Below are 113,464 nucleotides of genomic sequence, written 5' to 3'. Positions count from 1 at the left end.
CTGGGAAGAAATGATAGTAAAAGGGGGAGAAGAACTTTGGAGCAACATTCTACTGGATATGACCATCGAATACACGAACTGACAAATTATACAAGATAATCACTCAAAGAAGTAAAGGTACCACACGATTGGAAAGATGCAAACATAGTACCAATATATAAAGGAGGAAACAAAGATCCTACAAACTTCAGACCAGAATCCCTTGCAAGCACAGCAGCAAAAATATGAGAAAAAGTCATCAGAAACAAATGGACCAAACACTTGAAAGAAAAGAAAATAGTAAACCCTAAACAATTTGGCTTAGAAGTGGAAGATTGTTTACCACAAATTTAATATACTTTTACTTGAGATTAATTGAGATAATACAAGAAAGAGATGGCTGGGCAGATTGTGCCTTCTTTGACTTGCAGAAGGCATTTGACAAAGTACCACATAAAAAAATTAATAAGAAAAATTTAAATAATAGGAAGAATACAAGGTAAGCTACTGGAATGGATGAAGGATTTCTTAATTGGGAGAAAAATGAGAGTGGTACTTAGAGACAAAAATTTGAACTGGGATGATGTGAAGAGTGGCATCCTGCAAGGCTCTGTATTGGCTCCTTTAATGTTTACCATTTATATAAATGATATGGATGAGGGGGTAAATTGTTACATGAACTTCTTTGCTGATGATGCCAAATTACTCAAGAGGGTAAGAGCAGAAGAAGATTGCAGATTGCTACAAGAAGACCTAGACAAAATATGGAAATGGAGTCAGAGAGATGTGAGATGAACTTCAACAATAAGAAATGTAGCATAATGGAATTTGGAAAAAGCAAAAATAGAATATCAGGTCAATATAAAATTGGAAACAAGGAAGTCAAAAAAGTCGATTCAGAAAGGGACCTGGGAGTGATCATCTCAAGTGACCTGACACCTGATAAACATGTCAATAAATTATTTGGAGAGACTTACAACTTATTAAGATCAATGAAAATGGCCTTCAACTGCATGGATGACGAAATGGTAAAGAAAATATTGGTTACACTAATAAGACCTAGAGTATGCTACAACACTATGGGCACCTAGCACAAAAAAGAACATAAGAAAATTAGAAAGAATCCAAAGAGCAGTGACAAAAATGGCACCTACACTATCAAATTTGACATATGAACAAAGATTGGAGAAATTACATATATCAATACAGAGAAGAGAAAGAAATGATTTGTTGACCATTTACAGAATTATGAAAGGGATGGAAATTCTCGATAGAGACAGCTTATTAAAATGGGACAGAAGAGAAACAAGAGGACATAAAAAGAAGCTAAAGAAGGACAGTTACAGAAGAGACCTGAAAAAGAATAGCTTTCCCCACAGGATAATAGACGTTTGGAACAAGTTAGATGAAAATGTGGTGTGTGCAAAAATGATACACAAATTTAAAAACAGTCTAGATAAAATGAGATATGAAGACAGGACACCACAAGCATAGCTCCCCTTCCCATAAAATACAACTAAGTAAATACACACATTGGAAAAGGCATTACTGGGTTATGGGAACAAACTGAGTAAAACCTAATATTTGAAGGATATCAAGTAACATTTTTGCATCCTGGAATAGCCTACAAGATACAACCCAAGCTGAACCTGTAATTGAGTGTAAAACTGAGTATGGTTGATGGAGAGAATGAGATGGGAACTCATGAGTACATTTCCTTTCCTGTATACTATTAGGTAAATATACACTTCTTGAACAGTCTAAATGATACAGCCCTATCTAAAAACATGAACAAATTTAAATCTAGGTATGACAAAAGGCGAAAAATGGGCATTAACCCATGAATATAGCCCCTTTCCATTATGCTACTTTTAAGTATATACAGTATGCAGATTTTTAATGTAAGCTACCTAAAATTGCATAATGTAAAAACAAAAAATTATAACTGTTCAACTGTGACAAGTGAGTAGTGTTAAGATGTGGAAAAACAAAGTTTAGTGGAGGAAAAAGAAAAGGCCAGATGGTTAAATTTAAAAGTAGATGAATGATTTATGAAAAACAAATAATAATAAAACTAATACAAAAATAAATAAGCTGCAAATGTGCCATAAAACCCAACAGTTTTGATAGCACAAAAATTAGTCAGTACATACACAGGATTTTACATAAACTAGTTCCCTCATAAAGTGTGAGATGATCAGAAAAATCATCAGACTTGGTAAATTGACAGATCAAATGTTGTTTTCAATTGAGCCCTCCCACAGATCTCTCTGGGAAGAAACTCTGGATTACATGTATTATAGTAGTTTTATTTTATGGGAGGGGGAGCTATGCTCATGGTGTTTGTTTTTTGTGTGGCACGTCTCTGTCACTAGCTGAAAGTGGTAGGGGAATGGTAGCAGTTGCCAGTTACAAGCCCTCCAAGTGCGTGCAAAAATAATAAAATAAATAAATAGATAGATAAATAAAAAATAAATAAATAAAATAATAACATGAAATAGAGTTGAAGTTGACAGCAAGAGATATCTTGGGCCTGGTCCAAAGAATGGGTTTCAGCCCCTAGGACTGCATCTCTTGGTGGAGGCAAGGAAGTTGATGGGTTTTGAAAATAGGCAGCTTCACTGTCTATATTGCAGGACCACCATATGCAAGTATCCATCATAGGATCATTACATGAGAATTTATATATATATATATATATATATAATATACATATATATGTGTATATATATATATATATATATATATATATATATATATATGTATATATTTACCTAGTTGTAATATACGGGAGGGGAGCTATGCTCGTGGTGACCCGTCTTTGTATCTCTCCACATCAAGTTTTATCTTAAAATCTTGTATAGTGTTAGCACATACTGTTTTGTTGTCTAATTTGTTCCATGCATTTATTGCTCTGTGTGGGAAACTGTTCCTTTTCAAGTTTTTTCTATAACTATCCTTTTTCAATTTTTTTCCGTGTCCTCTTGTTTTACCGTTGTCCCACATTAATAGGTCGTTCCTGTCTAAAACTTCCATTCCTTTCATTATTCTGTAGATAGTTAGCAAATCTCCTCTTTCTCTTCTTTGTTCCAGAGTTGGTAGGTTCAATTTGGATAGTCTTTGCTCATATGTTAGTTCGGCGATATATATATATGTACAGAGGTGGTGTGGTCTCTGTACAAAGTGAAGGATCTATACAAGATTAAGAGAATACAAAATAGTGACCCTGCTTCATGTTCAGCAGGGAGGATATTTCTTTTAACAATCCCAATTATCTTCTTTATTTTTCCCAGTTCTACCTTATCCATCTTCATAAATTAAACATTATTATTACACATCCCTTTTCTTTCTTTGTTTCATATCCATGTTATATTTCTTAATGGCCCACTTAAATATCTACATTTTCACTTAGCTTTGTCTCAACATTATATCCAGTTCTTTCTTTTCTAAATACTTACTGATTAACTTGATTTAAACCACCCATGTTGGTGTATGCCACTTTAAAATGCTTCACAATGGTTTCCTTTTTCCTTGAGCAAATTTAGATTTAAGAAGGAAATAGTCATGAACTGGTTTACCAATAGTGTTTAACAATGGGAATAGACTTAGTAACCATCTAGTGAGCACTTAAACTAATGGTTATTTTAAGAGATTAGACAAGTTTATAGATAGGGATGACAGGTGGTAATGGAAATGGAACTGCCTAGTGCTGGCCTTATGGTCTCTTGCAGTCTCCTCCATTCTCATGTTCTTCTGCTTTCCCCCTTTGATACCACTTCTAGCAGGAAAAAATAATCTATTCCACTCCATTCTTGAGGTTGCAGAGAGGTAGTGTGTATCTACTGTGGTGGGATTTTTTGTGAGAATTTTCTAATTCAGCACAGCCTGTGCTGTGGCTTCCATAGGTTAAAATATTATGTTCTTCTGTTCCATCAATAATAATTTTTTCCTTTTTTTTCTTCTTTTCTTTCTTTCACTATTGCATTCCCCCCCTTTTTTTATTTTCTTCATCTGCCAATTTCCATGTCCTTACATGAACTGCATTTTCTATCACCTTGGGTACAAGGGTAATGTCTTTTGAGCAGGGAGGAAAGAAGGCAAAAGATAGATGTGAATGGAGTGGTTGTGCATGTATGATAAATTGACATGGCCCAAAAGGACTTTTTTGTCAACGCTGCAAATTCTCTTCCTCTGCTTCTCTCCTTCAATACCACTTCTTTAGTTTCTGACCTTCCACCTTGTCTGTTATTTTTTTGTCTTAGTTTCACTAACTAGTTCCTTTGTCTTTACTCTAACCTAGCAATGCCCATCACTACAACAAAATTATAATAAAAAAATCATAAATCCACCTCTACAAGCTAGAACTATGCTGTAAGTGATGCTGTTTACCCTTGAATATCATGAATCAAAGAAGCACTCAACACTCAAATCAAATTGACACCAATTCCACAGGATAAAAACCCTAAAATACAGAGCTTCACTTCTGATACAGATAATATCCAGTCTACACATCAAAGATGTCACAGGAGGAAGAGAGAAAACAAGAAAATTGGAAAAGCTAAGGAAAAAGGAACAAACAGTAGAGGATATTTTTAAGTGATATGAGACAAGGAGGTGGTCCTTATGAAAAAATCTTCATGGGTCAGGGGTGGGTTTGAATATGTATATTTTATTTCTTATAGTTCTCCACACTTGCACGTTTTCCCACCTAATGTAAAATTCTAAAAAATTTCCTTCTTGTTCATTACTTTTGTGATGTCTATGTTTAACTGTTCCATCTGTTCTTTTCTTGTTATGTTAGACCTTGTTTGTTTTATGGTTTCTCATTTTCTGAGGGTTATCATTCTGGTTGGAAGGGTGGGAGTGGATTTTATGCCTTTGTTTTTGGCTACCTCCCCTCTAAGGGGGAAAAGCCATTGGTAAATGTATGCATCTCTTCTGTGTTACTAGGACTGCATTTTTTTCTGTAGCATCTTGAAATGTCTATTGCCTTTCTTTTCTCAATCTACATGTCCACCAGTGGACAAGGTGCAGGGATGACCCGTCATCCAGGAGGTGCTAAGATAAGAGGGAGGGTGGAGGGGTGTGGAGTGTATTCAGGGATGGAATGGGTGGAAATGATTTTATGCCTTTTCCTTTTTGGCTACCTCCCTTGTAAGGGGGAAAAAGCCTTGGTATATGTATGTATGTACATTCCACCTCCACTCCTCCTTTTCCTGCCATATTTACCCCCAAGTATCTATAGCTACCCACTTCCTCTGGTCTTTCTCTTAATACTAATTTAAAATTTGCTGCCACATTCTCCCCTTGTACATCTCATCACCTTACTTTTACTTCAATTTCCTTCTTTTGCATATCTTCCCAAACTCCATCACTAACTTCCTTAATCACTCCTCTGATCCTGCCACAAGCACAGTGTCATCAGCAAACAACAACTGGCTTATCTCCATTTTCTTTGACCATCTCTAATCCCTGGCCCCTTCATAATACTTACCTGATTTAAGCATGTTTTTAATTTCATCAAATGCTGAATTACTGTCCAAAGCTATTGATATTTCCATGAATTTGATCAATTAATTTTTCTCTTTGAGTTTGAGGAGATAAAATTCTCTATTTAATATGTACATTTTTTCTATCTCATATTTCTTCCACAATGTTTCTCTATTCTCTTTGACTACAATTCCTGACATTTTCTTGTTCTTTTCCCCCTTCGCTCTTCTGTTATCTCTCAGTTTGACTTGATCTTCCTTAGTCTTTTTTCACACTCTACATTCCTCATTAACTTCTTGTATATTCCTCTCATCTAACTTTGCTATATTGTCATTTTCATCTATATATTATTTCTCTTTTACTTTACCCTTTCATTTTTATTGCCACTTTTCGAAGTGTGCATATATTTTTCATCAATCTTGGATTATATATTGGACTCATGATTGACAGCTATTAACCCTTCTGGATGAGAGCTCAAAGAGCACATATATGGCCTGATCTATGGGTTGTTGTGCTCTTACATATACACATGCCTAATCTTTGTCCACCAGAGTTGGTGTGTCAGCTCACAGTGCAAAAATAGTGATTTTTTTCCTGGGTGGAACTTAGACTGCTGAAACAGCATTTGAAAATAGTGCCACTGCACTGTCAAGCCAGTGTGTGTGTACTGTATTTACCTAATTGTAGTATACAGGAAAGGAGCAACACTCATTGAGTCCCATCTCCTACTGTGTGTGTGCATGTATGTATTTACCTAACTGTAGTACTGTATACAGGAAAGGAGCAACATGACAGAGAGAGAGAGACAGACAGAGAGAGAGAGAGATGGAGAGTGTGTGTGCAATCAACTAAATGAAGTAAAATAGAAAACATTATTGTGGAGTTCTGTCTTTAACTCTTACTCTTTTTTGTGTTATTTCCCATTTCCAATAGTTTGAATTTTCTGAAACTAATATTAATTTTTCAATATTGGTTCAAGCCATACAAGGTAATCAAATCTTTTCACAACCTATAATCCTCACCTCTCACTATTCTCATAATTTATGCATCATCTGCAAAAATGTTGGTATAGCCTGTTGTATTCTCCATCATCTCATTTATATATATGAGAAACATTACAGGAGATAGTGTTGGCCCTTGTAATACTACAATAGTCATAGTACTCTATCTTGGCATCACACCTTTTACTACTCCCATGTCCATGCCCTTCAAAAAAAAAAAAAAAAAAAAAAAAAATTATCCATGAAGATGTTTACCTTCCAAGTCCTCTAGGCTATTCTAGGAGTTGATCCACTTGAACAGAAAATTGTGTTTCTTGATATCCTTCTCCCATGTCTTCAATTTAGTCCATGACCTCATGAACTCCTCTTCTGCAAGGGAGACCAGGGGCACCAGACTGATTGATCATATTCCAAACCAAGATATATCTACTCCCTTTAATGACTTGAACACAATAATCATGTCAATTCTTTTCTTTCTTGTACATGTAGCATTATCTACCACATATACCCAAGTAATATTCCATCTCAGTTAAAAGTTGACCCCCTAATTTGTGGCCAGAAAATCCAGAATTTTTCACATACCTCCAATAAAGGTCAATCCTAGATTTTTATATTTGCCTAACATATATGCAGCCAAGTATAGCATATCATTACACATACAACATGACCTACACTTTCAAGCAGCCAAAGTGTAGACACACTTTTCTGTTAAATCTAAAGAAAGCAGGAACCACTAAAGAAAATTTTTAGTTACACAGGCCTGGAACATCTCAGCACACATCTTCTCCAGTATTAATTAATGTATTTGTCTCTGTTTTATTTTCTTTCTATTATTTTCCATGATATTTATACTGATTATTTATTTTGCAATTACTGAAAAGAAATTTCCAATAATTTGCCTTTCATAACTTGGGTAATTATATTTTTGGCATTCATTGTAGGATATTCAAATAGTCAGTTTACCTGAAGAACCTGTGTAACTTAGACATCTAGCTGCAATTTTATAGTTTCCCAAAATTTTGTGTAAAAAAAATTTCAATAAGAAGTGTGTTTTGATATATACAATGATACATAAATCACCATTAATCTTTATATTTTTGTGCTGTAATGATTTCTACTTAAATTAGGCTTTCCCTAATTAATATTTCAACCCAGATTGGACATGAATTTTGTCCTTGAAAAAGAAGTAGCCACATCAAAATTGACCTCTTGAATTCAGCCTTAAAAAATGAACTGAAAAACTCGTACTGTTATTTGGGTATACAGTATATGGTATATTTAGACATGAATTTTGTCTATGAAAAAATAGATGCCACATAAAAGTTGACCTCTTGAATTCAGCCTTAAAAATGAACTGAAAAACTCAACACTTCTTTGGGTATACATGGTATACATATATATATATATATATATATATATATATATATATATATATATATATATATATATATATATATATATATATATATATATATATATATATACATATATATATATATATATATTACTCCCTTGTTATCAACAGGGGTTATGTTCTTGAAACGACAGTCAATATTGATATGGTTCCATACCAGCAACTATCTATAACCTAGCATGGGTCTCCCTAGTCAATGTTAAATAAATGTACTTTTAAGAATGAAGAAGAAAAAAAAAATCCTTTCCAAAGTATGCTACACAAATGTATAAATATATAAAAATATAAATAATACTGAGTGAAAAAAAAATACAGTAAACTTATGATTCGATTAGTGAAGTGTCGATGAGTCTGCACAGTATGTGCAGTATAGTATCCTGATAGTACAGTATACTATATCATTACTGTTCTTAATCCTTGGTAGGCCAGCAAATGATGAATAATGATAAATGATGATGAATGGTGATAGATGATGAATTGTAATAAATGAGATTTATCTGTCATCTGAGAAGATAACAAGTTGGATGGAAGCCATGGTGATAGAATATCCCAGTAAAAAGGAGTTGAAAGACTGGAATAGACAGGACATGAGATTAAGGTTACTGACACTATCATGATCTAATGTGAGCCCTTTGGCATAGCCCGAGGAAACCCCCATTGTTGACACATCTAGTGATGACCTGTGCATGGCAATCTGTCTATATTCTGTACATTATCTATTAATGAAATATATGAATTCATAACACAACTGTATGGTGTTATGAATGGCCTGGGATTTGAAGGAAAGACAATAACGGTAAATTTTCCATTTCACTTGGCAATGTCACACTTGCCACATTGCCAAATGAAATGGAAATTTTAATGTCCTTGTCTTGCTATCTTTTTTATGCCTTTTTCTTTTTGGCTACCCCCCTTGTAAGGGGGAAAAAGCCTTGGTATATGTATGTATGTCTTTCTATCAAACCACATGCCATTCCTAACACCAGTCATTTTATGAATATATATATATATATATATATATATATATATATATATATATATATATATATATATATATACATATATACAGTCGAACCTCGAAAGCCCAGACTAATTGGGGGGAAGGGTGGTCCGGTCATGCCAAAAGTCCGGTCATCGAAAATATCGCCCTAACACCCGTAGATTTTCATAGCGGTATACGAATAGGTAATGTATATGGCATAGAAACACATAAGAATAATACTCTAACACTGTAATAATAACAATACTGTAATAATGCTATAATACTAATAATTCTGTAATAATAACTGTAATACAGGCATGTAAATGTACTGTATATACAGTGTACTGTACTGTATTTTTTATTACGTACACTGTAAATATCGGAAGGTATGCACGCGGGACAGTGGTGGCGGGCAGGGTTGCCACGTTTTCTACACTGCCGTGTAGAATGGGAGTGTTGCCATACCGGGGCATACATTTTTCTCGGGCGTGTGCAGACTTTCATAGCAAGATGTACTTGTCAAACTTTGACAAAATGTTGGTTCTAGTTTATTTTATTCTTGAATGTATATATTGTCCCCATGTCCTAACTCAGTAAGATATAAAAAAAAAAAAAAAAAAAATTATATTATTATCTCTAAAAGAAAGCTGAAATTTTAGCGTAGAATTTTTTTCTACACAGTAAAAATGTATCTTTTGGGGTATAATATTTTATAAGTAACACAATTACCAATAAAAGTCATATTTTGATGCACCATTTATTATTTGATAACTAGTTCTATGATTTTTAAACAAAAGTTTCAGTTTTTGAATGTTTTTAACAGCCTGCTGATATGTAGAAAAAATTTCCTCATGTCCATGTGCAGTTGCCACATGCTGCTATTTTACTACGTTTTGGTACAAAATTCTACGAAACGGCAGCCCTGGTGGCGGCTTGACTGGGCCAGGTTTGAGTACACGTGTACGGCCGTCGCTGCCACCTACCGGACAAATAGGGAACTTTGCTTGAAAAGTCCGCCCCTTGTTCATTTCGACCGGTCATATGAGGGTCCGGGCATTCGAGATTACTGTATATATATATATATATATATATATCTGCCAAATAATGTAACACATTAGGAAATACACTAAAAACCCACTGTTAATTAGATTTAAGAAAAGAAAGGAAATAACGATTTCCATATATTTCAATCACTGGCTGTGATCCCCTTCAGCAGAATACAAAGTCAAGAGAAAACACATATTATATACAGAGGAGAGGGGTGGAGTGAGGGAACATGGACAAGACATTTCAGGTAGCATCTCTGATGTTGTGTGGGCTTTGTGGTAAGTCATCCGCTTTTACAATGGAAGGAAGTAATTTATCATCTGCCAAGGTGGTTATATAATCAGGTGACCATTATCCATTTGATATATTATAGTCAGGGAATTGTTTTATCAGGGAAGATTCAATTATTTTCCTTTTAAAACTACATTTAGATTTGAATATGATTTTTGCCTCATCCCAATTTATGCAGTGATTATTGCTGGCGACATGTTGGAATACCGCAGAGTTCTGTTGTGCGTATTTGACTGATTTTTATGTTCTTTTATTCTTGTTTTCAATTCTCTACCCGTTTGTCCCCAATATACTTTTTCACATCCTGAGCAGTGCAAGTTATAAACTCCAAGGTTTATGTCTTCTGTTGGTCTATGATGCACATTAACTACTTTTCTGAATAAATTATTGGGGTAACTGAAAATAATATTTATGTTATCTTTTGGTAGCATTTGGGAGAAATTATTGATGGATTTATTATAAGGAAGTTTTAGGCAATTTTTATTCCATTTGTGATGCTGAGATGCATGGGAAGTGGATTTGTAGAAACTGATTTAATTAGCCTTATGGCTTTGTTTATAAACCAGTCTGGGTACTCTAATCTTTTTAACTGATTTCTTAGTTGAAATTTCTGAATCCAAAAATGATGGGCTGCATAATCTTAGTGCCCTTAGAGACCCGAGGCAACACTATATTTGATATCAGGATGGTTATTATAGAAGTGTACATAACTCACTGTGTGTGTGGGCTTTCTGTACACTGTGAGAGATGATCCTGATGTCTCATTACTAAAATATCTAAAAATAGCAATCTATTATCCACTTCCCATTCCACTTTAAATTTTATGTTAGAAGTTAGGTGGTTAAGTTTATTAAAGAAATCATTGAAGGAACCCCACTCTTCATCCCAAATCATGAAAATGTCATCCACTTATCATCCACTGCTTCTGACCCAGGGCAGTGGACAAGGTGCAGGGATGACCCGTCATTCAGGAGGTGCTAAGATAAGAGGGAGGGTGGGGGTGTGGAGTGTATTCAGGGATGGAATGGGTGGGAATGATTTTATGCCTTTTTCTTTTTGGCTACCCCCCTTGGAAGGGGGAAAAAGCTTTGGTATATGTATGTACTTATCTGTACCAAAACATTCCATGGGGTTTTATGTCCTGCAGAAATATCATCTCAAAATATTCCATGTATAAGTTTGCTTGCACTGGGGAGAGATTAGATCCTATTGAACAGCCAAATTTTTGCTTATAATATTTATCTTTAAATGAAAAAACATTTGTGCCAGCACATAATTCTGTAAATTTAAACATTTTGTTTACCTAGATGGGAAGCTGGTCCTGATAATGCTGTAATTTATCTTCCAGGAACTTCAAAACATCTGCTACGCTGATATTGGTAAATAAAGACACTATGTCTAGGCTTAACAATTTACACCGTCCTGGAAGATGGTGACTCTAGATCTTATTTATAAAATTTTCTGAATGTTTTATATGTGATCCAGAAAAACACCCTACAAACGGTGATAAAATGTTTGTGAGCCATTTTGATATCTTACAAGTATAAGAGTTTCTATTAGAGATAATGGGTCTAAGAGGGGTGTTTTCTTTATGTATTTTTGGGAGGCCATAAAAATTAGGTAACTGTGTGTTAATGACTAACAAGTTATTAAAAGTCTTGTCCCTATTCCCTCACTCTACCCCTCTCCTCTGTATATATGTGTTTTCTCTTGACTTTGTATTCCGCTGAAGAGGATCACAGCCAGTGATCGAAATATACGGAAATCGTTATTTCCTTTTCTTTAATACAATTAACAGTGAGTTTTTAGTATATATACATATATATATATATATATATATATATATATACATATATATACATATATATATACATATATATATACATATATATATATACAATTTACACCGTCCTGGCACCAATAAGTTTTTCTATCTATATGAATGACATGGATGAGGACGTGAACTGCTACATGAGCTTCTTTGCCGATGACGCCAAACTGCTAAGGAAAATAGAAACTGATGAGGACTGTGAAGCACTGCAAGAAGACCTAAATAGGGTATGGAACTGGAGTCAGAAATGGGAAGTGGACTTTAATACTAAGAAGTGTAGCATAATGGAGTTTGGAAAAAGCAAAAACAGAATATCAGGAAAATATACAATTGGAACCAAAGAAGTAAAGAAAGTAGGATCCGAAAAAGATTTGGGAGTAATTATCACGAACGACTTGTCCTATGATATACAGATTAACAAAATTGTCGGGGAGACTTACAATTTGCTAAGATCAATAAAAGTGGCGTTTACATACTTGGACGAAGACATGATGAAAAAAATATTGGTTACATTGATAAGGCCTAGATTAGAGTATGCAGCGACATTGTGGTCCCCCAGTACCAAAAAGAATATAAAGAAAATAGAAAGAATCCAAAGAGCAGCTACAAAAATGGCACCTGCACTTGCAAACCTATCATACGAAGAGAGATTGGCTAAACTGGAGTTACCGACACTGGAGCAAAGAAGAGAGAGAGGTGACCTATTGACCATCTACAGAATCATGAAAGGCACAGAGGTACTCGATAGTGAGAACTTACTTAACTGGGACAAAAGAAACACAAGAGGACATGGAAAGAAAATAAAAAAACATAGCTATAGAAGAGAACTGAAGAAAAACAGTTTTCCTCATAGAGTTTTGGACACTTGGAACAAACTGGACAATGAAATAGTATGCGCAAAAACCATTCATGAGTTTAAAAACAAACTAGACACTGCAAGATACAAAGGCGGGACAACACGAGCATAGCTCCCCTTCCCGCAAAATACAACTAGGTAAATACAACTAGGTAAATATATATACATATATATATATATATATATATATATATATATACAATATATACATATATATACATATATATATATACATATATATATACATATACATATATACATATACATATATATATATATATATACATATATATATACATATATATATATATATATATATATATATATATAAATTCCACAACTAGATAACATACAGAATAACAGCGAAACACATTGCCATGCACAAGTCATCACTAGATGTGTCAACGATGGAGGTTTCCCCTAATTTTCCCAGGTCATGCCAAAAGGCTGTTAGATCACATTTACTATAGTGGCAAGAATGCAAACTAGACAAGCTCAGGTGCACATGATACAAATATATGGTACGGTAGAGTAAATTGGACTTTGCTTACCTTAGAAAACTAATCCATGGAAAAATTCCATTGATAATCAAAACTGTCGATAATAAATCCATCGATAATAAGGGAGTACTGTATATATCATGCACATAAAAAAAAAAAAAAAAAAAAAAAAATCCACCTTATTTGGGGGTTGGCCATATCACATACACCTACATTACACCTATTCCACACCCAGAAAAAAAGTTCTCCCATATAGCACCTCATGAATGAAGGGTCATTCCGGTTTCCCACCACATTGCTCAGGTCACAGGCAATGCAGTAAAACACTGCACTTCCACAGTAGACACTAACTGCTGGGGCTGGTTCACTCCCACTGCTTTATGTAACAAATCCCCTCCTTCAATCCACTTGAGTAATTTACAGAGCATATATGAAGAGCATCCCTATAAACTGCATTATTTCCTTATCCATTAACAAGCACTTTCATTTTTTGCATTCCCTCTTACTTGATCAACAGAAATTCCTTTCATTCATTACCTCCTTGACCCTGTACATTCACCTCGCTTTTGGTCTTATGCTCAAAGTTCCCTCCACCCATTTCTATTTTCTACTCTTTTTTTGTTAGTATTCCTTTACTCACTTTTCCATATGCCCAAACCATTTCAGCATTCTTTGATTGACCCTATTTGACAGCTTTCTTTCCATCCCTACTCTCCACCTCACCTCAACATTCCTCACTATCCACCACCCTCATGACCCCCACCATACATTCTGAACACCATCTGAATTACTTTCTCCCTTCTTCATATGTATGTGCGTATGCATGTATATAGAGTATGTTTTTTTGGGATTCCATACAAAAAGGGGAGCAATAGGAAAAGTTATGAATACAGAAAGAGAAACTAGGGTTAGTAGTGTACTAAGGAATGGAGACATCAACAACTTGATGGAAGAATTGATAATTCTAAAAATAGATTATAGAGCTTTGCACAGAAACTATAAATTCATGTAAAACTAACAAGGAAATAATTAGAGAACTGAATGATCTAAAAAGTGAATTGAGTATGATTAAAAGAGAAAATAAATGAAAGGAAAATAAGGATAGAAACAAAAACGAAGACCTGAAGAAAGAGGTCAAAGAACAAATACAAGCAATGACCGAAAAAGTGGGAGAATCAATCAATGAGACGGATCTCCTTGAAATAAAAAATCAGTGGAAACAGGAATGTGAAAATAAAAAAATCCCTTTCAAAGAAATAGTACAGAGGAGAATGCAAAAGAAATGGTAATTAAGGTAATCAAAGAAAAGGAAAATTGGGTGAGAGACACTGTATTTACCTAGTTGTATTTTACGGGACAGGAGCTATGCTCGTTGTGACCTGTTTTCGTATCTCTCCACGTCCAGTTTAGTTTTAAACTCATGTATATTTCTGGCATTTACTGTTTCACTGTTCAGCCTGTTCCAGAGATCGCTCACTCTGTGTGGGAAACTGTTCTTTTTCAGTTCTCTTCTGTAACTGTCTTTTTTTAATTTCTTTGCATGTCCTCTTGCTTCTCTTTTGTCCCATTTTAAAAGGTCATCTCTATCGAGAACTTCCATCCCTTTCATAATTCTGAAAATGGTCAACAAGTCGCCTCTATCCCTTCTCTGCTCTAAAGTTGACAGTTGTAATTTTTCCAATCTTTGTTCATATGTCAAATTTGATAGTGTGGGTGCCATCTTCGTTGCTGCTCTTTGGATTTTTTCTAATTTCCTTGTGTTTTTCTTTTGTGCTAGGTGCCCACATTGATATAGCACATTCTAATTTCAGTCTTATCAATGTAACAATATATTTCTTAACCATCTCCTCATCCATGTAGTCGAAGGCCACTTTCATTGATCTTAATAAATTGTAGGTCTCTCCGAATAACTTGTTTACATCTTTGTCGGGTGTCAAGTCACTTGAGATGATTACTCCTAGGTCCCTCTCTGAGTTTACTTTCTTTACTACTTTGTTTCCCATCATATATTTTCCCGAAACTCTGTTTTTGCATTTTCTAAATTCCATTATGCTACATTTCTTGATGTTGAAATTCATCTCATATTTCTGGCTCCATTCCCATACTTATGCAGGTCATCTTGTAGTGATCTTAGTGAGCATAGCTCTCTTCCTGTATAATACAACTAGGTAAATACTAGGTAATATTGAAGAGAGTGAGTAACAAAGAAGACTGCAAATCTTTTCAGGGAGATCTGGACAAAGTCTGGAATTGGAGTAAAAAGAACGAAGTGAATTTTAACATTAACCCATTAAACTCCGATGACAAGATTCATTGTCATTTGGTCAAATAAAAAAAAAAAATCATAAAACACCAAAATGTTTGATCAAACACCAGAAAAATATGACGTCAGTCCTCGCTTCGCTCGCGAGCGAAGCGAGGACTGACGTCATATTTTTCTGGTGTTTGATCAAACATTTTGGTGTTTTATGATTTTTTTTTTTATTTGACCAAATGACAAGAATCTTGTCATCGGAGTTTAATGGGTTAAAAAATGTAGTATAATGGAAGTTGGAAAAAAGCAAAAATAGAATATCTGCTCAATACAAAATTGGAACAAAAGAAGTTACATAAGTAAACTCAGAAAGAGACTTAGGAGTAATCATTTCAAATGACATGACACCAGACAAACATGTAAACAAAATAGCTGGAGAAACCTACAACTTATAAGATACTGTAAATGAAAGTGGCCTTTGACTACATGGACGAGGAAATGGTGAAGAAAATACTAGTTACACTGATAAGACCAAAATTAGAGTATGCAGCGTCACTATGGACACCCAGTACAAAAAAAAAAAAAAAACTAGAAAGAATTGAAAGAGCACTAACAAAGATGGCACCAACACTTGGCATGTTGACATACAAACAAAAATTGGACAAACTAAACTTCTTAACTCTGGAGCAAAGATGAGAAAGAGGCGATTTGATTACCATCTATAGAATTATGAAAGGGATGGAAATCCTTGACAGGGATGATCTACTTCAATGGGACAGAAGAAATACAAGGGGACACAAGAAGAAACTTAAGAAGGACAATTACAGAAGAGATCTGAAAAAGAATACCTTTCCACATAGAGTGATAGATACATGGAATAAATTGAAAGAAAACAGTGATTGCTAAAACTATACATAACTTTAAGAAAGAACTGGATGCGGAAAGATACAACTGCAGGTCTCTACAAGCATAGCTCTTCTCGTGCAAAATACAACTAGGTAAATATAACTAGGTAAATACACACACACACACACACACATATTATATATATATATATATAATTATATATATATATATATATATACATATATATATATATATATATATATATATATATATATATATATATATATAAATTATATATATATATATAGGTACACAACCCTTTATCTGAAATTCTGAAAACCGAAAAGTTCCAAAATCTAAATGTTTTTTTGTAGAGGGTGGTAAGCATCATAATGAGTTTCATTTGATGGGAAAATACAGTAGTGTGCCCAGAATTCAAACACTCCAAAACTCGAGCTTGAGATTCGAATGAAAAATTGTCAAGAAATTTTTGCTCCAAATTACCATTTTTTTTTCAAGATCTGAAGAAATTCTCAAATGTTCAGGACATTTCTTGGGTGTGTTCAGCTTTGTATTGTTCCTCTACCCACACTCTCTGAGTGCACAGTTTTGTTTTTGAAGCAGTAGTGAAAGCACCTGTGATTTTTATTTTACTTTCAGTTATTTTCTTAGAATTTCAGTTATTTTCTTAGAATTTCAGTTATTGTCTTGGCATTTGAATGGCCTTCTTGAACAAATAATATTCAAATTCTAAGGCACCACTATAAACCTGACCTGACACAGACGCTTGGGTGACGTGACTATGCTTGGCAGGTACGCTGCCACTTACCGCCATACGTGAAACCTTTTGCACCGCAGTGTGCACATAGTGTGGTGCAGTGAAGTGCTGCGATTGTGCGTATGTGTACTTAAAAGTTATGGCCCACTGCCTCTTGTAACTTAATTGTAGATATGTACTTACTTTCATGAATGTGCTGTTATCAACCTTGTTTTATTCTGTTACACCATTTACCAATTTATTATAGCATACAAGTCTCTATAAACTGTAATGACATTTATAGTCTTCCATTATTCCACGGACGTGTGAATAATCATCTCTGTATAGGCTTTGTATAACAGACATCACTCAAAAATCCTGTTCCTGTAAAAAGTATCCTGATGTTTGAACATAAATGTTAGTGACTTTGTTTTCACTTATTCTATTTCATTTTCATCATTTACCAGTTTATTACTGTATCATGTAGTCAACCACTTCAGTACAAGTCAAATTCTTGTGCTCAGCATCAGCTGCCATATGTACAATGCATCACACTACTCGCATTTTAAATATAGTCACTGCTATATTACTTGTCCTCTTTTACTCTGAGTAATAATAAACACAGAAAATATGATCAAGCCAGTTCACAGAATTCGGGGGCAACTCGTACAATTACAAAAATATATATATAATCAAGACACCAATGCTGGCATCTTCATGTACCCACTCACGCCTCATGACATCTATGTAGGCATCATCATACAGAAGTGGTTAACTGTCTTTCTTTATTCCATTTAGGTATGGATATTCATACATTTTCCTGCAGATAAATTACAATTTTGTGTATGATTAGATTTTGTGTGTGGCTTAAGTTATCACCACTGTTTCATTATTCATGTTTTTGATTATTTCACTATTTCATTTATCAGTACATCACTCTATAAATAAGCTGTAATAATACTGAAGTCTTTATTTATCCCAATTATGTGAGAATTTACACATTTCTGCTGTAATAAAAATTTTCATATATGAGATGCTACCCAAACCTCAGTGGAACAGCTAGTATTTGTTCCACACTCTGAAAAATCCCGACATCCGAAGTGCAGCTGGCCCCCAAGGGTTTCAGATAAAGGGTTGTGTACCTGTATATATATATATAAATACACATATGTGTTTATATATTATATACACATATGTACATACATACACATACATGTATATATATATATATATATATATATATATATATATATGCATACATATACCAAGGGCTTTTTCTCCCTTACAAAGGAGGTATCCAAAGTCAAAGGCATAAATCCACTCCCACCTATTTCATCCCCACATACTCCACTCCCATCCACCACCCCTCCCTTCCTCTTTTCTTGGCTCCTCCTAGATGACAGGTCATTCCTGCATCTCGCCAACTGCTCTGGGTCAGAAATAATGTAGAAAGACACAGCATGTCCACAGCAAGGCTACTTCATTTAATTGGTGACCCTCCTATCTGTCCCTTCATGCAGAAAAAAAAATGGGGAGAAATCCCTTCAGGCTGCATCAGAATATCATTCACACATACTCCCTCACCTCCCCCCATTCCCTTCCATGCACCACAGCATTATCCATACACAACCATTCTACAATTACCCCTATCTTGTCTTCTCCCTTCCTTCCTCAACAGACATTCCCCTCTTTCCCAATGCCCCTTTTACCCCATCCATCCATTTCATCCTTGGTTCCCCCTCATCTTCACTCCCCCACCTCTGCCTTACACACCTTTTACTAATCTTTCTTCACTCATTCTTTCCATGTGTCTAAACCATCCCAATACTCTTTCATCAACCCAATCCCCCAACTCCCTTTCCACCCCCACCCCTCTCCTCATTTTTCACTCTATCCAGCCTAGTAACCCGACATGCTTCTCAGGCATTTCATCAAACACATTTAAACTTTTCCTCTCTTATGTTCCATGTTTCTGGCCCATATGGTGCTGTTGGCAATCACCCCTTCATATAATCTCCTCTTAGCATTCATTCCCAATATGCATATGTGTGTAAATATATATATATATATATATATATATATATATATATATATATATATATATATATATATATATATATATATATATGTATATATATATATATATATATATATATGTATATATATATATACATATATATATATAAATATATATATATAAACATATATATATATATATATATATACAAACAAACACACACACATACACTGGAAAAAGTAGTCCTGAGAGGCTGACAATTGGTGTCTTGACTGGGCCTAAGATTTCTAACAACTTCATTTGTATTTCTTGTATAGAAACCTGACAACTGGTGACTGCTCCCCTCCCCCTACCACTTTCAGTCAGTGACATAGAAACTATCCCACACTAATATAACACAGACAACAGTCCAAAGTTTCTCTTCCCAGAGAGATCTGTGAGAGAACCTGAGGACTGTTGTCAGCCACTGTGGGGGCTGCAGATTTTCCACTTAGTATAAGTGCGCACACACACACAAACACACGAGCGGCGATCAAAGAAGAACGTCCCAAAAATACATTCCAAACCACTATTTAGAGAGTTGCTGATGAACGATTTTGGAATTATTTTGGAACCAACCAACCAACCGCTGCCTGGTTGTTTACGAACGGGAAGGGAGTATCATAGTTAATGTGACCAAAAATGTAGTCTTTGTATCTTCATTCAATTATTCTTTTTGCAAGATGACAATGGATGAAATAAACGAAGGATTTAGAGAAAAGGAAACTACAAAGGATTTAGAGAAAAGGAAACTGCAAAGCAATGTATTGACATAAGTACAATTGAGTCCCCACTTGGTGTAATAAAAAAAAATGTCTGAACGAGACCCCAAAGACATACCAAAGGTTTGATAGAAATGTCTTCTCGGGGTTCAATAGAGACAATAGCAATATGTATAGAGGGATAGACATGGATAGAGAACCCAGGTTTAAAAATATTATAAGAAATAGAGAAATCAATGAATTGTTAGATGAAATAATTGAACTGAAAAGTGAATGCAAAAGTATATATAAAGAAGTAGCCATATTAAGAAAGGCCAATGAAGAAAATAATAGGGAAATAGATGAATTGAAAATGGAACTGAATAGGATAAAGGGAGAAAATATAAGACTGAAAAATGAAAATAGGAATAGGAATGAGGCTTTAAAGAAAGAGATGAAGGATCAAATACAGGCATAGACTGAGAAAGTGGACGAAAAGATTAAAGAAAATGACTTCCAAGAAATAAAGAAACAGTGGAAGGTGGAACAGGAAAGTAAAAAATTATCTAAGGAAATAGTGGAACAACAAGTTAAGGAGAATGTGGAGGAAACAGTAATCCAAGTGATTAAAGAGAAAGGAAATTTGGTTAGGGATACAGTGAACAAGAAAAGATGCATTGTGATCTACGGTATTAAAGAAAAGCATGATGTTCCTAGGTATCAGAGAGTAAGAGAGGAAAAAGAGATCGCTAAAGAGATTCTGAAGGAAATTCAAGAGGAGAATCTATCACCTAACACTGTGGGACAAGGTCTATACAATTGCTGGATGAAGAATAGAAAGGAAAAACAAGGTGGGGGAGTGCTATTTCTGATCAAGAAAGACTTAAATGTGACGAAGTTAACAGAAGGAAAAAACAATGTAGAGTCAATTATGATAACAGAAAACAACCACATGAAAAGTAGAAATGTTGTAGTAGTGTATGTATCTCCTAAAACAGTCCTGGACAGAACACGATCATTCCAAATTGCTAAAAGATACTAAACATGAACTAACTGATATACTGAAAGAGGAAATACAGTAATTATGGGTGATTTTAACTCAAAAGAAATATATTGGGAAGAAATGACAGTGAGGGGTGGAGAGGACATATGGGGAAGCATGCTACTCAATATGACCATTGAATACAAGATGACTCAGTGGATAAAGGAAAATACCAGATACAGAAACAATGAGGAACCTTCGAGACTGGATTTAATACTTATGTCAGAACCTGAAATTGTTGACAGAATAGACTACAAAACGCCAATAGGAAAGAGTGACCATGTACTAACAAAATTCAAACTAAAAGAGCAAATAGACCTAAGAAGAAATGAGAAACATACAATAGGAAGACCAAAGTACAACAAAATGAATTTTGAGAAACAAAAAATTCTTTCGTAATGGAAACTGGGAAAAATTCTTAAATAAAGAAACAGGGATGGAAGATAATAGAATATACTAAAAGAAATTTATAATGAGGGTGTGATCAAATATGTACCACAACAAAAGCAAGAACATACATAAAGAACTGGTATAACAAAAAATGTAGCTAAGGTATAACAAAAAATGTAGTGAAGCTAAGGATAAAAGAGACAAGGCCTGGAAAAGTGGAAAAACATAAAAATGAGCAAATGGCAAACATACATCAAACTAAGAAACGATTATGTAAAAATATGCAGAAGAAAAATTACGAAAAGGAAATAATAGAAAAATGCAAGGAACAACCAAAACTATTTTGCAGATATGTGAACGGTAAACTAAATCACAAACAAGAAATAGAAAAACTACACCACGCCAAGGAAGTTATGAATTTACAGAACAAGAAATAGCAGGAGTTATGAGCAACCACTTCAAATCAGTATTCACAATTGAGAAAATACTTAACTGTGAGGGAATAGAGACAGAAATCCCCCCCCCCAATGAAGGAAATAACTGTAACAAAGAAGGAAATCAGCGACCAAGTAAAAAAACCTTGATGTCAGAAAATTGCAAATTGGATACTGAAAGAATGCATATAAGAATTAACAGATAAAATACACATTATAATCAAATGCTCGCTCAAAGAAGGAAAGGTACCACAAGACTGGAAAAATGCAAATACTGTACCAATATCAAAAGGAGGAAACAAGGAAAATCCAACTAACTACAGACCGCTCCCCCTAACAAGCACAATAGCTAAAATATATAAAAAAGTGATCAAAAGTAGATGGGTTTAAGCACCTGGAAGAAAAATCTATACTAAACCCACACCAATTAGGATTTAGACAAGGAAGATCATGTACAACAAACCTGATCTGTTTCTACTCGAGACTAATAGATATAATAGAAGAGAGGGATGGATAGGCAGACTGTGCCTATCTAGATCTACAAAAGGCATTTGACAAAGTACCACACAAGAAATTAATAAGAAAATTAGAATCAATAGGTGGCATCACAGGTAAATTATTAGAATGGATGGAAGACTTCCTGACTGGGAGAAAAATGAGGGTAGTAATTAGAGACAAATACTCGAAATGGGAAGAAATGATAAGTGGTGTTCCACAAGGGTTGGTGCTGGCTCCAATCATGTTTGCCATATACATAAATGACATGGATGAAGGAGTTGAATGTTATATGAATTTCTTCACAGATGATGCAAAAATATTGAAGAAAGTAAGAACAGAAGAGGACTGTGATTCATTACAATCAGACCTGGACAAAATCTGGAAATGGACTCAAAAATGGGAAGTGAACTTCAATATCAAGAAGTGTAGCATAATGGAGTTTGGAAAAAGTAAAAACAGAATTTCAAAAAATTATAAAATTGGTGAAGAAGAAATAAAAAAAGTGCACTCGGAAAGGACCTTGGAGTAATAATCAGCAAAGACATGACACCGGATAAACATATAAACAAAATAGTCAGAGAAACCTTTAACCTATTAAGGTCAATGAAAGTGGCATTTGATTACTTGGATGAAGAAATTATTAAAAAATATTAGTTACATTGATTAGACCAAAACTGGAATATGCAGCGACACTATGGGCACCCAATGCTAAATAGAATATAAGGAAACTAGAAAGAATACAGAGAGCAATGACAAAGTTGGCACCAGCTCTTTCCAAATTAACATATGAACAAAGATTATTGAAATTGGAATTATCAACATTGGAGCAGAGAAGAGAAAGAGGTGATTTACTGACTATATTTAGAATCATGAAAGGAATGGAAATCCTTGATAGGAATGATTTACTAAAAAATGACAATGGAAAAACAAGAGGTCATGAAAAGAAACTCAAAAAGGATAACTATAGAAGAGATCGGAAAAAGAATAGCTTCCCACACAGAGTGCTGGATATCTGGAATAACTTAGATAAAGAAACATTGTGTGCAAATACTATTCAAGATTTTAAGAAAAAAAATTGATGCTGAAAGATACAGAGATGGGTCACCACGAGCATGGCTCCCTTCCCATGTAATACAACTAGGTAAACATACAAAGGAATAACTTAAAATTTCTTCCCACACAACAATGATTTGATAATCCACACTAATTGAAGGAATTGAATGGGCAGGGTCCTACATAAATTAGCTTTGAAGAGGAAACCAATAATTCACCAGGCTTTAGTCATCAAAGTTCAGTGAACTATTCCTTTTTATTATTCTTATACATATGCATTCATCTATCAACTAATCATATATACATACATATACAACCATGCATATCCATACACATACACAAACAAACAAACAAACACACACACACTCACACACACACACACTTACTCAAAACAAATATGTATAAATACATACATACACATACCTATGCATTATTTGCACAATTATATGTATACAATTCTTTATTTAGTCCCAACTAGTTGTAAAGAAAGGCTTTCATTGTCATTCAGATGTCTTTGGCAGAAGATCTGCCTCAAGGTAGGATTCCCATTTAAGTGTACAGCTCCAGGAATTCTTCATTGCTTGCAAAATATTTGTTATCTACACTCAGGTTCATGACTTTAAATGGTCAGTGCCTGATGGAGGTAGGGCACTGCCCAATATTTCCCTCTTGCCCTGTTCAATGGAGAGGAGCACCTTGAGGTGAAAACGTATCATAGAATAGTACACTTGGCTAACCAGCTGCTGATGGATTTGCGTGGAGGTTCATTGGGTTTGATAGTGTGGCTGCCTTTTGGGGGATTGCTGGCCTCCTGTAGACAGAAAAGGTACACAAGTTGAACATTATAATCATAAACAAAATCTTCTCTAAGTAAAAATAATAGTCAGTTTTGAAAGCAATACATATACAAATACTGTACATATACACATACATACAAATATACAAGTGTGTACTCAATAAATGTATTGTTCCCCATGTCCACATCATCAGTGATGAAAACTGACCCCAAAACTGATATGTAAAACAATCAACCTGTTGTCTTCAATCTCTTTTGAATGAGACCTTCAGTACCAATGAATCTGGCAAAAGCCAATGGTTATTTTGGGAAGAAATTTTGTTAAGTTGTTTGGGTTGTGAGTGTTGGGCAGTATAAAATAATATGCTTGTGTTTTCTGTGTGGAGACTACATCTTGGGTACAAGGTATCTTGTTACCTAGCCAATTCTGCTTTGGCATAATTCTAGTGCCCGGTGGTGGTCTGACCATAGCCTGTGTTATTCTTGTGTGTTTAAAGGGTTTCCTTTCTTGGGTTTGGTGTTGAGGGCTGCTTGTTGTAGTACAGGATTTGTTGATCTTAAGAAAATTGTTTCTGGCTGTGTGTGTGTATTATATAGGGGTGTTATGGAGGACTGGTGGTAGGTTAAGCATCTAATTGTAGTGTACAGGAAGAAAGTTACACTAATGAAGAAATATTCTATACCAAACTAGACTCTATAGTTGATAAATGTTGCCACAGGACATACTAGTCACTTTGGGCAACTTCAATGTGGTTACTGGCATGAGCAGACCTGACTGAACTATGACTTGTCTCCCATGGCTCTGGAACCAGGAACACTAACAGTTCTCTCCTGAATTTTGCCAAGTCCAGGATGTTGACATTGGCTGGTTCCTAGTTAGAGACAAGAGTCACACTGAAGGACTTGATATAGCAATGCTAGGAGAGTTGGGACTGGTCACAAACCTGTAGTTCCAACACTAAATCTAGGAAAATTCCCAGGTGTAATTCAACTGGATTTCATCTGGAAATGCTCTGGGATGATGTGTGTGCACAAGAACATGCAGTAGTAATTTATGATCGACTTCAACTTAAAGTGCTTGGCACCTATGAGGACACTGAAGAACTGTGGGATATCTTCAAATATAAAAATCTGAAAATTGCAGGGGAGTGCACTGAAGTGTCCAAGGTAATGGTTTGGTGTCATGTGAGACAGGAAAGTATAGAGGTCATATATATTGTCAGATTGGCTGGGAACCTTGACCAATACAGGACTCAGAAATGACAAACTAGAGCTCTCATGAGTATGGATATGGAAAGTAAGGTTCATTGAAACCAACTATGAACATGAATAGGTTGGGCTTATGCATGTTCTACCACAGCATCTGAAGGTGGACCTCACAATGTACAACCTTGCTTCAGATTGCCAAACATGGTCCTGATGTCATTTATTTGACTTCAGTGGGCAATCCAGTCCCTAAATCTCTCCCCAAGATCTAAAGTTAACAAATGAAGTTGGGTTCTTGTTCCACACTCAGGCATCTATATCCTAGCAAAGGAGTCCTTCCAGGCAAAAATGCATGATCACTACTTCCACTGTAATTACCCTACCCTCTGCCAGAAACTTCACATGACAAACCATCTCTCAATATTACTTGTATCTTTTTTGTTATAGCTTTATCATTCCCCTCTCCCATTACAGTCATTCTCCTGACATCTCCCAGTGCCACAATTAAAGCTTTTCTATCCTCTTCTACATTCAGTAGTTCCTTGTAAAACTCAGCCCATCTTCCCCTCACAGCCTTCTTTTCCATTACATTGTCCATTGCCAACTGCCCATTTCTTCCCTTTTTTCTCTATTATCTGCCCAACTCTCCTTTTCACTCTTTTTACTTCCTTCATTTTATTCTTTTCAAACTTCTAAAACATCTATCCTACCTCACCTCTGCTCTTCTCTTGCCTTCCCCCACCTTACACTTCACTTCCATCCTCTTCATTCTAGACCTTTCATATTCTTTCTTGTTTCTTTTTGCAACCATTCCACATGCACACCTCATTTCTACCATACATCCCCTTACTTCTTCATTCCCAATCCATTAACTTTCCTTCTGTTCCCATCCATTTTTTTAAATCCAAGACACTTTGCAAACTTTAGTCCTTCCTATTTGAAACATGGATTCTTCCTTTATTCCCACTTCTCTTATTCACTACATTCCAAACCTTTCTCAGTCTCACCAGGTATCCTTCCCCTTTCCCCTTCACATTCAACTTCTTTCTGTATTTTACATCCATTTTCAATCCCCCTTCCAACCGATGATGATCAGACATTCCACTGCACTCTACCCTAAACATGTTCACACCCAAAACTTTTCCAAACCTCCTCCTGGGCACCCCTACATTATCCATCAATGCAATTTCAACTATCTTCCTATCAATCACTGTTCTTTGTACACATCTTTCCACTTAAACATTGTTGTCATCATTTTCCTTTCAATACACACCTCCAACATCTCTCCACTGTTGTTCTTTCCTGGCATATCATACTTCCTTACTACTTCATCCACTAGCTCATCTCCTACCCTAGCATTTAGAGCCCGAACTATAACATTAACATTTCTAAAATTCTTCACATTTTCACTTACATCCTTCCATAACACTTCCCTCCCCTCACTTTTCTCACTACCAGTCATATACACTCAAAAGCACCCAATCTCCCAACCCAAACTCATTTTCATCAACATCATCCATGATGACAATTCCATTCAACCAAGCACATGTCTTAATAATAATCAAAAGTGTCACTCCTTCCCTCCTTTACTCTCTCACCACTTCCAACTACCCATCACACTCCCAAACTCAAAATTCACCTTTTCCTATAAATTTAGCTTCACTCAGTGCTAACACACTTTCTTCTTACAAATGTACTACCTGCTTCCTTTCTGCCTTCAAACAACCAACATCCATATGGATTCAAAGTCCTAACAATGTATTCTAGGGTTTCAGTTGTAGTCTTCCTCTTATACCATCTTTTGCCTCAACTGTTCAACTGATTCAACTCTAACATAGATATATGATGTGTGACCCTGCTCTGTACAGTTACCCTGAAATTCCCTACATCAGTGAGTGCATATGGCCATGCAATTAATAACCCAGTGCTGCCCCTAAATATTTCAACCACACTTTACTTTTTCTTGGTTTCTGTTACTCCTTTGCTAACTACTCTGTCAGACAGTTTTTCCATATCTATAAAACACAGGTGCAATCACACTCCTATCTTTTATATTTTCTGTCTTAATAGTAACTTTGTAACCATTTTCCTTACCAAAACCACACTGTACCTCTCCTACTATCTAAATGGAAAAAACAGCTATCTATCAGTCAAGTTTTAAATTCACATACAGTTATACTAAAATGAATTTCATATATCATTCATATTCAACTAACTTAGATAAAGTTAGATTTTTAAAATGTCATTCTTAAACTCTATATTATTTAGTTCTGTAGTCTTAATTTGAACCTCAGAATTTTTATACTTTAAATACAAATTCAACTTTTAATTTGAAATTCACATTATTCATAGTTCAGCTGAACCTCAGCTTTTATTAAGAGTGAAAAGGTGTTGATAAATAATATATTGTGACAAATCATCAATGAAGCAGTTAAAAAGAGTATGATGTCCAATACATAACTATACAACATGCCACTAGCTAAGCAACTCCCTACATGTACTCCAAACCCCTTTAGTCTCTAGCTAAATAAAAACTTCCATTTGTTCTTACAAATCCTATAAAGCATGCCATCTGATTGAGAGTGTCAATGCAGTTCTAACCCTTCAATCTAGGGCCCAGTGCCCGGTTCAATGCACTGCTAATAGGTGCTTTATGCATGCAATCAAGATGATAAAGTAAACCTGTGTGTGGGTTATTTAACAAATCAAGTTGATATTGACCTTCAAGTATTTTGAGGCATACGAGAGATGAGAGAGAGAAAAGAAAGAGAGAGAGAGAGAGAGAGAGAGAGAGAGAGAGAGAGAGAGAGAGAGAGAGAGAGAGAGAGAGAGAGAGAGAGAGAGAGAGAGAGAGAGAGAGAGAGAGAGGAGAAAATATGTGGAAAAAGAGGGGGGAAAGAGAGGGGAAAAGAGAGGGGAAGAAAGAGGGGATGAGAGAGGGGGAAGAAAGAGGGGATGAGAGAGGGGGAAGAAAGAGGGGATGAGAGAGGGGGAAGAAAGAGGGGATGAGAGAGGGGGAAGAAAGAGGGGATGAGAGAGGGGGAAGAAAGAGGGGATGAGAGAGGGGGAAGAAAGAGGGAAAGAGAGTGGGGAAAGAGAGGAAAGAGAGGGAAGAGAGAAGAAAGAGAGAGGGAAGAGAGAAGAAAGAGAGAGGGAGGAGAGAGAGAGAGAGAGAGAGAGAGAGAGAGAGAGAGAGAGAGAGAGAGAGAGAGAGAGAGAGAGAGAGAGAGAGAGAGAGAGAGAGAGAGAGAGAGAGAGAGAGACGGATACGAAGAGAGAGGGAAGGATAGGAAGAGAAGGGGAGGGAAGGATAGGAAGAGAGGGGGAGGGAGGAGGAGGGAGGGAGAGGGAGGGAGGGAGAGAGAGGGGGAGGGAGGGAGATAGAGGGGGAAGGAGGGAGAGAGAGGGAGGAGGGAGAGAGAGGGAGAAGGAGGGAGAGAGAGGGAGAAGGAGGGAGAGAGAGGGAGAAGGAGGGAGAGAGAGGGAGAAGGAGGGAGAGAGAGGGAGAAGGAGGGAGAGAGAGGGAGAAGGAGGGAGAGAGAGGAAGAGGGAGGGAGAGAAAAGAGGAGGGAGGGAGACAGAGGGGGAGGGAGGGAGGGAGAAAAGAGGAGGGAGGGAGGAAGACAGATGGGGGAGGGAGGGAGTCAGAGGGGGAGGGAGGGAGTCAGAGGGGGAGGGAGGGAGTCAGAGGGGGAGGGAGGGAGGGAGACTGGGAGGGATAGAAGGGGGAGGGGGGGAGGGAGGGAGAGAAGGGGAGGGAGGGAGAGGGAGGGAGGGGGGAGGGAGGGGGAGGGGAGGGAGGGAGGGGGAGGGAGGGAGAGGGGGGAGGGAGGGGGAGGGAGGGAGAGGGGGGAAGGAGGGAGGGAGGGAGAGGGGGGAAGAGGGAGGGAGAGGGGGGAAAGAGGGATGGAGAGGGGGAAGGAGGGAGGGAGGGAGAGGGGGGAAAGAGGGAGAGGGGGAGGGAGGGAGAGGGGGAAGGAGGGATAGAGAGGGGGAGGGAGAGAGAGGAAAAATATTACATATATATATACAGACGCTCCTCAACTAACGTTTTAGTTACGTTCCGAACGGCCGAACGTAAGTTGAAAATGAACGTAAGTTGTTACTGAACGTTCTAGTAATGTATGACCGTTCATACTGTACTATACATCCGTAAATTCTATTACCGTATCTTATAAAACACCCCTAAATCATTAATTATACACATAACATTGTAAAATTCAGTAAACTTTCACTTATCCGAACTCCAAGGGGGATTAGAAATGTCCGATTAACCGAAATGTTAGGTTAATCCTATTTTGTATGTTTCATTCCCGTAGAGTTTTATGCGGTAATGTCAGCTGCAATATTCGTACCTGTAAGCTTAACATACGCATGGAAATGCTTTTAATAGTTCATAAACATATTCTATAGAGTATAAACAGCCGATCAGGTACATGGAGTGTGCTGCCACCGTGTGAGCACTTGGTGAAGCTTGCGGGTGGCGCGGGGGTGGCGGAAGGGGCGGCGGGGTGTTCGAATGTTCGGTTGAGATCCAAATACGTTCGGTTGAAGCGATGGCTACCGTATTGAGAAAATGTTCGGTTAATGCGATTATTCGGTTAAAACGCGTTCGGATAAGCGCGAGTTTACTGTAACATTAATTTCAAATAAATTAAATTCAAGCAACATAAATTGAGATGGTGGAGGAGGGGGAGGAGGAGGAGGAGGAGGAGGCAAGGTACGTTCAGTCTGTCGTTTGTGCCATGTAAACAATGGACGCAGCGTCATGCGTAAGTATCGTTTGAACTACGGAGAGCGCGCTAAACTAAAAAATTCACTCAAATTTTTTTTTTTCATTTTTTTCTTTTTTAACAGTCAGTTCAAACGTAAAATCGAAAAAAACGTAAAACGAATGAACGTAAGTAGAGGAGTGTCTGTATATATATATATATATATATATATATATATATATATATACATATGTATACATATATATACATATATACATATATATTATATATACATATATACATACATATATATTATATATACATATATACATACATATATAAATATATATATATATACATACATATTTATATACATACATATATAAATATATATACATACATAAATATATATATATATTGGAAATAGGCCATTAATAATGCATTTGTTGTTAGAGTCAACAGCTGCGATAGCATTATTCTGCTCATAGAATTTCTTTTCTATGTTGCACACCAATGTGCGGTCATCTGGATGCAGATCTCTTAGTAGAGTACTGAAATCCATGGTATTTTCCTCTAGACATCTTTTGGCCTTAAATGGCCATCTTCAGGAGGCGTTAACTGGTCAAAATGTTGACAGAGAATGACTCAGTTTGGCCCCTGTTGATATATATCGGCGGGGAGTGGAGAGATGAAATGTCCGCCCACCAATCAGCACAAAGGGAGCACTCTTTGCCTTCTGGCTGGTAACAACATTTCAGGCTGCTGCTGGATATTGATAGCGGGTTTTTGATTGTAAATGAGCACTGCTTCTGTCATTTTTAGTCTTCTGGTGTCATTGTTCCCTTCGATGATGGTGGTTGTGCCTTACATAAGTTCCATATGATGTCTCTTAAGTGCGAGTCCGTGCTCATACAGGTAGTGTCTTCTGGTGTCATTGTTCCTTTCGATGATGGTGGTGGTGCCTTCCATATGATGTCTCTTAAGTGCGAGTCCATGCTCGTACAAGTAACACCATAAGAAGACGCTACCTGTACGAGCATGGACTCGCACTTAAAAGACATTATATGGAAGCACCACCACCATCATCGAAAGGAACTACGACACCAGACTAAAAATGACAGAAGTGGTGCTCATTTACAATCAAAAACCCACTATCAATATCCAGCAGTAGCCTGAAATGTCGTTACCAACCAGAAGGCAGAGAGCGCTCCCCATGCGTTGATTGGCAGGCGAATGTTTCAGCTCTCCACTCCCCGCCGATATATATCAACATGCAGCCAAACCGAGTCATTCTGTCTACAATTCGACCAGTTAACACCTCCTGAAGATGGCCAGTTAAGGCCAAGACATCTAGAGGAAAATACCATGGACTTCAGTACTCCAAGAGATCTGCATCCAGACAACCACACATTGGTGCGCAACATAGAAATGAAATTCTATAAACAGAATAAAAGGTAGGGAGGTGCTTGGAGTGAACTCTTTTAAATGAAAAGGAAAAGGAGGAGTACAAGAAGAAGCTGAAGGAGGAGTGGGAGGGAGTGAAGGATAGAGTAGAACTAGGAGTGGAGGAGGAATGGGGATGGTTCAATGAGGGAGTCACAAAGTGTGCAAAGATGGTGTGTGGAACAAGAGGGATGGGAGGAAATAGAAGGAAGGGTAGTGAATGGTGGGATGAGGAAACAAAGAAGGTTGTAGAAGAGAAGAAGCGAGCTTTCACAGATTGGTTACAAAATAGGACGAGGGAGTCATATGAGAGGTACAAAGAAAAGAAAAGAGAAGTAAAGCACAAGGTAAAGACGGCAAAGAGGAGAGCAGATGTGAAATGGGGTAAGAGTGTAACAGAAAATTTTGAAAGTAATAAAAAGATGTTTTGGTAAGAAATTAAAAGAGGGGAAGAGGAGACGAATCAAGTAGAGAAGAAAAGGTAAAAGGTGCAGATGGAGAGATGATAATGGAAGAGAAGGCAGTAAGGGGAAGATAGACAGAGTATTTTAGGGAGTTGCTAAATGTGAAGGAGGATAGGGAGGGAAAGATAGCTGCAGTGGAAAGTGCTAAGAAAATGACTGTGATGAGTGAGGAAAATGGAGGAGAAATAAGGAAAGATGAAGTGAAGGCAGTTGTTAAGATGATGAGAGCAGGTACGGCACCTGGTCTGGATGGATGCCATGCAGAATGTCTAAAAAAAGGAGGTACAGTGATGGTGGACTGGCTGGTGAGGTTATTTAATGTTTGCTGGAGAGAGGATAGAGTGCCAGAGGACTGGAGGAGTCCCTGTATAGTTCCACTTTACAAGGGAAAAGGGGACAAGTGTGAGTGTAGTAGTTTCAGAGGGATTAGCTTGTTAAGTGTAGTTGGGAAGGCTTATGGGAGGATCTTGGTTGAGAGGATTAGGAGAGGAACAGAGAGAGGGTGAGGAACAGTGTGGATTTAGGACAGGTAGAGGTTGTGTAGATCAGATTTTTGTGGTAAGACATATATGTGAGAAAGCTATAGGAAAAGGTAAGGATGTTTTTTGGGCTTTTATGGATCTGGAAAAGGCTTATGACAGGGTAGACAGGAAGGCACTGTGGGAGGTTTTGCGGATATACCAGATAGGAGGAAAGCTTCTAGGAGCTGTCAAGAGTTTTTACGAGAGTAGTAGAGCATGTGTCAGGATTAGATGTGGAGAGAGTGAGTGGTCTGAGGTAAAGGTGGGACTTCGTCTGGGGTGTGTTATGTCACCCTGGCTGTTCAACTTATACATGGATGAGGTGGTGCAAGAGGTAAATGCAAGGGTGGTGGGTCAGGGATTGGAGATGGTTAAAGAAAATGGAGAAAAGTGGGAGGTGAGCCAGCTGTTGTTTGCCGACGACCCTGTCCTTGTAGCAGGACCAGAGGAGGGACTGAGGAAGTTGGTGACAGAGTTTGAGAGTGTGTGTGAAAGAAGAAAATTAAAGATAAATGTGGGTAAAATTAAGGTGATGAGATGTACAAGGGGTGAAAGTGGCAGCAGACTTGAAGTGAGCAGGGAGAGAGACTGGAGGAAGTGGATAGTTTTAGATACTTGGGTGCAAATGTGGCAGGAAAGGGGAGTGGAGGTGGAGGTAGAATGTAGATTGAGAGAAGTAAGTAAATGCCTTGGTGGATTAAAAAGTGAAATGAGGAATAGACATTTGGGAATGGATGCTAAGAGGAGACTGTATGAAGGAGTGATTGTGCCAACAGCACTGTATAGGGCAGAAACATGGAACATAAGAGAGGAAGAGAGAAGGAGTTTGAATGTGTTTGAGATGAGGTGTCTGAGAAGTATGATGGGGGTTACTAGGCTGGATAGAGTGAGATATGAGGAGGTAAGGAGGAGAACAGGGGTGGTAAGGGAGTTGGGAGATAGGGTTGATGATAGGGTTGATGAAAGAGTATTAGGATGATTTGGACACATGGAAAGAATGAGTGAAGAATGAGTGAAGAAAGACTAGTAAAAGAGGTATGGAAGGCAGATGTGGAGGGAGTGAACATGAGGGAACGTCCTAGGATGAGATGGATGGATGGGGTGAAGGGGGCTTTGGGGAAGAGGGGAATGTCTGTTGAGGAAGGACAGGAAAGGACAGAAGACAGGGGTGAATGGAGAATGGTTGTATATGGATGATGCTGTGATGCATGAAGTGGAATGGGTGGGGGGATGGGGGGTGAGGTAGTATGCATGAGAAAAATTTGACACAACCCGAAGGCATTTCTCCCTATCTCCTTTTCTGCATGGGGGGATGGAGAGGGGCGGGTTGCCGATTTAATTTAGTGGCCTTGCTGTGGATATGCTGTGTCTTGCAACACTGCCTCTGACCCAGGGCAGTGGACAAGGTGCAGGGATGACCCATCATCCAGGAGGTGCTAAGATAAGAGGGAGGGTGGAGGGTGGAGGGGGGTGGAGTGTATTTAGGGATGGAATGGGTGGGAATGGTTTTATGCCTTTTTCTTTTTGGCTACCTCCCTTGTAAAGGGGAAAAAGCCTTGGTATATGTATGTATAAACAGAATAATGCTACAACAGCTGTTGATTTTAACAATGCATGCAATATACAGATATATATAGATATATGTGTCAATATATATATGTATATATATATATAATATTATATACATATATATATATATATATATATATATATATATATTAGTAAAGGGGGGGAGCAGATTCTCAGTAATACACGTGGAGTTAAAAACGACAGCATTGTTGTAGTTGTTCAGTTTTTTCTTCGTTTTCTCGATTTTCCTGATAAGAGATTTTCCATTAACTGGGTGAATTGAAACTAGGTCTCTATATTCTTCCATTTGTTCTTATTTGACATCGATGTTTCGTCTTAAACAAGACATTATCAAGATATAACTGAAATAACAAAAATTACATGGTAACAGTAAAGGTACTAGACAATATCAAGATATAACTGAAATAACAAAAATTACATGGTAACAGTAAAGGTACTAGACAATATCAAGATACAACTGAAATAACAAAAAATTACATGGTAACAGTAATAATAAAGGTGACAAATTTGTAAAAATAAATACGAAGACTTACATACAGGTATTTAAAGAGAGGAAGAAGGGTGTGATAATCCAGAGATGACAGAAGTATATATACCTAAGATCAGGTCAGACGAAGGGGGGGGGGGGGGAGGACCGACAAAAAGGACCTCAGAGGTCAAGGGTAAGGGGGGGTGGGGGTTAGGCGGGTTCGGTCACCGAGGGTGGGGGAGGAGGTGGAGGTGAAGGGAGAGAGAGAGAAGGGGTAGAGGGGTAGGGGGGATTTTTATTTCTAAATAATGGGATAGAAGAGATTACATTGCATTGAATGTTAATAACCGGAGTTTTGTCCTTAATGTGGAAGGCTTTGAGTAGTTGTAGTCTCCTAGGGTCATTGCTCGATCCAATAATTTTGGTGGTGTTGATCAAATCATCTCTCCTGAGAGCAGCGTTATGGGAACTCCTATGGTGTTCTTTGATTGCTCCTTGGATCGAGCAATGACCCTAGGAGACTACAACTACTCGAAGCCTTCCACATTAAGGACAAAACTCCGGTTATTAACATTCAATGCAATGTAATCTCTTCTATCCCATTATTTAGAAATAAAAATCCCCCCTCCCCCTCTACCCCTTCTCTCTCTCTCCCTTCACCTCCACCTCCTCCCCCACCCTCGGTGACCGAACCCGCCTAACCCTCTCCCCAACCCCCCCACTTACCCCTGACCTCTGAGGTCCTTATTGTCTGTCCCTCCCCCCCCCCCCTTCGTCTGACCTGATCTTAGGTATATATACTTCTGTCATCTCTGGATTATTACACCCTTCTTCCTCTCTTTAAATACCTGTATGTAAGTCTTCGTATTTATTTTTACAAATTTGTCACCTTTATTATTACTGTTACCATGTAATTTTTTGTTATTTCAGTTGTATCTTGATACTGTCTAGTACCTTTACTGTTACCATGTAATTTTTGTTATTTCAGTTATATCTTGATATTGTCTAGTACCTTTACTGTTACCATGTAATTTTTGTTATTTCAGTTATATCTTGATAATGTCTTGTTTAAGACGAAACGTCGATGTCAAATAAGAATAAATGGAAGAATATAGAGACCTAGTTTCAATTCACCCAGTTAATGGAAAATCTCTTATCAGGAAAATCGAGAATACGAAGAAAAAACTGAACAACTACAACAATGCTGTCGTTTTTAACTCCACGTGTATATATATATATATTATATTATATATATACATATATATATATATTATATATATACATATATATATATATATATATACATATATATATATACATATATATACATATATATACATATATATATATATATACATATATATATATATATATATACATATATATATATATATATATATATTTACTTATATATACATACATACATATACCAAGGCTTCTTCCCCCTTACAAGGGAGGTAGCCAAAAAGGAAAAGGCATAAAATCACTCCCACCCATTCCATCACTAAATACACTCCACACCCCTCCACCCTCCCTCTTATCTTAGCACCTCCTGGATGACGGGTCATCCCTGCACCTTGTCCAATGCCCAGGGTCATAAGCAGCGTCGCAAGACAGCACATCCACAGCAAGGCTGCTTCATTAAATCGGCGACCACCCCTCTCCGTCCCCCATGCATAAAAGGAGAAGACGGGGAGAAATCCCTTTAGGCTGCATTAAATTTTGCTCACACATACTACCTCACCCCCCATCCCCTTGCCCATTCCACCTCATGCATCACATCATCCATATACAACCATTCTCCATTCACCCCTGTCTTCTGTCCTCTCCCGTCCTTCCTCAACAGACATTCCCCTCTTCCCCAAAGCCCCCTTCACCCCATCCATCCACCTCATCCTAGGACATCCCCTCATGTTCACTCCCTCCACATCTGCCTTCCATACCTCTTTTACTAGTCTTTCTTCACTCATTCTTTCCATGTGTCCAAACCATCCTAATACTCTTTCATCAACCCTATCTCCCAACTCCCTTTCCACCCCTGTTCTCCTCCTCACCTGCTCTTTTCTCACTCTATCTAGCCTAGTAACCCCCATAATACTTCTCAGACACCTCATCTCAAACACATCCAAACTCCTTCTCTCTTCCTCATGTTCCATGTTTCTGTCCCATACAGTGCTGTTGGCACAATGAATCACACACATATATATATATATATATATATATATATATATATATATATATATATATATATATATATATATATATATTATATATATATAAATATATACATATATTTGTGAAGCGTGGCAGGAGATTCTCTTTCAAGCATATTCTGTTGAAAACGACAGCAAATTAATTAGATATTTATTTCATAAGCTTTCTAGCTTTCGGAAAGTAGATTTCTGAGGAAAAGAGAGGGGAAGAAGCAAATTTCCAATTGACATTGGGAACTTAAATTAACACAGATGTCTATTTTATAAAATAGACATCTGTGTTAATATAAGTTCCCAATGTCAATTGGAAATTTGCTTCTTCCCCGCTCTTTTCCTCAGAAATCTACTTTCCGAAAGCTAGAAAGCTTAAGAAAGAAATTAATATCTAATTAATTTTTTGTCGTTTTCAACAGAATATATATATATATATATATATATATGTATTTACCTAGTTGTATTTACCTAGTTGTATTTTACGGGAAGGGGAGCTATGCTCGTAGGGTCCCGTCTTCATATCTCATTTTATCTAAACTATTTTTAAATTCATGTATTGTTTTTGCACACACCACTTTCTCATCTAACTTGTTCCAACTGTCTATTACTCTGTGAGGAAAGCTGTTCTTTTTAAAATCTCTTCTATAGCTGTCTTTTTTTATTTCTTTCCGTGTCCTCTAGTATTTCTGTCATCCCATTTTATCAGATTCTCTCTGTCAGTAATTTCTATGCCTTTCATGATTCTGTAAATAGCTATCAAATCTCCTCTCTCTCTTCTTTGCTCTAGTGTCTGTAGTTCAAGTTTTTCTAGTCTCTCTTCATATGATAGTTTTGAGAGTGTTGGTGCCAATTTTGTAATTGCTCTTTGTATTCTTTCAAGTTTTTTTATACATTTTTTTGTACTTGGTGACCATATCGTTGCTGCATATTCCAATCTTGGTCTTATCAGGGTGATTAGGATTTTCTTCACCATTTCTTCATCCAGGTATGTAAATGCAACTTTGATTGTTCTTATTATATTATAAGTTTCTCCAAAAATCTTATTTATATGTTTCTCAGGTGACATATTATTCATAACAATGACTCCCAGGTCCTTCTCATTTTCTACTTTTTTTATTCCTTCTTCTCCCAAATTATATGCTCCTGTTATTCTGTTTTTGCTTTTTCCAAATTCCATTATACTACACTTTTTTGTATTGAACTCCATCTCCCACTTCCTACTCCATTCTTGAACTTTATTTAGATCTCTCTGTAGTGATTCACAATCTTCTTCAGTTTTCACTCTTTTCAGTAGTTTTGCATCATCTGCAAAGAAGCTCATATAGCTTTCAATTCCTTCATCCATATCATTAATATATATAGCAAACATTATTGGGGCCAGAACTGTTCCCTGCGGAACACCGCTTATTACTTCATCCCATTTTGAGTGCTGGTTTCTTATCACTACTCTCATTTTTCTTTCTTGCAAAAAGTCCTCCATCCAATTTAGTAGTTTGCCCTGTATTCCTCCTTCAGTTTCTAATTTCTTAAGCAACTTCTTATGTGGTACTTTGTCAAAAGCTTTCTTTAGATCTAAAAATGCACAGTCCACCCATCCATCTCTTTCTTGTATTATATCTATTAGCCTTGAATAGAAACATATTAAATTGGTGACGCATGATCGTCCTTGTCTGAATCCAAATTGCCTTGGATTTAACACTGTTTTTTTCTAAATATTTTACCCATCTACTTTTGATAATTCTTTCACAAATTTTTGCTATTGTACTTGTTAGAGAGACTGGTCTATAGTTGTTAGGTTCTTCTTTATTTCCTCCTTTATATATAGGTACTATATTTGCTTTTTTCCAATCTTCTGGAACTTTTCCTTCTTTCAAGGAACTATTTAGTATGCTATGTATTTTGTCTGCCAGTTCATTCCTGCATTCTTTCAGTATCCAGTTTGATATTTCATCTGGTCCATGCGATTTTCTGACATCAAGATTACTCAAGTGTGTTAATATTTCATTCTTTGTTACTTCTATTTCTTCCATAGGGGGGACTTTCTCTTTCCATTCGTTCTCTTCAGGTTGTATGTTCTCCCTTGTAAACACCGATTTAAAATGTTTGTTCATAATTTCTGCCATTTCCATTTCCTCAGTGTATTCAACTCCCTCCTGTCTTAATTTCTCCAAGTCTTGTTTGTTTTTCAGTTTATTGTTTACAAATCTGTAGAATAGTTTTGGTTGATCTTTACACTTTTCTATGATATCTTTTTCATATTTTCTCTTTTCCTCTCTGCACATTTGTACATATTCATTTCTATAACAGGTATATATTTTCCATTTTTCAGGTCTTCTGTCTTTTTTTCATCTGGTCCAGGCTTTGTCTCTTTTGTCTTTTAACTCCCTACAGCTTTTGTTGTACCAGCATTTTACATATTCTTTTTCTTGTTTTTGTCTTGGGACATACTTTTCCACTCCTTTTTTTGTAAATTTTTGTCAAAATATTCCATTTCTCTTCTACTGTTGTTTCTTCTTTGTATATTTCTTCCCAGTTTTCCTTTTGAAAGAATTCTCTTATTTGATCAAAGTTTGTTTTTTCATACATCATTCTTCCTTTTCTATATTGTTCATTTCTTTTTATATATTTTTCTTCATTAAGTTCCAGTTCAATCAATATGTGATCACTTTTACTTATTGGTGTTTTATATTCAATTTTGTCCACTATTCTAGGTTCGGATGTAATTACTAGGTCTAGTCTCGATGGCTCTTCTTCATTTCTATACCTAGTGTTCTCCTGTATCCATTGTGTCATTGTATGGTCAGTAACCATCTCAAGTAGAGCGTTTCCCCATGAGCCGTCTCCACCCTTTACTGTCATTTCTTCCCAGCAGATTTCTTTGCAATTAAAGTCGCCCATCATAACTTATTTTTCCTCCCTCTTCCATTATCTTATTTAATGTTATCTTTGTGTCCTCTAACATACTTTTATGTTCACTCTCTTCCCATGAGGCTGTTTTCGGGGGCACATAATTTATCACAAACTTTCTGTTCTTCTTATCTCTGTCTTCTACTTCCATCATTATCATCTCTACTGTATTCTTTCCATATGTGACACACTTCACGTTTATATCCTTCTTAGTCAGGAACATAACTCCACCCCCTTCCTTTTTCACTCTGTTTCTAATCCAATAATTATATGCATCATGACCTACACTGTTGGGTGGTAGTGGACCTTTTAATTTTGTTTCTACAATTCCCATTATGTCTGGTTCTTTTTCTTTCAAATAATCATTCAGCTCATTCAATCCTGTTATTAATCCATCTATATTTGTGTAAGACACTCTTAGTTTTCTGCCACTTCCATTGTGTTCTCTGTTTCCCTTTTGTTTTTCTCTTGTATGTCGACTTTCTTTAGTTTCATATTCACTACTCTCCAATAGAATCTCTCTTTTTCTGACTCCATTCTTATCTCGTTTTTTTTCCTTTGCTTCAAGTCTTTTCTGTTTTTCTTCCTCTCTTTCCTCTTTATTCATTTCCCTTTTTATCCATACCTTTTTATATTGTTCACTTGTTGCTAGTTTCCCTGTTTTGGATAAGATATTCTCAGCCGTAGTTTGTGACCTGAATTTAATCTTAATTGGTCTGGTCTTGTCTGTACTATATTTCCCTAGCCTGAATTTCTCTTTGATTTGTTTCATTATTTCTGGTTCATCTTCCTGAACTAATTCTAGTAAATTTCTTACTTTTTCATTTTCCTCTTTGATTCTTGTGGTTCTATCTGGGTTATGTTTCTCTTCCATTCCTAATATAATTATACATTTCTTTTTGTCTGCTAAGTCTCTTACTATATTCTCCTTCTGTCTCATCACTTTAATAACTGAGTTTTCAGTTTGTTCATTCATTTGCTGTCTGATTATGTCAGTGAATGCAACTTTGCTATTTTCTTGAATTTTTTTCCAACCCTCCTTGTTCTCCTTATTATTCTCCTTTAAGTTCTGGCCCCAATAATGTTTGCTATATACATTAATGATATGGATGACGGAATTGAAAGTTATATGAGCTTCTTTGCAGATGATGCAAAACTGTTAAAAAAAAGTGAACACGGAAGAAGATTGTGAGTCACTACAGAGTGATCTAAATATAGTACAGGAATGGAGTAGGTGGGAGATGGAGTTCAACACTAAAAGGTGTAGTATAATGGAATTTGGAAAAAGCAAAAACAGAATAACAGGATCATATAAATTGGGAGAAGGAATAAAAAAAGTAGAAAATGAGAAGGACCTGGGAGTCATTGTTATGAATAATATGTCACCTGAGAAACATATAAATAAGATTTTTGGAGAAACTTATAACTTAATAAGAACAATCAAAGTGGCATTTACATACCTGGATGAAGAAATGGTGAAGAAAATTCTAATCACTCTGATAAGACCAAGACTGGAATATGCAGCAACGATATGGTCACCAAGTACAAAAAAATGTATAAAAAAACTTGAAAGAATACAAAGAGCAATTACATAATTGGCACCAACTCTCTCAAAACTATCATATGAAGAGAGACTAGCAAAACTTGAACTACAGACACTAGAGCAAAGAAGAGAGAGAGGAGATTTTATAGCTATTTACAGAATCATGAAAGGCATAGAAATTACTGATAGAGAGAATCTGATAAAATGGGATGATAGAAATACAAGAGGACACGGAAAGAAAATCAAGAAAGACAGCTATAGAAGAGATGTGAAAAAGAACAGCTTTCCTCACAGAGTAAAAGACAGTTGGAACAAGTTAGATGAGAAAGTGGTGTGTGCAAAAACAATACTTAATTTCAAAAATAGTTTAGATAAAATGAGATATGAAGACGGGACACCACGAGCATAGCTCCCCTTCCTGTAAAATACAACTAGGTAAATACACATAAATATATATATATATCACTGCTCCATTGGAATTGGAATTCGTACCTATGAGTTTAAGTCAAATCTTAGATATAGAGAGGGAAATGAGCAAAAATAGAAAATGGTAGGAGAACGAAATAATGGACTTATGGAAGGAAATTGTTGAACTGATGGATTGCTTAGTGCAAGCTCACAATGAAATTTCCAACCTAAGAGAAACTAACTTGGAACTAAGAAACGAGACTAAGGAAATGAAAAATGATATAAGAGAGGTGAAGAGTGAAAACAAAAAGAAGAAAATTAATGATCCTGCCAATAGCGACAACTTAAAGAAAGAGGTAAATAACAAAAACAAGAAATGACTAAAAAAATTAAAGAAACTTAGGTGAGAAAAGCATCCAAAAGATTAAGAAATGGAAGGAAAACATAGAAAATAAAGAAATTGCCTTCAAATAGTCCAACAAATGCAGGAAAATGCAAAAGACACAATTATCCAAGTAATTAATGAAAAGGCAAATTGGATCAGAGATGCAGTGAATAGGAAAAAATGTGTTGTGGTATAGGGACTAAAAGAAAAACATGGTCTGGCAAGGTACATGAGAGAAAAAGAAGAAAAAGAAACAGCAATAGCAATCCTACAAGAAATTTAGGATGGAGCCCAGGATGTAGAGAAGGGCATCGATGTGTAAAGAATTGGTCATTATTCTAAGGAAAGAAACCGACCCCTAAAGGTAAAACTAAGATGTCAAATGGTAGTAGAAAACATATTTGAAAAAGTAGGTAAGTTGGCAAGGAATGAACATTATAAGAAGATATGGATAAAAAGAGAAATGAATATTGAGGAATTGGAAAAAGAGAAGACACTAAAAAATTAAGCTAAGGAAATAAACGTGAAGAGAACGGAGACCGAAAGTAAGGAATTCTATTGGAGAGTAATTGACATGAGACTGAGAAAATGGTACACCAGAATGGGCGAACCAAAAAAAGATGGAGAAAGAAAGAAATTAAAAGTGGCCTATACAAACATCAATGATTTAAATTCAGGACTGAATGAACTTAATGAATACCTGTTAGAAGAAAAACCAGACATAATGGGAATTGTGGAGACTAAATTAAGGGGTGCAATACCACCCATCATTGTTGGACAAGGACTATACAATTGCTGGACAGAGACAAGAAACAGGGAGGAGGAATCATGTTCTTGGCCAAGAAAAACTTGAATGTGACAAAAATTACGGAAGGCAAGGGTAGTGTAGAAATGATCATGATAAAAGTCGAAGACAAGAACATGAAAAGTAGAAAGTTTGTGGTGACTTATGTGTCCCAAAAATGAATGCTTGGAAAGAGAACAAGCATATGAAAATGCTAGAAGATACAAGGCATTCATTAAATGAGATACTAATGGGCAGAGGTAACCTGGTAATTATGGGGGACTTTAACTGCAGAGAAATTTGCTGGGAGGACATGACAGTGACAGGCGAAGACTTGTGGGGTAATGTATCACTGGACATGACTATGGAATATACAATGACACAGTGGGTCAGTGAAAACACCAGATACAGAAATAATGAAGAACCATCAAGACTAGATTTAATATTTACAACAGAACCTGAAATTGTGGATAAAATCCAATATAAGACACCAACTGGAAAGAGTGACCATATATTCATTGAGACTGAACTAAAGGAAGAAATATTCAGAGAGAAATGAAAAGCATAGGAAAGGAAGATTTGGAAAACTAAATTCCTTCAGAGTGCAAATTGGGAAAAATTTTACATGGAAAATACAAAAGTGGAAGAGAAATGGGATATCTTGATGGAAAATTACAATGAAGGGGTGAATAGGCACATACCAAGACAGAAGTTAGAGTGTACATTAAATGCTGGTTCAACAGAAGATGCAGTGAGGCAAAAGACAGAAGGGACAGAGCTTGGAAAAGATGGAGAAAAGATAAAAAACCTGGAATATGGCAAGTATATATAAATTATAGAGATGAGTATGTAAAAGTTCAGAGAGGAAAAAAGGAACTATGAAAAAGACATTATAGATAAATGCAAAGAGCAACCCAAGCTATTCTATTGATACAAGAACAGTAAACTTAAGAATAAACAGGAAATGGTGAAACTACACCAAGGAAATATAGAATACACAGAAGATTTAGAAATGGCCGAAGTCATGATTAATCACTTCAAGTCTGTTTTCACTAGAGAGAAGACACAATATTGGGATAAAGGAATTGAAGTGCGATCTTCCCCCATGAGTGAGATAATAATAACACAAAAAGAAATAATGGAATATCTATCAAACCTTGATGTCAGGAAATCACATGGCCTGGACGGAATTGCAAATTGGTTTCCAAAAGAAAGCAAAGAACTAATGGACAAAATACATAACATAATAAGTTGCTCACTTAAAGAAGGAAAAATACCAAAAGACTGGAAAAATGCTAACATTGTACCAATGGGTAAAGGAGGAAACAAGGAAGAACCAACTAACTATAGACCCGTCTCACTAACAAGCACTATAGCCAAAATTTGTGAAAAATTATCAAGAACAGATGGGTAAAACACCTGGAAGTAAACAATATAATAAACCCAAGACAATTTGGGTTCAGACAAGGAAGATCATGTACCACAAACTTAATATGTTTTTACTCAAAATTAATAGACATAGTGCAAGAAAGGAATGGATGGGCTGATTGTGCCTTCCTGGACTTACAAAAAGCTTTTGACAAAGTACCACACAAAAAATTATTAAAAAACTGGAACATATAGGAGGGATACAAGGGAACCTACTAAAATGGATGGAGGACTTCCTGATTCCATATTTTATTTGTTATTTACATTATTATAGTTTTTATTTATTGTTTTATTATTAATATGATTTTTTTTTCGCATCCGACCTAGATATGGATCAAAAGGTCTCCTGTTGGCATGCTCCGCCTTTGTAATCCTTACTCAGAGAAAAATATTCAGGTTGTTGTGAAATGTTACATGAGTTTCTTTGCAGATGATGCTAAATTGTTAAGGAAAGTAGAAACTGAAACAGATTGTGAATCACTACAGGAAGACCTGAATAAGGTATGGAACTGGAGTCAGAAATGGGAAAAAGTAAAAATAGAATATCAGGACAATATAAAATTGGAACTAAGGAGGTAAAGAAAGTGGGATCTGAAAAAGATTTGGGTGTAATTATCTCAAACAACTTCTCCTATGACAAACAGATAAACAAAATTGTCGGAGAATCCTATAACTTGCTAAGATCAATAAAAGTGGCATTTACATATATTAAAAAAATATTAGTCACACTGATAAGGCCTAGACTAGAGTATGCGGCGACATTGTGGTCACCCAGTACCAAAAAGAATATAAAGAAAATAGAAAGAATCCAGTGAGCAGCCACAAAAATGGCCCCTGCACTTGCAAACTTATCATATGAGGAGAGACTGGCTAAACTGGAGTTACTGACTCTGGAGCAAAGAAGAGAGTGAGGCGACCTACTGACCATCTACAGAATCATGAAGGGCACAGAAATACTTGATAGAGAGGAATTGTTAAACTGGGACAAGAGAATCACAAGAGGGCATGGAAAGAAAATAAAAAAACATAGTTATAGAAGAGATCAGAAAAAGAACAGTTTTCCACATAGAGTGGTGGACACTTGGAACAAACTGGATTAAAAAATAGTGTGTGCAAAAACCATTCATGAATTTAAGAGCAAACTAGACACTGTGAGATACCAAGCGGAACACTATGAGCGTAGCTCCCCTTCCTGTAAAATACAACTAGGTAAATACAGGAGGAGCCAAGATGAGAGGGAGAGAGGGAGGGAGGTGAGTGGGAGTGGAGTATGTGGGGATGGAATGGGTGGGAGTGGATTTTATGCCTTTGTTTTTTGGTTACCTCGCTTGTATGGGGGAAAAGATGTTGGTATACGTATGTGTATACTGTACATATATATATATATATATATATATATATATATATATATATATTTATGCATACACACACACACACACACACACATATATATATATATATATGTACATAGTAAAGTTCCCCTCAGTCACATTCCATTTTGCAAGATTAAAAAAAATATATATGAACACCATGGCTGTGACAAAAAACTCACAATTCCTAAAATCAAATCTGCATTCATCTTGCTTACATTTAAAAGAAAAAAAATACATCTATTGAAGCCTAATATAATGACAGAAGCCAATAAACACAATGTCACTCTATTCACTCTACACGCTACACAAGGTTTTTACAAGCAAGAAACTGTATGAACAGGAAGCAAGCATGAGCAGTTACTTCAAACACAGCTATTTTCTCAAGGAATATGGTTGTGGTAGTAGCAGCAACCCTAGGAGCTGTAAATGAAAGAGCTAAGGGTCAATTTTTGAGTAACTGATATCATTCTCCAACAGTAATATATGAATTAGAATGCTTTCATTAGATACTGAACTTAAACTACCAATATTCATTAGAGCTACATATTTCAATATCTAATGAAAACAGATGTAATTCTATATATTACTTAACCCTTTATCTGCAGGGGGTTTAATCAATCAAATCCATTATCCTGGTTTTCTTGCAAGAGACCCGTGAACCTAGGGAAACTGGCTGCAGCCATTGAGTCCATAAGTCACTTACTGAAGAGAGTTTTGTGGACCTGTCTTAAATGAGTGAGTGTATGAGTTTAGTATTAGGTGTTCAATGTCTTCTGTGTACAAATAAAATCCTGTGTATCTAATGTCTGTTACCAGACTGATTGTGTGTTGATAATGTCTCATTGCAGGGTAGTGACCTGAAAGCATGCTGGTGCAATTCTTGCTTGTCTTGGAGTGATTTCTCTGTAGAGATGATTTAAGTCTAACAAAATATTGAATTTGGCAGTCTATCAAGGAATGTTGTGGGGTACTTAGGTCTGGCTATTGCAGATGTTTAAGTAGAAGGTTGCTAAAGTTATTTTCATGTTGTGTATGTGGGCTATGTTTGTGTTATATGACATGACGGGTGGGTTTCAAGGGTTCTTGCATAACATTGTGTGACTAACATTGTCATGTGCTGCTCTATGGGGAGAATTTTGGTTTGTAAATATAAATATACTACTGGTGTTGCTATTTCAGCAATCTATTATTCTTAAGGCCTTATTTTGTATCATTTGTAGGTTGGATACCATGATGTGGAAGCAAGCAGAGTAACAGGTTGTTTATACACAATGATGAGTGTTTCTTTCTGATGTCCAAATATCCACACATATAACTGTTTCAAGTAGGTTCAGTCTTTTGGTTGCCTTTAACATGAGCTCTTTCATGTGTGAAGTTAAAATCATTTGTGTATCAAATGTGAGGTGAAATATCTTAGGGCCCTATCCCATGAGAAAGGTAGACTATTTAATCTGACCACTTCGGTGATTCTTTGATTCATAGTAGTCAGGTAAGATATGTCACTCAAGAGTTCTGAGGGTGCTGCCATTCTTTGTTTATTTACTTGTTCTTTATCAGCCATAATTACAGAACTATGAAGTAACTTTGAATATTTTTGGCAGCTATCTTGTATCTATGCTTTTATTATTAAGTAATTTACAAATGTGAAAGTTTTGGTCTATTCCCTAGGTTTGGTATGGGGAAGTAATGTGTAAACAAGTTAATTAGTGTTAGAGATAGTATTGTCCCTTATGGAATTCCATTATATAGTTTTTTGATCCCCATTAGATGGCTGTTTTACAATACTCTGCATTCTGAGTGTAAAATATTTCTTGTCATTGTTATGCATTTCTATTATCTTTTTTGTCAGAACTGTGAAAGGTATTGAATATAATGAAAGATAAGGGGGAAGTGGGATTATATGAATAATTATATATTTCAGAGGAAGCAATAAAGTGTGGAATGAGGAGGATAGGTGGGAACAGAAGGATGGGCAGTGAATGATGGAATGAAGAGGCGAGTGCAGTAGTGGCAGAAAAGAGATGTCCACATGAGGAATGGTAGCAAAGAAGAAACAAGGACACATGAAAGGAGGGTGGAACCAAGTGCAAGATGAGGAAGAGCAAGAGAACAGATTATTTACCTGTAACAATCAGCTATGCTCATAAGGTCCTGTTTACTTTCTCATTGGTCAATATCAATGTGACCTTAAACTGTCCCATATTATTTTACTGTTCCTTCTTCCAAACAATTTCATAATTTAATATTTCTTTACAAAAATCTGTATTCTTTAATGTCCTTAAAACACTATTTTAGTTTTATCCCACAGGCTAATCTACCAAAGCATCTCATCACTACCACACACGTTCCAGCCAGGCGCGAATACAAGGGGAGGGCCCAGGGGGCCCGGGGCCCCCCCAACACCCCAAGTATGGTACACTCATCTCGAGTTTGATTCTCCTTGGATAAACACTTTTTAGTGTGAATTTATGATTTGAATTATATTTGTGAATTATATGATTTTACATACAACAAGCAAAACAGACTTAGGTTTCTGGACCAATCTCCAAGCCAACAGCATTATTCTTGGGGTTAAAATATCGGCGTGTTTCAAGTATTGGTTATCGGTTCGCCCCCCCCCCCAATAACATTCCTGGATCCGCGCCCGATTCCAGCATCGGTTGAAGTATGACGTACGAAAAAGAAGCTCTGAAGCTCCGAAGCACTATGCAGCACTCCATTGGGAGATGAATTTGGAACAGGCCCTAGTTGTGTTTACTAAAAACGGGAAAGGAGAAGTGTACTATGAGTGACCAAAAATGTAACTGTCTTTGTGTCTTTATTTTTTTCTTGGTCAGCTACTCAAAAAATGGAAGAAAAAACAGCAACCCATGGGATAAAGAACCAATGAAGAGAATGCCTGGAGATAAGTAGCGTGGAACTGCCTCTGGGGGTGATCCCCAAAAGGACATGTCTGAACGAGACCCCGAGGACGTACCAAAGTTTTGAAAAAAAAAAAAAAAAAAATCCTGTTTTGACAGAGTAAGTGGAATTATGTATAGAGGGATAGAAATGGAAAGAATCCAGGTTTAAAAATATAATGAGAAATAGGGAAATCAATGACTTATTAGATGAAATAATTGAACTCAAATGTGAGTATAAAGCGATGTTCAAAGAGGTAGCCCTGCTGAGAAGGGCCAATGAAGAGAATAACAGGGATATAGATGATTTGAAAAAGGAACTAATTAGGATTATGAGAGAAAATGAAAGATTGAAAAATGAAGATATGAACAGACATGAGGCATTAAAGAAAGAGATGAAGGATCAAATGCAGGCAGTGACTGAGAAAAGTGGAAGAGAAGATCAAAGAAAATTATTTCCAAGAAATAAAGAAACAGTGGAAAGTAGAACAGGCGGAAACAGTAGTAAGTAGAGCAGAAAAGTAAAAAATTATCTTTTAAAGAAATAGTGGAGCAACAAGTCAAGGAAAATGCTAAGGAAACGGTAATTAAAGTAATTAAGGAGAAAGGAAATTTGGTCAGGGACATAGTGGTTAAAAAACAATGCATTGTAATCTATGGTATTAAAGACAAACATGATGTTTCTAGATATCCGAGAGAAAAGAGAAAGAGATTGCTAACGAAATTCTGAAAGAGATTCAAGAGGAAGGCCAAAATATAAAGAAATTGAGGAAACATATAGAATAGGAAAATACTCAAATGAAAAACAATATAGGCCACCAAAAGTAAACTTTAGGTCTAAAATAAGAGAAATTACTATCTAGAACAAAACTAGCAAATGATGAACATTACAAAAATGTATGGATAAGAAAGAAATGAGCGATGAAGAAAAAGAGAAAGAAAAAGAACTAAGAAATGAAGCATATGAAAAAAAATGAAGAGAAATGAGACTGAAAAGATTTTTTTTTTTTTTTTTTTTTTTTTGAGAATGCTGGACCTCAGGATGAGAAAATGGTACATCAAGAAAAAAAATACAAGGTAGACAGAAATGGATGAGAAAGGAAAAAATTAAAGATAGCCTATACATTAACAGAATGATATCAGTGCTGAATGAATTAAATGACTATCTGTAATTAGAAAAAAACAGACATAATGGGAATTGTAGAAACTAAATCAAAAAGTCCTCTACCACCAAATACTGTGGGACAAGGTCTATACAACTGTTGGATGAAGCATAGAAAGAAAAAACAGGGTGGGAGAGTATTATTTTTGACTAGGAAAGATTTAAATATGACAAAGATAATAGAAGGATAAAACAATGTAGAATCAATTATGATAAAAGTTGAAAGCAAATACATGAAAAGTAGAAAATTTGTAGTAGTGTATGTGTCCCCCATAACATAGTCCTGGATAGAAAGCAATCATTCCAAGTTGTTGGAAGATACAGTGAAGGGTGGAGAAGACCTCTGTGGAAACATACTTGATATGACCATTGAACACACAATAACTCAGTGGATAAAAGAAAATACCAGATACAGAAACAATGAGGAACCATCAAGACTGGATTTAATACTTTAGTCAGAACCTGAAATTGTGGACAGAATTGATTACAAAACTCCAATAGGGAAGAGTGACCATATACTAATAGAATTCAAACTAAAAGAGTATTGTATATATATATGGTGTAGTTATAGCAATTTGTATTCAAATTAGGAATTACAAAAGTATATATGTTCGTATGCATGTATAATTTGTTCTTGAAGTTTCCATGAAGAAGTTGTATATTATCATTTCCTGTTTATTTATTTATTATTTCAATCATTGTAATGTGAAAGTGGAATGAATGTGAAAAAGGTTATCCTTGTAAATTATTCTATATTAACTTATTATTTTGAGTGTCCGTTGTTTTCTGTGTGAAAGGGAATAAATAAAACTAATTGAGTAAATGATAACTAGGACATTAGCATGCCCAGTGAAGAGACACGAGTTAAGTTTTTATTTGAGTGAACGGTGTGTACACAGTGACTCAATAAACCAGTGACAAGAAACTTAATATCTTCTTTATTGCTCACCAACCAATGTTGAGTTGTTATTGCATTCAAAATAACACTCAACAAGAGTACATGGACTTAAGAAGAAATGAGAAACATGGAAAAGAAAGACTAATGTACAACAAAACGAATTTTGAGTAACTCAAAAAATTCTTTTGAAATGCAAACTGGGATAAATTCCTAAGTGAAGAAACAAAGATGGAAGAGAAATGGAACATACTAAAAGAAATTTATAAGGAGGGAGTGAACAAATATGTGCCACAACAAAAGCAAGAAAGAGTATACATAAGAAGTTGGTACAACAAAAAATGTAGTGTGGCTAAGGATAAAAGAGACAAAGCTTGGAAAAGATGGAAAAAAGACAAAAAAAACTAGTAAATGGCAAACATACATCAAACTAAGAAATGATTATGTAAAAAATACGTAGAGATGAAAAGAGAAACTATGAAAGAAATATAATAGAAAAATGCAAAGAACAACCTACTCTTTTACATGTATGTAAATGGTAAACTAAAAAATAAACAAGAAATGGAAAAGCTGTGCCAGTGAAATTATGAATTTACAGAAGAAGTAGAAATGGCTGAAATTATGAACAATCATTTCAAATTGGTATTCACAATTGAAATTTCATAGATCTGTGAGGGAATGGAGAGAGTGAGATCCCCCCAATGAAGGAAATAAATATAACACAGAAGGAAATCAGAGACCAAATAAAAAACCTTGATGTCAGAAAATCACATGGTCCGGAAGGAAGTGCAAATTGGATACTAAAAGAACGCATAGAGGAGTTGACGGACAAAACATACAATACAATTAAATACTCACTCATAGAAGGAAAGGTACAACAGGACTGGAAAAATACAAATATCTTACCAATATATAAAGGAAGAAACAAGGAAAATCCAACCAACTACAGACTGGTTCCCTAACAAGCACAATAGCAAGAATATGTGAAAAAGTTTATCAAAAGTAGATGGGTTAACATCTGGAAGAAAAAAACATACTGAATCCAAATCAATTTGGATTTAGACAAGGAAGATCATGTACAACAAACCTGATCTGCTTCTATTCGAGACTAAAAGAAATAATACAAGAAAGGGATGGATGGGCAGACTGTGCCTTTCTAGACCTACAAAAAGCATTAGATAAGGTACCACACAAGAAACTTATAAGAAAAATAGAATCAATAGGTGGCATCAGAGGAAAATTATTGGAATGGTTGGAAGACTTCCTCACTGGGAGAAAAATGAGGGTAGTAATTAGAGACAAATACTCAAATTGGGAAGAAATGATAAGTGGTGTCTCGCAAGGTTCGGTATTGGCTCCAATCATGTTTGCCATATAAATAAATGACATGGATGGAGTGTTATATGAATTTCTTCACAGATGATGCAAAAATACTAAAGTAAGAACAGAGGAGGATTGTGAATCATTACAGTTAGACCTGGACAAAATCTGGAAATGGACTCAAAAGTGGGAAGTGAACTTCAATATCAAGAAATGTAGTATAACGGAGTTTGGAAAAAGTAAAAATAGAATATTAAGAAATTATAAAATTGGTGAAGAAGTCAAAGTGAACTCGGAAAGAGACCTTGGAGTTATAATCAGCAAAGACATGACATCAGACAGACATATCAATAAAATAGTCAGAGAAACCTTCAACCTATTATGGTCAATGATTTATATAAAAAAAAAAAATATAAAAAAAAAAAAAAAAAAAAAAAAAAAAAAAAAAAAAAAAAAAAAAAAAAATATCCCACACAGAGTACTGGATACCTGGAATAAATTAGATAAAGAAACAGTGTGTAAAGACTATTCAAGATTTTAAGAAAAAACTTGATGCTGAGAGATACAAAGACAGATCACCACAAGCATAGCTCCCTTCCCGTATAATACAACTAGGTAAATACACTCCACATCCTTCTCCAAGCCACTGTAGCCAAACTTTTCAACACTGTGCAGTAACTCTCTGCTCTCTATATCTCCTCCTCACCCAAAAACATTACTTCAGAAACCAAGACAATCTCTTTCAGGAGATAACACCACAACCCCATGAGGCAAATTAATATCCTCCCCACTTGTTTTCTATCACTATATGACACACCCCAACCTACAGCCTTCCAACTCTAAACAGTGACCCTACACATCCACTGACCTAATTGTATATGGGACTGTTTCAATGTAACCAGCTGAAAGTACCAGTAGTAGTAGGACGGGAGCAGTCACCAACTATTAGTTCTCCTTATGTGAAAAGGTGGAAGAAATGCAGGTGAAGGTGACAAAGGGATCTTGGGTCTGGTACAGAGACCAAGTGCAAGCCCCTCTGGGCTGCACTTCCTGATGAATAGGTTTTGAAAACAGACAGTAAGGAGATGATTCTCTCTACCATACATATTGCAGGACTATCACTAATACATACTTAGCATTATAACTGATTCTGAAGAAAGACAAACAGTTGGTTGCACTAACTGCTACAGTTTTTCCTATGGTGATTGAATTGGAGGGGTATGTGAGAGAAGAATGTTACAAGCAAATGTGGGCTAAAGTAAACATTTTATTTAAAAAACATTCACTTTTCCTTTCTGCTTCCCTTATATTTCAAGTATCTGCTACATACATACATATACCAAGGCTTTTTCCCCCTTCCAAGGGAGGTAGCCAAAAAGGGAAAGGCATAAAAACACTCCCACCCATTTCATCCCTAAATACACTCCACACCCCTCCCACCCTCCCTCTCATCTGAGCACCTCTTATCTGCTACATACCGTGTTGTAAATACAATCACTGCTTTCATTCAGCCATCTGTGCATTCATCCTCAAATACAGGTTTTCATAACATATTATACCACCCAGACATTTACTCATTTCTTTTACTCTACAATCCAGCTCTACATCCATTCCAGAGGTGACTGGATGACCACATTGCAGATAAACTGTCCAGGCTGTAACACATCACCCAATACCACACAACACATTATGGAGGACTGCACTGTACACAATTATGCACCCCAACAACACAATATATATTCTATAAGGGATTTTTGGGTAAACTGCATTCCAGTCAGTTTAGGGAACAACAACATCCATTCCTCCATTCACTGCCACATGATGATTCAGTTTAATTTTGCAAAACTTCCCCTATCAGGAGGCTAGGGCATTGCCCCTTACAGAGGATTTTATAGAGAGGAATTTAATGAACTAAGCCCTTGGTCCAACTCAGCTGTGGCAGAATTTGAATTGCTGTCACCTCAACCTTTGTCGCCAGTAGCAATGCTCTAACCTGGTCAGCCAGCAAGCAACCCCAAATACATAATACTCCCAATTTCTTCCAGCCTCTCACCCTTGACCTTCATATTCAACTTGCAACTATCCTCATTCCTTGTACATCTCAACTTTATATTTTTGCCCATATTCACTCATAACTTTCTTCTCTCACACACCCTTCCTTACTCGATCTTTTTGTGGTGGATTTAATATTTCATGCAATTTCTATGGAGATCTTTACTGGGAAGTAGTCAGATGAGAAATCATGTATGGTTTCCAATATTGCCTGTGGATGGAGTGAGGGAGTGTGTAACCACACTGTAGTGTCTGGGGAAGTTGGTTGATGTTTGTATTGAAAGGATAGAAGGTGTCTTGTGGAGAGTTAACTAGTTCAGTATGCTCATATTGAGGCATTGGTTTCAGACTGCTTCCTCTAAATTGCCTGTTTGTGTGTGTAACCATATAGGGTGGTGTGCATTCTGATCTCTGTCCAGTATACAGGAAGTTCAATTCAACTATATAAAATTGATTGGCAGCAGCCAAAATAAAACTTGCATGTTGCTTTCAGCAGCACAAGGGATAATGACTTTTAGGTGCAAAACATTTCCCTAAACTGAAAAAACTACCACACAACAGAACAGTAATAGTGGCAATGGGTATAGATAAGGCATTTGACACAGACTCTAGACACATAATGAAATAAGATCATAGATTTGATATGCACAATAACGACAGAAATTGTAGAATATCACTCAACTACCTCTCAGGAACCAAAGAATATATAATGAGGTTCCCTAAGAGCAATACTGTCAGCATCACTAGTTAACCTATTCACACATTACTTCACCACACTAAGCTCAGCATGAAATCTCTCTCTTATGTAAATGTCCCAACAATAACAGACCAGCACTGCTACTACAAAATGGCAGCCAAGAACACACAAATTTATCTCAATAAATTGGAAATATGACTGACACAAAACAAAATGTTTGAATCCACCCAAAAGTCCTCACTGATGTGATTTCCCCTTGACTACAATGAATTCAAGATGAGCCCAAGACCCAGATTAAATGGTTAACTTTTCCCACTAAACATGAACTCTGGAGTGCTGAGCCTCATATTTAACAATCATGACTTTCACACCACACTAAGGTTTACAATGTGGACAAGTGGTGGCAGAGGGGTACTGAAAATACTTAAGAGCAGGGGATGGCACAGGATCTAGGGAGCAGAGGGAACAGTTATCACTGTATGTAAACAACTTGGGGCAGGGGGGCACAACTCAGTGGTAGTGCACATATCTGGGAGCCACTGAGGGAGGTCAAATCTGCAGGTTTTGGTCATAGTGCAAATGTTAAGATGGGCATCCACTTTGAATAATGGCCCCCAAGTGCCAAAACTGAAATCCAGGACAGGCCTTAGGCCTACCTCTGAGCATGGTGAGCATATAAACAACTCATGGGAAATACACTTACCTATGCATCCACAGTATGGTTATCCAACAATCAAAACAACAAAATGAAGCATTGAGAGTAATGAGTGTCTGCACTGAAATAATACCAGTGCAACAATTACACTTGCGAACCAAAGTCTGTCCTGTGGAGCAGTACAGTGTGATGGGTGCACGATTCTAGGCTGCTGCCCTTGATCCCTCCCACCCCACACACTATCATATAGGGATGGCCCAATGAACACAACAGAAACAACTCCCACAGTATTCCACTCAAATCTTAACAATAACCTGTTCCCAGTGTCCCACAATATATCCATACAAAAATATACACACTCATATCACAAAACAAGCACTCCACAACAGACTGCCAAATTTTATACATTACTACTTTAAAAAAAAATCAACCCAATAGAAAAATCACTCCCCAAGACAAACAGAAACCACAATGGCATGACTGTTTTCAGGTGGCCACACTGCATTAAAAAAGCACTAACATAGAATTGGCCTGGTAATAGACTCTAATTACCCCATACCGTATACAACCAACATACAGATGACACAGAACACCTCATACTACACTTTATTACACACTTCTTCCTAACAGCAACACAAAACCTCATCACTTAGTGACTTGGGAGCTGAACCAGTGGCCGTAGCTGGCTTCTCACAAGCCAAGAGTCTCCTGCAAGAGAACTCAGGCAACTGATTAATTGACTGATTAAAATCACTTGGCAGTCACTAGTTATTTTCACAGTGAAAGGGTTCAGAAAAATTAATATCAGTCACAAAAAAGAACTGCTCTAGAGCAAGTTCTGCAAAATGTGAAGAAAAACTTGTGGGCATTCTAGTTCTGCAAAGGAGCCGAGACAAATGCTACATCTGCCAACAACTGTAGCATGTTTAACTTCTAGTGTAATGCATAGCAGGGGTTACCACTGGGTTAGGCAACTCCCAGAGGATTTGCAATGGCAGCAGATGAACTAGCTGGGGAACAATCAAGCATTGCAAAACTGCTGGGCACTTTACCTTCTGTGTGCCACAGCAACAACCCAGGAGACAACACAAGAGCAGAGAAGAAAGAAAAAGAAAAAAAAAATAGTTAGAGAATAGTAAATTATTCATTCAAAATAGACAAGACGGTACTGCAGAAACTAAAACTGTGGCAAACTGTTGCCTACTTCCAATGGAAAGTAGAAATTTCATGACACATTCTTAAACTGCTTCATAGCTGAAGGCCTATTCTAATAATATTCTGATACAATGCTGGTTCCTTTCCTTGCATACATATTAGCAGTTTAACCATATGGAAAGCATTGCTCATATCATAACTACAATAACTGCCTCTAAAAACATATGCAATTTACTTAAATCTTGAAGATGCTCTGAATATGTTTATATATATATATATATATATATATATATATATATATATATATATATATATAATGTATATATATATATATATATATATATATATATACATATGTTTATATATATATATATATACATATGTTTATATATATATATATATATATATATATATATATATATATGTTATATATATATATATATATATATATATATATATATATATATATATATATATATATATATATATATAACTATTATTAATAAAGCCAAATAAAGACATAAATATTAGTCACATTGAAAGTACCACTTAAAATCAGGTAGCTAATAATTACAAATGACAAAACACGACTAAAAAATAAAAAATCTGAAAGCAGCTTTTTTGGCATAATATCTATATGTATATGTTTTCTTTTCTACATCCAATCTCATGATACACCTATTGATTGATGAAAGTAAATTTTAATCATACACTTATTATGCCAATGCAAAACAATACTAAAGCTTCTCAAGCTGATAATACTGCATGACAAAGACAAGTACACCCATTATAATGATACTATGATAGAACACCAAATACAACAAAACTTTGATAAAGTAACACTAAATCCTGATAAACACTGACCAACAATAATTTCTTTAAAAGGATACAAATTACCATACTAACAAAAAAATTCTATGCAATTCTTTTTCCTCAGGTCCCCCCACCTATAACCTGGTGCAAAGTGGAATATAGGGATCAAGCAAAGCAGTAAAGAAGTAACCACTCACCAATTTCTTCTCCATCTTGGCCTTAATATCCCTCGCTAGTGTGAAAAAAGCTTCTTCTACATTAATGGAAGCTTTCGCTGATGTCTCCATGAACTTGATACCATATTCTATTGCTAGCTGTTCCCCTCGTTCCCTTGATACCTGTACACCAACAAACAAAATTTAATTCTTTAAGCATCATGCAATTTAATCCTTTGTGCGTACAATAGTTTATGTATTATTCATCAGCCACCTAGAAAATATTACATTAACAACATAAAATTTTATAAAACATTTATTTTTCATTGTCCCTTTCCAGACTAGAGACAACTAATTAGACTTCTGCTACTTCTACTGGGGTATTGGCAGCATGTTATCATAGGGTTAAAAGCTGCTCAGTAGCATGCAGCTGATACTTTAGGATATGGGGTGCCCCTACAGACCAGAGCCATACATCATTTTGTCTGTGGTAGAGGAAATCTCCATTCATAGAGAAATTATGATACTTTATTACACTGCAACTGTCCCTCTGTTATGCTGTCCCCCCACTCTTATTACTGTCATGTGCCACTTCTCTGAATATTCATTCTCTCATTTTGGCCTGTATTGTTTTTTCTTTAGAGTATCTGCCCATCCTATGGGTTTCCTCGATTTCCCTATCCAAGCCTAATTCTTCTGCTCGTAATTCTTTCAGAATTTCCTTTGTGATCTCTTTCTCTTCCTTTTCCTTCTGATATCTAGGTACATCATGCTTCTTTTAATCCCATAGATTACAATGCATCTTTTTTTATCAACTGGGGTATTGGCTGCTTGTTATTGTGGCAAAGTAGCATGCAGTTGATACTTTAGGGTCTATATGGGGCGCCCCTACGGACCAGAGCCACACATCATTTTGTCTATGATAAAGGAAAACTCTTCATAGAGAAATGATGACACTTTTATACTATGACTGTCCCTCCCTTATGCTGTCTCCCAACCCCTTGCTGCTGTCCTGTACCATTTCTCTGAGTATTCAATTTCTGTGGTGGGGGAATTCCCTGTGGTGGGGGAAAAGAATACTGCCACCAATTATTTCCACTTGGATCGTAAGAGGCGAGAAGAAAGGGACAGGGAGTGGGATTAGGCATCCTTTTCTTTGTAGCCCCACAGGGGACATACCTAAACAAAAAACTAAAGGCATAGGAGGGTCTGGGAGTTTTCCAACCAGCACCCTAAGGTTTGGGTCTTTTAATGTGCGTGGATGTGGTACAGATGAGAGTAAAAGGGAAGAGATAGGTAGTATGTTTGTGAGAAGAAAGATGGATGTGTTGGCTTTGAGTGAATCTAAGTTGAAAGGGAAGGGCGAGTGTAAGTTTGGGAGTGTAAGTGGGAGGTTATCAGGAGTGAAGAGAGGGCGAGGGAGGGAAGGGGTGGCTATTCTAGTAAGTGAAGAGATAGGTAAACATGTAGTGGAGTGGAAGGAGTTTTCCTCAAGGATAATGTGGATGAAGGTGAAACTGGGAAAGGAGATGTGGGTCTTTGTAAGTGCATATGGGCTTGGCAGTGAGAAGAGTGTAGAAGAAAGAGAGGCCTTTTGGATAGATTTAAATGAGTGCATAGAGGATTTAGGGAGAAATGTCAATGTAATAGTACTGGGAGACATTAATGCTAGGGTAGGAAATGGTCCAATTGATGGAGTGGTTGGGAAATGTGGAGTTCCAGGAAAGAATCGTAGTGGAGAGTTGATGGTGGAGATGTGTCTAGAGAGTTGATGATAGCAAATACAGTGTTTTGGAAGAAAGTCAAGCATAAGTACACATGGGAGAGGGTGGTGGATGGAAGGGTGGTAGATAGAGCGTTGATGGATTATGTAGTGGTAAATAGGATTATGATAGGAAGAGTTAAGGATGTACATGTGCTAAGGGGAGAGAGTGGGGGAATATCAGATCATTTTTTGGTGCAAGGTAAGTTGAGAGTGAAGGATAGATGGAGGAAGAGGAAAGGGACAAAAGGTAGGGAGGTGCTTAGAGTGAACTCTTTAAATGAAGAGGAAAAGGAGAAGGAGTACAAGAAGAAGCTGAAGGAGGAGTGGGAGTGAGTGAAGGATAGAGTAGAGTTAGGTGTGGAGGAGGAATGGGGATTGTTTAAGGAGGGAGTCACAAAGTGTGCAAAGATGGTGTGTGGAACAAGAAGGACAGGAGGAAATAGAAGGAAGGGTAGTGAATGGTGGGATGAGGAAACAAAGAAGGTTGTAGAAGAGAAGAAGCGAGCTTTCACAGATTGGTTACAAAATAGGATGGAGTCATATGAGAGGTACAAAGAAAAGAAAAGAAAATAGAAGTAAAGCAAAAGGTAAAGGAGGCAAAGAGGAGAGCAGATGTGAAGTGGGGTAAGAGTATGACAGAAAATTTTGAAAGTAATAAAAAGATGTTTTGGAAAGAAATTAAGAGAGGAAGAGGAGGCAAATCAAGTAGAGAAGAAAAGGTAAAAGATGCAGATGGAGAGATGATAATGGAAGAGAAGGCAGTAAGGGGAAGATGGGCAGAATATTTTAGGGAGTTGCTAAATGTGAAGGAGGATAGGGAGGGAAAGATAGTTGCAGTGGGAAATGCTAAGAAAATGAGAGTGATTAGTGAGGAAAATGGAGGAGAAATAAGGAAGGATGAAGTGAAGGCAGTTGTTAAGATGATGAAAGCAGGTAAGGCACCTGGGATGGATGGATGCCATGCAGAATGTCTAAAAAAAGGAGGTACAGTGATGGTGGACTGGCTGGTGAGGTTACTTAATGTTTGCTGGAGAGAGGGTAGAGTGCCGGAGGACTGGAGGAGTGCCTGTATAGTTCCACTTTACAAGGGAAAAGGGGCAAGTTTGAATGTAGTAGTTTCAGAGGGATTAGCTTGTTAAGTGTAGTTGGGAAGGCTTATGGGAGGATCTTGATTGAGAGGATTAGGAGAGGAACAGAGGGAGTAATTGGTGAGGAACAGTGTGGATTTAGGATGGGTAGAGGTTGTGTAGATCAGATCTTTGTGGTAAGACAAATATGTGAGAAAGCTATAGGAAAGGGGAAGGATGTTTTTTGGGCTTTTATGGATCTGGAAAAGGCTTACGACAGGGTAGACAGAAAGACACTGTGGGAGGTTATGCAGATATATGGGATAGGAGGAAAGCTTCTAGGAGCTGTCAAGAGTTTTTATGAGAGTAGTAGGGCTTGAATCAGGATTAGAAATGGAGAGAGTGAGTGATTCGAGGTAAAGGTGGGACTTCGTCAGAGATGCGTTATGTCGCCCTGGCTGTTCAACTTATACATGGATGGGGTGGTGCGAGAGGTAAATGCAAGGGTAGTGGGTCAGGGATTGGAGATGGTTAAAGAAAATGGAGAAAAGTGGGAGGTGAGCCAGCTGTTGTTTGCTGACGACACTGCGCTTGTGGCAGGATCGGAGGAGGGATTGAGGAAGTTGGTGACAGAGTTTGGGAGAGTATGTGATAGAAGAAAGCTAAAGATAAATGTGGGTAAAAGTAAGGTGATGCGATGTACAAGGGGTGAAAGTGGCAGTAGACTGGAAGTGAGCATTAAGGGAGAGCGACTGGAGGAAGTGGATAGTTTTAAATACTTGGGTGCAAATGTGGCAGGAAAAGGTGGAGTGGAGGTGGAGGTAGAATGTAGATTGAGAGAAGCGAGTAAATGCCTTGGTGGATTGAAGAGTGTAATGAGAAATAGACATTTGGAAATGGATGCTAAGAGGAGACTGTACGAAGGAATGATTGTGCCAACAGCACCGTATGGGGCAGAAACATGGAACATAAGAGAGGAAGAGAGAAGGAGTTTGAATGTGTTTGAGATGAGGTGTCTGAGAAGTATGATGGGGGGATACTAAGCTAGAGTGAGAAATGAGGAGGTGAGGAGGAGAACAGGGGTGGAAAGGGAGTTGGGAGATAGGGTTGATGAAAGAGTATTAGGATGGTTTGGACACATGGAAAGAATGAGTGAAGAAAGACTAGTAAAAGAGGTATGGAAGGCAGATGTGGAGGGAGTGAACAGGAGGGGACGTCCTAGGATGAGGTGGATGGATGGGGTGAAGGGGGCTTTGGGGAAGAGGGGAATGTCTGTTGAGGAAGGACAGGAGAGGACAGAAGACAGGGGTGAGTGGAGAATGGTTGTATATGGATGATGTTGTGATGCATGAGGTGGAATGGGCAGGGGGATGGGGGGTGAGGTAGTATGTGTGAGCAAAATTTGACGCAGCCCGAAGGGATTTCTCCCCGTCTTCTTTTATGCATGGGGGGACGGAGAGGGGGGGGGGGGTCACCGATTTAATGAAGCAGCCTTGCTGTGGATGTGCTGTGTCTTGCGACACTGTTTCTGACCCAGGGCAGTGGACAAGGTGCAGGGATGACCCGTCATCCAGGAGGTGCTAAGATAAGAGGGAGGGTGGAGGGGTGTGGAGTGTATTCAGGGATGGAATAGGTGGGAATGATTTTATGCCTTTTCCTTTTTGGCTACCTCCCTTGTAAGGGGGAAAAAGCCTTGGTATATGTATCTCTAAGTTACCTTTTTCTTTAATTACTTGGATCACAATTTCCTTGGTATTTTCTTTGACTTGTTACTCCATTATTTAAGGGATACTTTATGACATTCCTGTTCAATTTTCCACTGCTTCTTTATTTCCTGTAAATCATTTATATTTCTTAGATTTGTGTTGTGTGTGTGTGTGTGTGTGTGTGTGTATTTACCTAGTTGTATTTACCTAGTTGTATTTTACGGGAAGGGGAGCTATGCTCGTGAGGTCCCGTCTTCATATCTCATTTTATCTAAACTATTTTTAAATTCATGTATTGTTTTTGCACACACCACTTTCTCATCTAACTTGTTCCAACTGTCTATTGCTCTGTGAGGAAAGCTGTTCTTTTTCAAATCTCTTCTATAGTTGTCTTTTTTTATTTTCTTTCCGTGTCCTCTTGTATTTCTGTCATCCCATTTTATCAGATTCTCTCTATCAGTAATTTCTATGCCTTTCATGATTCTGTAAATAGCTATCAAATCTCCTCTCTCTCTTCTTTGCTCTAGTGTCTGTAGTTTAAGTTTTTGTAGTCTCTCTTCATATGATAGTTTTGAGAGTGTTGGTGCCAGTTTAGTAATTGCTCTTTGTATTCTTTCAAGTTTTTTTATACATTTTTTTGTACTTGGTGACCATATCGTTGCTGCATATTCCAATCTTGGTCTTATCAGGGTGATTAGGATTTTCCTCACCATTTCTTCATCCAGGTATGTAAATGCCACTTTGATTGTTCTTATTAAATTATAAGTTTCTCCAAAAATCTTATTTATATGTTTCTCAGGTGACATATTATTCATAACAATGACTCCCAGGTCCCTCTCATTTTCTACTCTTTTTATTCCTTCTTCTCCCAAATTATATGATCCTGTTATTCTGTTTTTGCTTTTTCCAAATTCCATTATACTACACTTTTTTGTATTGAACTCCATCTCCCACTTCCTACTCCATTCTTGTACTTTATTTAGATCTCTCTGTAGTGATTCACAATCCTCTTCAGTTTTCACTCTTTTCAGTAATTTTGCATCATCTGCAAAGAAGCTCATATAGCTTTCAATTCCTTCATCCATATCATTAATATATATAGCAAACATTATTGGGGCCAGAACTGTTCCCTGCGGGACACCGCTTATTACTTCATTCCATTTTGAGTGCTGATCTCTTATCACTACTCTCATTTTTCTTTCTTGCAAAAAGTCTTCCATCCAATTTAGCAATTTACCTTGTATTCCTCCTTCATATTCTAATTTCTTAAGCAACTTCTTATGTGGTACTTTGTCAAAAGCTTTTTTTAGGTCTAGAAATGCACAATCAGCCCATCCATCTCTTTCTTGTATTATATCTATTAGTCTTGAATAGAAACATATTAAATTGGTGACGCATGATCGTCCTTGTCTGAATCCAAATTGCCTTGGATTTAGTACGTTGTTTTTTTCCAAGTATTTTACCCATCTACTTTTGATAATTCTTTCACATATTTTTGCTATTGTACTTGTTAGAGAGACTGGTCTATAGTTGGTAGGTTCTTCTTTATTTCCTCCTTTATATATAGGTACTATATTTGCTTTTTTCCAATCTTCTGGAACTTTTCCTTCTTTTAAGGAACTGCTTATTATGCTATGTATTTTGTCTGCCAGTTCATTCCTACATTCTTTCAGAATCCAGTTTGCTATTTCATCTGGCCCATGCGATTTTCTGACATCAAAATTACCCAAGTGTGTCAATATTTCATTCTTCGTTACTTCTATTTCTTCCATAGGGGGGACTTTTTCCTTCCACTCAATCTCTTCAGGTTGTATATTTTCCCTTGTAAACACTGATTTAAAATGTTTGTTCATAATTTCTGCCATTTCCATTTCCTCAGTGTATTCAACTCCTCCTTGTCTTAATTTCTCCAAGTCTTGTTTGTTTTTCAGTTTATTGTTTACAAATCTGTAGAATAGTTTTGGTTGATCTTTACACTTTTCTATAACATCTTTTTCATATTTTCTTTTTTCCTCTCTGCACTTTTGTACATATTCATTTCTATAACCAGTATATATTTTCCATTTTTCAGGTCTTCTGTCTTTTTTCCATCCGGTCCAGGCTTTGTCTCTTTTGTCTTTTAACTCCCTACAACTTTTGTTGTACCAGCATTTTACATATTCTTTTTCTTGTTTTTGTCTTGGGACATACTTTTCCACTCCTTCTTTGTAAATTTTTGTCAAAATATTCCATTTCTCTTCCACTGATGTTTCTTCTTTGTATATTTCTTCCCAGTTTTCTTGTTGGAAGAATTCTCTTATTTTATCAAAGTTTGTTTTTTCATACATCATTCTTCCTTTTCTATATTGTTCATTTCTTTTCATATATTTTTCTTCATTAAGTTCCAGTTCAATCAATATGTGGTCACTTTTACCTATTGGTGTTTTATATTCAATCTTGTCCACTATTCTAGGTTCAGATGTAATTATTAAGTCTAGCCTCGATGGTTCTTCTTCATTTCTATACCTAGTGTTCTCTTGTATCCATTGTGTCATTGAATGGTCAGTAATCATCTCAAGTAGAGCATTTCCCCATGAGTCATCACCACTCTTTACTGTCATTTCTTCCCAGCAGATTTCTTTGCAATTAAAGTCGCCCATCATAACTATTCTTCCTCCGTCTTCCATTATTTTAGTTAATGCTATCTTTGTGTCCTCTAACATACTTTTATGTTCACTCTCCTCCCATGAGGCTGTTTTCGGAGGCACATAATTGATCACAAATTTTCTGCTCTTCTTATCTCGGTCTTCCACTTCTATCATAATCATCTCTACTGTATTCTTTCCATATATGACACCTTTCACGTTTATATCCTTCTTTGTCAGGAACATAACTCCACCCCCTTGTTTTTTCTCTCTGTTTCTAATCCAATAATTGTATGTATCATGTCCTACACTGTTGGGTGGTAGTGGGCCTTTTAATTTTGTTTCTACAATTCCCATTATGTCCGGTTCTTTTTCTTTCAAATAATCATTCAGTTCATTCAATCCTGTTATCAATCCATCTATATTTGTGTAAGACACTCTTAGTTTTCTGCCACTTCCATTGTGTTCTCTGTTTCCCTTATGTTTTTCTTTAGTATGTCGAACTTCTTTATTTTCATGTTCACTACTCTCCAATAGAATCTCTCTTTCTCTGACTCCGTTCTTTCCTCGTTTTTTGCCTTAGCTTCAATTCTTTTCTGCTTTTCTGCCTCTCTTTCCTCCTTATTCATTTCTCTTTTTATCCATACCTTTTTATATTGATCATTTGTTGCTAGTTTCCCTGTCTTGGATAGAATTTTCTCTGCCGTTGTTTGTGACCTGAATTTAATCCTAATTGGTCTGGTCTTATCTGTACTATATTTTCCGAGTCTGAATTTTTCCTCAATTTCCTTTATAATTTCTGGTTCATCTTCCTGGACTAATTTTAATAAACTGCTTACCCTTTCATTTTCCTCCTTGATTCTTGCGGTTCTATCTGGGTTATGTTTCTCTTCCATTCCTAATATAATTATACATTTCTTTTTGTCAGCTAATTCTCTTACTATATTCTCCTTCTGCCTCATCACTTTAATAACTGAGTCTTCATTATGTTCTTTCAATTGCTGTTTGACTATGTCAGTGAATGAAACCTTATTCCCTTCTTGAGTTATTCTCCAATTTTTAGCTTCTGTAGCTATTTTCTCACTGTTTTCATTACTATTCTTCTTCAATTTCTCATTCTCCTCCTTTACATTTCCTAACTGTCTTTTTAGGTCCTCTACTTCTTCAGTTAAGTTTCTGTTAGCCTTCTCTAGTTGTTCCAATCTTTCAATTCTCTGGAAGATGGAGTCTACCTTACCTAACTTACGTTCCAAATCCTCGATCACCTTATCAACTCTCTCCTCTAGTCTTATCAGTCGGGGGGGGGTTGTGTCCCCCCCACCCTCTTTAAATCCCTGGAACGTATTCTCGTCACTTTCTACTGTATTTCTCCTCTCTATACTTCTAATCTTTACATTTTTATTTGCCATTTCGTCATCCGGTGGTCGTTTCATGTTGACCTTACGCCCGTCTGCCTGGGCCAAGTCCTCCACATCCTCATTTCCTTCCATTTCCCCAGCAATCCCTCCCCTTCTCCTCTTTTCCTACTTACCTACTGCCTCACGAGCAATTTCCCCCCCCCTGCAAATACAAAAAGGCACTTCTCTTTGCGTTGGTATCCACAATCTGCACTTTTCTTCAGAGCGTTCGTCAAGCCGTCCGTTCGTTGAAAGTGTGTGTGTGTGTGTGTGTGTGTATTTACCTAGTTGTATTTACCTAGTTGTATTTTGCGGGAAGGGGAGCTATGCTCGTGATGTCCCGCCTTTGTATCTTGCAGTGTCTAGTTTGTTTTTAAACTCATGAATGGTTTTTGCGCATACTATTTCATTGTCCAGTTTGTTCCAAGTGTCCAAAACTCTATGAGGAAAACTGTTTTTCTTCAGTTCTCTTCTATAGCTATGTTTTTTTATTTTCTTTCCATGTCCTCTTGTGTTTCTTTTGTCCCAGTTAAGTAAGTTCTCTCTATCGAGTACCTCTGTGCCTCTCATGATTCTGTAGATGGTCAATAGGTCACCTCTCTCTCTTCTTTGCTCCAGTGTCGGTAACTCCAGTTTAGCCAATCTCTCCTCGTATGATAGGTTTGCAAGTGCAGGTGCCATTTTTGTAGCTGCTCTTTGGATTCTTTCTATTTTCTTTATATTCTTTTTGGTACTGTGTGTGTGTGTGTGTGTGTGTGTGTGTGTGTGTGTGTGTGTGTGTGTGTGTGTGTGTGTGTGTGTGTGTGTGTGTGTGTGTGTGTGTGTGTGTGTATTTACCTAGTTATATTTTACAGGACAAGAGCTATGCTCGTAGTGACCCGTTTTCATATTTCTCCACGTCCAGTTTGTTCTAAAATTGTGTATAGTTCTGGCATTTACTGTTTCTCTGTTCAGTTTGTTCCAGACATCGATCACTCTATGTCTTTCTTTAGTTTCTTTTCATGTCCTCTTGTTTCTCTTCTGTCCCATTTTAATAGGTCGTCTCTATCAAGAACTTCCATCCTTTCATAATTCTGAAAATGGTCAACAAATCGCCTCTTTCCCTTCTCTGTTCTAGTGTTGACAACTGTAATTTCTCCAATCTTTGTTCATATATCAGATCTGACAGTGTGGGTATCATTTTTGTTGCTGCTCTTTGGATTCTTTCTAATCTTATGTTCTTTTTTGTGCTAGGTGCCCACATTGATACAGCATATTCTAATTTCAGTCTTATCAGTGTAAAGATTATTTTTTTAACCATCTCCTCATCTATGTAGTTGAAGGCCACTTTCATTGATCTTAATAAGTTGCAAGTCTCTCCAAATAATATATTTACATGTTTGTCAGGTGTCAAGTCACTTGAGATGATTACTCCTAGGTCCCTCTCTGAGTTTACTTTTTTGACTTCTTTGTTTCCAATCTTATATTGTCCCGAAACTCTATTTTTACCTTTTCCAGATTCCATTATGCTATATTTTTTAATATTGAAGTTCATCTCACATCTCCGACTCCATTCCCATATTCTATCCAGGTCATCTTGCAGCGATCTGATCTTCTTCTGTTCTTACTCTCGAGTAATTTGGCATTGTCAGCAAAAACATTTATGTAACAATTACTCCTTCATCCATATCATTTATGTATACGGCAAACATTAAAGGAGCCAAAACAGAGCCTTGTGGGACGTCACTTTTCACATCTTCCTATTTCGAATTTTGTCTCTAAGTACCACTCTCATTTTTTTCCCAGTTAAGAAATCCTTCACCCATTCCAACAGTTTGCCTTGAATTCCTATTTTTATCAATTTTACTTATTAATTTTTTGTGTGGTACTTTGTCAAATGCTTTCTGCAAATCCAAGAGGGCACAATCTGCCCAGCCATACCTTTCTTGTATTATCTCAATTAATCTCGAATAAAAGCAGATTAGATTTGTGTTGCATGATCTTCCACTTCTAAAACCAAATTGTTTGGGATTTATTATTTTGTTATCTTTCAGGTGTTTGGTCCATTTGTTCCTGATGACCTTTTCACATATTTTTGCTACTGTGCTCGTGAGGGATACCAGTCTGAAGTTTGTAGGATCTTCTCTGTTTCCTCCTTTGTGTATTGGTACTATGTTTGCATCTTTCCAATCTTGCGGTACCTTCCCCTCTTTGAGTGAGAAGTCAATTATCTTGTGTAGTTTGTCTGTCAGTTCATCTATACACTCTTTCAGTATCCAATTTGCAATTCCATCTAGTCCATGCAATTTTCTGACATCTAGGCTTTTTATTTAGTCTCTTATTTCTTTTTTGCGTTATCTTTATTTCTTTCATCATGGGTGATCATTCTTGTTGTCCATCTTCCCAAGATTGCGAGCTCTCAATTGTAAAAACAGACCTGAAATGTCTGATCATAACTTCTGCCATCTCTGTGTCATCTATGTATTCTTTATCTCCTTCACGCAGTTTCACTATTTCATGCTTATCCTTCAGTTTGTCATTTATATATCTGTAAAAGAGTTTAGGTTGATCCTTACATTTGTCTATGATATCCCTTTCATATTCTCTTTTTTCTTTCCTGCGTATCTTCACATATTCGTTCTTAAGTTTTATATGTTTGCCATATAAGTTTTTTTTCTTTTTTTTCTTTTTTTTTCTTTTTTCCATTTTTTCCAGGCTTTGTCTCTCCTGGCTCTAGCCTCACTAAGCCTTTTGTTGAACCAACATTTTATATATATCACTTTTTGTTTCTTTTTTGGTACATATTTATTAATTCCTTCTTTGTACTTTTCTTTGAATATGTTCCATTTATGTGCTGTGTCTTGCGACACTGCTTCTGACCCAGGGCAGTGGACAAGATCCAGGGATGACCTGTCATTCAGGAGGTGCTAAGATAAGAGGGAGGGTGGAGGGGTGTGGAGTGTATTCAGAGATGGAATGGGTGGGAATGATTTTATGCCTTTTTCTTTTTGGCTACCCCCCTTGTAAGGGGGAAAAAGCCGTGGTATATGTATGCATGTTCCATTTATCTTCCATCTTTGTTTCCTCTTTAAAGAATTTATCCCAATTTGTGTTTTGGAATTTTTTTCTTAGTTTTACAAAATCTGTTTTGTTGTACACTAATCTTCCCTCTCTATGTTTATCATTCCTTCCGACATTATTTTATTCTTTTAATTCAAACTCTATTAGTATATGGTCACTTTTTCCAATTGGTGTTTTATACTCCATTTTGTTCACAATATCTGGTTCAGAAGTTAATATTAAGTCCTTGACCCACTGTGTTAAGGTGTATTCGATGGTCTTATCCAGTAGAATGTTGCTCCAAAGTTCTTCTCCCCTTTTACTATCATTTCTTCCCAGATTATATCCTTCGCATTAAAATCACCCATAATTACAATGTTACCACCCTCTTTCAGTAACTCATTTAGCACATTCATTGTGTCTTCCAGTAATTTAGAATGATCACTATCAGACCAAGCCTGTGTTTTTGGTGGCACATACACTGCTACAAATTTTCTGCTTTTCATATTTTTGTTTACATTTGGGAATGGATACTAAGAGGAGATTGTATGAAGGAGTGATTGTGCCAACAACACTGTATGGGGCAGAAACATGAAACATAAGAAAGGAAGAGAGGAGTTTGAATGTGTTTGAGATGAAGTGCCAGAGAAATATGATAGGGGTTACATGGCTGGATAGAGTGAGAAACAAGGAGGTGAGGAGGAGAGCAGGGGTGGAAAGGGAGTTGTTGTTGTTCTCTAGACTGTCTGTCCAAGCATTCCTGTCTCCCCAAGGAATGCCATGGACAGCGCTATGCAGGTGGCACCTATCCTCAGGAGGGGTTTCGGGCACCTGGAAAGGGAGTTGGGAGATAAGGTTGATGAAAGAGAACTGGTATGGTTTGGACACATGGAGAGAATAAAGGAAGAAAGATTAGTAAAAAAGATATGGAAAGCAAAGGTAGAAGTGGATGTGAGGGGGCAACCATGGATGAGATGGACGGATGTGGTAAAAGGGGCATTGGGAAAGAGGGGAATGTCTGTTGAGGAAGGACAGGAGAAGACAAGAAATAGGTGTGAATGGAGAATGGTTATGTATGGATGATGCTGTGATGCATGAAAGGGAGTGGGTGGAGGATGGGGAGTGATGGAGTATGTATGAAAAATAATTTGACATAGCCTGAAGGGATTTCTCTCTGTCTTCTCTTTTTCTGTATGAGGGAATGGAAAAGGGGGGTTGCTGATTTAATGAAGCGGCCTTGCTGTGGGTGTGCTGTGTCTTGTGACACTGCTTCTGACCAGGACAGTGGGCGAGATGCAGGGATGACCCGTCATACAAGAGGAGCCAAGATAAGAAGGAGGGGGGTGAATGGGAGTGGAGTATATGGGGATGGAATGGGTGGGAGTGGATTATGCCTTTGTTTTTTGGCTACCTCCCTTGTAAGGGGGGAAAAAGTCTTTGGCATATGTAACAATTCTTTCATGTGTGAAGCTGCAGAAGTGCATTTGGAGTCACATGTGGCAAGGTATCAAAGAGTGAAGGTGGAGATGAATTATAGAGTATGGGAATCAAGTAAATCTCTAGGAGTGAAAAGTGTTATGAGAAATAAGTATCTGGGAACAAACACAAAGAGAAGACTGAACAAGTACGTAATTGTGGGATAAGTGTAAGGTGGGTGTATTCTTTAACTTGGCCATCCCTTTAGAAGGGAGGAAAAAAAAGCCTTTTCATACAATAAGGGGACCCATATTTTCAGTTCTTAAGGCCTCTAAAAGTCTTGATTCAGCCCAGCCTAAAGGTTGTTAAAATTCCCATCCCTAATGCACCTGTCTCTTGTCGTTCATATCACACTTGTTACCCAGCACCATCTTCTCTACATCAGCTGAGGCATGTTCCTCTATATTCCGTATCCTGTAAGATGAAAGGAGATGATTAACAAGACATGCTCTATCAGTTAAATTTTTTGTCATTCATAACAGCAAATGTCAATATTTGGTTCAGTAGCTATAATTCTCTTAATATTTTGTTTATCACAGACAAATTACCACAATACTTTCTCATAAAAAATACAATTACTTCATATTCCTAGAGTGTAATACGCTTAGAACCATTCCTACCAATTTTTTATATTATCAAAACTCTTCTCATTGGTGATATCATATACAAGCATGATACCCATGGCCCCCCGGTAATATGCTGTGGTGATGGTGCGAAAACGCTCCTGCCCCGCTGTGTCCCATATCTGCAGCTTGATCTTCTTGTTATCTAATTCTATAGTTCGTATCTTGAAGTCAATACCTGTAATTTCAAAACATTTATTATCTATTAATTACATACATACATATAACAAGGGCTATTATCCCCTTACAAGGGAGGTAGCCAAAAGGCATAATTCCAATCCCATCTATTACCCATTCCACTCCCATCCACCACCCCTCCCTCCCTCTCATCTTAGCTCCTCATGGATGATGGGCCATCCCTGCACCTTGCCCACTGCCCTGGGTCAGAAGCAATGCAGCAAGACAAAGCACATCCACAGCAAGGCCACTTCAATTAATTGATGACCCTGCCCCTCTCTGTCCTCTCGTCCAAAAACACTGAAGTCAGGGAGAAATTCCTGATCTAATAATTAATCTATTAATTACTGTCCACAATATATATATATATATATATATATATATATATATATATATATACATATATACACACAAGCAAAATTTATAGACAATCTAAATACTGGAAGCATACAAAAATGGTCTCCTCTATAAAATGACCTAGTGACATTTTGTTTAAACCACTCTTTACTTAAATATTTGATGCCCCCTATACTTAATCAACATATCATAGCCTTGAGTTTCACTCTGTGGGAAACCTACAACCCCACAGTGGCTGGCAATGGTCCTCAAAAACCTCCAACAGATCATTCTATGAAGAAATTTTGTATCAGTGTATGACAGTTTCTATGTCACTGGCTGAAAAATGTAGTTACATTTATGACTTATCTATCATATAGAACTGACAGTAGGTATCTACAACTAGTGCCCTCCATGATAAGTGTTAGAAAGTATCATTATTCCTCAAGCCCATCTTCCAAAACCTGTCAACTAACCTCCATTTAGAGATGTAGCCCTGTGTGGCTGACATTCTGTCTCAGGACTGAGCCCACAATCTATCAACTTCAACTGTTTTTCCAACTCCTTTTCATGTGAGGACAGCAGAAGGCTGCCAATTGCTCCCATCCTCTTACTACAATATGCCAGTTACATCAAAACAATACCACACTAATTCATACACATACACAAAGTCTCAAGAGTGGAGCAAGAGATGGGAGGAAGAATTCAACATCAAGAAATGCAGTATAATCAAATTTGGGAAAAGCAAGAATAGGATATCTGGACAGTATAAAATGGAAAGAACAGAAGTAAAGAAAGTAAATTCTGAAAGGGACCTAGGAGTAATCATCACCAAAGACATGTTGCCAGATAAACATATAAATAAAATAGTCGGAGAAACATACAATTTGTTCAAGATCAATAAAGGTGGCCTTTAAATACCTGGATAAGGAAATGATAAAAAAATATTATAAACACTGATAAGGCCAAAACTGGAATATGCAGCACTGATATGGTCACCCAGTACAAAAAAGAATATAAGAAAATTAGAGAGAATACAAAGAGCAACGACAAAGATGGCCCCAACACTTTCAAACCTGGCTATTGAACAGAGAACGAGGGGACCTACTAACCATCTACAGAATTATGAAAGGAAAAGAACACCTTAATAGATAGGACTTATTATAGTGGGACAGAAGAAAAACAAGAGGACATGCAATGAAACTCAAAAAGGACAACTACAGAAGAGATCTGAAAAAGAAGTTTCCCACACAGAGTGATAGATATATGAAACAAATTGGACAAAAAAATAGTGTGTGCAAACACAATACAACAATTTAAGAATAAACTTGATCTTGCGAGACACAAAAACAGGTCACCACGAGCATAGCTCCCCTTCCCGTAAAATACAAATAGGTAAATACAAGGAGAGTTACATAGGAGCTGACATTTAAAAAAGAATAAAAAAAGTTTTAACTGCCTCTATGGGAAAATATCTACCAACTGAGTAAACAGGGGGGGGGGGAGACATCTATGTTTATGGATCATTATGAAAGCATAAAATTGGTGGTTACATACCTACATATACCAAGGCCTTTTCCCCCTTACAAGGGGGGTAGCCAAAAAGGAAAAGGCATAAAATCATTCCCACCCATTCCATCCCTGAATACACTCCACACCCCTCCACCCTCCTTCTCATCTTAGCACCTTCTGGATGACGGGTCATCCCTGCACCTTGTCCACTGCCCTGGGTCAGAAGCAGTGTCGCAAGACACAGCACATCCACAGCAAGGCTGCTTCATTAAATCGGCAACTCCCCCTCTCCGTCCCCCCATGCATAAAAGGAGATGGGGAGAAATCCCTTCGGGCTGCATCAAATTTTGCTCACACATACTACCTCACCCCCTATCCCCCCCCACCCATTCCACCTCATGCATCACAACATCATCCATATACAACCATTCTCCACTCACCCGTCTTCTGTCCTCTCCCGTCCTTCCTCAACAGACATTCCCCTCTTCCCCAAAGCCCCCTTCACCCCATCCATCCATCTCATCCTGACATTTCTCCCTAATCATTCTATGCACTCATTTCAATCTATCCAAAAAGCCTCCCTTTCTTCTACACTACCAGGCCCATATGCACTTACAAAAACCCACACCTTTCCCAGTTTCACCTTCATCCACATTATCCTTGAGGAAACCTCCTTCCACTCCACTACACGTTTACCTTTCTCTTCATTTACTAGTATAGCCACCCCTTCCCTCCTTCGCTCCTGATAACCTCCCACTTACACTCCCAAACTTACACTCGCCCTTCCCTTTCAACTTAGTTTCACTCAAAGCCAACACATCCATCTTTCTTCTCACAAACTTACTACCTATCTCTTCCCTTTTACTCTCATCTGTACCACATCCACGCACATTAAAAGACCCAAACCTTAGGGTGCCTGTCGGAAAACTCCCAGACCCTCCTATGCCTTTATTTTTTTAGGAATGTCCCCTGTGGGGCTACAGGGAGAAGGATGCCTGGTCCCAATCCCCGTCCCTTTTTTTCTTGCCTCTTACGATCCAAGTGGAAATACTTGGTGGCAGTATTCTTTTCCCCCCACAACTTTCGGAAACAAGTATATGAGGAATTTTTTTTTTCTTTTCTTTTTTCAACAACACCCTAACATTTACATTACAAATGACTGATTTTTAGGGTTATTTCATAAAATCTCATTTGGGAAACTAGCCAGGACAAAACTATGGCTGAAATAAAAGGAATGGGTACCTTCTAGGGTTACAAAGCCTTAACAATAGAAGTAAGTGAATTTGCAGGAGTTGAGATAGTTGAGAAATTTATTCTCCTCCCACAGGTCAAAACTTCAGGTTTTGGTATGAAAACCTGGACAAGGAAAAGCCATCAACCTGGCTCAGAAAGCAGAAAGTTATCTATTTAAAAAGGAAAATCATAATTTGATAAATGAGAGGATTAATCTTCTCAATACTAGGCAAGACATATGGTATATTTTTTGAAGTGCACACGTATGCAATATAGCAATAGAAAATTAAATATAAATTTTGTAAATTATAATACATTAATGTAATGTACATTTTTCTTGGCAGAAATCAACTACAGAAAAAGTTTCTAAAAGCTATACACTAACAAACTGAGCCACGATGACTGCGTGAAATGCCATCTTTGTTTTGGTAGATGCGGAGGTCAAAGAAATTAAAGTATGATAAATTCATCTGACCTAACCCACCTAAACTGCATTTAGGAATGCAGTACCTGTAATTCTAGTGGTCATCAGGGATGCTGACAGCCAGTTTTGGCATCCAATCAAACTACAGGGTGTAGAGTAGTTTCATAGCTTGAAGAAAACCATGAAGCTCAGCTCTGTGGCACTCTTCTAAAAATATGTAGCGTGGTGATGTCTCTTGGAGTGGGAGAACACCCAGTACACAACATCAATACCATTGTCAAAATGATATTGACGGGAATGGATAGATAACAACATGGCCGAAGTGGAATTGCTAACCCTGGAACAAAGAAGAGAACAAGGGGACCTAATAACCATCTACAGAATTATGAAAGGAAAAGAACGCCTTGATAGAGAGGACTTATTAAAGTGGGACAGAGGAAAAACAAGAGGACATGCAATGAAACTCAAAAAGGATAACTACAGAAGAGACCTGAAAAAGAATAGCTTCCCTCACAGAGCGATAGACATATGGAACAAATTGGATGAAAAAATAGTGTGTGCAAACACAATACAAGAATATAAGAACAAACTTGATCTTGCAAGATACAAAAACAGGTCACCACAAGCATAGTTCCCCTTCCCATACAGGTACTCCTCGTTTAACGACGACAATTAGGACCAGCGCGCCGTCGTTAACCGAATTGGTCGTTAAGCGAAAGTGTATACATATACATACATGTACTGTATGTACAATGTCCAGCAATACATGTATCTTTATTTTCGTGTATTTTCCCTCTTTTATACAGTACATTAAAGCTTTATTTACTGTTTATTTACGGTGGTTAGGTTCCTAAAATTACCGTATATGACCAAATCCGCGTATGCTGACATTCCATATTGAATACCGGGGTATTTTTTTAGTTTTGACCATGGGCGCAATATACATACATACATATACCAAGGCGCAATATAGCAATAGAAAATTAATTATTGATTTTGTAAATTAAAATGTATCAACATAATATGCAATTTTGTGGGCGGAAATGAAAGTAAAAAATACCATGCTACAAGAAAATATGCTAATGAACGAAGTCGGTAGCATAGGCTCGGGACGCCATCTTGTCGTCTGCCAACGTCTCTCACGATGACGAGCCGGATGACATTTAATTTGCAGGTAATGATATATTAAACACAGGTTAGGTTAGTTTAGTTTAGGTTAGACGAATTAATTTATCGTCCTTTCATTTCTTCGACATCGGCATCTATCATAACAAACATGGTGTCCATCCAATCCATTCGAATCCGCACAGGCAACAAATCAACACTGACAATAGTGAACATGTACATTCCCCCCCAATCATCCCCCACAGTTCCAGACACCTTCAGGCCTCATTTTAGCCAACTAGCCTCAATCCCCAACCTGATCATGGGTGGAGACTTCAACGCCAAGTCGTCTGCCTGGTATGTCGACAACCCTGACACAGACAGAGGGCTTGATATACAGACTCAGTTTGACTCATTGACTATCATGAACAACACACATAATCATACACATATCCCACACCAAGCCCTCTACACTCCCTCCTCTCCTGATATCACCTTTTGCTCCCCCTGCCTAACCCCAACAACATCATGGAGAGTGGTCGGAACCCTTGGCTCTGACCACCTTCCAATCATCATCACCACCAAAACAAGATGCACCCCAGTCGGCCACAGACACACTTACACCAATTACAAGAGAGCTAACTGGGAAGCTTTTACTGAAGAGACAGAACAACATTTTGAAACACTTAACAGTACACCAATCACAAACATAAACAATGCTGTGCACACTTTTAATACAATCATACAAAATGCAGACAAGAGATACATCCCTAGAGGCAACAGAAAATCACACAACCCCAACTTCACACCAGAAATCCAAAGCCTCATCAGACAACGTGACACATTTAAACACGGTACCCCCACACCTATCCCTCAAAACATAGCAGACCAAATACAAACACTAAACACTGTGATTGCCAATAAAATACATAAACAAAAAACACAAAATTGGCAAAACTTTATCAATACACTTGATCACAAAACAAACACCAGCAAATTGTACAAAACACTCAACAGCATTACACTATCCAACAGTAACACTACACGCTCTCACGCAGCAATAATCACAACAACAGATAATCTACCCTCAAACAGACAACAAGCAAACGCACTCATACGTCATTTTGCACAGACAAGCCATCTCACTTCTCACCCTGACGACCGACGCACCATTCGATGTAAGAAACACTTTCCCACAGACTCAGACTATATACCCTTCATAGACAGTCAGACAAAACTCATAATACATAGTCTCAAGCACTCATCTGCCTGTGGCTCTGATAACATAAGCAACATCCACCTAAAACACATTGGACCACAAGGTATACACGCACTCACAAACATTGCAAACTACAGCTATTCACACAACACTATACCCGACATCTGGAAGCATGGTAAAATAATCACCATTCCAAAACCGAACAAAGACCCAACAATCCCAACATTGCACCGTCCAATCACACTTCTCTGCACCCCCTCTAAAGTCATTGAACGCCTAATACTTAAACTTGTCACACCACATATTCCCCTTGCTGACTCACAACACGGTTTTAGGCCACTACACTCCACAAACACTCTTCTGACAAACCTCACACAAAGAATTTTAGATGGCATCAATTCAGATAGGCCCCACCAAAGAACACTTCTTATAACATTAGACATTAGTAAAGCTTTTGATGCTATCCCCCGCCACAACCTAACAAATAAAATATATAACACAGACATGCACAATAACACCAAAAGATGGCTGGCCAATTATCTAGCAGGTAGGAATGCTTACGTGTCATATAATGGCCAATCATCGCACATCAGAAACATTAAGAACGGAGTACCACAGGGCTCGGTTCTATCCCCCACACTATTTAATCTATACATGCATGACTTACCCACGCCAGACACCTCAGAAATACAAATCTCTTCCTACGCAGACGACATAACAATCACATGCACACATCGTAACACAGACAAAGCTGCAGAAATAATCCAGCCATACCTTGACACACTCAACACATGGTTCATCACAAACAGACTCAAAATAGCTCCAACCAAATCTACAGCAACACTTCTCACCAACTGGACAAAAGAACACAAATACATACCTCATCTCTACATCAACAACACTCTAATACCACACACAAACACACCGAAAATTCTTGGTGTAACATACGATACATCCATGTCTTTCAAACAACACATCACAAACATAAAAAACAAATGCGCACCCAGACTTAACACACTTAAGTCAATCACTGGAACAACATTTGGACAAAACAAAGAAACTAATATAACAATATACAAACAATGCATACGCTCAGTGTTGAATTATGCGAGTCCTGCATGGGCTCCTAATCTCAGTGAGACACACCACAACACCCTTCAAATCATACAAAACAAAGCCCTAAAAACAATTACAGGCTGCACAAATACAACACCTACAGACCATTTACACCATGAAACAAAAGTCCTCAAAGTCAAGGACCACCTCAACATGAGAGGCACACAAACACTTGCCGCAGCCACCACAAACACATTACACCCGCTACACTACATAGCAGAACACCCACACACACCAAGAAACATTAAAACAACACCCAAAGACCTTTATCACGCACAGATACTCTCTTCTCTTCCTCCACAACCACCAAATACCAGCCTCCGGAAACATATTCATAATCATATCACTCACCGCTCCATTAACACACTGAAAGACAACACACTGCTGCATGCCAGACCCCCTGATATCCACCCTTCTGAATCCTCTCTACCACGAAAGGACAGAGTCCACTTGGCCAGACTGCGGTGCGGTCCAATACCCAGCACTTCTAAGCTACCAGAAGAGGCTGGATGACCGCGTTGTGAACAGCTGCCTAGGATGTAACACTTCACCCCATACCATACAACACATAATGGAAGACTGCATTATACACAATCATGCACGCAAACAACACAACATACGCTCTATAAAGGATTTGTGGGAAAACCCAGTTTCGGCTATGGCATTCCTTGGGGAGACGGGACTGCTCGGACAGACAGTCTAGGGAACGACGACAACAACAACAACAACAACAAACATGGTGTACCATTCGTCCGACATGAATTCGTTACTTACGAAATCTGTTTTAGCATTTTTTTTCATTTCCACTCACAAAATTGCATATTACGTTGATACATTATAATTTACAAAATTAATAATTAATTTTCTATTGTTATATTGCGCCCATGGTCGAAACTAAAAATTTACCACTACCGGTATACACTGTACCCCAGGTAGTTTTTGCAGCTTGCAGGATGGTAATGTAGACCTAAGCTTCAGAACACTTTACCTCACAGCTAATATCCACCGTACAAGTTCATTTATAACATCATACAAATTTGCCTCAGCCAACTTAATTATCGTACACGACGTCGTAACTTTGGGAGATTTACGTTAAACGACGTCATAAAGCCCGTCGTTACTCCGAGTTGTCGTTAACCGAGTAGGTCGTAAAACGAGGAGTACCTGTATAATACAACTAGGTAAATACACACACACACACACACACACATGCACAATAGTCAGAGAAACATACAATTTGTTGAGATCAATAAATGTGGTCTCTAAATACCTGGATAAGGAAATGATCAAGAAAATATGGAACATATGGAACATGCGGCGCTGATATGGTCACCCAGTACAAAAAAAGAATATAAGAAAATTAGAAAGAATACAAAAGAGCAACGACAAAGTTGGTTCCAACATTTGCAAACCTAACATACAAACAAAGACTGGCTGAACTGGAATTACCAACCCTGGAACAAAGAAGAGAACGAGGGGACCTAATAACCATCTACAGAATTATGAAAGGAAAAGAATGCCTTGATAGAGAGGACCTATTAAAACGGGACAGAGGAAAAACAAGAGGACATGCAATGAAACTCAAAAAGGATAACTACAGAAGAGACCTGAAAAAGAACAGCTTCCCACATAGAGTGATAGATGTATGGAACAAATTGGATGAAGAAATAGTGTGTGCAAACACAATACAACAATTTAAGAACAAACTTGATCTTGCGAGATACAAAAATGGGTCACCACGAGCATAGCTCCCCTTCCCGTATAATACAACTAGGTAAATACAAATTGGATACTGAAGGAGTGTATAGACGAACTGACAGACAAATTATACATGATAATAGACTTTTCACTCAAAGAAGGAAAGGTATTGCAAGATTGGAAAGATGTAAAAATAGTACAGTACCAATATATAAAGGAGGAAATAAAGAAGATCCTACAAACTTCAGACAGGTATCCACAAAGATTGGAGAAATTACATCTATCAACACTGGAACAGAGAAGATAAAGAGGTGATTTGTTGATCATTTACAGAATTATGAAAGGGATGGAAATTCTCGATAGAGACGACTTATTAAAATGGGACAGAAGAGAAACAAGAGGACATGAAAAGAAACTAAAGAAGGACAGTTACAAGAGACCTGAAAAAGAATAGCTTCCCACATAGAATGATTGATGTCTGGAACAAACTAAACAGAGAAACATTGAGTGCCAAAACTATGAACGATTTTAAGAATAAACTGGATACTGAGATACGAAAAAGGGTCACTATGAGCATAGCTCTCGTCCCGCAAAATACAACTAGGTAAATACACACATGAACTTCTTTGGTGATGATGCCAAATTACTTAAGACAGTAAGCACAGAGGAAGACTTTATATATATATATATATATATATATATATATATATGTATATATATATATATATATATATATATATATATATATATATATATATATATATATAAAATAAAATAAAAAAAAATAAAAATAAAACATAAGGAAATTAGAAAGAATTCAGAGCAGCAATAAAAATGGCTCTTACACTCTCAAATTTGACATACAAAGATTGGATAAATTACATCTATCAGCACTGAAACAGAGAAAAGAGGTGATTTGCAGACCATTTACAGAATTATGAAAGGGATGGAAGGTCTTCATAGAGAAGACTTATTAAAATGGGAGAAGAGAAACAAGAGGACATAAGAAGCTAAAGAGGAACAGTTACAGAAGAGATTTGAAAATAATAGCTTCCCACATAGAGTGATTGATGTCTGGAACAAACTAAACAGGGAAACAGTGAGTGCCAAAACTATACAAGATTTTAAGAACAAACTGGATACGAAGAGATACAAAAACGGGTCAGTACGAGCATAGCTCTAGTCCCATAAAATACAACTAGGTAAATACACACACAAAATTAGAATATGCAGCGTCACTATGGACTATGGTGTCCCTAGTGATGCTGCATATTTTAATTTTGGTCTTACCTGTGTAACTAGTAAGAGGATACTAGTTACACTGGTAAGACCAAAATTAGAATATGCAGCATCACTATGGACACTTAGTACAAAAAAATAGATAAATGAAATAAAGAAACTAGAAAGAATTCAAAGAGCAATGACGGCACACTATGACGGCATTAACACCCGATTCCGCAATTTCTTTATCACCAAGCAAATTAACCAAGAAAAGTCACTGATTCAGCAACTGAAACAATCCCCTAAGCTATTTCACCAGTATATTCGGAGCAAGAAAGTTGGGACACCCTCGGTTGGCCCTTTGAGGATGGACTGTGGTGAACTAACTAGTGACTGTATCCAGACTGCCAACACCTTTGCCTCTCACTTCAGCTCTGTATACTCTAGACCAGTGATTCTTAACCAGGGGGGTGTGGATCATTTCCAGGGGGGGCGCGAGCTTTCGGGTGAAAAGTATGTTTTTCCAGTTAGTGATTACTTTTACAACAGCATGGGCCAGTACTATAAGCATAAGCATATGAATTATTACAGAATTCTTTCTTACTAATGAACCGTTAGAGTGAGACCCGTTTAGGCAGAGCATTTCTTCCAAGGTTGTCTTCGTCGGTTGAATCGTACGATGACGTCATGATAAGACGGAAGCTGATTGGCTAGTAAATTCTCGCGCGATGCTATCAATGTGTGGGACGGTGTGACTGAGATAATTGCATTTCACCAGTCGTTGTGTGATTATTGCTTATTGTTGTGTTGGCCTCATTTGTTCTACATATTTACATAGATACAAAACATCAAGTATTTTGCAATGAGAGCTAAGAAACGGAAGTACATTGAAGATTACATTCGATTTGGATTTGTGTCTCTCCAAAGGGGTGACACCGAGGTTCCACAGTGTGTGATATGTTACAAGACTCTGAGCAATGATGGAATGCGGCCTTCACGCCTGGAACGCCACTTGAGGACATCACATCCTGCTTTAGTTGACAAGCCGAAGGCATTCTTTGAAACTAAAAAAGACACCTTGAAGCGAGCTAAACTGGACGACAGTGGGTCACTTCGGCAGCAACCTTCAAAGGTTGTTGAGGCTTCCTATGAGATCGCTATGTTGATTGCAAAGAGCAAGAAGAGTCATAACATTGGAGAGTCTCTCATAAAACCAAGTATACTATGTGCAGCAGAACTCGTTTTGGGGAAAGATAGTGCAAATAAGCTTTCCCAGATTTCTCTGTCAAATGATACAGTCAAGAAAAGGATAGATGAATTATCTCAAGATATCAAAGTTCAGACTCTCGACCAAGTAAGAGCCTCCCCTGTTTTTGCCATCCAGTGTGATGAAACGACTGATGTCGCTCAGTGTTCTCAGCTTCTGATGTATGCTCGTTTTGTATCAGGCAATAATATAAAAGAGGAAATTATGTTCTGTCACCCGATGGAAAGTTTCACAACAGCAGAAGCTATTTTTGATGTTATATCAGATTTTTTCCAGGAAAATCAGCTTTCTTGGGAGTCGCTGGTAGGAGTGTGTACTGATGGAGCACCAGCCATGCGTGGTTTACAGTCTGGGTTTGTCACAAAGGTGAAAGAAAGAAATCCTTCCGTAATGAGTACACACTGCATACTTCATCGGGAAGCCTTAGCATCTAGAACTTTGCCTGTTGAAATGATGGACGTCTTGAATGTGGCTATCAAGATTGTCAATTTTGTCAAAGCTGGAGCCTTGAACAGTCGTCTTTTTAAACTGCTGTGTAAGGATATGGAATCCGAACATGAAGCCTTGCTTTTTCACACGAACGTGCGATGGTTGTCAAAAGGAAATATGCTTGGAAGGCTTTATGAGTTACGAGAAGAAGTAGAAATATTTCTAGATTCACAGCAGAAAGTAGACCTTTATGACAAATTTCAGTCTGAAGGCTTTCATGCAACCTTAGCCTACCTGGTGGATATTTTTGAGGCATTGAATGCTGTGAACCTCAAACTACAAGGAAAAAACATCAATATCCTCGTGCACCATGACACCATTCGTACCTTCATGGCCAAACTCGATCTTTGGAAATGTCGAGTTCTACAGGGAAATGTAGCCAGTTTTAGAAACTTAGATACGGCTCTCGCTGACAGTAACCTCGACTCTGAGTTAAAAGAGCAAATAATCACTCATCTAAGTGACTTGAAATCGGAATTCGTCAGATACTTCCCAGATATAGACGACAAGCGTGAAGCATGGAAATTCATCAGGAATCCATTTCAATGTGAAGTAGCTGATGTAGCTGAAGAAGTCCAAGAAGAGTTCCTAGAGTTGAAGTTCGACTCCACAGCTAAAGAAGACTTCAAAGATTGGATTTGGAGACTTTCTGGGTCAAATACCTTCATGTTTACCCTTTGACCTCACACCAGGCTCTTCGGATTCTAACAATGTTTGGATCCACATATATGTGTGAAATGGCATTTTCCACGCTCGTTTCTATCAAGACTAAGTACAGAAACCGCCTCAACGTTGAAGGCGACTTGCGTTGTGCACTCTCGAGCATTCGACCGCGTATTCTAGATCTGGTAGCTAAGAAGCAGTGCCAAATATCTCATTAATCATGTACCTATTCGAAAGTGTCAAATATCAAATTATTGCAATTTATACTTAATAAATGGACTAAAAAGACATTGCCGTTTCTATTCTATTTTTAAATTAGAGAATAATATTTACCTATATATGCAAGGGGGCGTGAAAAATATAGTAGTTCGTAGGGGGGGGCGTGGTAATGAAAAGGTTAAGAACCACTGCTCTAGACAAGCCTGCAACAATCCTTCTCCGCACCAAATCTTCAATGGGACTATGGACAGAATTTCCCTAAATCTGGAGCAAATTCAGAATAGGCTCAAGGCACTCGACTCAGACTCCAGCATGGGACCAGACGGTATACATTCCACTCTTCTCAGATCCTGTCCCATTATCGCTCTTCCATTGCTCCTACTATTTCAAAAGTCTCTCACCATGGGAAAACTACCGATGGACTGGAAAAATTCCACCATCATACCGATTTTCAAGAAGGGCTCCCGCTATACTCCACTTAACTACAGACCTATCAGCCTCACATCTGTCTGCTGCAAAACACTGGAACAATTCATCTCTGAAGCACTGTACAATTTTCTGGACTCTAATGGTATTCTTTCAAATAACCAATACAGATTCTGTCAAGGCAGAACAGTCGATGACCAACTACTACTTGTATATAATGATGCCACTGCATGGCTGGATGCTGGATACATAGTCGATGTTGTGCTCTTCGATTTTAGTAAAGTCTTCAATGTAGTCAACCACTCTATACTCATAGACAAACTGAGACTATTGGGAGTACATGGCCCATTGCTGTCATGGATCATAGATTTTTTACTTGGTCGCCCAATACAAGTCTCAGTTTCAGGGTTTACCAGCTCCTCCAGAAATGTCCTCAGTGGGGTCCCCCAGGGCTGTCTTGGGCCCCCTCTTGTTCCTAGTGTACATTAACTCCCTGCCAACATATATCCACTCAAAATGCAAATTCTTCACGAATGATATGAAGATCTACCTTAAGCTATGAAGAGACTCCAGTTCCCCTTCAGCCGAAGACATAGGAATCTGCCAGATGGACATAGATACAGTATACAGAGTTGCTGATTCCTGGGGCCTGCGCTTCAACCTGGACAAGTGTGCTGTACTACGTTGCCAAAGAGGTTCAACAGACATCAACCCAGGTCCCCAGCATCATTAAATAATGGACACCACCGCCCTCTCTATTGAGACTGCACATAAAGACTTGGGTATCACAGTTGATTGTAACTTGAAATTCCATACTCATATTTCAAAAACTGTAAAGAAGGCAACAGGTCTAGCAAATAATTTACTAAAATCAACACTGTCCTGACAAGGACTTCATGATCCCACATCAGACCACTGTTGGAGTTTGGATCCACTGTATGGAACACTGGATATCTAGGTGACCTTACGCTCCTGGAATCTACACAACGCAGGTGGACTAAACAAATAATTGGAATGGCAGAGCTTAGCTATGCAGACCGTCTGCTAATTTTAGATTTTTATTCAGTCTGTGGCAGATTAATCAAGGCAGATCTCATAAAATGTTGGAAAAATGTTCACGAGCAGTCTTCTATTTCACCCCAAGATCTTTTTTCTTTATCTCCAACAACACACAACAGGGGTCATAGATTTAAGCTAGCCAAACCCCATACATCTCAAGAGTTCAGACGTAGATTTTTTAGTGTCAGATGTATTGACCTCTGAAACTCCCTGTCTGATGATGATGTTAGCTGTGACTCAATTACATCTTTCAAAAAACACCTTTACATACAGTTGGGCCAAACACTCTTTGAATATGTTGATTAATCATTATTCAGATATTTCTTCCTAGCAGTCTACTTTCTGTGCACATGGCACACAACTCAGCCCTTTACCCTGTACTTTTCTATTCTGATGAATATTGAACAAGGGCTGGCATGCCAGCAAGATGTGGGCTATCCCTGTGTACCCAAAGCTTATCTCCCTCGAGCAGTATGCTGGTCTAGAACAGGGTGGCCAACCAGGTGAGTAACCAGGTGAGTTGACATACGAACAAAGATTGGACAAACTAAACTTATCAACTCTGGAACAAAAAAGAGAAAGAGGTGATTTGGTAACCATCTATAGAATTATGAAAGGGATAGACATCCTTGATAGGGATGACCTACTTAAATGGGACAGAAGAAATGCAAGAGGACATGAGAAGAAACTTAAGTAAGACAGTTACAGATGAGATCTGAAAAAGAGCAGCTTTCGACACAGAGTGATAGATACATGGAATAAATTGAAAGAGAAAACAGTGAGTGCTAAAACTACACATTATCTTAAGAAAGAACTGGATACGGAAAGATACAACTGCGGGTCACTATAAGCATAATTCTTCTTTCCACAAAATATAATTAGGTAAATATAACTAGATAAATACAAAAAAATAATTATATATAAACTAGACTTCTGATTAAGACAAAAAATAGCAATGAACCTATTCCCTCTCTTAGTTTATATGGTATATTAGTATAATTTATAGGACATGAACACTGATAATTATCTAAAATCACTCAAATAATCCACATGCCGATAATTTGTCACAGGACATCATACTATGAGAAGATAGATATCAAACCATATGACATCGTGTATGTCACAGCAGCAGCACCAAATGGCTGTTGATCATCAGGTCTAACCAAAACCCAACCATAGTCCCACTTAACAATAGAATTCAGCCGACCTGACCTTGACCTCTTAAGACACCTGGTCCACACAACAATACAACTATAGAGAAGCATACATCCACAGAAGGAATCATAATTGTATACATTTTTGTTTAATATTGAGTATATCACTCAACTATGTAAATACCTACTTCAGTCACATGGTAAATATATATTGAATGACAAAAATTTATGTGGTGACAAATGTCACAGCCTTTATGATCAGTTTCCTTGCTTTTTATTGCAGATCACAACTGGCTCTGGACAAGACAACTAGCTGCAATTTTACTAAAGTAAATCCATAGAACCAACAGTCTTTACTTGCTCCACTACTCATATTGCCTCCAAAGTGTGGATCACAACCTTCCACATTTTTTCTCCTCCTTACCCATAATCAATTTTGTATTCATGTGCTTACAATATAAGTTTAGTTATCTAATTTTTATCTTTATAGTTTCAAATAGAAAAATTTGCTAAAAGCTATAAACAAACATAGCTGCTTTGACTACTTGAGATGCCATCTTACTTTTGGTGGAGGCGGAGGTCAAAGAAATTAAAGTATGATAAATTTGTCTATTCTAACCTAACCTACATTTTAGTAAAGCGGTACAAGTAATACTAGAAGTCGTCAGGTCATGGCCGTTGTTGCCTCTGACCTCTGAATCAAAACAAAGATAACATCGAAATCTAACACAACTTCATTTCTTTATGGTTTTTAGCAATGTTTTCTGATATTGAATCAATATGATCAGAAAACATTGATTTCTATCAAGAAATATATCTATCACATTGACTTTAAAGTATACAAAATTTATAATTTTCTTGTGCTATATTGCGTAGGTGTGCACTTCTAAAAAATACCTTATTTTCTAAATTACTTTTTTAAAAACTTCTTTGAACTATATATGATAATATCAAATATGGGGGGGTCTGACGTTTTCGTCGCAGACATTCTACGATTAGTACCGTGCAGATGGGGAAGGGAATTGTATTTTTGGATAAAATCTCCACGATTACAGTATCTATCTGAACAAATGGCGAATTAACCATGAAATTCATCAAAATAAGATTGAAATTGAATGTTCTTAGCTAGGTCAACTTCAGATGAGCAATGGACAACCACGGCCCCTCCTCCCAAAACATATCTCCTGTTCCAAGCCACGTCTTACCTATAGTAGAAATAAACGTCGAGTTGAATGCATCTTCTGAAAACCTAAATAATACACATGTCTTTCCTACACCTGAATCTCCAATTAATAACAGCTTAAACAGGTAGTCGTATGTTTTCGCCATTGTCGGCTATTTGTTGATATGTTACCATAAGCGAATGAATCTCGTGACACTTAATGTAAGACAGCGATTCTGAACCTATACTAACCGAGACTACGTAAAGCAAAACTATTCAAATCCTTTCACAAAGGAATTAGTAAAAATCATCCCCTGGTGGGTGTTAATATCGAGATAATGACACGATAAGCATGATATACCAGAACCATTGACACAAAGAATAGCGACATTATTATATCGCTAACATTCACCTAAAACCTATTTTCTGCAGAAAAGCTAAACTATATATCTTATAATGACACGTTTCAGCTCTCTAATACCTAATTGACCCATCCCTATTGCGTATGGAATTTGACGGACTATAACATATAGATATATGCTGGGACAATGTGATAATTTGATGAAGGTGGAAAAAGAAGTCACGGCTCTAGTTCCGAGTTTTTTTTAGTTTATTCCTGACCAGTTTCGCTCTATGCTTCTTCAGAGGAATGTGACTCTGGGGTGAAGCTGGCGGCATACATAGTATGAATAGGATCGCGTTCCCTCCTTGGAGGTGGGCTCCGTTTGTTGTACATACATACATATACCAAGGCTTTTTCCCCCTTACAAGGGGAGTAGCCAAAAAGGAAAAGGCATAAAATCATTCCCACCCATTCCATCCCTGAATACACTCCACACCCCTCCACCCTCCCTCTTATCTAAGCACCTCCTGCATGACGGGTCATCCCTGCACCTTGTCCACTACCCTGGGTCAGAAGCAGTGTCGCAAGACACAGCACATACACAGCAAGGCCGATTCATTAAATCGGTGACCCCTCCCCCTCTCCGTCCCACCATGCATAAAAGGAGAAGACGGGGAGAAATCCCTTCGGGCTGAGACAAATTTTTCTCACACATACTACCTCACCCCATCCATCCACCTCATCCTAGGACGTCCCCTCATGTTCACTCCCTCCACATCTGCCTTCCATACCTCTTTTACTAGTCTTTCTTCACTCATTCTTTCCATGTGTCCAAACTATCCTAATACTCTTTCATCAACCCTATCTCCCAACTCCCTTATCACCCCTGTTCTCCTCCTCACCTCCTCATTTCTCACTCTATCTAGCCTAGTAACCCCCATCATACTTCTCAGACACCTCATCTCAAACACATTCAAACTCCTTCTCTCTTCCTCTCTTATGTTCCATGTTTCTGCCCCATACAGTGCTGTTGGCACAATCACTCCTTCATACAGTCTCCTCTTAGCATCCATTCCCGAATGTCTATTCCTCATTACACTTTTTAATCCACCAAGGCATTTACTCGCTTCTCTCAATCTACATTCTACCTCCACCTCCACTCCACCTTTTCCTGCCACATTTGCACCCAAGTATCTAAAACTATCTACTTCCTCCAGCCTCTCTCCCTTAATGCTCACTTCCAGTCTACTGCCACTTTCACCCCTTGTACATCTCATCACCTTACTTTCACCCACATTTATCTTCAGCTTTCATCTATCACATACTCTCCCAAACTCTGTCACTAACTTCCTCAATCCCTCCTCCGATCCTGCCACAAGCGCAGTGTCGTCCGCAAACAACAACTGGCTCACCTCCCACTTTTCTCCATTTTCTTTAACCATCTCCAATCCCTTTCCCACTACCCTTGCATTTACCTCTCGCACTACCCCATCCATGTATAAGTTGAACAGCCAGGGCGACATAACGCATCCCTGACAAAGTCCCACCTTTACCTTGAACCACTCACTCTCTCCATTTCTAATCCTGACACAAGCTCTACTACTCTCATAAAAACTCTTGACAGCTCCTAGAAGGATTACAAAGGATTACAAAGGCGGAGCATGCCGACAGGAGATCTTTTGGTCCATATCGAGGTCGGATGCGAAAAAAATCATAATAAGGATAAAATGATAAATAAAAACTATAATAATGTAAATAACAAATAAAATACATAAATAAATGCATAGGTATAGTTAAATAATAAACAAACAGGTAAATAGTAAATAATATCAAATTGACATATAACTAATAATAAATGAAAATCAGACAAACAAATGATAACAAAACAAAAACAAATAATATAAAATAAATTATAATCATTACAGCATCTTGCTTAGGTGTTTATCTAAATGATTCTTAAAGCTTCGAACTGAACTACATTGCACTACCTGTGCAGGAAGTTTATTCCATTCATTAACTACACGGTTGGCAAAGTTGTTTCTACCTACTTCCAAATTGAATCTATTTCCTCCTATCCCCTATATCCGCAAAACCTCCCACAGTGCCTTTCTGTCTACCCTGTCGTAAGCCTTTTCCAGATCCATAAAAGCCCCAAAAAACATCCTTCCCCTTTCCTATAGCTTTCTCACATATATCTGTCTTACCACAAAAATCTGATCTACACAACCTCTACCCGTCCTAAATCCACACTGTTCCTCACCAATTACTCCCTCTGTTCCTTTCCTAATCCTTTCAATCAAGATCCTCCCATAAGCTTTCCTAACAACACTTAACAAGCTAATCCCTCTCAAACTACTACATTCACACTTGTCCCCCTTTCCCTTGTAAAGTGGAACTATACAGGCACTCCTCCAGTCCTCCGGCACTCTACCCTCTCTCCAGCAAACATTAAATAACCTCACCAGCCAGTCCACCTTTTTTTTTTTTTTAGACATTCTGCATGGCATCCATACAGACCAGGTGCCTTACCTGCTTTCATCATCTTAACAACTGCCTTCACTTCATCTTTACTTATTTCTCCTCCATTTTCCTCACTCATCACGGTCATTTTCTTAGCATTTCCCACTGCAGCTATCTTTCCCTCCCTATCCTCCTTCACATTTAGCAACTCCCTAAAATACTCTGCCCATCTTCCCCTTACTGCCTTCTCTTCTATTATAATTTCTCCATCTGTACCTTTTATCTTTTCTTCTCTACTTGATTCGCCTCCTCTTCCTCTCTTAATTTCTTTCCAGAACATCTTTTTTTTTTATTAAAAACAATAAACGGAGCCCACCTCCAAGGAGGGAACGCGATCCTATTCTTACTATGTATACCGCCAGCTTCACCCCAGAGTCACATTCCTTTGAAGAAGCATAGAGCGAAACCGGTCAGGAATAAACAATAAAAAAAAAAAACTCGGAACTAGACCCGTGACTTCTTTTTCCACCTTCATCATATAGATACATATACATTATCAGCAATCTGCAATACAATTTATTACATATTTCATAGTGCATTAATTAAGGACGATAGAATTATGTCGCTCACTTGCCTAATTTCTGTGATTTCCTGCTTCTTCGGTAGTTTCTATTTCACTTTTCAATCCCCCGACGCACTTTCTCGCTCCTCTCACCCTAAAATCTAGCTTTACCTAAACCCATTAGCTCTCCTAATTCTGACACGTTTAAATTCGCATCTTAGAGGGCAGGATAGATAAGATGGGGAGAGGGGGGGAAGGGGGGATTTGGGGGATTAGTGTAAGGAAAGAATGAAATGGAAGGAAGTTAGAATTATGATAGGTGTGGGGCAGACCCACTTGCTCGGTTATTTCTATAGTCTCGTGGACTGTTATTTTCTCGTTCGTTCCACATAAGAATTAATTTGCGCACACAGCTAGCGCCCCATTCGCCCTCCTTTCTACACCGTGACCTTTGACCCCGTGCCGGGGGTGCCAACTTCGCATCCCTGTCTGCACCACATTCACCACACTCATACCACCGCCCCCTACCTTGATCTCAAGATCAACCTATTCTTCGTCTTCTTTGTCTCCCCCACTTCCTACTTCTTAGTCCTGGAGTCATCTCGGAGGACGTCTATCGCGCTGCGGTCGTCGGGGCATTGCTTCCCCATCCAATACCGCGTCGTGATTATCTTTCTCATTTTCTCCGTCATTCACCACACGACGAAGATCCAGGATATGTCGTGGCTCTCCCTTAACAGAAATGTTGTTCCACGAATTTACCTCCATTACGATAGCCCTCGTCCACCGTGACGTGCACTTATCATCCTTTGGCCTCACCCATACCTCCTCCCCCACCTGTACTGAGGCAGCGCCTTCTTCAGTATTGGCCGGTAGCACTGGCCATACCATGGGATGTCGCCAATCATATTTAAATAAGGTTCTCTGTGGAACCGAGTCATCGACTTGCCCTGACCTAGGGGACATATTATACCAGAAAACTGCCTCCATGGGTGGTATTAGTGCCCTATCGGCTATGGACTTAATCGAGCAATGGTGTCGTTCTACTATTCCATTTTGCTCGGCCGGTAAGCAGCCCTAAAGAAACGTCTCGTGCTCCACTTGTCCAGCATTTCTTTCAGCGCTCCTGACCGAAACGCGGACTTCATCCACTGGACCCCGTTCCAGAAATATCTTATTCATCACTCGTGCAATTTCCTCTCCCGACTCCGTCTTCAGCTCCCGCCAGACGGTGAAGCGTCATGGGCCGCAGTCAACAATCAACAAGTACATGCCCCGCCGATAGTGGGTTACGTCGACCACCAACCTTCTCCAGTTAGTTCTCTTCAACTCTGAGTTACCTCGTTGTGTGCGGTCTAGGGGCGGGATCAATTGATTGGCATCGGACACACGCTCTCACCGCCCGCAAGACTTCTTCCCTAGTTATATTCGGGTAAACTTTCCTTGCTAAGAACAATAACCTATCAACACCAAGGTGATAAGTTCCATGCAACTCTTTCGCGCATAGGGACCCTGCGGTGCACACTTCAACCTTCTCTTCGTCCTGTTCTTCTGGCACTCTCAGCCAACTTTTCTTCACTCTGGTTAGCGCATCCGCTTTGTTCACTCCCGACGGCACTTGGGTTACGATCACCTTTACGCTGAACTCGTCTATTAATTCCCCCAGGATACCAAGACGCCGTTTCACAATGACCTCTGCTGCCCCTACCATGCGTATTCTCCTCTCAGCCGTCAGCATTGAGTTCATCCATTCCGCTACCGTGGCTGAGTCTGTCCTGATTTCGATCTCGTGTAACCCCCATTTCAGCGCCAAATTGACTCCTTTTACAACCGCATTCAACTCCGATACGTTAATGTGATGGTAGTCATCCTTTTTGCGCTGCCACGTCCCACCTTCGACTACCGCACCTATCTCCAAGACTACGCTGATTGCTATGCTGCTAGCATAACACCATATTACACCTATGCCCTGTTGTGGTGCACTCCACAATCCTCTCACTGGATCATTGTGTCTTACCCTTCGTACGACGTCATGTATCATCGTGAGCGTCCCCTCATCAATCTTGTCTCCACAATCCTTCGACCCTGACCGCCTCTTTATATAACTGCACGCTACACGGAGCCAACCGGCAATCGGGTAGTGACCAACCAATTTGCCACACAGCGAAAAGATCTCTCGTCTGCTCATCTCGTCCGTTACATTCGGGATCTCGTTGCCTCTCTTGAACAGCAGGTTTCCACTCCCGTCTCTCTCTAGTCGCAGTCCCAACATCGTTCCTCCTTCCATCGGTTCCGGCTCCTTCGAGACCAATCCAAACCGAGCTAAGTGTTCCACTACGTCCGATGCCGGTACAGCAGTATCATCTATCAATATGTCATCGAGGTAGGAGTCCGTGCCTTTCTTCATTGCTTCAGTCTTCTCCAATACTGTCGTCAGGATCCTCGTCATTATCCTCGGAGCTGAGCACAGCCCAAATCCCAGTCTGGTCAAGCAATAAGTTTTACCTTTATATTTTAACTTGGTATTCCCATAGCTTCTTCGCCATGTGAATTTGTAGGTAAGCCGGCCGTAGATCTAAAATCGTGGGTGCCTCCTCTTATTTGGCGCCATTTGAGTAGGATCTCGTTATATACGTCTATAAAATCATCGCCAGTATGACATCTCACGAACTGGCTCAGCTCTCGGAAATCCAACACTGGTCGCATTTTGTTCTTGGTTGGCTGCACCGCTCTCATCATAAGCAAGATTCCATCCTCCATCGACTCCTCCCAGGGATTCAAAATTCCCTCATCAATCCACCTCTCTACTTTGATGTCAAAGTCATCCCTCACCCCTTCTCCGAGAGTTTGTTCGTAGCAGTCGACTTTGTTCTTCAATAGAGGTGACCCTTTCTTCAGGTAGTACTCTACCTCCCACTTCTGGCCATCAAATTTCGCCAGGAAGTCTTTGTCCTCAATTGTACAAAGCGCCGCCTTCTCATCAAAGTCGAGCTTCGCGTCGATACTACCCTTCATGACCCTCATTGTCATTCCTACGTCTATTTCCGGCCTCAGAGGGCTCTTCCCTCTCCTTTCCGTACTCGAGTCACGTATCGCTCCAATCCTCACTTGTTCGGCGACAGACGTGACTTCTCCAAGTTGTGCAATGGGACCTTTCGCAGTGAGCAAATTGATACCAGACACCGCCAGATTTTGTAATTCTTGCCGGAAAATAAATACTTTTTTGGGCAAGTTTTATAAGCTTACAGAGGTGTATCGTTGTACATTATTGTGTCTGAAATTTAAGTAAATTAATTTCATGATTGCAAACGGCATATAGCATTGTTTGAGCCTCTATTTCTAATTACAGATGATATTGGTATAACAGCCTATAATTGTATCAAGCCAAGCAATTTGTCATTTTCTACCGACTTCAATGGACGTATACTGATATACAATTTCATTTGAATGCACCAAGCAATAGGCAAATCCATGTAATGTATCGAAAATATAATTTTGCATCGAAGACTTAATTTTTTCGGTACGATAAACTTTGTCTTTCTCTTATTTTTTCTTGAATCTGACGTGCAGTTGTCCACGGCACACGTAAAATTAGTCATATTTGTTTGAAAATAGCTCCCAGCAGATCTAAGAGGCTATTCTTTACAAAAATGTCGTTAACTTCGTACGTCCGCCACCTCTGTTGTTATTTTTTATCTCACTGATTAATTATCTTCATATACAGGACCTGGCAGTGATATCCATTATTTTTCAACACTCTCAGATAAAATGCACAAACCGAAATCAACATCCTCTTATTTTTACTGCTCATAGTTACTTCAGTAAAAATAATTACCTATTTTTAGTTTTACCTTATAATTAAATTAACAAAGCCTTATCACACACCAGTAAATAAAAATTATAACATTAAGAGTCATGTTTTTAATTTTAAATACATTTATGCAGCAATTTATGGCGTATATTTTTTTAAATATCGATTTCCAAATTAGCTAAGTCACCCCTTTGCCTCGTGAAATCCGAGACAATTGAAAATTCTAGCTCTAATAGGAATCTACGAGCCAGACTGCGAAAGGTCCCATTGCATCCACTCTCAGCAGCACGTCAGTTCCCTCTATGACCGTTCTAATAATACGCACTCTTAGTCGTATCGGAATACCCTCCACCGTCATTTCAACTCCCTGGTCGCCCTCACACTTTGTCTCCCTTCCATCAGCTGTCACTAGGGCTATATCTCCCTGTCTGAATTCTTTAATCAAGTCGGCCGTTACAATCGTGGTTGAACAGCCGGAATCTACTAGAGCTCTTGCACGTCTTCCACTTAACCAGACATCTACAATCGGCATGCAGTTGGAGAGCGTTCTTACATTTCTTGGGCGGCCGCAACCCAATTTTACCCACCTTGTTTACTTTTAAAAAGGCGCAAGCATTAAATCATTAACCAGTCCAAGTGAAGGTCTTGGCGTGATTTTATTTCGACAATTAACATGTACACCCCTCTAACACAGATTTGGTCAGCCGTCCGAAGAACTGACGGCAAACATGCACCTACCATAAAGATTTTGACGATAGGAACCATATTTATAGATAAGCCCACCGACATCACAAATACAATAGCAGATACATTTGCACAAACAAACAATACAGATAACTATTCGCCAACATTCGTACAGCATAAACAAAGACTGGAAGCAGAGCCACTGGTCTTCCGAACACGTACACACCACGAATTCAATACTCCCTTCCAACTACACTCGTGTAGAGGGATCTCTGCTGGCCCGGATGAGATTAGGTATGAGATGCTGCAACATCTAAACTCACTCAATAAATTACTGGAACTGTACAACGAAATTTGGATTAATCATGGCTTCCCAGTCATACCTATTCTATTCTCAAAAAAGGGAAAGGACCCAAAGAGTACTTCCTCTTATCGCCCTATAGCGCTTACCAACTGCTTTTGCAAAGTATTAGAACGTATTGTCAATGACAGATTAAAATTTCCTCCTCGAATCTCAAGATTTAATAGTTCATGCCCAATGTGGTTTCAGGAAAAATCGAAGTAGTCTCGACCATTTGGTCAACTTAGAACATGATATCCTTTCAAGTTTCGAGAAGAAATATTTCCTTGTAGCTTGCTTCTTAGATTTAGAAAAAGCCTACGACATGGTATGGCGACGTGGTATCCTCGAAAAACTCTATGCACTCGACCTTAGAGGGAATCTCCCTATTTTCATTCAAAACTTTTTACTAGAGCAAACATTCTCCGTCAAATTTTAAGTTGCTTTTCATCAGTACACATACAAGAAAATGGCGTACCACAGGGAAGTGTGTTGAGCCTCACATTATCTATATTGCTTATTAACGATATTCTACCTGTTCCACCTCGGAACCTTAAATACTCAATATACGCTGACGACGTCGGAATCTGGCATTCCTCATCGAACGCTAGTTTTTCTGGCTCTCGCGTAAAACTTGTCCTGAACTCGCTCCACGAATGGTCCGACGAATGGGGATTTAAGTTTTCGGAAGTAGAGTCAACAATGGCTGTATTTTCACGCAGAGCCCAAGCAGAAATCGATCTGTAATTACATGGAAATTACATTCCAATATAAAATTCATAAAATTCAACCTTTTTCCTTGGCCTGAAACTGGACTCCAGACTAAACTGGAAGGCCCATGTTAAGTACCTTGTCGATACGTGCAACAAGAGACTTAATTTGCTACGCAAACTAAAGGGCACAAATTAGGGAAAAGATAGGAAATCCTTGCTAATGATTTATGAGTCCCTAATTAGATCTAAATTAGACTATGGGTGTCAGATATATGGTTCGGCAACAACAACCACGTTACAACCCTTGAACATCATCCAAAACAAAAGCCTGCAACTTGCACTTGGGGCATTACGCAGCACAAGAATCGAAAGGCTGGAAGTTGAAGCCAATGTTCCTCCCTCCACCACAGACACGAACTTCTTACACTCCGCTACGTCGCCAAAGTGCTTCGTATCCCACGACATTCCTGCAAGCGGGCGGCGCGGCGTCCCAATACCGAGCACTTTACCAATTCCAGCCTTAATCCCTTTTCCATGAGCAGTAATCAGTGCCACTGTGGTCTATTGAAAAAATGAAGATGTTCCACATACCACCGTGGGAAAATATCACCCTGAACGTCGACATCAATGAAAACCTCCACAAGAAATCGTGCTCGGTGGAAGAACTTAGACAGAAGACCCTACAAGTCATCAATGGGTACACTGGCCACAGGGCACTGTATACGGATGGTTCCAAGTGTGGCCGTAAGACAGTGACAGGGTTATATAACTCCACAACCCGGATGATGTTCAAATTGCCGGACCATACGAATATTTATATTGTCGAACTGTTTGGAATATCCAAAGCGATAGAAAAGGTTCAATCTGACACACTTAGTAACTTTGTTATTTTCTCAGATTCTTTGAGTGCATTACAGTCAATTAAGTCAGGTTACCAAATGGGGAATTCTCTCCTGGGCAAAATCATTAGCGCACTTTCGACGACCAAGTCCATTACTCTCTCTTGGGTTCCCAGCCACATTGGGATCTCCGGGAACGAGAAAGCGGACACGCTGGCCAAATCTGCGTTAGAAAATGACTCTATTATAGATATACCCATAGACATAGGCACTTTCAATTCAATTTTAAGAAAACAATTACACGCCCACTGGCAACACCAATGGGACAATCTCCACATCACAAATAAACAAAATGAGCACATAACAGATTAACAGACTGGTCAACATCATACAGAAGCAATAGACGGGAGGAAATAGCTATAGCAAGGCTACAGATGAATTCCACCTACATCACCCACCTAGATCCTTATATCCCTGGCGTATTTCCTCCCCAGTGCAACATCTGCAACACTGCACTATCTATAAGATACATACTCATACACTGCACGAAATATAACACACAGTGCCAGGCGCTTTTACATCATTGCAGACGGGTCTAGGACAAAACCCCAATGGACAAAACCCCAACGGATAAAAACCCAACCGACAAAACCCAGTCGGTCAAAACCCCAAAAACAAAAAGAAAAGAAAACTAAAATACCGTAATTACAAAACATGTTTTATTGTTTTATAAATATTTACATGTAGCACAAATATGTTCACAGCAGTTGTTTTGTGACATACATTTTCTTCTGTATCGTTCTCTATACTTTAATAGAGCCTGATGTTGTACCCAAGGCCTCTCATTGTTTCTTCTAGTGTCTTCCGACCGCTGTCTAACAGTAAGTACGATTACAAGTTATTTGGAAATTCGTTTACAAAAGTGGATAGTGAAAAAGATCTCGGCGTAATTATCAGTAACGACCTCAAATCATCCAAGCAGTGTATTTCAGCCTCTGAGAAAGCAAATAAGATTCTGGGACTGATTGCGCGATCTTTTGATTTCAAAAGTCCATCACTCATTAACAAGCTATATAAATCGTTAGTTCGTCCACATTTGGAATATGCTGTTTCCGTATGGTCACCGAATCTCATTAAAGACATTGACAGACTGGAAAAAGTACAACGGCGAGCCACAAAACTGATTCCAAGTATCAAAAATAAATCATACGAAAATCGACTAAAACATATGAATCTGTTTTCCCTAATAAAACGTAGACGCAGGTCTTTAAGATTCTACAGGGAATTGACAAAATAAAAAATGTCAAAATTTTCACATTGAATGAGAATCAGACAAGAAACAATGGTCTCAAACTGTCCGGAAATAGATTCAATTTGGAAGTAGGTAGAAACAACTTTGCCAACCGTGTAGTTAATGAATGGAATAAACTTCCTTCACAGGTAGTGCAATGTAGTTCAGTTCGAAGCTTTAAGAATCATTTAGATAAACACCTAAGCAAGATGCTGTAATGATTATAATTTATTTTATATTATTTGTTTTTATTTTGTTATCATTTGTCTGTTTGATTTTCATTTATTATTAGTTATATGTCAATTTATTATTATTTACTATTTACCTGTTTGTTTATTATTTAACTATACCTATGCATTTATTTATGTATTTTATTTGTTATTTACATTATTATAGTTTTTATTTATTATTTTATTATTATTATTATTATTATTTTTCGCATCCGACCTAGATATGGACCAAAAGGTCTCCTGTCGGCATGCTCCGCCTTTGTAATCCTTTGTAAAGTCTACACAAAGATTGCGTAGTCTCTCTTGCAGGCCTTTTGTGGTCTGCCACATTTGCTTCTTCAGTCTCTGTCTAACTGCATCATTTGTCAGATGTGTAGAAACGATGCACGCATCCTTCCGCAGACTCTCGATTGCAGCCCATATGGTTGGATGGGAGTATCCAACTAACTGTTTGAATGCGCGATTCCAACTTTCACATAAATTGTTTGTGCGGTCTTCATTTTCTATGGTAGCTCTGTGAACATTCCACTTCTCTGGGGGTCTAACTGACCAAGAGCCTGTCTTCCCCCAGCACTTATTCCATTCATGTGGTCAATCAGAAACTGACTAGTACTTGCCCTGTTGGTTGCTGAATTGGCCAGGATGGTCTGCCGGATACAAGCAGCTTCTGCATCAAAATCACTAGGTGGATGGCAAAGATCAGTTGATGAAATCATTGTTTTGGTTTCCAAGTCAGTGGTGGCTTTTCTTTGGCATGACTCCGATGTTCTTTTAGAACATTCTCATCGTATAGTCTTGGAGCTGGTAGCCTTCTTGGTATACATATGGCCAAAGTAGCATAACTTTTGTCCACCCTTGTTGTTACGTATGATCTCCATGATGATCTAGTGACACAGCAACATTTGATCGCTGCTTTATAGGCAAACACTATGAGCTCACAGGGGAGCTCACAGGGGAAAGTCTTACCTGTTTTTTTTTTTTTCGCTTCTCTTATTATGGAAGTTTTTGGCTGATTTTATGTCCATTGGGGTTTTGTCCGTACTCCACTGCAGACTCAGCAACATTCAGCTAAACGTGACAAATCTCTTGGCCAATGACTGTTTCCTTACTGACAAAGTAGTGTTTTATTTGTGCACAACAGGACTGTTGTGGAAACTGTAATGGTAAATCAAACCGGATCGCAGGTTTACACCAGGCTTAATGAACCCCTTATGGGTCGATAGCCTTAAGATAAAAAAAAAAAAAAAAAAAAAAACGTGACGGCCGGTCTGGTTTTGAACAGCGCCGCTGTGGCTTATAGGTAATCTTTTAGGATTAGAATTTATTTGGAGATCAGGGGAGGACGCGGGTGGGCACGATTTTTTCTTCTTATATTGGATATACGGGTTTTGGGGGGTGGTCGTTGAAATGTAGGTTTGCCATGAATTTCGGCGTGCTCGGCGCATTATACGGCGAGCTTGTGCTCTTGATTTATTTGACCACTGGGTATATATTCCGACATGGGACCAAATATCGTGATGTAAATTATATTATCTCTCTTTTGGGTATTTACTTACTTCTAAGTACCTATAATGTTTCCTTTTCAATTTAATCGTCTGATCATACACGGGTAGATGGTGCAGTTCGCTATCGATCGCTGATTCAGCTATCCGAGTTCGAGCCTCGCCCAGAGCTGACAATTTCAGCATCGCTGCACTGTGAGCTGGCAAGGTCTGTATGTATAGTATTTACCTAATTTACCTAATTATACTATACAGAAGAGTAGCAACGCTCGTTGAGTCCCGTCTCCCATTCTCTAATTTTCAAACATACATAGATTCATTCATTTACGGTTCCAACTTAATCTTTATCGTTGATTTCCAATTATTATATTTAGATTTGAACTCAGGTATTGTTTGAGCTTGGGCTATATCACCATCTAAGCTATTCTACATATTTATACATCTATATGGAAAACTGTATTTCTTCACATCCTTTCAACATCTGGTCTTTCTTAATTTACTTCCATGACCTCTTAAAGCCCTCCTATCTTTAATCAGGAGATCTCTTTTATCAGTGCAATCTATCCCCATTAGTGACCTGAACACTGTAATGATGTCACCTCTTTCTCTTTGATCTTTCAAAGCTGGTAGACCCAGTACTTTTAGTCTTTCCTGGGAACCAGTTTGGTCGTAGCACTTTGTATTTTCTCAATATTGTGTATTTACCTAGTTGTATCTTACGGGAAGGAGGAGTTATGCTCGTGGTGTCCCATCTTTGTATCTCGCAGTGCCTAGTTTGCTCTTAAATTCGTGTATAGTTTTTGCCCATACTATTGTTTTATCCAGTTTTTTCCAAATATCCACCACTTTGTGTGGAAAACTTTTTTCATGTCTCTTCTTTAACTATCCTTTTGAGTTTCTTATAATGTCCTCTTGTATTTCTTTTATCCCAATTTAATAAGTCATCTCTATCAAGGACTTCTGTGCCTTTCATGGTTCTGTAAATGGTCATCAGGTCGCCTCTTTCTCTTCTTTGTTCCAATGTCGGTAATTTTAATTTAGCCAGTCTCTCCTCATATGACAGGTCTGAAAATATTGGGGCCATTTTCGTGGCTGTTCTCTGGATTCATTCAATTTTCTTAATATTCTCTTTGGTACTGGGTGACCATAGTGTCGGTTCTATTTAGTGTGACTAGTACTTTTTAACAATTTCTTCGTCTAATTAGGTAAAAGCCACCTTTATCGATCTTAGCAAGTTGTAAGATTCTCCGTCAATTTTGTTCATCTGTTTATCAAGGAACATGTCATTTAAGATAATTACTCCCAGGTCTTTTTCAGATCCCACTTTACTTCCTTTGTTCCAATTTTATATTGTCCTGATTATATATATATATATATATATATATATATATATATATATATATATATATATATATATATATATATATATATATATATATTTATATATCTATTTTTTTTTTTTTTTTTTTTTTCTTTTTTTTTTACTTTTTCCGAACTTCATTATGCTACATTTCTTTATGATGAAGTCTACTTCCCACTTTTGGCTCCATTTCCAGACCTTGTTTAGGTCCCTCTGTAGGGATTCACAATCCGTTTCAGTATTAGCTTTCCTCAGTAATTTAGCATCATCTGCAAAGAAGCTCATGTAACAATCCACATCTTCATCCATGCTATTCACATAAATAGCGAACATTATTGGTGTGTGCGTTTGTGTGTGTGTGTATTTACCTAGTTGTATTTACCTAGTTGTATTTTGCGGGAAGGGAAGCTATGCTCGTGTTGTCCCGCCATTGTATCTCTCAGTGTCTAGTTTGCTTTTAAACTCCTGAATGGTTTTTGCGCTTACTATTTCATTATCCAGTTTGTTCCAAGTGTCTAAAACTCTGTGGAAAACTGTGTGTGTGTGTGTGTTTGTATGTAAAGTCACAAAATTACCTATGGATCGAGCCATATTTGAACTCTCATTCGGGAGGGTAATAAATGTTAATCACGAGAACTAGAGGGTGCAGAGGTCGGGCCCTCGGGCGGAATGTTACAGTGAAGGGTATGGCTGAGTGTGGGTGGCAGTCGGAATGTGCATGATTAAACTAAATTGTAGACAAACGACCTACACCACTACTTGGGCCTTGGGATGGGATACAGTGCAGGAGCATGCAGACATATCTTTGGGTTAAGGACGAGGTCGAATCCAGAGAGTTAAATAAATGTATGCGCGAATAATGAATAAATAGATTAAACAAATTAATGGAAAATTACAAGATAGATAAAGGATTACAAAGGATTACAAAGGAGGAACATGCCGACAGACCTTTTGGTCCATAACTAGGTTGGCTGCGAAAAAATATAATAATGATAAATATATAAATAAATAAATTAAAATAATGATAATAATATAAATGGTAATGAAATAAGAATAGGTAAAGTTAAATAATAAGCAAACAGATAAATAGTAAATAATAATAAATGGGCAGATAAATAATGATAAATGATAATCAAATAAATAACAATAAACAAACAGACAAATAATAAAACAAATGATATAAAAAATGGCAGGCATTACAGCATCTTGCTTAGGTGTTTATCTAAACGAATCTTAAAGCTTCGAACTTAACTACATTGCAGCCTCTGCAGGAAGTTTATTCTATTCATTAACTACACAGTTAGCGAAGTTGTTTCTACACCACTTCCAAATTAAATATATTTCCTGGCAGTTTGAGACAATTATTTCTTGTCTGATTCTCGTTTAGTGTGAAAATTTTGTCACTTTTGATGTCAGTTCCCTTTAGAATCTTAAAAACCTATATCGAGTCACCTCTGAGTCTACTTTTTTTTTGGGGGGGGGGGATAGATTCATATGTTTTAGTCGATTTTCGTATGCTTTATTTTTTATATTTAGAATCAGTTTTGTGGGTCGCCATTGTACTTTTTCCAATTTGTCAATGTCTTTAATGAGATTCGGTGACCATACAGAAACAGCATATTCCAAATACGGACGAACTAACGATTTATATAACCTGTTAATGAGAGATGGACTTTTGAAGTCAAAAGATCACGCAATCAGTCCTAGAATCTTACCTATTCTCTCAGAGGCTGAAATACACTGTTTAGATGATTTTAGATCGTTACTGATAATTACTCCGAGATCCTTTTCACTATTCACTTTTCTTAACGAATTTCCAAATAGTTTGTAATCGTACTTATTGTTGTTTTTACCTATATGCATAACCTTGTATTTACTTATGTTAAATTTAATTAGTCACTTTTCAGACTATTGATGTAGCTTATGTAATTTTTCTTGAAAATATAATTGGTTTAAGTGATAATTTGCTACTCCGCACATTTTTGGTGGCTCAAGAACGGAACCCTGAGGAAATCCACTTGTAACATTTTTCCATCTAGAAGATTTGCCATTAGAACAACTCTGTTTTCGATCGTTTAACCAATTACTAGTCCAACTTTATAAGCTGCCACTTATGGGGGACGGTTTAAAAAAAAATTGTGCAAAGTCTAGATATATCAAATCTGTATTGTTTCTTTTATTATAATTCGAGATGACTATTATAGAATTCGAGTTAGTCACGCAAGAACGTTTCTATCTGACTCCATGCTGGCTATCATTTATCAAACAGTTACTTTCTATGTCGTGACAAGTTGAAACACAATGGCAAAAACCGACAAAACTGTGAGAATAAACACCGTGTGAGATCGAAACCTTTATTGGTACGACATTTCGCTTGTTACAGCTTTTTCAAGTACTGGATTCTGGATTCCAAGGAAAGACCACCTCGCTTGCGCGGGATCGGGTTTTGTGGGAGGGGAAGAATGTCTGTAGGAAAATGAAAAGATAGTAGCGTATAAAAGAGGGCTATTGCTACCGGGCGAATTGCGAGCGATTAGGGGTTTATTTGTGGTCGTGGCTCGGGAGAAATGGATCGGGAGCTTGAAGGGCAGCGCTTGACGCCGGGGTTAGGATTAGGATCACCAACGAAGGTTTAGAAAATGGTAGGAGGCGTAGTAGTAAAGGTGGAAAAACGGAAAAATCTTTAGTGAGAGGTAAACTGAAATGAGAAGATGTAGTAGAAGAGAAAGTTAGAAAGGAAGCGAATTTTAGTCGAAGAAAAAGTAAGTGTAGATGTTTGTGCGTGTGTTGTGGCACTGTTCGTGAGAGGTGTGTGTGTGTATATCTTACGGGAAGTGAGTTGATTTCACTTCCCGCGTGTAGAGGGCGGTCCTGATAAGCCACAGGTGAGGCGAGCGTAGCCTGTTTTTCCCCAGGGTTTGGGTTTGAAGTCCTTTAGAGTTGATCCAGTGGCGGTGCGAGGGGGGGGGGGTGGCAGACGGGCGGTGTAAACCCGCCTGCCGACGTCAACGAAGAGATCCGTAACCAGAACGGCAGCGGCAAGGAGATAACTCCTCGCCGCCACCGCCGGCGAGCGCGTTCCTGATGAGCCACAGGTGGGGCGAGCGTTGCCTGTTTATCCCCAGGTTGGGTTTGGATTCCAGAAGAGTTGATTCAGTGGCGGTGCGAGGGAGGGGCAGACATATGGCAAACACTCTGAGTACATATAGGCCGACGGGGAAGGAACTGGGAGAGGTTATTAGGAAGGGTGGGTGGTAGGTGGAGGGGCGGGTGGGACTTGGTGGAGATAAAGGAGGACATTTCGGACAGTTTGTTGAAGTGGACTAAGGGGGACATTTCATACATTTGTATAATGCGGGTAACAGATGGATGACGGGTGGGACTTGGTGGAGATATAGGAGGACATTTCGGACAGTTTGTTGAAGTGGACTAAGGGGGGCATTTCATACATTTGTATAATGCGGGTAACAGATGGATGATAGGAGGGGCGATGTTGAACATGCCTCTGTTCTGCTCAATGGTTTTGTAGCTTTGAATGACGGCCGCTTCCAGGCATTTCCTCCTCACCCTGTCTGATTCACTAAAGAGAAGCTCTGCGTTATTCTAGGACAATCAGGCATAACGAAACAAATACTCGCACACCTGCCAAACATAACAATACAACTAATCAGACATATACAACGAAACACTCAGCCTAGGATACTTTCCACAAAAATTCAAAAACTTAATCATCACATTCATACCAAAACAAAACAAAGACACCACACAAATACAAAACTACAGACCCATATCACTACTAGAAACACCCTGAAAAATATACGAAAGACTAATCACAAACACTTATGGCACACTTACACGAACACGACATGCTAAACCCTAACCAACATGGATTCACACCTGGCAAAGGAACACACACAGCACTCGCCATCATATATGAAACAATCGCAGACACACAAAGACACAAACATGCATGTAACATAATATCACGCGACATATCCAAGGCCTTCGACAAAGTATGGCACGAAGGCCTTAAATACAAAATACTTCAAACACACCTTCCAGACACCATCACGAAAACACTGTGTAGCTTCCTAGACAACAGAACAGCAAAAATCAAAATAAACCATTACATAGGACCAGCCTTCCCTCTCCATAGCGGAGTTCCACAAGGAAGCGTTATCTCCCCAACACTATTTAACTTATACACATCAGACATACCACCACCCTCACACGGAAGCTACATTATACAATACGCAGATGACGTCACACAGGTAATCACATACCCTAACACTACAGGAAAACACATGCTTGCCAGAAAGACAGAACACGAAATCAACAAAATTAACACATACGAAAAACAATGGAAACTATCTACAAACACACACAAATTCCAACTACTAGCCATCTCAACACGCCAACCAGCACCAATAAAAATAAACAACAACATAATACCATACAATAAACAAACACACATCCTAGGCCTCACCATCAACACACAAGGAATAAAACACCACATCAAAAACAGAATACAAATCACAAACAACACACTTAATAGACTAAGACGCTTCAGAGGACTCACAACAAAAACACAAATAAAACTTTACAAAACATTAGCTCGACCACAACTGGAATACCCCCCAATAATCACAGTCACAAGCACACACACAAACATCAAACAAATGCAAACATTACAAAACAAAACATTAAGAAAAATACTCAAACATAAACCACCATACCTAGAAACACAAGAACAACTCCACATAACAGCAAAAACAGAAACAATACATTCAAGACTTATAAGACTGAGTAGCAAAGCATGGAACAACATATTAGAACATAACATAATGCCCCCACCTCCTCAATAAAAAAAAAAAGACCACAAAAACTGGCCCAGATTAAAAACCATATTAGGTTAAAATCCTGACTCTCCGCCATGACCACGGCCACTAGCTCATAAAAAAAAAGGAAGGTTACGTATATATAATATGTAAAGTAATATATAATATACAATTCATAAGACACATATTTCATATAAACACACATATCCACAGGATATGTGTGTATCACTTGAAACACATTAATAGTAATAGAATTCATACGGCACATTAGCCAACACTAACAAACGTAACCTCCCTAAAAAAAAAGAAAAAAAAAAAAAAAAACTATATATAGATATATATATATATATATATATATATATATATAAATATATATATATATATATATATATATATATATATATATAGATCTATAAAATAAATGGAAGCAGGTGTGACACACTACTACTTAGATTAAATATAAATAAAAATAAGAACCTATACTAATAAACCTGAATTAACACTCACGACACATTGCCACTAAAGAGCCACACCTGCTCCCAACTCAAGTCAATGCTAATTATACTTTATGCAAATTGAAGGAAGGACTTGTAATAAAATAATGAATAACATCACAATATCAAAATCACGTTTAAAACTTAGAGTCAAATAAAAATGTACAGCAGTAAACAAGTCCTCCCTTCATACAATATATTTGATTAGCTAGCTAGGGAACTTTCTGATTAGAGCATAGATAGGATGACCATGTAATATTAAGAAAACATACCATGCAAGTGGGTCCGCCCCACACTATAACACTCACACTTCCTTCACTTTCAAAACTTTACCTTCACCTTTCACCCCCTCCCCCCCTCTTGCTCCCACACTTCCTCACTTACCTGTCGTTATTTATTATTATTATTATATGTATGTACTTGAAAAAGCTGTAACAAGCGAAATGTCGTACCAAGAAAGGTTTCGATCTCACACGGTGTTGATTCTCACAGTTACTTTCTAAATGGTGTTCGATAGCATCTCTGATGATAGTTTCCATAATTTTTCCTACGATTGAAGTCTGTAGTTATTTGGTTTCTTTTTGCCATTTTTTTTAATATGGGAGTAACGTTAGCTAGGTTCCATTCTCTTGAGACATCTCCGGATATGATGGATTTCTTTAAAAAAAAAAAAAATCTAATGGAACAACAATCCCATTCCTTATTTCTTTTAAGATTCTTGGATGTTCGATAGCATCTCTGATGAGTTTCCATAATTTTTCCTACGATTGAAGTCAATCTTATAGGCCTGTAGTTATTTGGTTTCTTTTCGCCATTTTTTTTTTAATATGGGAGTAACGTTAGCTAGGCTCCATTCTCTTGAGACATCTCCGGATATGATGGTTTTCTTTAAAAAAAAAAAAAAAAAAAAAAAAAAAAAAATATATATATATATATATATATATATATATATATATATATATATATATATATATATATATATATATATATATATATATAATGGAACAGCAATCCCATTCCTTATTTCTTTTAAAATTCTTGGATGCCAACCGTCAGGCCCTGGTGTTTTATTAATTTTGAGTTGTTCTATAGGGTACACCTTTTCATTTTTTTTTTTCATTCGTTATATTAACCGTAATAAGTTTACCCTAGACTTTTCACAGGTTTCAGTTTGGAGTTCATTTTGGGGTGTTTCGTTTATGAATTTTGAGCCAAAATAAATCTTTAAAATACCACACATTCCTTCATTTGAATATTTAAGTTGACAGTCAGAAGAAAATAGCGGGTCTGTGTGATTCCTAATAACCTTTTTATCTCTAATGTAACTATAGAATTCTTTGGAATTCTCTTTGGATTTATCAGCGAAATTCATTTCGTATTGTCGTTTTCATTGTTTATTGTCTTTTTTAAATCTCTCTGTATTATTACATAACTTTGATAGTCATTATGTGCACCCAAACACTTGTATTTCTTATAAGCCTGTCTCTTTTTAGCAATACTTATTTCAGTTTCTTTATTAAGCCATTTTGGGCGAGCCTGATTTGGCAGGCGCTGTCATTAAACGGGATGTATGAATCATCTTAGTAATCATATTTTGAAATATTTCCCACATCTGATCTACAGGTCTTTCGCTTACTTTTGCCTCCCAATCTGTAAACTGAAGCTCCTGACGTTGTCCTATGAACTGAGCTTTACTAAAATCGGATTTTTAGATACACAAATATCTATTCTATTTTTAGCAGTTTGAATCCAAGCTGTGATCACTACTTGCAATGGTTTCACCAACTTCTACATCGGTTATCATGCTCTCGCGGCTAATGATCAATAGGTCGAGTAATATTCCATGTCTTGCGGGCTCTTTTACATGTTGAACTCGGGCTTCTTGGAATTTATTCCTAATACTACGAGCATTAAGATATATGGTTTTAAGAAATTTATGATTATTTCTTTTCTGCCCCGTACATTGCTGTTGACACAATCACTCCTTCATATAACCTCCTCTTAGCATCCATTCCCAGATGTCGATTTCTCACTACACTTTTTAATCCACCAAGGCATTTACCCGCTTCTCTCAATCTACATTCTACCTCCACCCCCACTCCTCCCTTTCCTGTCACATCCGCACCCAAGTATCTGAAACTGTCCACTTCCTCCAGAGAAACTGGAGGAAATGGATAGTTTCAGAGAAACTGGAGGAAGTGGACAGTTTCAGATACTTGGGTGCGAATGTGACAGGAAAGGGAGGAGTGGGGGTGGAGGTAGAATGTAGATTGAGAGAAGCGAGTAAATGCTTTGGTGGATTAAAAAGTGTAATGACAAATCGACATCTGGGAATGGATGCTAAGAGGAGGTTATATGAAGGAGTGATTGTGCTAACAGCAATGTACGGGGCAGAAACATGGAACATGAGAGAGAAAGAGTTTGAATGTGTTTGAGCTGAAATGTCTGAGAAGTATGATGGGGGTTACTAGGCTAGATAGAGTGAGAAATGAGGAGGTGAGGAGGAGAACAGGGGTGGAAAGGGAGCTGGGAGACAGGGTTGATGAAAGAGTATGGGGATGGTTTGGACACATGGAAAGAAAGAATGAAGAAAGATTAGTAAAAGAAGTGTGGAAGGCGGAGGTGGAAGGAGTGAATATGAGGGGGCGTCCTAGGATGAGATGGATGGATGGGGTGAAAGGGGCTTTACAAAAGAGAGGAATGTCTGTAGAGGAAGGACGGGAGAGGACAGAAGATAGGGGTGAATGGAGAAGGGTTGTGTATAGATGATGCTGTGATGCATGAGGGGGAGTGGGTGGGGGATGGGGGGTGAGGAAGTATGTATGAGAAAATTTTTGACGCAGCCCGAAGGGATTTCTCCCCGTCTTCTCCTTTCCTGCATGAGGGGACGGAGAGGGGGGGGGTCGCCGAATTTATGAAGCGGCCTTGCTGTGAAAGCCTTTGGTATATGTATGTATGTATGTATTTCTTTTCGACCAGTTTTGATTTTCATCATCATACCTTACATAATAATTTTGTTCTTTATTGACAACTTGCTCTATAGCGACATTTGGTCCTTCATCGACATTCAGTGGCTCACGGACATTTGCTCCATCACGGATATTTGATCCCCCTACGGTCATCCGGCCTTTCATGAACACCTTGCCCCCCTCCGCCACCACGTCCCATACCGGCATCACTTCCTAGAATGATATTCTGTCCTCCACTGACATTATATCCTACTATGATATAGTGTCCTTAACTATCATTACATCCCATCGTGATATTTTGTCCTTCATTGACATTACATCCTAATGTGATATTTTGTCCTCTACAGACATTATATCCTAAAATAATAATTTGTCCTACACTGACATGTTGCTTTACATTATTGGTTCGCCCTACTCTGTTATCCCCATTACACTTTATTTCCCCTTCTCTTTGAGTTTCTACCCCAAAAAAGGAACTAGTTCATTACAAATAAATAGATATATGTAATATTCTTTATGTTTTTATGATGAGACATTTTCCTCTATCAACTTCCTCCTCTTTTTTAATTGTTTTATTTCTCATTTTATAGTTTAGTGATGGCCTCTTATTACTTCTACCCACTTCCAACATTATACATTTTGATGAAGGTGGAAAAAGAAGTCACTGTTCTAGTTTCGAGTTTTTTAATTTATTCCTTACCGGTTTCGCTCTATGCTTCTTCAGCATAACTAGACCCGTGACTTTTTTTTTCCACCTTCATCAACTTGTCACAATGTCCCAGCATTATATATTTTCTTTATTCGTTTATAATTATTTTTGCCTGATTCATAAATCCCGTCTACAATTTTCCTAAACAATTTGCAATCATTCAGGATCCTGCCATCAGTAGCCAATAACCTGCTGTAAATATTTGTTCATTCAACCATGTCGTTGTCTCAGAACAAGAACATTTCAGATGTCAACAACGAGCATTGTAAGCCCCCACTAGATACTTCCTTCTGATCTGATACTCTATTGTAACAATCCTTATGTGTCCTTTAGGGAGTTTTTCTGCATTCAGACAGGCTCTCTGTCCTGCTATGTGTATTCCTATTTCCAATCAATCTTTTGCGAAGTATTGTACCAAAAACTTTCTCCAGATCCACCCAACCACTTACTTTGTATAGCACATCGATCACTTTTGAATAAATATTGATCAATTTTCAGACACATGGCCTCCTTTTCTGGATCAGAATTAATTATCTTCCATGTTAGCTTTCATGCTTATCAGGGACACTGGTTCATTATCCAGTGATTCCTTCTTGTTTCTTTCCAGTGCACAGGGGTCACGTTGGCAGTTTTCCTTCTCTAGGAACTTTCCCTTCTTTAAGCGGATACATGATTAGGTCATGAATATTTTCCACCATTGTTCTTTGAATTACTTCAGTATTCAGTTGGAAATCTTCTGTTTTTGTTTTGTTTTTGTTTTTTATGGTCTCTAGCCATCTACTGTACATACTTCCCTCATTTCTACTTTTATGTCATTCACCGTTATGTTTCTTGTTTTCCCCCACACAAAGTCGCTTTCCTTCGTAAATAAAGACTGAGAATATTTATTCACTATGTGAACGTATTCCACCATTCTTCAGTTTAGTGTTTCTTTTCTTATATCAATAACAAATCTCAAGAACAACTTAGGTTCGTCTTCATATTTATCAGATACACATTCTTTATTTGTTTATTTATATAATTGTGTGTGTGTGTGTGTGTGTATTCACTTTCACTTTGGCCTTTGGATTACGTGCTGGACCCGTAAACTACACCTATTTCCTCCCGCAAGAGAGCTCAGAGCTCGTATAACCGATCTATGGGTAATGCTGTGAACTTACACGCACTTACACCCCAACTCTCCGCCCACGAGAGTTGGAGTAACGACTCGAAGCACAGCGGTACTGATATTAATACATCCCTGGACAGGATTCGAATCCGGACCGCCGTCGTGACAGTCTGAGCCTCGCCAGAACCGCGCCACCGAATCGTTTATTTACGCGGTTGTATTTACCTAGTTGTATTATACGGGAAGGGAGCTATGCTCGTGGTGACCGTTTTTGTATCTTTCAGCATCAAGTTTATTCTTAAAACCGTGAATAGTATTTGCACACACTGTTTTTTCATCTAAGCTATTCCATATATCCAGTACTCTGTGTGGGAAACTATTCTATTTCCTATCTCTTCTATAGTTGTCCTTTTTGAGTTTCTTTTCATGTCCTCTTGTTTTTCCATTGTCATTTTTTAGTAAATATTTTCTGTCAAAGATTTCCATTCCTTTCATGATTCTATATATAATCAGTAGATCACCTCTTTCTCTTCTTTGTTCTAGTGTTGGTAGTTCTAGTTTCGATAATCTTTGTTCGTATGTTAATTTGGAAAGAGCTGGTGCCAACTTTGTCGTTGATCCCTGTATTCTTTCTAGTTTCCTTATATTCTTTTTAGTACTGGGTGTCCATAGTGTCGCTGCATATTCCAGTTTTGGTTTAATCAATGTGACTAATATATATATATATATATATATATATATATATATATATATATATATATATATATATATATATATATATATATATACATATAATAATTTCTTCATCCAAGTATTCAAATGCCACTTTCATTGACCTTAGTAGGTTGTATGTTTCACCTACTATTTTGTTTATATGTCTGTCCAGTGTCATGTCATTGCTGATTATCACTCCAAGGTCCCTTTCCGAGTGCACTTTTTTATTTCATTTTCACCAGTTTTGTAATTTTTTGAAATTTTGTTTTTGCTTTTACCAAACTCCATTTTGCTACACTTCTTGATAGTTCACCTCCCACTTTTGAGTCCATTTCCAGATTGTGTCCAGGTCTGATTGTAATGAGTCACAGTCCTCATTTGTGTGTGTGTGTGTGTGTGTGTGCGTGTGTGTGTGCGTGTGTGTGTGTGTGTGTGTGTGCGTGTGTGTGTGTGTGTATTCACCTATTCACCTGGGTCTTTGGATTACGTGTTGGACTCGTGATCGACAGCTATTTCCCTCCCGGAAGAGAGCTCAGAGCTCGTATGACCGATCTATGGGTAATGCTATGACCTCACACACACACACACACACACACACACACACACACACACACACACACACACACACACACACACACACACAACTCCCCGCCCACGAGAGTCGGAGTAACGACCCGAAGCGCAGCGATACCGAAATAATTTCGGCCCTGGGCAGGATTCGAACCAGGTACTACCGCACCTCCATACTGGCAGTCCAGTACTCTATCAACCGCGCCACCGAGTCGTGTGTGTGTGTGTGTGTGTGTGTGTGTGTGTGTGTGTGTGTGTGTGTGTGTGTGTGTGTGTGTGTGTGTGTGTA

The 113,464-nt window shown here is 37.9% G+C and overlaps 2 protein-coding genes across 2 annotated transcripts; both read right to left on the bottom strand.

Moving 5' to 3' along the window:
• Window positions 1-23,664: 23,664 nt before the first annotated feature.
• Window positions 23,665-87,891, bottom strand: Rab8 (RAS oncogene family member Rab8). The gene is made up of 5 exons (XM_076201010.1): window positions 87,682-87,891; window positions 71,157-71,337; window positions 70,866-70,950; window positions 57,505-57,645; window positions 23,665-24,233 (listed from the first exon to the last, which is right to left on the bottom strand). Exons 1-5 carry the CDS (start codon window positions 87,803-87,805, stop codon window positions 24,135-24,137), a joined length of 630 nt encoding a protein of 209 aa, XP_076057125.1. The 5' UTR covers window positions 87,806-87,891; the 3' UTR covers window positions 23,665-24,134.
• A 4,448-nt stretch (window positions 87,892-92,339) lies between these two features.
• Window positions 92,340-93,452, bottom strand: LOC143034280 (uncharacterized). Its single transcript, XM_076200215.1, has one exon. It carries the CDS (start codon window positions 93,450-93,452, stop codon window positions 92,340-92,342), a length of 1,113 nt encoding a protein of 370 aa, XP_076056330.1.
• Window positions 93,453-113,464: the final 20,012 nt, after the last annotated feature.

This window comes from Oratosquilla oratoria, chromosome 17 (assembly GCF_046742065.1).
Source record: "Oratosquilla oratoria isolate Oo_2021 chromosome 17, ASM4674206v1, whole genome shotgun sequence".
Taxonomy (NCBI): Eukaryota; Metazoa; Arthropoda; class Malacostraca; order Stomatopoda; family Squillidae; genus Oratosquilla; species Oratosquilla oratoria.
This window is presented reverse-complemented; position numbering and strand designations above follow the sequence as displayed.

Excerpts from the sequence above, each read along its gene's own strand:
- Rab8 (XM_076201010.1), bottom strand. The coding sequence starts at position 87,805 with ATGGCGAAAACATACGACTACCTGTTTAAGCTGTTATTAATTGGAGAT. Across the intron at positions 70,951-71,156 it reads TTTGATAATATAAAAAATTG|GATACGGAATATAGAGGAAC; the intron begins GTAGGAATGGTT and ends TTCATCTTACAG. Across the intron at positions 24,234-57,504 it reads CCAAGATGGAGAAGAAATTG|GAGGCCAGCAATCCCCCAAA; the intron begins GTGAGTGGTTAC and ends TTCTGTCTACAG.
- LOC143034280 (XM_076200215.1), bottom strand. The coding sequence starts at position 93,452 with ATGACGAGGATCCTGACGACAGTATTGGAGAAGACTGAAGCAATGAAG.